Source organism: Gobius niger (assembly GCF_951799975.1).
Source record: "Gobius niger genome assembly, chromosome: 18".
Classification (NCBI taxonomy): domain Eukaryota; kingdom Metazoa; phylum Chordata; class Actinopteri; order Gobiiformes; family Gobiidae; genus Gobius; species Gobius niger.
Genome location: NC_136869.1, coordinates 16066645 through 16174129, shown reverse-complemented (window position 1 = coordinate 16174129; position 107485 = coordinate 16066645). Strand labels below are relative to the sequence as shown.

The 107485-nt window shown below is 44.0% G+C and overlaps 4 protein-coding genes across 6 annotated transcripts; 1 reads left to right on the top strand and 3 right to left on the bottom strand.

The window, feature by feature from the left end:
• Nucleotides 1–15614: 15614 nt before the first annotated feature.
• prdm14 (PR domain containing 14) lies at nt 15615–24220 on the bottom strand (the record flags this gene model as incomplete). The annotated part of the gene is made up of 8 exons (XM_079576357.1): nt 15615–15715; nt 21030–21249; nt 22047–22148; nt 22566–22768; nt 22853–23123; nt 23215–23375; nt 23485–23538; nt 23617–24220. 8 exons carry the CDS (start codon nt 24218–24220, stop codon nt 15615–15617), a joined length of 1716 nt encoding a protein of 571 aa, XP_079432483.1.
• Nucleotides 24221–28644: 4424 nt separating this feature from the next.
• ncoa2 (nuclear receptor coactivator 2) lies at nt 28645–76512 on the bottom strand. Of its 3 annotated transcripts, none has more exons than XM_079576194.1 (22): nt 76262–76512; nt 61314–61398; nt 49879–49986; nt 49299–49471; nt 46240–46343; nt 44198–44375; nt 42730–42918; nt 41763–41861; nt 40980–41120; nt 40748–40895; nt 39180–40488; nt 34057–34246; nt 33725–33931; nt 33469–33645; nt 33258–33387; nt 33009–33171; nt 32640–32933; nt 32362–32439; nt 31819–32284; nt 31000–31177; nt 30448–30649; nt 28645–28831 (listed from the first exon to the last, which is right to left on the bottom strand). In XM_079576194.1, the coding sequence occupies exons 3-22, from the start codon at nt 49965–49967 to the stop codon at nt 28820–28822; spliced, it is 4527 nt and encodes a 1508-aa protein (XP_079432320.1). In that variant the 5' UTR covers nt 49968–49986; nt 61314–61398; nt 76262–76512; the 3' UTR covers nt 28645–28819. The 3 variants fall into 3 exon arrangements, with proteins under 3 accessions (XP_079432320.1, XP_079432322.1, XP_079432321.1); XM_079576196.1 differs by having other exon boundaries at nt 33018–33171; nt 76262–76511; XM_079576195.1 differs by lacking the exon at nt 61314–61398.
• Nucleotides 76513–77242: 730 nt separating this feature from the next.
• tram1 (translocation associated membrane protein 1) lies at nt 77243–83552 on the bottom strand. Its single transcript, XM_079576189.1, has 11 exons — nt 83225–83552; nt 82147–82210; nt 81427–81548; nt 81226–81342; nt 81081–81139; nt 80868–80952; nt 80264–80334; nt 80032–80136; nt 79806–79949; nt 78366–78517; nt 77243–78265 (listed from the first exon to the last, which is right to left on the bottom strand). Exons 1-11 carry the CDS (start codon nt 83348–83350, stop codon nt 78201–78203), a joined length of 1110 nt encoding a protein of 369 aa, XP_079432315.1. The 5' UTR covers nt 83351–83552; the 3' UTR covers nt 77243–78200.
• Nucleotides 83553–84611: 1059 nt separating this feature from the next.
• xkr9 (XK, Kell blood group complex subunit-related family, member 9) lies at nt 84612–86679 on the top strand (the record flags this gene model as incomplete). Its single annotated transcript, XM_079576177.1, has 3 exons — nt 84612–84973; nt 85718–85935; nt 86054–86679. The coding sequence occupies exons 1-3, from the start codon at nt 84657–84659 to the stop codon at nt 86677–86679; spliced, it is 1161 nt and encodes a 386-aa protein (XP_079432303.1). The 5' UTR covers nt 84612–84656.
• Nucleotides 86680–107485: the final 20806 nt, after the last annotated feature.

Here is a 107485-nt window from a genome sequence, read left to right as displayed (position 1 = left end):
CGAATTGTGTTGTATAGTGTACTCAAATGCAGTGATGTTGGGTCAGCATAAATGAGTCGATGGGCCGAAGGCATAGGTCTGTTGTTTGGCATCAATAACAGCCAATGGCAGTACTATTCTATCTTTTATTTTAAACATCCACAAACAAACCATAAGTCTGTGATTTGCAAACCATACTTTCAGCAGAAATATGGCTTGCAGTGAAACCTCGAAACACGTGTGCTGCTGTAATACAATACATAGAATGTGGCCTTTTGTGGGATTGGAGTTATTTTTCCCTGCAGACTACATCCTATCGAACAGACATTGAATAAACTATCTGCGGCTCTATAGAATAAGATGTATCTCTCTGCTAAAGGACTGGACTGCCTGGCCTTGTCATGTGGATGGATGACTTTCTCCAAGGTCATTAATTCATCTCAGGACAAGGTAAGCTGCCTGATCAATCCTGGGCTTTCTCCATTTGTTCACGTTCTCTCTGAGTGTGGAAACTACCGCGAAAAAAAGTTTTGATTTTTGTCCTGAACGCCAAGGTTTTGCTGGAACATGATGTGTGCTGCAAAGATATTTTTACATCAGCGTCTAAAGTTACAGACACTCTATATGATACAGCAGCCGGCCCGGTCTGAGTCCTAATGCAGTCCAGCGGTTAGCGGCATCGGACGGAAAGTGACAATGGTCAATCAGAGGATCAATGAGCAGCACCCAAGACCATCACTAAAGGGCCGTGTCACTCCAGGGCCCCTCATCTAAACACAGATCAACACAGCAGCCAAATCAATAGCACAAGCGGCATGAATGCTCAATGGGACCCAGGCTGGAGGGGAAAGTGCCTGAAGGTAGGAAAAACTCTGCTGTCATAAAATGGGTCAAGGAAACACAATATAATGTACTCTGCACACACAAAAAAGGACGTTCCTCATTATAATAAAATTATGTCAAGGAACACTGATAAATCACTATCGTCTGAGAGATGCGACTTACTAAACGAAAAGTGATCCATTAGGCTATATTATCTAAAGATGTAAGTTGCTGACAGGAAAATGTCATGCAATGTGTGCCCTTTGCATTAATTAAGCGTAGATACAATCTCATAATTAATCCACAATAATAATAAGTCTATTTCTGTTAAGTGACCAGTCAATGGTCGGTCCAATTATCAAATTTCTTAATGCACATGCCCTGTTTTAATGTGATATTATGTCTGATTTGTGTTGACGCAGATTGGCAGTCATTTGCTTCTGTCTGCCTCAGGGCAGCTATGGCTGCCACCAAAGGAGTGAATGAATAATACAGAGACAGATAGAGACATAGCAAGAGAAAGTAGAAGTAGTCAATCAGTTCAGTCCATGACTTACTGTGTAACATATTCTTAAAGGTGCACTATGCAACTTTTTAGGTGAAAAAAAAAATCTTAATATTTGCACTCGGTGGCGTTATGGGTGCAGCATGGCACCTTTGTTTCCCACACAGTGGCCTCTATGACGCTCCAGGATCAATTGTTTTTAGGGGTTCGTACCAGAAACGGGCCAGAAACCCAAAAACAATTGATTCTGGAGCATGATAAAGGTCACTGTGAGGGAAAGCAAAGGTGCCATGCTGCTCCCATAAAGCCACCGAGTCACTAAAGGTCAAATACACGCAAATATCAACTCTTTTTTTTTCTCACATAAAAAGTTACATAGTGCACCTTTAAGAACACTGCTTCTTTGAATTGAAACTACAATGTGTCCATTTTATTCAGAAAATAAGTGCTCAGTGCATCAAAATGTTCTAAAGCTCCCATGTGAACGTGAAAATGAAGCTGCTTGGCCAAGAGGGTCAGCACAGAGCTGTTTTTCACATCTGAGTGCTTCCCACAAACACTGCCAACAATTATTGCTGTACTGCATTTCTCATAAACTATCCGATAAATAGGCTCTGTTCTCCACAAGAATAACGGGTTTGTGCAGTGCGGGTCAGATATCAAATCTAGTTATAATATCAATACTTCTCTTGGGTCTTGTTCAAATGGAAGCTCACATTATTGAAATGCGTACAAACCTTGATGATAAGTATTACCATTACACTGAAATGGACTAAGCTTTCATAAATAACCCTTGGAGAAGGCAGTGCATGGAGTGGTGTTGTTATGAGTAAGATAAAACGGAAAGAAATGCAATACCACCGTCTAGTGGCCAGTATGATGAAGTAAAGTCAGTGTCCAGTCTGGGGAACAGAGAATTCACCAACAGATGGCGCCAAATACTCATGCAGAAAGCCTACATGCAGTGGTACTGTGGTTCTACTGTGTTCATCGACAGATAAATTGGCGGCCCAAACGACCTTCTCCAGCATTTATATTTATTTCAAAGGAACTGTATAAATCAATACAAAATCACTATAATATATGAATAATCATGTATTGTTATTATATATTACTAATAGACATTCCATTCATCATCATTCTGTCATAACTTTTGGACCTCGTTTCTACTATGCTCTGGGAACCCCCCTGTGAAGTTTTGATGAAGGTTTGACTTGTGTCTCCTACTTAATTGTTTTTTAAGTTAAGTTGTACTTAATTCATCTCTGTAGAGAAATCTCTGTAGAGAAATTTGTTTTCTGCGTTTGACCCATCCTCAATGTCGCTGTGCAAACTGTAGGAGCAGTGAGCTGCCAGCATGGGGTGGCGTTTAGGGGGCCAACTCCATGACGTGGAGCCAGGCTGGTGGTCACCTTCAAGCTGTGAGGCATGAGCGCTAACCGCTGCTGCACCGTGCTGTTGTAGGCCATATTTTGATATGTCTGTTTCATATTCATCAATCAGGGAGATTAAATGACAATTTATTACATTCAAATTAGGTTTTACTCAACAATCTAGCAGCTGCTGACAATTCAAGCCTACGATTGAATACAGGTCATACTTTTACCTGTTCTCACTCTGTCCCTGTCTCAGAGGGTGTGAAGTCTCTCTCCTCCTGATGTCTGCACCTTCATCGTCATCTTCATTACTCTTCTGCTTGACACTCCCCGTGGCCTTGAGGTACACCCCCCCAACACACACACACACACACACACGCACACACACACACACACACACACCTCCTAGCTCTAATCCCCCACTGCTGCCACACTCTTCCTGTTAACCATGCCGCCGGTATTGACATTTTACAGGAATCCCTAATGAAACTGTGCATGTGCAGCTATATCAGACTCATGTTTGAGAACATGCAGCTCCATCCCCCACACCTGCCCTCCACACCGTGGGGTTTACCGGCCAACTCGCCCTGTCCATACGGGAACATCATGTAACTGCGTGGGTTCGAGGAAGACAGGAAGTCTCATAACAGACATTTTTGCTTTTTTGTCTATACACAGAGCATTTTGAGTTGCGCTGCCAGATGGTTTAGTGGTTAGAGAATCACACAACCAACGCAGACACTATAGAGAGTGGAGTCTGTGTTGTTGTTTGTGTCAAAGTGAAACAATAAAAGAGCCCACATGTTTGTATTGTAGTTGGAGAATTTCATCAGCTAATGGTTCTGCCGCAGCACTCGCACTTGTAACGGGCTCTGTGTGCACTGTAACCCGCTGTGCTACTGTTTACAGCTCTCTGCTCTGAAGAAAGGAAAGCTCTCAAATTAGACCTGCAGGAACAAGTTACACTCTGGCTTTTTGATATAATATATTACTTAAAATCTGTTATTGTATCACTATAGTTTCATAACTCAAGAGTCTCCCACTTCCGAACCCGCTCAGGTCGCTTTGTTCTTTCCTATAAGCTATGCGGTAACTATTGACCATAACACTATTATTATTTTAGTCAAAACAAATATATTTAAAATGTTTTGGTCTTGTGTCAGTTTTGGCTACTCTAGCGCCTCTGCTGGGGCTGAGGTTTCTAAAGCGAATATTCTTCCCTACTGCCTTATTTGGTTTGGCCATTCACAAAGACTCAAACGCCACAGTCCTAGAACTGCATTAGAATGGGCACAGGAGCAACTTAGTGTTGTCATTTTGTTGACCAGCCCCCCCCCCCCTCCTCCCCTTTACACTGAGCATAGCAGTCTCAGCAGGGCACCTATGCTCATGCTAAATCGCACCCCCCTTCGCAAACCCCCGTCCCATTGCAGAAAATTGCTTTAACATTACATTGTCCAGTGCTGGTGCAGGACAGGACACCCAGAGAGAGGTCCTCCATTACAAAAGCAGGGGTGAAACTGGCTTCCCTAATAAATCAAGAAGACGTTAACAAATATGTGGTTACGCACCAGAGAGGACAACTGGGCTCCCAGCGGGGAAGTGTGACGCAGACTGCACTTTAGCAAAGAGGAACTTACCCACCAGCTGAGAGGAGCGGCAGAGAGATTCCCTGGCTTATTTTTAGTACATTTTCCCTATATAATTAATCATAGTGGCTTCAATTTGGAATAGGGTGTGGGCGACTCTGTTGGCATGTAAAACTTCCAAAGTCATTTATTTCCTTAAGCTACAACTCAAATTTATGTAAAAGGTGGTACAGAGAAATCCAAAGTAACGTTCTCTAGTTTAACTCATGTCGCGTCTTGCTATTATGTGAAAAGAACTCCAAATCATTATTGGAGTAGAAGTGAAGTCAATAATATGTGTGCTGCATACATCAACAGCTCTTCTTCTTTTGACACATTGGTTGATGCTCTACTGTTTTTCGGGAAGTCCTCTGTGTATTGTTTATTTAGACTTAGAGTTGAAAGAACCCATTGAGCTTGAGATTGAACAGGCCCGTGTTTACTGTCAACAGCGGTCTGTGTCAGGTCTCCAAACGCATATGGAAATGGCCCATAGCTGCAGGCTTCCACACAGCCCTCACGGTGTGTTAGAGGAGGCTCTGCCTAACAGTTCATATTCATGGACGACAATTACCTCCATATGAAAGGAATAATTGCCGAGGAGCTTAAGCTAATTGAAGAATGCTCAGGGCCTCAGGCAGAGGTGAGCAGGTAAGAGGAGGGGACTGTGTCATACAAGCGCTGCCTGTTGAACACAGAGGCTGAGTGTAAAATGTAGCATCCTATCATCCAGATCTCTCATTTATTTTTTGAGATTCTCCACAGTAAAGGCTCTTGCAGCTCAGGTGCAGTGACTGTTACTGGTTATTTTGTTCATGCTTTTCTTAAATCACTATCCTTGTATACTGTAACTAGCTTTCACGGACACTTACGCCTTCCCTTATATTTTACACTTGTCCAGGAAAAAAAACAACGACGTTGCTTGTTATTAATATTGGAAACATTACTAAAAATCTAGTAAAAACATTTTCATAATTCCATAACCAATGATAGTTATTAACCAGGGTGAGTTGTATATAATTAGGACATTGACACCACAGATTAGTGTCTGGGACCAGCTGCCGTAGTTGTGCGCATCAGCCCATTGGCAATCATTAATCCCACTGTCACTTCTCCCGCTCGGTGACGGGGCGGGTCCGGCCCGGCATGCTTCTAAAGCCAAATCCCCTGCCCCATTGTTGTGACAGCACCCCGGCCCGCTGCCACCCAGAGGTGCAGCGCAGGGGCAGAAGCTTATCCCCTCAACAGCACCCTTATCCCGCTAATTACCCCACGGCTATACTGTAAATGGGACACTTGTTTTAACCAGGCTGGAGTGCAGAGCGAGGTGGGGGTACAGGGACGGGATAGGGCTCCTCTATACCTACACATACGGTAATGAGGTCGTCCAAGCATGTGCCACAAAGGCGGCGCTGGTTGAGATGCATTCGAGTGGTTTCGTTTCTCCTCTAACTTCATTTCTTTAGCACTTAGGCTGGTTTTATCACATTTAAGGATTTCATACGTTAACAGCTGAGCCACTAATGATGACTGGGAAAGGAGGATAACACAAATGTAAAAGTACTAATGTTTGAGCATTGTGTTGTGTAAAATTTCAGGACATTTGTTGCTACGTTACAAGAACAACTAAACTGTTGCAAAATGTTGATACCAAAGGTTCTTAATGCCAGACTAGACAGTGACCAGACCATGTTACTTTTTCTAATGGAACAGAACGTTCTATTTAATCCTCATTACTTCCTGTAATCAAAAGCATCTCCATACAGAAGAGGCGAGTCCACTCACAGGAAAGATGCCTGTTTTCAGAGCAATTTTTCAACATTAAAAACGGCCATAAATAAAATTATCCTTCTTCTTTAGTGAACTTATTAGTTTACATTTTACACAGTGTGGCTTTAAGAAGATATTATTAAGTATGACAATTACTTGCTACCAAAAAATCCAAATTGTTTTTACTGCCACTATTTACAACTGCTGAAACCATTAGGGCTTGTACGAATGCTGCTGATTCTACTTTAATTTACAGTCTGCGTCCACTGCTATTCATGCCATCCTTCAAAATCACAGAAGTAAAGCCGATACACTGTATAGCTTTACCTCAGACAAACACAATTATCATTTTCAATGGAAGTTCAAGAAGATATGTCAGTTCATGATAGGTTTATGCCGTTTGATTAATAAGAAATAATCGCAGACTCACTGCCCTTATTTTTCTGCCATGGCTGCGCCCTTTGACCCCACACACTCCTGTTACAGTATTGGTCGGGGGCACACAGCTGCTGGCGCCTTCTTCCCAGACAATGCTGAGATGTTTGCTCTGTAATTACTGCTCCTGTGTCTTTGTCCGCACCATAATCTGAAGAGACCATTGTGGCTCATCGCTGTCTGCCCCTTCATCCCTGCTCCTCTCCAGTCTGTGTCACTGAGCCGGGCCCTGCCTCCCACGCGACAGAAGTGTGCTGTGTCACAAAGGCATAGGCACAATTAGCCGCCGGTGTGGGCCAGTAAGCATGCCACACAATGGAGACAACTTTTATACAACTCTTAAATGCAAAGAGAGGAGAGTTCTGCCCTGCTAAAGAGGCAGACGCTGTCATCTCAAGCCTTTGTGGCCAAGGAACAACTGGCCGTTTATTTAGTTTACTAGTTAGCCATTATTAATGGGGGAGACCGCTGATTTCCAGGAGGTGGAAGTAAAACTAATTGTCACCAGGCAGAGGCTTTAATTGAATCCATTCCTCTCATTGCTCCGCCAATGATTATTTAATAATCAATACGGGCTTTATGATGGAAGTGGTGCTGCAGTGCACTGCGGTGCCAAGTACCAGAGTTACTGGTCTGTGGCTTTTCACACACAATAACTGATCAGATTCAGCAAAGTTATGCATAAGGAGTAAAGTCTCCTGTAACATTAGCTCAAAAAATTGCCATTGTTCAAATGCATGACCATTAAAACCGGGCACTGCAGTTGTCCACTGCTACCACAGGACCCAATTCTGAGAATACATTTGCCCATAGGATAATAATATGTACAAATACACAACAACATTTAAATACTAGATAAATGATGATGGAAGGGACAAACCGTTTTCTGCAGCAAAGTTTGCCATGACTTCAAAGTCAGGGTAAAAAAACAGGTATAATTTACAGAAAAATGCAGAAAATGAAAGTGAAAACTTTGGAATTGCAGTCTTATACATTTTTGGATTGAATTAATGAACAAATTAAACAAGATTGATTTCAGTAGATGTAATATTTTACTGTGTAATAATTAACATCAGTTAATGGTTGAATCTGTCTTGTCCAATCTTGCAGGCCCTGACATAATGTTCTGTATTGTTCATTTACACACGATGCATGAACTTTGTGTTTTTGACAGTGTTTTCCACACATACAACAGTTCTCTAATGGACTTGTTGTTTGCCCTGCTCTTCAACAGGTTTTTGGCACTGCAGCACAGCACTAATGATCTGCCTGTGACAGATCGATGAGTTGATCTCTGTATCACAGAAGCTCAGATCTATGGGGCTGTAATTAAGTTGTGCAGGGGGACTGACGCAGGTATGTTCAGGGGGATTAGGGGCAGTCCTCAGCCACACACTGTTACGTTTCGAGGTCAGGCGGGAGATGTGTGCTCCCCGGGCTAATTATGAGCTGTAAAGCAGGTTGTGATTGTGGTTGTTGGTTTGAATCCCAGAGGGGGATCAGTGTCCAGGCCACTGCTCCTCTGCCGTGTGATTATTGCCACTGTTTTGATTGAGATGCACAGGCTATTAATGCCACTACACTGCACTGGCTACACTTTACTCCAGAGAGCCCATTAATTTATATTTAACACGATAAATGTCAAAATAACTTTTGAAACTCTTTCACCAAAATGAACCATTAAGAAGTCAATGTGTTAGTTAATAATGAATAATACATAATAACATTTATTCGTGCGAAAATATTCTTCTTTTTTTTGCTTCAACAGGCAGCCAAACATTATTGATACATTAGGTCCTCTTGCTTGTGAAATGCTTTATTTTGGTGTCTCGCTTCATTAAGATCATGTGGTATCGCTGTTTGGAGTTTCAGGACATAGTGCAGCAACATATCCAGTATAATCTGGAATTTTCCACAGCTGCCTGAGTGCATTTTGGTACATTTTTCAGCACAACTTAAGCGCCCTGTTGTCCGGACTAACAGACTCTTGACTCTTTTTTGTGCCTCTCCGATCACTGTCACATTGACTGTACCTGTGATGACCCTCAGACTGTGCACACTGAGTCAAACCTGGGCCTGTCCTCTGCAGCAGTGGTTCTCAGGTCGACTTTAGCCTGTCAGGGACTCTGGGCGTGGGAGCCGCCTTCATTAAGGCTGGCTGGAGTGTATGGGCAGTGTAATGGTCAGGGTTAAGGCTAATAGGACACAAGGGGATAAGAGCACCTGCCCTGTAACACACTGTACAGAGACAGAGATTGGTCAAAGCAAAAGTTTCTGCACTCGTTAGTGGTTCAAACACGGCCCTGATGTAGATTTTAAAATGTAATTCAGACGAGATTGGGCTGACCTGATGCGCCAAGTAGCTGGAGATTCATGAGAGGCCAATTTACGAAACAACAACCTCATTTAGTCAAATCAGTGTCATGACAGAATACCCACATGTGTGACCCTGACCTATCTGCCCCGGCCATACATCCCATCTCTCTGCTCTGTAGCCACCTCTAAATCTGCCTTATTAGAGTTTCTCCTCTGCTTGTTGACACAAGCGATGGCTTTGCTTCTCTCCCATCCCTCACTGAGCTGCTGTAAATCCCCTCTTTGGGCCAAATGAGATCATCTCCCTGCCTCTGTGGTGAAATACTGGGGCCTATATGACGATGATTATCGGCGATTTCCTCGGCTGTGTTTGTGCCATTAAGAAGAAGGAAGCTTGTTGTTGTGGAGCCGGGATGAATGATCTGCCATGGAGCCAGTGTCCGGATCACCTGCTCGATTGTATTTCAGCCGCTGATTAACGAAGCCCGGATTAATGTCGGCAGTATTTATGGCATTAAAAGAGTGATGGCTCTAAACGTGTGTCTTTATAAATGGCTGTTCTCTATCTCTTCCCAAAGCCCACACAGTCTCTCCCCCTCCTCTCCTCTCCGTGGCCACGTTCCCTCTTCCTTTAATTACTGTGTTCATGCTCGACGGCCACTGACGACTTGATTAAGGCTGCCGTGTGCAGTTCCAGTCTCTACCCTGCTGATAAATGAGCCCAAAGCTTATTAACTTACTCATTGGGATCAATAGGGCGCTGGGCCCGAACACAGAGAGGGGCACAAGAGGCGAAACTGCACGGATCAGCCAAGATGCATGGAGCCCCGTGATGCAAACGGCGGCCAATCAGGTCGAGCGAAAGGGTGGGCTGCTGTGAGGACTTTTACTTTGTTGTTTTGGAAGACAGGTGAATGTTAATCAGAGAGTGAGGCTGTGCGATTTAGCAAAAATACTGTAGCCTTTTTTCCTGTGAAATGTTGCAACTTTGATCACAGTTGCAATTTCTCTTCAGATTGCAAACATATCCAAGCACATTACATTTGAGAGGACTCTGACAGATTGACTGAAGATGAGACTTTTACTTTGAATGCACAAAATGACCCAGGTAACATGTTTGTGCATATCATTAAGATTCATCATTGTTGTTAATTGTTCGTTATTAAAAAAGAGGTGGTGTCAAATGTTTCAAACCTGGCAGTGACAAAATCCTTGTTGTTTAGTGACACCTGATCTGGCTTAAGTAATTGTGCTCACTCAAAGGTCAGCGCTGCTTCTATTTTAGGAAACAGCAGAGGGGTCACGATATTCAATAAATCAAGAGCTGGTGCATCGAGACTGAAGGGACACTGAAGGGGACAAGAGATGTCACACCACTAATCAAGCACTTTTAGGAAGTTGATATCGTTTTTACACTGAGGAGCTGCTAATTATAGACAAATACATATGATAGACTTGTAAGCGTTCCTAAAGCTCACAGATGTCCGGATTACAAATGAACGTTGGCGAGTTTTTGTGTCCTCTTGCTCTGAAGTACCTCACAAAGCATTACTCAGCTCACTGGTTTTCATGCCACAGCGGATCGCCTTTAAACATTAGCCAGGCCTGTGTCTGGATGCCGCTCTACACACACAGGAGGTCCTCAGGCTGATCCAGGACACACAGCATGAACTAGTGTCGCATATAAACCTTTCTCCCCCGGGACGCCCCGCTGCTCCACCTGGGCCTTCACAGAACAACAGCCTCATCATTGAAGCTAATGTAGGCTCCAATAGGAGGCCATGTCTCCACCTAATCCCTGACAGACATTATGATAGATGGAGGTGCCATGTGCTGCCCTGCTATTGAGCGCGATGAGGAGATACCATTGATGGATTTAGTCACTGAAATGCCCACCATTTGCTCTGTTTTCATGTGGTGAAATCAACCATATTCTTCTCAATTGACGTTATTGAGCTTTTGATCACATAATAATGCTGTTCCCTCATAAAAATCTTACTTGGAGTTCTGTTTTATTTAAATACATCTCTCCAAAACATATGCAATTTGTTATTTCATCAAACTGTGTAATGCAAATGACCAAAACAATGTTAAAATGGAAGAAATTTGGGAAAGTCATGGCCAAAACAGAACTTTTGGACGTGTGTAAGTTACCAACAATTTTAAAGCCTATCTTGGCAAAAACGTGTATATTCAGTCAGATGGAACAGAAGAAGATATTGAGTCAACTAATACGTATAATAATAATAATTTGGGGATGTATTATGCAGCCAAAACACGTGCTGAAGTCACGGGGAGGACTGTTTTCCGCACATAATTTGTTTTAATTATTATTATTATTATTTTTTTACTATTACTTGAGTAGGTTTTTGCATCACTAATTACACGTATAACCTCTACTTCTTCAATGAAATCAGTATTTATTTTGGCTACTGTACACACCTCTGATAATATAACAAAGAGTCAACAAGGACCCGTTATTGACCTCGGTCTTCTGCTGCTCTGCTGTAGCTGTGTGTGAGAGTGTGGGCAGCAAGGTCTTCTGGGAAGTAGCTCTTAAGTTGATGTAGCCCATTATTGTAAAGGCAGCCCTCATGCTTCAGACACATTGATCTGCAGCCTGAGCTTCTGAAGTGTGAGACCCCTGTACAATGATGTCATGAAGAAGCTACATGTTTTATTACTGTTAAAGTAAGGTATGGAATAAGCTGCCATTACCTGGTGGAGTAGAGCCTTGTGTACGGGCCTAATCTTTTCCTACTCTGGACTAAAGCGCTTGTGTTGTCAGAATCACTGAGATTTATGCGATTCCTGCAGCATTCCAATAAATTCATGTCGAATGGTCCACAGCAATAGCATCTTTTTACTATAGCCTGGCTTTCCATTCCAAGCCGGTTTACTTAAAATCATTAATTAATTAAAAATTAATAATAGTGATGCTGTTTAAATAGTGAGAAATGTCCAAAAATTGCCCATGTTGTGAATGCAGACGAATCTTCAGAAATATTGAATTTACAAAATCCATAAGAAACCGCACGAGTCAGCACATCTCCATTGAAAGAATTAAAATAGAGTTGCAGAGCTGTGCACTTTTAGATGAGTTTGCTTAAAAAAATTGATGTTATGAGAAGTGTGGAGTGCATCTTACCGCATCTGTAGGTATTTGATGTAAAGCAAGTCGATACACAACGACAACCTATGAAAATGTGTAGCATAACTTACACACAGTATAGATATACGAGAGAGGAATCATTACTGTACGTAACATACAGTATCTGATTCTTTTGGCCATAAGCGGACTTCAAAAAGCACTCCTAATTAATAGCCGTGTGTTAGCAGATGAATCAATAGCCATCAGAAGATTGTGCGCGGCTCCGATGAATCTCATGTGTTTGAAATTGTTAAGGAAGACACAAACAGATCAATACAGGACCTCACATTAAAGGCCCCTGAGCCCGGTGCGTGTGGGGGCCTCACGGTGCGGCCGGTAACTAGAGCTGTAACGCTAGCCCATTTAGCATATGGTTTTTTCCACGGCTGAGAGGTAAACACGGTGGGGAGGCCAGGATAGCAGTTAAACATATACTGCTTATAGGCTCGGGTCCCAGTGGGACCACAGTGCAGGACACACACGGAGGGGACAATGACGAGATAAGGTCATCCCGCTCAATACAAGGAGACAAAAAGACACTTGGGATAACAGCAATCTGAAGTTTGTTCATGTCAAGACCTTTACAATACCTTTGTAGTTTTATCAATTTCTTGAACAGCAATTAGTTATGTCCTTTTTTATGTTTGGAATATTATGCAGTGAATGATAATAAAAATCTTTGCCACTGTGGAAAAAGAACACCACTCATCACCAGAATTTAGTTGAACATTCACTGTTAGTAAATATGATTTTGCCCATACTTAAGATGAGGGTAGTGGTTTGCCTTGGACATCTCAAATGCAACAAAGAGCTGCAGAATGATCGTCACAGCACAATTATACCTTAGTAATAGTAGAGAAGTATCGTGGTACCAAACGGTGTATAATGATAGGCTCTTGTTGTTTGGAGGTGGAACATCTCACCCCTCATCATTTCCAAACCTGTCACAACAGCCCCTGATGTTGATATCCACTGTCAAACTTTCATCCCTAATGGTGGCTCTTCTTCTAAGTGACAATCTTAACAGATCAATGCTCGGTCAGGGCTCCGATTACAAAGCCCAGTCAGTGACCACACGTGAGGCGGAGGCATTCCCCTATAGCCAGCTCAATCTTGCAAAGTCACTGAGAGAAGAGATCCACTGACCACTACCTGCAGCGCTGATGACCATAGGGATGACCGGGTAATCAAGCTAAGTGCAGCTGAAGCCGTCTTTAGTCTGGTCAAGTCACTTACCAAACGAGGGGAAGGAAGGAGTATCGCTGAAAGGGCTAAAAGCGCACACGGTCGCGGGACGTTAAGGAGTTAGATGTCGGGAAAGGGAGCACTGAGGTGGCGCTAGGCTAGGGCTCAAGTCGTAAAGGCCTGTTAGGGAACATTAGGTGAGGAAGAGGGTCATAAGGCTTCATGAATGTTTCAGCGGGACGAGAGGAAGGTGACCGGGGGCGTTTGACTTTCAGCTCCACAGTCGGAAAGCTCTCATGACTCAGGGAAAGAGGGGATGGTCACAGGCATTACACCCAAGATCTTCAACACTCAGGAGTTACCAGTCCCTCTCCAAGTAGCTCCCCAAAGGCTTACTGCACTTCTAGATAAGAGGAAACTAAATGGATTTATGTTCTTTGCAATGCAGAATCATCCGTACTACTCCACAGGGTACTCTGACCTACCCAAGTACTTTATTCCTTCTCATGACCACTCCATAAAGACAACACCCCAGTAGCTGCTGTCTTAATGTTTTGCAGCTATCAAATGCTGTATTCCCCATAGAACAGATGCCCTGAAGAACAGGTTCTGATCGTTGTCACTTCACCTCGGCGATCATAATGCTATGCTTCATTGGTGTCATTTCCACTCTCTCTGTTTATAAAACGGTCCACTCAGGACTCTTGACTTGGTTGTTTTTATCAGTTCAAATAGAGATATGTATCTAATCTCATCAAGTCCTTAAACAGTTGTTTTGATTGAATAGGAGCACCCCAGGGCTCAGGACATGCTCCCCTTTGACCCCTGAGGCCATTATGAGTGGCCCGGGTCATGGTCAATTGTCTTGTGGACAACACATAGATAAGCAGGATAAATAGATAGGGCATGTTTTTAGTGTCTTACCCTGAACATGCAGTGCAAATGTATGCTGATCAAAATGAAGGGGGAAAGTGATACAGTGGCGAGAAAAAGTAATTACACCGTTTGGAATTTCTCACATTTCTGCCTAAATTGGTCACCAAATGTGGTCTGAGCTTCATCAAAATTACAGGGATTATTAAACAGTGTCTGCCTGAACTGATACCACCCAAACATTTATATTTGATCATATTTTTATTGGCCATAACAGGAGAGTGTGTAATAAGTAAGTACACCGGCTGAATCTCACTGAACTGCAGCAGTTTTGTAAAGAGGAATGGTCCAAGATTCATCCTGATCATTGTGAGCGTCTAATCTGCAACTGCAGAAAAGCAGTTATTGCTGCAAAAGCAGGATCAGCCAGCTATTTAATACAAGGGTTCACTTACTTATTCCATGCATGTTGTGAATGGCTCAGGTTTTTCTGCAAAATTTCATGATAAACTTGTGAATAAATTTTTCTATTGATGATAGTAATTTGTCCAGGCCCTGAGGCAACAAAACTGCCCCACACCATGATTCTCCCTGCAGCATACTTCACAGTGGGGATAGGGTCCAACAGTCCACTGAATATTTTTTCCAGTAGTGCTGTGGAGCATCCAAGAGCTCTTTCACAAACCAATGTTGAATGGTATGGGTGTCACGGGTAGAATACAATACCAATTTATTAAAAGAACTCTCAAAGCTGGCGGCCGATTCGAGGTCCCACCATGGTGCACTGGTGGAGCTAGAGGAGAGGTGCCCTGGACTAGCTCAAAGTTTCAGAAAGAGTTCATCTCAAACTCAGTAACATGAAGAAGCCAGGTAAAGCCACAGCCCAAGACCTGATGTACGAACATGGATCTGTTCTGAGTGCAGAGAGTTTGAGAGAGACGCCGTGAAACCTTCAGACTCCGGCCAATGTCCGAACTGGCATGATTCCTCTCCAAATGGGGACGACCTCTACGAGACACCGTTTAAAAATCACCTTTTTACAATTATACGTTTTCCTCCCATTCCTAGGACACAAAAAGATCCTATCTCACAGTGGATGTGTGCAACATGAGAGCTGGATCTGAGTGTGCGCATAAGTGGAGAGCTTAGTCAGGATTAGCTGAACCAACAGAGGCAGAGCAGAGTCACCTCATCTGTGCATGGGGCTGCATGTGGCCCTGCTCTGTCCATATGTTGCAAATCCCCCCTGAGGACAGCACTGCGGCTCCTCAAGGCGCACAATGCATCTTACTCATATGCATAGAAATAACTATTTGTATCTTAGTCGTTTTCTTTTAGTCTGAATATATTTACTATAGATGCAAAAAAAAAGTGCATCTCTTTCCTCTGACTGAGATAAGCACTATTCTTCTATCTTTAATGTGAATTCAAAAGTCCATTGGTCCATTGAAATTGCATTGGGGTTTGCAGGTATCTACACAGTCACTCCCCACACATTCACATGGCGCGTCTCCACATGCCTCCTCGTGTCTTTTCTGTTCCTATAGAGCTGGAGCGGCATGAGGTCCACTGTGCTAAGGTTTCACTCGGGACGTCCCAGGGTCTCCTGACATGCCCGCCCCGCTGAGAGGGACATCGCCGCAGAATGGGCCCCGGCTCTGCATGGGGCAGCTCACTGCACGAGGCAACCGTCACGAGAGGTTTACACGGAAATGATTTATCACCGGCTACAGAATTCAGTATTTAGTGGATTCTTTTTTCGCAGCTCTAATAAGATGCCACTAGTCTTCCTTAAATCTTATTTGATCCAAGTCTGAGTGCTGCTTTAGTCCATGTTCTGGCCATGTTTAAATGTTATGTTAAAGTCTGTGTATGAGGGAGGGCAGTTCTGTAACCTCTCCCGCTCTACTGTTAGCTCCATCACCCAAAGGAATAACAGTTGGGTTCCTCACTATAGTCGTGCGCATAAGGACACACAAATAGCACCCCATGAGTCATTGTAAAGTGTGGCGCATGCCCAGAGGAACCCCACTTTCTCACTTCATGAATCACAATCAGAGTAGATGATAACCAACAAGGCCCGCTCATTTCAATCACGTGTTTCTGACGGAGTGGGTAATAGCGTCGCCCGAATGTGACGCCGCAAACTTTTTAACTTCAAAGTTGATGTAATGTATGTAATCCAAACCTAGGCTCTTTTTACCGTGTGGTGAAAGGGCACAGTGCTGTATTGGAAGTACAGTAAGGATACAGTAAGGCTAAGTACAGGATATGGGGAGGAGGGTGCAGCCCAAATATGTGGCGTCTCCTGGGACCGCATTGGAGCTCCACACCAGCCCCCACTGAAGAGGATCAGGCCATCTGCCCACTCCACGCACCGCAGTCCCACCTAGAGGACAGGACACCCACATCCACAATGAGCAATATGGAGGAGATTTAGAGCACGTTTGATCTGAAGAAAACCTGAATGAATGACAGTGCGCAAGTAGATCGTCACAGAGGAACACAGCTCACCGGATCTATTCAGACACAAATGTACACCTCAGCAAAGGCAGAAGTCATGCAGAAGTCATTCAAGTATTTTTTTTTTATTTGGGGCCGGCACAATCCCAGTCAGGAAAGGCTGATGCAGTCTTTGCAGCTACCAAGCTATACCAATGTTCAGCACAGATTTCGGAAACTTTTGAAAGAGTTAAACGTCCGCTGTGCTCTTGTTAATACAGAAGAGACTGAATGTGCCACTGGCGTTTTCAGACTCTATGTTTTTGAACTCAGAGGTACTTTTAGATACACCTACTGCACAAGAGGTCACTACGAAAATAAGTGTTCGGACCACAATTCAAAAATACTTTTACTTTTGATATTGTTAAGCATGTAGTGGAGTAGAAAGTACTGATACAGCCTTTAAAATGTATACTACAAAAACAGAATGTCAAGCATGGATTTAAATGACTTGATTTGAAAATATTGATCTTCACTCATGTCGACTTTAATCTTGTTCGGGCCAAGAATGCTTTGCTTGTTTGAGGAAATCTCACTTGAAATGAGAAAGTAAAACTACCAATGGGACAAGTGCAATTTTCTTTCCCCCTTGGCAGACAAAGCAACCTGAAATAAAGACAAAATGTATTGAATGGAGTCAGAGACATCTCAAAACAAGTGAAAATAATTCAAATAGTCAAAACACAACGCAAATTTAAAATATTGTGCTCAATTAGGGACATTTAACCTAATATATCCTTTTTTTGTAGTGAACAGTGAAGTAAAAAGTATTCAGCAGATATTATACTTCATAAGTACAATAACTTACACAGACTACAATTATTATTTTTTTGCTTGTACTTACAGCTCTAGAGATTGAAAAAATACCTCAACATACTGATTTTTTTTTTGCATAGAAAAGTTAACTCCACTTCTTCCTCTTTAGTCGGCGGTGCCTATGAAGTCATGCCGGTCTGCGTGGGTGCAGACAGGGCACAGATGGGCTGAGAGCCGCTGTGGTTGCTTTATGTGGACACAGGCCTCCCCTCAGCAGCAGCAGCCCCGGCCCCGGCGCACACACAAGGCACACGCGCTATTGACAGCTATTAGGAGATCAATACTCACTAATACATCAGAGCGCCGGACCACTCAGCTCCACTGGCTTAGCAGATGAGCCGCGGAGGAAGGAGACATGGCTTTATCCTGTGCTCAAACACGAGAACAAAATGGGCTAAACACACACATTTGCAAACAGCTTTCTATAGTGCACAAAGAAGAGACTTATTTGGACTTTTGGACACGGGGGACGAATTTTAGCATAGTGCATCAATACGCTGATATAGCATGTGTTTTTAGCAGATCACCATTCCTGCATTCTACCCTGTATTTCCATTCCAGTGACTGCGATCATTCTGTGTATGATACGGTCATGGATACTGACTCAAGACTTGTTTGCTGGACATGGCGAGGAAGCTTCTCGAAACAACAGGTGAAATGCTCCAACTCCAAACAAGTAACTCCACAGTTCCAATCCATACTTAATTATAAAGTTAAGTTGAGTGGATTTATTACACCGCATTGATATCATTCAACTTGAAGTCATACTGTATGGCCGTGCAGGGGATAACATTGGCCCAAACCACAGCTGTACTAAAGTGCCCCACTAATGCAATGCTTTTATTAATATCAAATGGATACGCAGCCACAGATAGCCCTTTGGAGACAAGTTGCCAGGAGGTTAAGTGTGAAATCAATGTGTATAAACGACCTGGATACAAAAATTCTCCCCTAAATCAACCAATCAGAGAGGCGCTAATAAAAAACCCGTCTTTTAGCACGACTGGCTAACAATCTGAGTAAGTCAAAAGTGGCAGCTCATTCTCTGTCTTCACCTTCTGTCTATCTGTATTGTTTTGTTCTCGGTCCACCCCTTCGCTACTGGAAAACCACAGAAGGGAGTTACTGCTCTTTTACAAAGCCGGCCTCGTTACTGGGCTCGGGCCGGCCGTATACTGTAGGTGGGTGGGTCCCGGGGCAATATAGGGTGATCTACACCTGTTCAGGCTTCCATATGAGGGCCATTTGAAGTGACGGGGAGGCAGTTAAACATTGGGTGAAGGAGCGACCCCTGACCTGCCAGGCTGCTGTCCATGCGTTATAGAAAACAAACAAGGTGGACACACTGACCGGACAGTTCCCGCGTCTGTGCGGCTCAGCGGGGAAGTGTCATAGACTAAAGTTGGTCGTGACGAAGGAAGGTGTATGATAATAGTTTTAGTTTGTTTATTTTGTTTATTGATTGATTTGAACAGGGACAGTATACAATATACAATATACAATATTAACCTCAGAAAGGAGAGATGCTTTATACCAGGTTGCAGCACTCTCCTCCTGTAGTCCCTGGGCAGGATGACCTCAACAAACAACAGTTCACATCATTATTAAATACAACATATACATTTCCCCCAACAGCATAACAATGATTCCGCACTTCACTCATTCCTAAGCCTTCATTTGCAAACACACGCTCACACACACACCAGTTACAATACAGTGTGGGAGCAAGTTTGATTTGAAAAGAAGCGATTGGCCTGATGTGAAAAGGTGTGAAAGTTTGTGCATGTGATCAGTCTGAATCCTACACTTGACTCGAGAGTGTTTTTAACAGAGGAGCTGCAGCACCATTAATTATCTTAACAACAGGCAGATATTTGAACACAGGATCATTTTAAAGTACATTTGAACGTATGTATAAAATGTAACTTCAGCTTCCATATACAATGTACTGTGTCTCCCCAGGGCAGATCTGAAGTTTTATTAACACAACAGAAAGAAAATACAAATTAAGCTAGAATGATCCGGTTCATAGATTGTAAGTTAAAATGCTCTTCAACATATATTTCATGTATTGTCTTTATTAAAACAAACTGTGAGCTGGGAGCACCAGCCTCTGATTTGTGACAACTTCACACAACTCATTGTTCAGCCTGCGCTACATAATTTTGAACTGAAGGCACTGTTTGTCGGACGACATGCCCCCCCCCCCCAGTGTGAAGTGTGGCGACCCGGAGGTTAAAGGTTGACATTGCAAAACGCGAAGACAAAAACTGGATACTCGTCCGTCAGAACCCACACTGTGACCACATGTATGCATTTTTTTTGGTACAAGTCTGATACAAATGTCATGTGAATGTATTGGTAAATGATGTATGTTGATTATTCTACAGTAATATGTATTTGAAGAAAGAAAACATTTTCAGTTGAAATGTCCTGAACTGCTGCTGCTGTTGTTTCTGAACATTTTCAAACTCTTAAGTAAAGTGGTAAATTATATTCATAGCCCATGACATAAAATTTCCTTTAGCCTTATTTTTTTCTTCTTTGAGAACAAAAAGCTCAAATATAATTGTCAGTAGGATTCAACATACTTTATATAGAAATCCCACTGCGTTTTTCTACCGCCTTGTCCGAAATACATGAAGTCCCCGGCACTTGATAAAGATCTGGATGGCTGCAGCACATGTGTTCCAGTTGGTGACAGGATGAGGGCAGATGTCAGCTCCTTTGTGCTCGGGACGGACCACCTCACCGCAGCACTGCATTGTCATTCATTGGGTCCACAGGGGCTTGTTCATTTCCAGCAGTGGAAGCATCCAGACTCCTTTTATTAGTCTATTGATGTGTAGGAAATCATTCCGTTAACTACAGTACATGCCGAATTCCCTCTGCTTTTCACTATATCATATTTGGAAAATAAAATAAAAATCAGCAGGTTAAATCCATGCCCTCGTCTTTAATTTCAAATCACAAAAAGCTTATAACAAAAAACAGGACATTTTGCTTCAATTAGTTATTTTTTTTTACATGAAAAATATATTACATTATAAATAATGATTTTTCTTCTTCACACAATAACATTTCGACAGCACCGCTTTTTAAGCCTTTGCCCATAAATAAGACTGAAACAATAACAATGTAGCCAAAGCATTATTATATTTACATGAGGCCCACAAAATGGCAGCTTTGAGCAACTAAATAACACATAAATAAATAAATAAATAAACTCAGAACACAACTAATTTGAGACAACTTAACCACGAATAAAAAGTAATAATGTTTGTAAAGAGAATTCACATTACAACATATTTTAGCATAAATAAAAACAATAATTAAAATAGTGAAATGTGTACATGTGTTTTATATAGTTTAGTTCCATGGTCTGTATTCTGGGTTGATCGTTGTGAGTCCAGTGTAAGAATAATTGGGACCAGCACGCTTCTGAGTTTTGGGGCTTTCTTGAGGCGATGAAGCAGGGACAATCACCGTTTGCTCCAATAGTTGTCTATCTGTGCACAAAAAACAAAAAAAAAAAAAGTAAATTAAACAAGCAAATAAAGAAAAGAGTCTTTTTGTGTGCAAATGTAGGCCTATCACCTTTAAAATAACGTATAACATTCGCCGTTGCTTGAAAATAAACCCTATATCCACTTGTCAAATGCCAGACTTACTATTGTGACTCTTCAGGTGGAGTTTCAGCTCCGGCTCCTCCTGGAAAGAGACCCCGCACATGTCGCAGGGAAAGGGCTTGTCTCGTGCGTGCGTGCGGCGGACGTGGCTGTCGTGAGCGGCGTGAGAAGCGAAGGCCTTCCCGCAGTGCTTGCACTTGAACGGCCGCTCCCCGGAGTGCTGGCGGATGTGTGTGCGCAGGATACTGGAGGCGGTAAAGGCCTGTAAGGAAAAGCAGGGTACGGTCAGAAAAATACATTTACTCTATTGTCAAAGTGTACATTTGTATTTGGCCTATGCGACGTGTGTGCGTAAAAACGAAAACAAACAAAAAATCCCCAAATGACGTCCTGCAAATTGAGACCCCTTGTAGGACAATTATTTCTTTGGGGAAAAATTCCGACGTGTGTGTGTGTGTGTTTTTTTTTCTTTTTGGTAGGCTATATTCAAAAATATAATTAATTCGTGCGTAGAAAAACAACTTCGACATTTTTGCGTCCAGATATTCCGTCAAGGAGAAACAGAATGAGCTTAACAAAAGTGCGGGTTTATAAAAAAAAAAAAAAAGGGGGAGTTTTTTTTTGTTTTGTTGTTCCTTTTTGGGAGAAGAGAACAAAACACTTCTGCTCATTCCAAAGCTGTAAATCTCGGCGGACAAAAGCGTGGGTGTGCATCTGGCGATAATTAGCCGCTTTAAGTGTGTCCGCGGAGCGTGCCCGGGGAGGACGCACAATGCACCGGCGCTCCTGCCAAACGCGCCGTGAAACAAGGAAGCGCTAAATGGGACTGAGATGACACGGCTTCAAAAGGAGTTAAGTGTAAAGAGAGGAGGGGGGGGGGGGGGGGGGGGGGGGCGGGCCGCGGGCCGCACTTTACAGGCCTCCTCCAGAGCTGCGAACGAAATAAATGTTTAATCAAGGAAACGGCACTAAATCCCAAGCTCTTCAGTTCAACTTGTTAAAAGTTCGATTCGAAAGGTTAGATGAATGGATTGAAATGAAACAAAAAATCGCTCTTACCTTATTGCAGTAGACACACTTGTAGGGCCGTTCTCCAGAGTGCACGCGCATGTGTTTGTTGAGACTCGAGGACTGGGAGAAGCTCTTTCCACACACTGAGCACTGCCACAGAAAGATTTATACAATTCAATTAAAGGAGCTATACCAGACAATCTTTTCTTAAGTGGAGTAAAATTATTTTTGCCCTATAAAAATATGTTGTAAAAGTAGTCATTTGTGGGAAAAACATATATAAGTGTATGTACATATAAGTGTATTGTACCCAAATAGTCAATATGTGACGAAAAAGGTCGTCGTCACATTGTGACTAAAAAGGTTCCAAATTAGGAATAGTCCCTTTAAGTATTATCTCGATCAGTTCAATATCTCGATCAGTTCGATATCTGGTTGTGTGTGATGTCTCAGAATTTAGAAGGTACGGAATTGAGGGAGCTGTCTTTTCAGCACCACCAACTTGTGTCGGTGTCTGTGCGTAAAAGTCTGCCCGTTCACACCGGGGCCTTTTACGCAGAGCCTCACCTTGTGCGGCCTGTGTTTTTCGTGCACGTGGAGAATGTGTATTCGTAGTCGGTCCCTCTTTTCGAAGGATCTGTTGCAGAGGTGGCAGGGGAACTTCCGGTCTCCCTGATCCACGCAGCGTGTGTACTTCAGGTGCTTGTCCCTGTAGTATTTATAGGCGAAGACTTTGCCGCATCTGTCGCATTTGAAACCCTCTCCCGTATCTGTAAGTGAAAAAAGAAGAAAAAAGAATTAAATAAATGAAGAAACACCGAGCACCGAGGTTAACTGAGGTTGTATTTGCTGACCTTCAGAGGGGAAAACCGCCGCGCTCTCGTCTCTGGCGTCTTTCAGCGTGAGCGGGATGCCCAGAAACTGCATGTAACAGTCTCCGTACCATACCAGCAGCTCTTGGCCCGCGCGGACCTCCTTGCAGGCCTCGTAGAAGATCTCGCTCTGCACCTGCACCGCCGTGAGGTTCTGCTCCTCCGGGAAGCGCGCGCACTTAACCAGAGACATCCAGTTCCCGCAGCCCCCGCGCCCGTCCACGAAGTGACTCAAGCGCCCGTTCTCAAAAACCTGAGAAATAAATGTTTGCCAGTTAGTAATCATTGATGGAATAAATCATGTGTTAGTAGAATAATATTAATAATGATTTTTGGCACATTACCTCCCACATCAAAGTGTTGTCGTCGTATGTTTTAATTTCGCTGGTGTTGACCACTTTGCCTTGGAAGGGGCCAAAGCGCGTGCCTTTGGGGATGCTGCTTTTTTCTGCGAACACTCCACAGTGCGTCACTTTCCCCCAGGCTGCTTGGACGAGGGAGAGTCCTGCAACAAAATATCACAGAATTAAAATTTTATTAGAATAAAAATGAAATAAAAATCACAGGCCTAACGTAAAGAATAGGCCATGTGGGAAGTCGGAAGAGTCTGTTACCTTCAGGGAGGTCCAGTGAGTCTTTGTCTAAAGGCAGAACGTGGTTTTCAGAAACTGAAAATTACAAATGTTTTAGAATATGTTATTGCCTTAATAAACAAATAATGTGCCGGCCATGTTGTGTTTTCTTACCTGAGTTCTCCATAAGAGGCACTCCTGAGATTGCATGCCCCACACCGCGGTCCTTCCCTCCGGAGTATCCGTACAGCACCATGAACAGGTCGTCCTGGCTGAAGTTGTACGTGCTTTTCTCTGGGGTCCTCTCCACGCCGCTCCTCAGCCGCGTGAGCGCGTCTTTGGGCGGGGAGGCCGTGGATGAAGACATCGCGGAGGAGGACCTCTCGCTGGACGGACTGCCCCGAAAGTCCGGAGAGGACAGCGGCCCGGCGGCGTGCTCCGTCACGACTGCGGCCATCTCCTCGGGTTTGGGGTACAGCGCGTGCCCCGGCAGCATCTGGCTCATGTACGGGTTCAGCATGTGCTCGTGCAGGAGAGGCGCGTGGCTTTGGCTCAGGAATGCCGGATTCCCATTCGCACTTTGCGCGTGAAAGTGTAAAGACGCGTCTGACACGAGGCGACCCAGGGACTTGAGCGGGTGCAGCAGGTTGTGAGGGCGAGGGAAGAAGTCCATGAAGGCGTGATGTGGGGGCATGGGGCCCGGGTAAAGACCGCGGGCAGGACTGGCCTTGAGTGCGCCTGGGTGGAAGGTCTTCAGGGGCATCATGGACACGGACATGATGAGGAAACGTCAGGGTGAGCTGGAAACGTGTCCTTGGGAGAACAGGAGACGGGGAAGGTATAAAAGTTTAATGCAAGAAAACTAAAAGAGGAAACAGGATCTTTACCACACATAAATCAATGACTCTAAATTTGGCATTTTGCGCATCAATCTGACCTCTTGACCCGATTGGTAAAGACATATACGTTTTACGCGTTTGGGAATACTTCCAACGCAATATTGGTCAAATCTGATGCATTCGTTTACGCATGCCAATTTTGCAATATTTCCACGTCACTGCGCACAAAAAAAAGTTAATCAAGCCTTAAAACAAGGGTACACAACACGCCCTGGTGAGTGTGTATTATTATTTCATTATTTTTGAAACCAATGAGCCGGTAAATAGCGAAACAAATCAGGGTCAACAGCGGGCCAGAGCAGAGGTCAACATTAATGAAGCGCGCTATAGACTTTACAATGACCTCTTGGCATTTAAAAAGGCACTAATTCAGTGATCGTTACAGCAGCATTAAATGTGAAATATACCAGATAAGGTTGACATGAAGAAGTAATACTTTCAAACTTTTAAGCTTCCAACTTTTCATCAAGATAGCAAAATCTGGTTTCCTGGGCAGCGTGATAGTTCAAAGCACTTACCTTTTTTTTTTTTTGACCAAACGCGAGATTACAGAGAAATCCCGGGTGTCATATCCACACAGCTCCAAGCATCGGGAATCTCGTGCGCACCTCGTAGCTCGTCTTGGATGCTCTGTGTGGTCATCTGAGGGCACCTCTACTGTATACAGTCCGGCCTCGCTCCTCATTGGCCAGCGCGCCCCCCCAGCCTCATGCATCTCAATGACCCACTAGAACACTGCCTTATCCACACGGACCAACCCACCCGCAGCCCGCACGTTTAACTCCTGCGCTTTCTCCCTAATGCATTTCCATATAAGACCCCCACTCAGGCACACAGATCGTATCTTTAAGGGACCTCTTTAGAAAGGCTATACGGCTTGTTTTGTGGTGATTTGGAGGACGCGCAACAATAGGGGAGGCCATATCTTGATTGAATTAATGAAATGGAAGCGCTTTTCTTATTCATGACTAGATTGTGAATTACGCATGAGAGAAGAGTTGGTGTTATGGTATCGACAAAAGGTTTAAAAGGAAATTGTGGGAAATTACTGTCACGAAACAAAAACAAAGAATAAAAACAACTCGAAATCAATTAAAGGCAGATTTATTTTGATCTGCAACAGGAGAGACAGAATGCGTCAGTGTCAACATTTACGCATAAGAGCATGACTTCTTTTGAACTTCTTTTAAACGAAAAAGAATATCCGAAAGAAATCAACTTTTCTTTATTGTTTATTACAGTTTCATGTTTTGACCTTGTCAGAGTTTAACCAAGAGACATTGGTTTTGAATAAACTGTTGTGACTACAATACAGTGACTACACAATTTGGGCACCCAGGCCAATGGCTTCTTTGCCTCGATCCAAATGTTATGATACAGATACTGTAAGCCTGTAACTATAATTGTTCATGTCATTTTTGCACGTGTCCTGTTAAAACTCCACTTGAGATTTTAACATTTTTCGTTTTGATATTCATGTGTGAATATGCAGTATATTTAGAATATAGAATAGAGATCTATTTTCCACGGGTGTTACCGGTGATTGTCCATGTATTGAGCACTAAGCTACTTTCCCAAATGTTTCATTGCTGTACATTGTAATGGGGTGGCCTTATAGTTCACACACACAAAATCGGAGCACCACACAGGATTATTGTAATAACAGAATTCTTTATTTACAAGGCAAATAGCATCAGCGAAGCCATATTAGTTCACAACTTGCATAACTGTGGTTTGAACTTGTCTTATATGCTCTAACTTTGCATAAAACGCTCACACCCACACGCACTCGCACGCAGACACACACACACACACACACACAAACACGCACACACTACAGGTGGATGTACAATGTGACTCCTGTGAACAATGCCAGAAAAAGAAGAAAAAAAAAGATGTCGGGGGAAACACAACATTAAGCTTTCCAATCAGAAAGTCCATAGAGTATTTTACATATTGCTTCAGTATCCCTTCAGATAATAGATGTACCACCCAACAGTGACAAGAAAATGAAAGAGGAAAAAAAAAAAAAGTTACACAAGAGCTATGACAGAGACGGATCGTGTGCGACCATCTTCAGCAACCATTCAATATTGTACACAAGTCATTATACAAATTTATACAGACACAACTGTAATGTACAAGAACAAAGACGAACAATCTAAGGCAATATGCTAGGGCTTTTCAGCATTTCAAGGTTGCATCTTAGCTCTAAAATTGGCAGACAATACAAAAGGGCATCTCCAAAAAACATAAGCGGAAAAATAGTTCTGTATTTAGTGGCCTGAACAGTTGTACATATAAGGGGCAAAGTTTCAGCATTTGCTCCCCGTCCTCATTATAAATGCTAAAAATGCACTGCTACCACATGGCTTTTTCAAAATGGTGACAATCTTTGGAAATTTTGCAAAGGGCGCGCGCATGTGAATTCACTCTTTCAAATGGCTCGGAGGAAAAAAAAAAAGAAAAAAAGGCGAAGCTCCTCTGGATTTCACGATTGGATTTTTATCAAAAAAGTGATGATGAGGGAAATGCGTGCAGTCGATGCTACAGATCATAATAATCGGTACAGTTTCACAATAACAATGGCCATCTTTGCGCGTCGCCGCACACGCCTCCAGAGACTTCTGTGACAATACATTCAGAATGGTTCCGTCCGACGCGTCTCACCCCCCCTCCCCCATCCAGTGACTTCAATCCATTTGTTGTCATGGGCCAAAAACAATGAACATGGAGTCCAATTAAAAAGTATTGAATATTTGGCTTGCTTCACGCTAGTCCTGGGTTTTTTAAAATACCTCATATATATAAAAAAGTTTTGCAGAAAATTTGAGGTTAGAGAAAAGTGACTTGATATCTTTGTGAAGGTCAAACTGAGAGCAACTCTTTGATAGTAGTTGAACTTCCTGCCTGAGCTCAAAATATGGCTAAGTGACCTCTGCGATTAATGAACCGCTGGTGGTAGGGAGAGCGCGACATCGAACTACTTCCCCCCCCCCTCCGACCAGCGCTGCATAATATAGGAACGTATGCGTGGATGTTAAATCGTTCTTGGTACAAACTGCGATTTAAAAAAAAAAAAACTAACTTTTTTTTTTTTAGTACTGTATCTATACGTGTCCTCGTAATTCAAGATTCTGTACAAAAATTACAAAAAAAAAACGCAAAGAGATTCTCAAGTAATCATTATTGCTCATTTTTACATCACACCAGAAACAGTTTGCGACTAGCAGCTCCAGACGACATAGAAAGCACACTTCAGATTTTCATATGGCTGTGTTCAATTTGTCCTGTCGATTTCTTTTTTTTTTGTTTTTTTGTTTTTGTTTAAGCTTTTCGTGGCGCTCTATGCTAAAGGCAGAGAAGCAAAGCGGTAAATCTGTACAATGTATACACCACACAACTCTTGACAATCCCCCCCTCCCAATCTGCTACCCACGCCCACCCCCCCCACGCCCCTGTCTGTATACCGTACCGGGACGCCAGAGCACATCATGGGCTCCTGTCCCACACCCCGAGAAACAAAACAAACCTGCCCCACATCGAGGGCAGATCTGACCAGACAGAGGACCCCCCCCCCTAAGGAATAAAATAAATAGAAAAAAGCTTTACTCATCATATGTACAATCTCTGTAATTGTATTTGATTTCGACATCTTCTGAAACTACAGGACCAAAGTATACTCCATTGATCAAGGTTAATAATAGACTTCTCAGAAAGAATACAACCACTGTAACTGTTAAACTTATTTTTTAAAAAGTGCCTCGCTCACACTTTTAGAAATAGTTCTCTCATTGCTACAAGGATAAACAATCATCTAAAATAATTAAAATGAGTCTATACAGAAAAATAAAACTTAATTTAATACACTATATAAACCTCTGCACTAAATTTATCTAATCTTAGTTGTGTTTTTTCAACCATATCTTCATTCATTATTTGATTCTCACAGGAAAAAAAAAACATAACAAAAACCAGAATAAAATCAGGTTAAAATCATGAACGAAAAGGCAAAACAGCTCAGTTCATAATTGAGAATCCCAAGTCTTTGCTGCTGTTTTCCATCTTTGTGGAAAATAAAGTGAGGGTCCATCAGCGAAAATCAGTGTGGATCATTTTTGAGATGAGATTGTGAATGGCCGCTGTCCACTGAGAGGAATACATTCATCAGAAGGAGGGACCCGAGCCACCGCTGCCCCTCAGTCAGTGTCCCACGCCAGGAGGGAGGCCTACGGTAAGTCACTCTACGGTGAATGCGGCTGGACAGGCAGACAGACTGGCTCAAAATGGGGCTCTCTTCTGCAGGGACCACACCCCCACCCTCTGTTAGGACTGGGCCCATTTGATCTTGGGCGGGGGCGGGCCGGGCACGGCCTGGCTGGTCCAAGGGGCCAGTGGGTTTTACATAATTATACAGTCTTTAAAGGGCTCCTTGCACCAGCTCTTCACTGAGGTTTAAGTCCTCGACTCCATGAGGGTCAACAGTACTTCTGTAAGAGAAGAGCAAAATTACATCAGCTCACCCACTATGCTAAATAACCATATTATTTGGTGACATTGATTACATTTATGAACTAATACAGGGTTACGACAATGTAATAACATTCTATCAAATCAATCTACAAAGGGCTTTGGATTTTTTTGTTGGTGACTAGACATTGGTGTTCTTTTTCTGAGGATGTTGTGCTTGCCAGTATTAACATATAGGTGATGCAGTTTGTGTCCCCATTGACATGGCCGAAGCTTCAAGAGCATTAACTTCTGCTGATAAACAATTAATGGCCAAACGGTAAATAATTGAAATAATCTAAGTGCCAATATATTTTTGTAAAGCGGCAAAGGACATAAATCAACGGTCAGATAAACTGGTGTCTTGCAGTTTCAAGTGCAGACTATCAAACAGCGGCACCTTGGTTAAATATTAATGGGGTTTTATTGGGCTTAAAAGCCTCAGGGATAACAGTGTTGAATGCTACATGAAGTGATAATACAAATGAAAGAATGACCCTGATGTTTAATATTATTATTGCGTGTTCTAAAACATGCAAAATTGAGTTTTTATAACCCTCATCAAAAACACATCTGGACAGGTTTTTGTTTTAGTCAAACGGGTTTCTCTGATCATGTATATTTAGTCTGTCTCCCTCTTCCGCACTCAAAACGCCAGCCCACACTCCGATATCTGTCACACATCCTGTACTATGAAGCTCCTCCTTTCACCAAACTTGTTCTGATCATGTCTATAGCCAAACTCTCTTCTAACTTATTAGCATCTTTGCCTGTACATATCTTATTTGTATGTTTTGTTTAAACCGTACAGCTGCCCCGGTCATGGTGTACAAAAGGAGGAAGTGCGCCCTCTGGTAGACTGTAGTACAGGGTGGGGCGTGGGAACTTCTTTTGAAAAAGGGGGGTCACAGTGGGGTGAGTGAAAGCCCAGTGGAAGGAGCTGAATGGAAGGTTTTTGTCCATACCCGTTTCAGTCGCAAATATGTTTTATGCTGTATTTTTCTAACGGCCACTTTATGTAATACTATACAACAGTATTACATACTGTACGTAAGGATATTTTCTCGACACATACCTTATCTTAAGTTAAACTAGAAATAACATCAAGGCTAAAGCAGATAAAGAAGTTCTAAAGCATTATATTGAGCCTTTAAATCGACAATACTGAGTGGTATGTCATATGTATATGTAGAAAAGCGTGTAATAGTTTGAGACTAGCCAGTGACCTCCCTGACCCGACATCAGTCTATAATGTCTAAATGGTCTGGCTCTAAAGTGCCCACTGCTAATTACATCATTGTCCTGTAAGTTCAGGGCAAGAACCAGAATGCCGACTGTTGAGTAAATTATTTACTAGCACAGCAAGTAAGTTCAATAAGTGTGCCCAAACACTTAAGACTCTTACGATCGGATACATAGTGTGCAGACAACTTGGAGAAAGTAGGAGGGAACCTTTTAGTTTTCTTGTTCCCTGGATCGCTGTGTAAATCTACATGACGTCCATTTGTCTTGTGCTAAAATTTTACAAGTTTCCAAAAACAGTTAAAAAAAAACATTATGAGGCACACTTGAACAAAACACTTTGAAGTACACGTACCTGTTCCTGGCCCATTGACGGTAACCCGGGGGAGGGACCAGAGCCCATCGACGTGTTGCTCATCTGCCCCCCCATCTGCCCCATGCTGCTCATCCCGCCTGGCGCCATGCTGCTGGCCATGGGGTTCATGCCGTTGCCGTTGTACATGTTGCCGCTGTTTTGCTGGGGAAACTGTGGCGAGGGCTGCTGCTGCGTAAACATACTGGAGAGCAAAAAACAGAGTTAGGCCTCACTCTTCTGTCGATGGATCAGCAATGGCTTGTACAATCGAAGAGCACACGGAGCATATTGAACATTTTATTTTATGTGCTCTCAGAACAGCATTTAAATGAAACTAAGCCCAAGTTATTTTTCGGTCTTTTCTTTAGCTTTGATAATGGGATGGACTTGCTGTTTACACAAACATGTCACAATGTTAATTCTCACAGAAAGCAGAAATTTTAACTTAAGTTCTTTAAATCTTCTGCACATACCAAAGATTATACTAGTATACCGAGTGACTATTGAGAATCTTTTGGATGTGCTGGAGAGACGCAGTGGCCTTTTCTTTACCCATTTCCTGGCATGTTTCCCTGCGGCCAGCCATTCAAGTCGGGGGAGCCCTGGAAGGCGGTGTTTGCTTGGCCCTGCTGCATCATGGGGGACTGGGCGTGTGTCATACGTGGAGACAGCAGTGGGCTCTGAGGTGTCCCGGGACCCCCAAATCCTCCCTCTGCCTGCTGGCTCATACCTGAGGGGGAGTACCACAACAGCACATCAGCGTGACAAATAAACACTTTAACAAAAATGGTAGGGCTTTTGTTAGTGGGCGTTACTTGGGATCAGACAGTTCAAAATGGATTCCATTTCACAAGCACTGGAAGCTAAATACATGCACACAAGCAACAAGCAAGGACACTGGAGGACTGGGAAAGAACACAACAGATACCTAGATGACATAGCTAATATACGCATTATGTTTGGTTATAACTAAAGAGTTAAGACAAGAAAATTCAGGGATATTAATCTACACAATTTCATTCAGGAGGAGTCACGTTTTATTAGGTATCAAATGAGAGCTTCAAATAAGCTGTTTTGTAGAGGCAGTCTCTTCAGAGCGCTGATTATTGGTCGAAGGATGCCCTCTGGTGGAGAAGTAGTGAATTTACCAGACACCATTTTGAGTAGTTCCAGTGTGAACTATTCTGACAAATGAAGACAAGTTGATCATTTTAAGGTTAATCGGATAATAGCATTTCAGAGCAAACAGTGGTATAAAAATCAAGTGAAGCTGCGACTAAAAGCAGATGATTGGCCGACTAATTAGAGACGCGACATGGACACATGGCACACACAGGCTTAAGAGGTGTGGCGGCTGGTCTGAGGCAGTACCTGAGTTGGGAAACTGAAAGGCACTGTGCTGCACTTGGGGGCTGAGTACGGCCCCGTACTGTCCGCCCATCATGTTTGTGTTTCCCATCAACATCTGAGAGGAGGAGGTGGTGGAGGAAGAGGAGGTGCCATGCATGTGGAGCTGAGGGGGGGGCAGAGAAGGCAGGCTGGGGGACAGAGGGGAGGAGAAGGGGCTGGTAGGAGGAGGGGGCGAGGCCAGGCCTGTACTGGTACCGTAGCTGGGCGGGTAAGGGAACTGCTGGGGGTTGGCTTGGGGCATCCGGGCATTGCTCATGCCTGCCGCGGCCATGTTGGGGGGCAGGTTGAGACCCTGAGCCCTCATGGCCATGCTCCTCTGCTGCTGGACCTGCTGCGCCTGTTGCACCTGCTGCTGCTGCCTCTGCCTTAAGTGATTACTCAGCATCTCCCGTTGGCGCTGGGCTAACATCTGAGCATTGATGGTCCCCTGCACACATGTGGACACAGTCAGTATTATAACTCGAAGACATAGTAAGAAGAAAGTCTTTCAAAAGGACCATTTACCTGGTTGGGAGCACTGGCTCTAAGAGGTAGGTTTACATTAGAGACACCGCTCATCTGTGACATCATGGGCTGACGGTTCTATTGGACAAGGCAGACAACGATATAGTTTAAATGTTTTTCGTTTCAATGAACTACAGGCACACAAAGAAGTAAAATATTGCCCTCTGATCTGTGTTATTTATTAAACATTAAGCTGCCAAAATGTCAGCCTCAAGGATAATGATGCAAGTGCTGGTGTGTGCTCACACTGAGCAAACACAGCCTCTGTCACACTGTACCTGCTGGGACTGCAGTCGGTGCTGCAGCTGCAGGCGTAGTGCATTGGGCTGATTGGGAACTCCGGCGGGCCTAAGACCAGGACGTGGTTGCATTCTCATCATGGGATACCCCGGCCGTGGACCCATCTGGCCTTGCATGGGGTGGAAGCCTGGCTCCTGCATGGGGTTGTTAGGATATCCCCTCTGGGCCATGTGGGATTGCGGTGGACCAAACTGTTGGTTGTACATGGGGGGCTTCTGCTCCAGCATCATTGAGGCCTCCTGCGGGAACTGATCTGGCTCTATGGACTGGCTCTGGAACAGAAACATGCAGACGTGGAGTCATGAAATCTGTAGCCAGGTCAGTGTCAGTGTGCCTAAGGAGGAGACCTGTTCTACCAGTGCAGGGATCCCAAGCGCGCGATCTATCTCCTCCAAACCATCAAAGTCTTTGAGTGCTGTGTACAACTGGGACATGAGCACACCCTCGTCCACTGGCCCGCCATCACCAGTGCTGCACAGAAGCTCGTCCTGGGCCGCAGGATGTACCGACCTGTCACAAAGCACATGCATCTTTAGATCCAATACTTATGGTATTCCGCTTTCTCAATGGTAATCTTTTTGTTCTTTTACGCATACCGGTTTTGGTTCCCAAACGATGGCTGGTCAATAGGCATCATGCTGTCAGGCCAGGGGGCGGTTTGATTGGGAGGAGCCTGCTGCTGTGAGAAATGGTGGCCTACCATAGCCATGTCCATCTCTGATTGAGCTAAAATTAAATATAAAAGAATGGTTTAGACACATAAACTTTGAACTTGAAGAGAAAAATGTGTAAAGTGACATCTCTCACCATTTGTCATCACAGAGGACTGTAACATTTGCCTTGTCCCCGGTTGGCTGTTGGGTCTCATTGGAGCAGGAGTGGGGCCCATCCTACCCTGCATGGGCCCCTGCTGCCCTGAGAGGGCGGCAGAGGCAGGTCCCCAGCCCTCCTGGTGCTGTACTGCTGTCCGTGGGCCTGGGTGTCCTGGGTGTAAGAATTGTTTAAGAAATTATACTAATAAGCTAGCTAAATAATTGCACAATCATGGGTAATAAAAACTCACCGGCTCCGACCATGCCAGCTTGGTTAGGCATTATGTTGTGACCTCCCATCATGCCTTGCTGCTGCTGTTGCTGTAGTAGTGTGTACGGACTTGTGGCTCTAATAGGATACTGTAATGATTGCTGCTGTGGGGAGGCATTCATATCCAAAGACAAACTTCTGACAGGCAGAGCTCGGCCGGGCTGGTTCGGTCTCACGCCTGCGAAGTCTAGACGCAAAAACAGGGGCTTTAAGACAAAGGCACTACCCAGTACTTCACACAGTATAAACACATAAAAGCCACACTATGTTCAATAGGGTCTGCTTTAGTGGATTTGAGTAATGTGAACTCACTTGCTGTGCTAATGCCTGGTCCCATGGCTCTGTGCTGCTGCACCATGGCAGGGTTGGCCTCGGACATCTGCAGGATGTCGTTGATGATATTCTGTTTGTCCATGGGGCTGGGCAGTGACACCGGCCGCTGCTCCCCAAAGAGTGGCGGGGCATTCTGCAGGTCATTCAGGATGTCGTCTAGTTCTGATGGCTGCAGGGACCGCACATGCAACAAATTTAACACAACACCAATTTAGATATTCAAAAGCACACTAACTTTACATGGAGTTCCAGCCATTTCAAATGGTCTGGTGCAAATCTAATAACACTCAACAACATGTGATACGGAAGCTTTGTGGTGTTTTAAGGAGTATTAACAAAAGGATTAGTTTTCCCACAGAAGCTACAATAATGTGCACCATGTTGCCCTGCAGTCTGTTAGTACACATTACTATGTGCGTAGTAGAGCGTCTGTGCACCCTCACTGTACACAGCTGGAGAGCCAAACCCAGCTGAACTCACAGCCTTGGGCTTCTCACAACCACCCGCTAGCCTCTGTTCAGACAGAAAATCTTAAATAATGACAAGGTTATGCTGATACACACAATTACACAGTTTTAAGTAAGTTCAATAAAACTGACAGCTTTCCGAGAGAAGCCAAAAATTATGTCCCATAATAGAGTATGAGTGAAAGAAAAGTTCTAAATGCTGACAAAGAATCTCAGGTCTGCTCAAAGACCACATTTTCAAAACAAGAAATGCCATCTGAAATACTGCCTTTCTAAATAACAAGTAAATAAAGTGCAGTAACACTTTTGGCCACCAGAGAGCAGCGCACCAAAACACACAGATCTGCAGATTGAGACTGAAAAGTGGAAAAAATAAATACAAATGTACCAACCACCACTTTCAGTGTTGCACCACTACAGCACGCATTTTCCGAGCAAGTGTCAGTGCCGATATAAACTACTTGTAATTTCAATCACGGATGATTAGACTCACACCCACATATAGACATTTAAAGACCTTTTGCCTCTCTGTTACTGCACGTCTCTCTTTACAAACGGCGCAGACTGCTTTGATGGTTCCCACTTGGCGGCCGGAGTTCAGAGCGGATATGTGGGAGAGCTCGGGAGCGGTGCAGCGGGTGGGGGGGCGGCGGTGGGACAGAGAAAAGCCCTAATGAGGTCAGGAGTGATGTAATGCTCCTGTTGGCTCTTCCTCCCCTTGCCCTTTTCTTCTCCTCCCACTTTCTGTTGCGCTCACTTCCCTCATTGCCTTTTCAATTAGGGGCTCATATTCCATCCATCCATATTACCTACTTCTTCCAATGTATGCGAGCGGATGTACCATGAAACAGGGCCGGGCTTCAGGTTTCACAGTTTAGGATTAGAAATAACTGTACTCAATACAGTGCTCGAGGGACAGGAAGAAGATGCAAAATTTGAAACAGAAAATTGTACTTGGAATTGAATTTGACTTCATTACCTATTGCTCCCTGGAACAGAACATTAGGCCTAATGAGTGGTAATTATATTTATTAAAGCCACAAAAGGTATTACTTAATCCAATATCGATGTTTTTGTTGAAAAAAAAAAAAACTTCTTTAACTGAGCAGGCTTGCATCTCCTAACTTTGCTGGGAGCGGGACATCACCAGCTCGTTTCCATGGAGAGGTCACTGCTTTAATATTTAGCTGCCAGTCAATTTAAAAAGCGGCATGTTCTGCGTCTAGTGGAGCATAAGGAGTTTATTTTTTCTTGTGACGTACAGTATAACCTGGGATGTTCCGCAGTGTGGCTTTAAGAAATCAAAGTAACAACAGGACAATATCACGGGCTTGCATTCAATCGGAGTCTTGTTTAAGCATGTGTCTGATGTCAGCGTGGTCTGGGGCAGTAGCACTGTAGTGCCACGTTGACCTAGTAACAGCCATGGCATTTAAAGGAACTGAGAACTGTGTGGGTGAAGCAGAAGCGACACACAAACACAAAAAGAGCCTTTACACCACAACTGTCCAAAGCTGGTGACAAAAGCAAAATCAGCAAAATCTCAGCCGGGCCCGACAAAGCTGAAATAGCAGGTTTTGAAGTCGGGGGTACATTTAATTGGAGCCCTAATATACAGCAAGATTAATTGGCTTCGAGCAAGTTCTCACAGCCCTGACGCTACTGTCAACTGCCAGTGGAAAGATCAATACTGTACTTCTACTCAAGAAAACAATCGCAATAGCTTTATGTATATGAATTACTGCAATATTCTTATATACTGAACCTAATGCTCCAGCTGTCAGGAAGCTGAACTCTCTCCTTCCCTTCCTCTGCTGCCCGTTATATTAGCATTTCCTACAAATAAAGCCATAGCCCAGAGCCTGAAAGTAAGCAGCTGATTTAAATATGTCAAATTCCACCGCTTCCACCGTCATCAAAACAATACTTAACAAGAGACGTTTTGCTACAAAAAGTGGATTCTCAAAAATCAACCAAATTCAGTTGACCCTCTCAGATTTGGATGCAATGTTGTTGTTTTTTTAGGAGTTCCTACACATGTGTAGCTACACACTGATATGCCTTCTATCTGGGAAAGCATTTTAAGTGTCTCAGTAGTTGATAACATGGTCAAAGCCTGCATAGAGTAGAGGGCCATTTTTGAGATTTCTTCCATTGTGAAGTTAACTCAAAGACCCTTTATCAGATGGACATCCTGTTTCTATTGCAGCAAGGTCATATCCCAATAACTAATTTCTTATATATGAGGATGATCACTCAATACACTTCTGTGGAGGCCCTGACAGTTTGGGGGAAAAGAATCCAAAAGCTTACAATCTAGCATATTTTATCCCTATACAGGGCAGGGCCCTCTCAGTTGTTGGCCCTTAGCTGCGGAATGCTCTGCCCCTCCACGTCTGTACGGCCCCCACAGTGGAGGGTTTTAAGTCTCGTCTTAAAACCCACTTTTACTCTTTGGCTTTTAACACTGTGTGAGTTGTGTGGCCCTCTGTGTCCTTTTTAATTTTATTTATTTTTTAATCTATCCCTTTGTTTTTGGCAGGTATTTATTTATTTAATTTTACCTGTTTTTATAGTTCTTACATTTTTATTGTTTACATTGTACCTTGTTTGTGCAGCACTTTGGAAACCTTTTAAATAAAGTTGGACTGGATTAGATATACATGGGGCCATTGCTGAGCTACAGCTCTTTAAAAATGCACACAAATCACCTGCGAGCAGAACTAGTGTCTCAACATCCTGTTTTGTAAATTGTAAAAAAAAAAAAAAAAAAAGGTTATTGGGAGTTCGAACAAATAACTTTGCATGTGTTCACACATGTGTAGGAACACTAAAATTTTTTTTAAAAAATCCTCCAAATCTGAGAGGGGAGGCTGTCTGTGAAACCACACGGAATAAAATTAAGATCAATAGTAATCCCTATAGTATTTGAAAAAGGTTGATACGATCTTCTTATACGATCGTCTTACTAAAAGAACCATCTTTAATAGTGATCCCTATAGTTCCAGCATCTCTTGGAAACACTGCATTTTGTTTATATTGTTCTTTATATTGTGGCTGTTGTTTTTTTTCCTTTGGATTTTTTCTGAGAGCAATGCCTGATTTCATTTCTGGTAGTTGTTTTTTAAGTAGAATTCACTTATGAAATTAACAAGTGCGCATCAATAATTCAGCCAAAGAGCGAGGGAGCGAGGCAGCCAGCACGCTGTGGGTGACGCTGGTGGAGAGAGGCTGGAGTGGACTTTCACCAGTGCAGCGAGCTCTCACACATGACTGCACAGCGATATGCCAGGGAGATACACACCCACTCACTGATGCTTTTAATGAAGTCCTGGCTAAGTCTGGGATGACAAATAGCCATGCTGTGGGTTGAGTAGGACTTTGGGAATGGAGTATGGTGCCACTCACTGTTATGATTCAATGAGTAGTAAAGATCACTTTCAATGAGTTCATCACAAAGATATCAGTTTAATTAAAGCCCACATACATCTAAATATTACAGCCAGGATTCTCCATTGTTCCCGGTGTGTTGCTCGTGCTACAGCCTCACCACTCCCTCTCCCCTTTATCTCCATGGCAGCAGAGAGGACATGCAGGAGCATATGGCTCATCATTTTCACTCTGCCTGCCGAGGCTGCGCTCTCCTGGGGGTATCTACACCTCCCTCATCTCTCTTCTCTTTGTTCAGTTCAACAGTGCCTCGCATTATCCATCCAATCACCTTTCTCACTTCCTCCACTGCTCAAGTGGACAAGCATCCTGCACATACTCTCCATGTATCCAAGTCCCTGTATCATCGATGTGGGAGACGGCTTTCTTACACAGATTTACATTGTTAAGTTGAACAAATGGAAACGGAGATTGCTTTTAATTAAACATTAAATTAACAAATAAAGCTGACATTAATTGATATACGCATTTTGTATTTTTCGGCATTGATCAATTACATCTACACTCTTGAGTACTGCAACAATTGTAAAGCAAACGTGTACTTGTACATCAAAGCAATGCAGTGATTTATGACTGATGGGGAATACAGACAATATTAAATTATGATTTCTTAATTAATCAAATAAAATCCTGGTTTGAATAAGAGGTTCAAAGAGACAACGTGTTTTATGTCCTGGACAAATAGTGAATTTGCAGTTTGCTAGCTTTCCTTTGCTTCTTTTCCCTTCACTCTCTCCGTGCCAGACCTGACCTGAGCACAGTGCCAAACCTTAAGACTGGCCAATGGTGATCAAGATCAAATGGCTGCAGAACCACAAGGGCTCCTTTCAAATGTCACAGCTGTTTGAAGCTAGAGTACAGAGATAAAATATGAATTAATCAAATGCATTAGGACGCGTCTCTGGACATGAGCGCATTCTGTCCATTTGTGTATTCAGCAGCTGAACTCTTCATGGACTTGAGATGAAGCAACATCTGCTTCATAACCCAGATCATATGAAGTGAGAAGGCAAGTGGAGCAGAACAGGGTAACAAAGTTTAGTTTTGTAACAGTGTAAAGAGAGGTTACAAAACCAGTTTCTCTGCCATGGCTAATTTCTCATTTTAAAGACAAACCACAGTAATCTAAAGCAGATGATGATCATTTCTAAAGACACTATAACTATTGTTTAAGTGGCCACTGACCTGTTCAGCTCTGTCGTAGCTTGTGTCCTGTTTCTCTGCTTTGACCAGAGGGTGTTTGCCAACTTCCACCTTCACTTCCCCAGGCTCCAGCTTAGGAACCTTATCCTTCAGACCCGTGTCATCCTTGTCCAGCAGGTAGCGCAGCAGGGCATTGTCCTTCTTCTTTGGGCTCAGAGGCTCTTGTTTGGGGGTGAGCTCTCCAGCAGCTGCAGCGCTGCCCTGGGGTTGGTCGGGGCCTAGCTCTTTCCCTGTGGCTTCTGCCGTGAGCTTGGCCAGGTCCACAGGAGAGGTGCTGTTCTGCAGGAGTTGGTGCAGGATCTTATGTTTCTCTTTGAGGGATGTGGCGTGAGTATTTCCCCCTGCGTGAGCTCCTCTACCCGTGTCCTTACCATCTCCAGGAGACAGGGGCGTCTCCAGAGGCTCTGGTTTTGTGGTCAAGAGTTGCAGTAGTTTGGTATGGCCCTTGTCATGCAGACGGTTGTGAGGGTCATGGGCGTCAGAGGCGATGTCTCGCTCCTCTTTAGGGTCCGTGAGGCTGCTGTCCGTATGCCCTGCACCTGCCTCGCTGTGTAGGGCGAATGATTCCCCTGTACCTGTGGGTGTACCACCCCCTCCGAGTTTATTCATGAGATGTGCATTTCCCCCTGACCCTGCCGTGACCCCGGCTGGGGAGCTGATCTTTCGGTCTGGAGACCCCAGTGTGTGCCCATGAGAGGTCCCATGTCCCACTCCATGGCATTCACTGAGGGCCTGCAGGGCTGAAAGAGAGCTGCTTGTGTAGCTGTTAGCATGGCTGCTAGCTGTGCCACTGCTACCTGCACTGCCAGGCCCTCCACCACACATGCCTACAGGTGAAGGTGAGTGCAGGCCCCCAGTGACACGTGGGCTGCTGGCACCCCCGGGACTGCCCCTGTGTCTGGGTGATAGCATAGAGTTCTGTTGTGGAGGGTGGGGTCCTCCCGCTGGGCTGGGACTGGCCCGTGAGGGGCTGTTCATCCTCCAGTTAGTGCCCTGTTGCGGTGGTTGCATGCCCCCTATATGGTTGTGTGGTGGAGGGCAACCAAAGCGATAGCCCGGCATGTGCCCCCCCATGGCAGCTGGTTCTCTAGGTCCGGCAGAGCCAGGCGGGGAGAAAGGCGTGCTGTTACTGCTGATGGTAGAGTCTTGGCCCTGAGGCCCCGCGCCCGGCAGACTGCCCGGGGTTGGAGGAGTCATGGAGGGAGTAGATGAGTTCATTGGTTTGGGAGCCATGCCAGTGGCTTGATTAGCAGGGCCCATGTCCTGAGCCATTCCACACACTGTCTGTTCCCTTCAGACAAAACACAAAATGCATGCAATAAATATCACTGAATAAAGAATGTGAACACCTTAAACATGTATGCACACTGGAGTATGGAAACATCTTTTCTGCTTTTAGTGTAGCATATACTGTGACTGTTCCTTGCACACTGAATAAAATTATCAGGCTGCGCTGTAGGTTGCTAACAAGCCTAAACCCGTAATAAGCCAAGTGAAAGTTCCTGCTGCTGGTCTGTGTAACACAGGTGGAGGTGCTGCGTGTGGCATACCTCTGGAGAATGTGCAGAGACATGTAGAGCTGAGGCTCGTTAGTGGCAGGTGAGCGCACCAGTTTGCTCTTTGTGTGGGCCGACACAATGGTCCCATCAGACAAAGAGAAGCGATAGATGGGGCTGAAAGCTTGGCCATGACGAAGCACTGTGGACAACATCAACATGTCACTGAAAGCACACAGCCATTTCTGCACATCAAATTGTTGTATTCTAAGCCTACTTTACGTACCTTCCTGCTGGTGTCTCTTGGCAAAGGACATCTCGCCATCGTTTTGTAAATGGAACCTCTGAATACAACGCCTCACAAGATCCTCCCAACCTGGCTTCATGGATGCTCGCAACAGACTGGTATCCAAGGAGGTTATCTTCCCTAAACATTTGAGAGGCGAGAGGATTAGGGATGTCTTACTTAAGCTCATGCAGTGATGACAAAAGCTTATAGAACACAATTACTCTAGAAAAAGATAAACTGTTGCCTGACAACTGACTGAATGCTTTTAAATAACAGTTTCTTTCCCCTTAAATTAATAAATTACCTGAAACAAAATGTAGTGAGACTGAGATAACTTTTTGTGTAACTTATATGAACATAGTAAAAGTAATATTGACATTTTCTTATATTCATCAAGTTTAAAATGATGCATTTTATTATTAGAGTCTGGGAGAGAGTGAAGTACATAAGCCTATATGGAACACAGTCATTGTGTGTAATAGTCTTCAGGTAGATCCTTTACCACCCAGAGAGCAGACAGGGGTGAGACAGTCAGTCCCCGGGGCCTACACTGATATAATAATGATTACACAGCTCCACAGTGGGGCTCTATGATTATCCTGATGATTGTTTGGACTGTAGGATGAAGCACTAAAGAATCTATTCATTTAGAGCTGTAATCATTTAGAACATTACGGTATAAAGCTACAGAGCAGCAACATGTGTTAAACCGAGACACAATAAGCAGAAATGTGAAAAGTTCAGGTTGCTGTGCTATAAAAGCAGTAGCTGGTTTTATACCTTGCAGGTCCTGGCGGGTGGTGAAGCTCTCGTGTGTGGGCATGGGTCTCTCCTTCATTGGAACCCTGCGAGCTACACATATCAGGCACGACTGAAAGTCTGGTGAAAGGAAAGATAGGACAGACAAACACAAAGCAAAAAGGAACAGGGAGGAAAGGACGTAGAGGGTATAAGTGATAAAGACAAGAGGAAGAGGAAGAGAAAGAAAAGGAAATGTATGTTATTCCCAGGCAGCATAATTAATACAGTTATTAACGAGCGCGGGGAGCAGGCCGCTCCCTTCATGAGGAGGAACAAGGGAAATGATGAAGTGTGACCTTTGGAGGTGTGTGCTCATGTGTGAGGGAATGTGCTCTTATGCACAAGGATCTGGTGCTCTCCTTATGCAGCTAGAGCACAAAACAATGACACCTGCTCTGAAGACAGTACTCAGTCTATGCAGTTATGCCACGGCAAGGACAGGGGTGACCCTAAACATTTCTGTTCCAGTTATAAAGAGGAGCTACATATGTTTTGGGAAATGAAAAGCATGTCAGCACTGACACAGATTCTCTCACCGACACTCATTTGGACTTGTAAACAAGGCCTTCTGGGTGGGCTCATTCTTGTCCCGTTTTCTCTGTCCTTCTGAATATTCACTGTTGGACAAGTTCCTGCAGCTGTAACCACTGCCTACCACAGTCGCACTGTGTGCAGACATGGAACCCTCTCACCTCTGGCCCATGGCCCAGTCATGGCATAAAGGTATAGTACTGTATATAAGCAAAGAATGGCACACAGCTGACACACATAGAACAGGAGGTGGTCTACTATGAAAATCTACAGTTTTAATTACTTACTTGTGGCCAAGGTCAAAGCCAAGTCAAAAAACATATTAACATAGTGGTCTACATTGTTGATGCACTAAATGTGGTGTTTGATAGTGCTCCACAGTGTTGGAGTTAGTACATGTGCTCTGTGTTCCTACCGTCTCCTTCCTCCTTGATGGATTTGGGCTCAGAGACGGCGAAGCACTGCATGGTCTCATATTTCTGCTGCTGTGGCTCGTGCTCGTGCGCCTCGTCCTGGCTCTCGCTGTGAGGGTTCACCAGCATTCGGCAGTTGAATGTATGACTGTTTCTTCTTGGGCCGTCGCTGGACCACGGGACTCCATTTACTGTAAGGCAAAAAATACGACAATAGACATTTACCATGTGGCCTCCTGTGGATTTATTTGACAAATTTACTGCAGCCAAAACTGCTAAACAAAACAGGGGTATTGGGCGCTGCGAAAGTCAAGCCAAGGGAGGCTAGCGAACAACAAGTGAAAGACATAATGAGAGCAATGAGAGAGAATGGAGGCGGAAAGAGTGCGAAAGGAGCGAGCCGTTGCTGGGTAAAGATCAGTCATAATGAGCAGTTGGAACCCTGAGCCCTCTGTCATCCTTCCACAGGCATGCATCACAGCCAGGCCTCCATATGCATGTCCTCTAAAGCACCAGTGCCAATCTTTCTTTCCAACACTTCCACCAGGCGCGAGTGAACACGCATGGACCACTCTCTCTCGCGCGCGCACACACACACACACACACACACAGAACCACTACAGACGCACACGCAACGCACAACTCTTTTCACCCTTGCTAACTCTCATCACACTCCATCTGGTTTGTGATCTCATTCAGCGCATTGATAATCTGCAGTATCTGGGACACAGCCCACTGATGGTTTCCAGGGTACTTCGCTGTGAGCTGCTCTCTTACCCAGATGGCTGCATGGGCACACCAGACCTCAATCTGAAGCACCAGGAGAGGGGATGAAGGGGAGCGGCGACTTAAAACAGGGCTTTGGACGGGGCGCTGTAACACTGGAGGCAGCACAAGTGAATAGGAAGGAATTGGACTGCATTCATTTTGTGAAATTATTTGTATTTGCAATAGGGCCACGCATTTTCACAAAATTGTGCAGCCACGGTTTGCATTTAAGTAAGCTCGATATCTACATGGCAGAGACATTGGCCAACGTCTTATTAGTGCTATATCTAATTTATAAGGATAAGCAAATGTTTATCATGAAAGGACCTGGTGAGTAACTCGCAAACAAAGTGACGAAAGGGAAGGAAGAGCATGAGTGAATATAGAAGGGAGCAGTGCTGCTGACAGGGGAGAGCGGCTCAAAAAGGGAAGTTAATTAGCTGAAAAGGGAGGAGGAGAGATGACTGGAGCATCAGCAAAAGAGAAAGTGGTACGATTTCTCTGTATGTACGTGAAGCTTAACACTCGAAACAGTTCAGTGTGATTTAAAAATGACACCACAATCAAAGCGCTGTAAAACATACGGCTTTCAGTAAAATGTGCGAAAGAGCAGAATATCGCAGTAAAGCAGATATGGCGCTGGTACACACTGAACAGAGAGTATTTTATGGATGCAGCCGTGTATCCAGAGTGGTTACTGACCTAGAGACTTGGGCAGCAGGTTCTTGATGAACTCGGCGTGGTCCCCGACGTGGAGCACACTGTAGACGCTGGTGTTCATCAGCTCCTCTTGGTTGTAGCGCAGATACTGGCTCACATTCTCGGAAACAAACACTATGTTCCCCTCCATGTTCACCACAAAGAAGAAGCCATCCAGGGCCTGTGAGGACACACAGACAGTGTTAACTTAGCAACTAAAACTGACTGTTTTGATGCTTGTTTATCAAGTGAAGAGGCAAACAGACATTTCAGAAAATAACATAGTAGTGTTTAATGTTTATGACTAAACCATATTGTCGGAATATACATGATTAATGAAGTACTGCAGTTAAACATTCAAGCATTTTTGTACCAACTGCTGCCATCCTTCACAAACACAACTGTGTGTCTGTGCAGTGAACAATGAACATACAGTCCTGGATTTGCCTCTTATCAAAAGTATTAGCAGACGTTTGCATTGCATCTCAGAGATACTCAGTGCAGTGTGTGCCGCAGCATTAGACGCATCATAAAAGTACGTCTCTGTAGAGATCAGAGGAAGTGGGAGGAGGAGCTAATTGAAAAAACACTGCCCCAGGTCAGCCATTATCAGGATGGTGTCTGCTAAAGCTGTCAAATTAGGTTTTAGAAGCTATGGACGCTACAGTTAAGATCACAACCAACCCCTTCAGCGCCAACTTTAAAATCACTAAGACACTGTCTTCATCCACAAGGCACAAATAAACATTTAGTCTAGAGAGAAAGGGCCTATGATCCTGGCCCACTTTACAAGATACAGTTACAGGCTTAACGTTAGACATTAATATCACCAGAATAAATGTACCCTACTCCGCCCCAGATAAGGTAGCTTTATGTACCAAGAGCATGATTTAATAATATATTTAAAAAAAGAAAGGAAAAGAAAAAAAACGGGACATATTTAACAGTTACATTGTATGTAAACCAAAGAAGGGCTTGGACATATGGCCATTTATCCTTGAGCAGCGATGCTCGGCATAATGTTTATATTAACCTAACATGTGCACCTGATAGTAAAAAGACATTCAGCCACGTCAAGGGGAACTACAGATGTGTTTAAAAAGGGGTAAAAAATGTATGGACATTTTTTAAGTTACAGAAATGACAAGGAAAATAATAATTTCAAAGCATGAAGGTGAGTGTGAGGAGGGAGGCCCCAGTGACATCATCTTGACAGATACACGGACATGACTAGAACACTGTATTTCTGGGCTGTGGGGCACTGGGCTGTGGGCAGTGCGACTACACTTCCTGCTGAGTGCTGACTGCCGCTGAGCTCATAGCATCCTACAGAGGTGGGCTGTGAGGCAGGGACCTGAGCCCAGTGAGTGTGAATGACCAGTGGCAGTGTTTTGGGGCCCACTGACAGATGGGAAAGCACACAGGCTGCACAGTACTATATTTAGCCGTGAGTTGGTATGTCAATGCAGTGACGCTGGACTCAGGGCTATAAATATTCAATGATAGGACAGTTCTAGAGGCCAATGAGGAGACTATGGAGGAGGGAGCAAGAACAGAGAAAGAGGAGAGAGGGAGGAGGCAGCAGCGGCTCAATGGACTGATTCATTCAGTGGGCTGTTGCTTTGGTTCTTATTCTACGTAAGCACTCGAGTGGCCCTCCGCGGGACAACCAGGCCATTGCTGTGTCTGTGATTTACAGCCAATCCAGGACACGGACAAGATGCTGACAGCTTTTATTCCAATCAGAGACACTTCCAACAGCACCAGTGGCACATCTGAGACCATCCTCCATGATACTGCACTTCATTAGTGAGCCATTGTACCAACAACCAGCTTGTTGAATTAAGCAGCTCCTTCAGGCTCCAGTACTTGACATTTCACAAGTGAGAACACTGATAAAACAGAAATAATTGTTTTGATCATGCAGCTATAGAAAAAAATATATGTTCAGGGTTTAGGTTCTACAGTTTTCTTCATAAAGGTTTAGAAGACATACATGCTTTACAAAGATATAAACAGGGCACACTGAATGCCTGAACAAATACCTCCAGCATCATTGGTCCCAAGGCATCTTTATCTATCACACTTTGGCCTGTCGAAGAGACGTCAGCCTTCTGCACTTCCTCCTCATTTGCTGCAGCAGCTTTCTCTGTAAGAAGACAAAGTAATGTTTAGAGTCAAGCATTTTACAAACCAACACTGCCCTTTTATTGTAAGTATGCAACATGAATAAAATAGACAAAAATAACACCATTATTCATACATATCATGCATACAGCCGTGCCCTGACAGTGCTATCCAAGTCTGTAACGGCAAAAATGGATAATTGACTAAATCTTAGTAGGATGAACTTCAGCTTCTGTAACTCAATAAATTTGAAGTTCAGCATGTATTCTGATTATAATCAATTTGATCATTTAGTTCCTGAGAATTATCACATTGGCTCAGTTACAATTTATCAACATTATGCTAAGTAATTGCAATTACTTAACATGTAAAGCGAGTACCTAGCTTCTCATAAAACAGAACCACTCACACAGTACAGGGAATGTAATTTTAAATACTTTTGGCAGATGATACAATGACTGATTCTGTCTAGATTTGACTAGATTTGAAAATATTTAACAACACAAACACTAAATGAAACTAAATATATAGTAAATATCTATTATAGAAAACGCTATCTCAATGGCCGCCGCCTGGGCGCCGCCATGTTTATTTCCCATACCGACTTTGAAGCTAAGCAGGAAAGTGCCTGGTTAGAACTGGGATGGGAGACCGTTCCTCCGATGCTAAGCAGGGAAAGGCCTGGTTAGGACTGGGATGGGAGACCGTTTGGGAACACCAGGAAGCCTGGCGACAGTACTGAGTGTGTGCGTGGTTGGTGTTATTACATCCGCGGCCGGCCCCCACGTGACGGTCCCACCGCTCGCGGGCATTGGCCACGGGTCCATATGGACCGCGGTGCTGCTGTCCGAGGACAACCCGCCGTCACAAAAACGCGAGTGCACGAGATCTGACTGCCGTGCGTGTGCGCGCGTACAAACAGGGCGATGTGTGTGTGCGTGTGTGTGTGTATGTATGTGTGCGCGTGCGCATCCAAACAGGGCCATGTGTGCGTGTGTGTGCGTGTGCGTATGTGTGTGCGTGTGCGTGCGTGCCCAAAACCTCCTCAAACACGAGCCTCTAATCACACGCGCTGCTCCGACTGATTTATCCTCCGTGTGCGTAAAAGCGAAAATGACACTACAACTTAACGAGCGCATGGCCTGCACTGCGTAGTTTTTTTTCTTTTTATCTTTTTTTTTACTTTGCTGCTGTACCATTTGTTTTCTATTTTGCTTTCACGTATTGAGCCCAGAGGTACATTTTATTCTAAAGCAGCTTGGAAAGCATTGCCAATTTTATTGTAAGGTTATAAATACTGTCTAACAACGATAATTAGGCTACTTCATTTCTAAACCTACTCATTATTTTTTGGATTGTAAACTACCGTGATGCACCAAACCACGGGTCCTGCACTTTGAACCAAAGCGTTAGAGCTGAACCCCTAATATTTATCCATAATTATTCCACTGTCTCTTGAATTCTATTCCCTGAGTTTAGCGAAAATATTGTCGTTGTAGTTTATAAGACAGGAGCACGGGTGCATCAAACACTCCAATTGCAGTTTGTTTGACTTTTTTTTTTGCATTCATTCTTTTACTCATTTGTAGTGGCCATAGTTTTTGGCATGGGTTGGGAACCACTGGTCTACAGCTGCACTGTGTGACGGGTTGGACATTTCTTTGTAATCACTCATAATCTCAGAATATCAAATGTGGAGACTAGCGAGGCCCGGCCGAAGGCCGGGTCTCAGCTAGTATAATATATAACCCAACTATATCACACACCTAGAAAAAGCCGATGAGGACTATTGGTTAATAACCACGCTGAGAAGCCGTATGTTGCAAGCGTGGGCTGCCCTACTTTTGGAGATGAGAAGCTGAATACGAGTGGGCTGTTGGGGGGACATTAACCATCACACCACGCCAAGAACAGGACTGACCATATGTTGACAAAAATGTGTCAAAAAGCAAACAAACTGTGCCCTTTTTACTGTGTGGAAATGCAGGAGCAGGTTTCCTTGTTCTCTGTGGCCGGTGCCACATCCATCTCCTTCAGCATTAATGATGTGTGCAGCAGCAGGACACCTACAGGCCCAGCGGGGCCCACCACACCAGCACAGCTGCCCCGCCAAGGCCCCATCACTCATGTCGGACGGACCAACGGGAGCTCTTTCAGCCGCTGCTCACACTCTCTATCTACACCAGCAACTACCTGCACCTCAAGGAAACCAATACCTGGTTTCCTTGAGGTTAATCACGACCAATCAAATCCTCAAAGTCAAAAGCTGTTGTCTCAATGACTACCGCACAGATACAAGTATGTGCTCAGAGGAGAGCAGGGAGGAGCACAGTGGGCAGCGTCAAAGAAAATGAGCAAAGGAGGGAAAGGAAAAGGAGGAGAGAGAGTACTGCGGCCGAGCGAGGGGGGGATGGACAGACGATAGCCTGTTTGTGTGTCACTTTTGCATTACATTACATAACAGTGTGAGTCACAGTAAAGAGACGTCACAAAGCAGGATGATTCATGAACACCTAGGCCGGCCCGCACTCTGTACCTACTAAGCAGCACCGAGTCTACAGTGATTACGTCACCATTCATTAATTGAGTGTGAAAGCTACAAACCCATGTAGAAAACGTGTGGTGTTAAGAAGGAACAGAGTAGAAAAACACACACCCAAAGATTAGTAAAGACAGCCTTTTGTAATTGTTTAATGGCACTAGAGAGGAGCGACTCACAAATACAGCTGAACTCGCTCTGATGCATTTACCTGATGTTCTGGCTCCTAATGGAACAAGGAGAAACCGGCAGCGGCAAAAACAACTCCGCTTTATAAATGTTATATGATGGAAGAAACATTACATCAATTGTTCTGTCGGCGGCTAACAACATTATTGCCATGTGTGGCAAGAACTCAAACCCACACCAGTTAAACCAGATGCCTTGGCGGCCGTGAGCCACCTGTGACGGTAGTTTCTCACTCAGCTGTAGACCCACCTTGCTCCTTTATCTGCCGGATCTGCTTCACAGTTTCCTTCAGGATTGCACATTTGTCGGGCTTGACGTTGAAGTTGTCGATGTCGTTGAAATTGGCGAAGATCAGCTCGGCCAGCTCCTCGATGTACTTGTTCTCGTGCTCGCGGTTGCGCTTCTCGTTGCTCCTCTTGGGACTGCGGTGACAGGAATGTGAAAAATTACACTCAGCGTGCCAACAGCTGCTGGGGATGACAGATTTTCCTATGTGTGATTTTACAATTGAAATTCAGTGTTAAAAGGATATGAATCTGAAGCACCAGATTTACTTAAAGGCCATATACCGGATATTTCTTGTTTACCAACAATGAGTGAGGACATGAATTTTAAATCATTTGTTGTGGTCAAAGCTTATTCCCTACACTCCTGGCGCAACATGTCAAGTCTTCACAGGGATGAAGCTTATAAGTATAATTTTCACAACACAAATCTGTAGGTTTTTTTTACGAATTGGCCACATATGCAATCAACTTTACACAAACCGGTCTAATTTATTGACTCATTGCATTTCCTGGGAGCGTTCCAATGTAGGTCAAGGGCTTACCTGGGTCCTAAGAGTTCGGTGGCGCATTCTTTGCGTTTGCGTGACTCTGCCCTGGCAGGGTCAGATGAGTTTTCCCCAACTCCACTCATCCTCAATGCATATCAGCGTCTGCAAAACACACATCGAAGCGAAAAGCTTTTAACCACATGTAGGACAAGATGCAGAGCACTTCATTCAATGCCCCTCGCTGTAGGAGTTGGTAGTGGGACATTTCAAAGATTCTTCACTCCTTGCCTAGCGCTTAAAAACGTCAGGCAGTGGCTCGTGTAGTCATTTTAGATAAACTATTTCCCTACCGAGATGGGCAAACATGTGGCGGGGCGATAACAACTGTGCGTTGCTGGGGCACAGGTTGATCCACTGCAGAGGAATGAGTGAAAATGGAGCGCAGAAACAGATTCAATCATGTCTCTCTGATGGTGCAGCTCTCCCCAGAGACACTGAAATGAGAGCATGGCGCTCAGCCCACAGCACCAGACTGAGCGCTCAGAGAAAGGCACTGGCCGCACAGCACTGAGAAACGGCAGCACGCGGAGATGGCGGAGAGGGGCTGCGCAATCACAAAGTGTGTTTATCCAGTCCCTCCGAGAACAGCTTTTAACGACAGGCTGTAAAGTACACTCGAGTATGCGCAGCGGCACGGTGGCACGACTTTGGGAAAATATCAAATAGCTATTTTTCAGACAAGCATTGCAATTCGATTTGTAATTGTAGAGGTCACAACTACGGGGTTTTGTAAATAAAACAACATGCAGACTTTGCAGAGGGTATTGGACAACCTAAATAATTGCGGTCTCCACATTGTGCGACGATCTGTTAAAAAAGGTCCATCTCACAGAAAAGGAATATCTTCTTTTATTCCACTTCCAGTTCAGGGCCACGAAATGAAATGTTATGAATATTTAAACAGGGCAATGTCTTATTAATTACTGCCATGCTGGGAAAGGACTTTATACTTTGGATTCCGCTGTGTAGGATATGTCAACTTTCACACTTTTTTGAGACTTTTAGATCCTTTTCCAAGACAAACTGTGGTATTTAAAAATAGATGCATGGCACGCGCATATTTCTGCTGCTTCACGCCAGATGAGTGGTCTCTCTCAGCCCCTGTAGAAGCCGGGAGTGGGGTGGTGTGGTGGTGGGGCGGGGGTAACGAGATAACAAAGACAGATCTGGGTGAAAGGAGGAGTGCAGGACAGGGATGGGGGCATGCTGCGTAGTGATCCACTCGGAGCCGCTCAAACCATGGAAACCGCTATGACACACCGCTCCGCCGTTACGTAAGTCAGACCGTCAGCACAATACAGAGGTGTGCTGGGGCAGGGATTAGCAGCGGCGAAACCAGCAGGAAAACGAGGCAGTGACCGGGCAAACTTGAGTGAGCCTTCCCCATTGGCCTGAAGTGACCTACTTTGAGCCAATGGCGGGGTCTTCTGGGCTCATGGATGAAACTGGTGAGAAGGGGGCCTTGGGATGGTGGAAGTGGGAGAGATTCATTGCCTTATTCATTTCCAAACTGGTTTTAGCCGTACGATCTGCACCTCGATCCTCGCCGTACTGTTTTTGAACATTCAGAAAAGTATAATTGCCCAGGAAACAGAAAGGTGCAGTGTCTACATGAGTGTAGTTTTTATGACTAAAATAAAAGTTTTGTATTGTATTTTTGACAAAGGAATAAAACGAGGTGGCATGAGTATTTCCATTAGCACTTGTCCTTGTATCACACACTTCAAATGTCATCAGCAGCATGCCTTACCAGAGCACTAACCACTGAAATGCCATGTCTTTGTCACAGAGATTTTATGCTTTTATTAATGACAGATGAAACGGGCCATTAAACTCCCTGAGCTAAGTGGCGCGCTCCGTTCTCATTGGTTATGCCCGTTATGTCCGACACAAGTAACCAGGGGGATTCTGGCGCCGATTGGCCGCGCCGCTCTCTTTGGGCTTTATATGATTGGGCGTCTGCCTCTCCTTGACATGGCAGTAATGATGGGTCATTGTACATGGAGACAAATAAGACACACAGGAAGTACGAGGCACGTCTCAATGACACTGCCGGACGCTCTTTGAGTGCTTTTGTTGCTAGGAAGTCCAAAACGAACACAGGCAAAGAAGCATAAGTGCAGCTTTAATCCTGGAGAATGCTCTGGATCCTGGGGCGGCTATAAAAAGCTGGGCGGGCGCTCGCACTTACTGGATGAAGGTGGGTTCACTGAGTTAATTATCCTGTTCTGCTCGGGGAGGGGGCATCGCTAAACAGAGCTTCCAACTTCATGCCAATGGAGCACTGACACTAAATGCACAACAGCATGCCCCGATTCTGCTCAGACAGCAAAACAGTTCCTCTGCCCAACATTAGGGCTGCGCAATATAGCCCCAAATTACTCAAGTCTTTGCTTTAGATGTACACTTTTTTGTCTTTTTTTTAATTTTCAGCCAAAAGGCAAAAACAAAAGGATAATGTCCTACTAGAAATGAAAAATTATAATGTGATGGGACGGCGGGAAAAGATGCGAGCGCATTTGCGAAGGTGACATAGGTGTCGGTGGTTGCCTTGAACAGAGGTGCCACAAGAGTCGACTTCTCCTGACTGAGCAGGAGCCGCGGAGTCTGGAGAGGCAGGAATGTGGAGAGTACAAGGCTCTGCTGCCCCGTCACTGAGCGGGTACAACATGTACAGCAGCACCAAAGACACACACCCGCTGCTGCGATTCAACTTTTAGCCGGGTACACACCACAGCAGTGCAAATACGACACCCTGTGTAGCAATGTTGGACCAATTAGGTGCAATATGATGCTATTGGCTCCGGGGCAAACAAACGCCTGGGGAGGTTTTAGAAGGAAACGGCCGTTACATGACACAGTGCACTCATCCTGGAGAAGATTACATTCTCAATCTCGTTTTTTTAAAACAACAATGTCAGTTTGTAGCACCCTCAAAATAATATTGAGGGTGCTACATAGGCCGAAACCTAAAGCCTGATTAAGCCAATACAACACTCTTTGGTGAATCTCAAAACAAACTGCCTTTCTTCTTTCTCCCTGTTCAAGTTCCTGAGAGCTGAATGTAACAAGTTAATTTCTCCATTGTGGGATCAATAAAGGCTATCTTATCTAATCTTGAATATCTACAGTAACAGTGCAGGATTTTAGAGGCAGTTGTGGTGAACAGTTCTTTTTCTAACTTCGTTCGGTGTTTCACTATGGGAATCGCCTCGGGCGTGACCATCCACGGAAGCTCCAATGGCACCACGTCTGTCTATGACAGACAGGATGACTGTACCTTGGGCTACGCCCCTTCTCCTAGGTACAGCCAGCCTCCTCCTTCAGTAAACATTCTCGCTTTCTTCCCGCGTGGAAGCCACATCTTTCTAGCTCCCTCAGCGCTTTTCTTGCCAGCAAGCTAGCTACTGTTTAACTGTTCACAGACGAGCCGTAAAGGACATCGTTGACGAGCACAGTTGCCGGCATTGGCTCGTTTACGCTGAGTAAGTTCTCACGGACTTGATACCGCTATTACACGGTTAGTTTGTGCAGCGACCGCGTCGAGGCGAGCTGCTTGTTAGGCTGCTTGTATTAGTTTACTACGCACCGCTAACCGTATAGCTTATAATAAGCCAAGTTAGTTAGCATTTATTTGTCGACTAACTTAGCCTTTGCATTCGGCTACCGTCAAGGCAGCTTCTTGCGGGTGACATTTACTTGTTGCCCGCTCTTTTGATCAGTTGACATTAATTTGTGGACTGATTCGATAGTGCGGTGTTCTGCTAACGCGTTACGGCGAGCAGGCTTCCCGGACCCGGCTACGGTTTGAAACCCGTGTCCCGGCTTCTCCAGTCGTGTTTACTTCACGACACGACTAGCACTGCACTTATACCTGGTCTTTTTTCCCGGTTTTAGGCATTATGTCCTCGGCTCCTACCCCCGCCAAAGGGTCGGACCCGAAGTCCAAGGAGGTTGCATCCCGCCCTTGCCCCGCGTCGTGCGGGGCTACCATTTCAGGGAGGGACCCTCACCCGATGTGCATCGCTTGTATGGGCGCTAAACACGCTCAGACAGCGCTGGCGGACCGTGACTCTTGCCATCACTGTACATCAATGCCGGAGAAAATACTGGAAAGGAGACTTAGAGTGGCGGTGGCTAACTCTCAGGACCCGTGCCTGGCAGAGGCCACCGCTAAGCCCACAGCCGATACCCATCAGCGAGCTGCCACTAGCTGGGGCAGCGCGCTGGATGTATCAGACGCTATGCCGCCACTGTTTGAGGACCTCCTCGACATGGATCCAGGCAGTGAGGACGCAGAGTGCGATGCTGCCTCTGACCTCCTCGAGGCTGTGGATATGGAGGATGTGGAGGAGGACTCCACATTTCCACTGTCCCAATCCAGACCCCCGAGTGCGTCAGAAACGACGTCCCCTGTGGACAGCAGTTTGTACGAAGTGTGCAAACGCGCCGCCACCAGGCTCAACATACCCTGGCCCGCGGCTGTAGACGCAGAAGGAGGGATAAGGGACCTCTATGATGGCAAGCGGCTCCCACCGGCCCAAGCACCTCCAAAGCAGCTCCTTCCTGCTGTACCTGCATGCATGAAGGAGATGAGCCGGTTCTGGTCCAGCCCACTTAAGAGCAAGCTCCCAGTCCAGGGCTACTCTAAGCTGGAAGTACATGGGATGAAGGAGCTGGGGTTGGCCGAACCCCCAGCGGTGGAGCCTTCATTGGCATATCACCTTCACCCTAATCGCCGTGCCGTCTCAGCCTCAGCTAACATCTCCCTGCCTAACAAGATGGAGAGGGTCACATCCTCCATCTTTCAGCGGACGTACAAATACGCCGCTCAGTCGGTGTGTGTACTGAACACAGTATCTCTGCTCTCCGCTTACCAGGGGGAAATACTTGAGGAAATGGGCCAGCAGTTGGACTCGGGGGCACCCAACCCGGTCCTCTGGGATGAAATCTGTGTGGTGAATGACCTCATTTTGCGCTCAGCTCGAGGGGCAGTCCAGGGCTGCGGCCACGTGATGGGACTGGCTGTGGCAGGTGAGCGAGGTCTATGGCTAAACCACTCAGGACTGACCGACACACAGAAGGCTGACGTCATGGACGCGACCTATGACCCCACCAAGGGTCTGTTTGGGCCAGCACTGGACAAAATGAAGGAGACAAGCACCCTCCGTAAGCAGGAGGGCGAAGCCTTCAACTTGTGCCTGCCCCGCAAGCAGCCTTCCCGTCCTGCACAAACTCAGCGACCAGGTGTCACTGCAGCAACCGGTGCCAAGGGCTACAGAGTTGGCCCTAAGCAGCAAAAACCGGCTGGACAGCAGAACGAACAGCAGCGGTCAGGAAATCCCAAACCATGGGGCAAGCACTCTTTTGCAGCAGCAGCGGCTAAAAACCGCTCCTCACACCCCGGGGAGGGCAAGAAGAAGCGCACAACCTAACAGTTGTGTCTTCTCTCAGCGCCCCTCCATGCAAAAGACGGAGAGTGTCCTTGGGCCCCAGCCCCAGTTCAGAGGCCCTGTGCAGTTTGCCAGGCGTCCTCTCCTGTTCACTCACCCCGCATATGTTGCAGGAGGTGAGTCGGGGGCAATGTCAAAGTCACAAAGCACATTTTTCAAAAATAAAGCTTTCACACTCGCATCCAGGCCATGGGCTAAGGGCGAGTTTGGTTCAAAAAATAAGAACTCAATCAAATTTGAAAACTCTCCGGCTTACGCCACAAGAGGGAGCTCACGCTCCTTCTTATGCAGACGTCGAGACTCCTCTCAGGGGAGTGACGTCACCGAGCATTTGCATGGGGCCGCTCACTGCCCAGCTGGAGCAGTGGCGCGCATGCGCAGTTCATCCATGGATTCTTTCCATTATATCTCGAGGATACAGGCTTCAGTTTGCAATAAAACCGCCCACTTTCAACGGGGTTCTGCCTTCAGTGGCGAAAGGGGATGCAGCTCTTGTCCTAGCGGACGAGATCACATCTCTACTGAGCAAACAAGCAATACGAGCTGTTCCACACAGCGAGTGTCAGCAGGGGTTTTACTCCCGCTATTTCCTCGTCCCGAAGAAGGGGTCCTCAGCCTTACGTCCCATTCTCGATCTCCGCGTATTAAACATACACTTACGGAGATTTACGTTCAGAATGCTCACTCACAAAGTGCTCTGCCGCTCGATACGCAGAGGGGATTGGTTTACCACAATCGATCTGTCGGATGCGTATTTTCACATTCCAATACACCCCGCGCACAGGAAATATCTACGGTTTGCGCACGGAGGGACAGCTTACGAATATCAAGTCATTCCGTTCGGGCTGTCATTAGCTCCGAGGGTGTTCAGCAAATGTGTGGAGTCCGCACTGGCTCCTCTTCGGAGCAGCGGGATCAGGATCTTTTCGTACATCGACGATTACCTGGTGTGCTCCGCCTCACGCGAGCGCGCACTCACGGACACGCGCATTGTCGTCTGTCATCTCACTGCTCTTGGGTTCAGAATAAACCGGACGAAGAGTCGGTTAGAACCCGCGCAGAATACAGAGTATCTGGGTTTGAGCATAAACTCCCTCTCATTCAGAGTGACTCTTACGGCTCAGAGGCTCTGCTCTCTCAGCCAGTGTCTCTCATTGTTTCGCCAGGGCGCACGGGTTACGTTCAGAACATGCCTCCGCCTAGCTGGTCTTATGGCGTCAGTAATATCTGTCGTTCATTTGGGTCTGTTAATGATGAGAGATTTTCAGCGTTGGGTCGCAGCGTTACGTCTGTGCCCCCGCCGACACCTTTACCGCAGGGTGGAAGTGGACAAGCGCTGCGTAATGGCGCTTCGCCCATGGCAGGACACGCACGCTCTGGCTGCGGGAGTCCCACTGGGCATAGTGTCCGCAAGGGTTACCCTGACAACGGACGCCTCCTTGTCAGGGTGGGGAGCCACCCTGTCCGGCAGGACGGTGAACGGGACATGGGGTCCGCATATGGCTCTGTTACACATCAACATGTTGGAGCTTTGGGCTGTTTTCCTTGCTCTGAAACACTTCCTACAGTATATTCAGGGCCAGCATGTCCTTGTAAAAACGGACAATGCAACTGTTGTCGCGTATATCAACCGCCAGGGCGGCACACGCTCTCTGCAGCTACACAGGCTGGCACAGAAATTGATTCTGTGGAGCAGCACCAGGCTGCTGTCTCTCCGGGCAACACACCTGCCAGGTGTCCTGAACAGGGGGGCGGACTTGCTGTCGCGGGGCAATCCCCTATACGGCGAGTGGGTTCTCCACCCTCAAGTGGTGGAGCAGCTCTGGCAGATGTACGGCCAGGCCGACGTAGATCTATTCGCCTCGCAGGAAAACGCAAAGTGTCCGCTGTACTTCTCCTTGACGGACGTGGGCGCACCCCTCGGGATGGACGCTCTAGCCCACCCATGGCCGGACGTCCTGCTCTATGCTTTTCCACCGATCAGTTTAATCCCACCCACCCTGGCTCGGGTGAGGGAGCAGGGGTTTTCACTCATCCTGATTGCCCCGCGGTGGACGTCCAAACCCTGGATGGCGGAAATAATGCAGCTCCTTCGGGGACAGCCTTGGCCCCTCCCTGTGAGGAGGGACCTCCTATCTCAGGCGGGCGGAGAAATTTATCATCCTCACCCAGACCGAGTAGCTCTCTGGGCTTGGCCCGTGAAAGGTGGAACTTAAATGCTGCCGGTCTCCCTGCACATGTTATTGATACTATTCAGTGTGCCAGGGCCACTTCCACTCGGTCTTTGTATGACTGTAAGTGGCGCGTATTTGAGGAGTGGTGTGCGGCAAGGCAGACCATTCCTTTTCAATGCTCTGTGGCTGACGTCTTGTGTTTTCTGCAAGAGTTAGTCGAGAAGCGCAGAGCGTTTTCGACTGTCAAGGTCTATTTGGCCGCAATTTCGGCCTGTCATGTTGGTTTTGGGGACAAATCAGTCGGCCAACACCCTCTGATATGTCGCTTCATGAAAGGAGCGCGCCGCAAACTTCCAGTGGTTAAACCCCTGGTACCCCTTTGGGATCTGGTGGTTGTGCTAGACGCACTTTGCCAGCATCCTTTTGAGCCCTTGGAGGCTGTTGACATGAAGTATGTTGCTTTCAAGACAGTGTTGCTTCTGGCTTTGACCTCAGCAAAGCGTGTGAGCGAACTGCAGGCCTTATCTATTAGTCCTGCATGTCTACAGTTTGCCCCTGGTCTTTCTAGAGTCCGCTTACGTCCTAATCCAGCCTTCGTGCCGAAGGTATTGGACTCTGCATTTAGCTGCTCCACGGTCGAGCTTGAGGCTTTTCATCCTCCGCCTTTTTCCTCTGGAGAGGAGCGGCGGCTTAATACTTTGTGCCCAGTGCGGGCACTACATGAGTATGTGGCCAGGACAGCTGGCTTCCGCAAGGCTAACCAGTTGTTTGTGTCCTGGGCCACTCCCCATAAAGGGAAGCCTGTGTCCAGTCAGAGACTTTCTCACTGGATTGTTGAAGCCATTTCGTTGGCTTATACCTGTAGAGGCCTACAACCTCCACAAGGGTTGAGGGCTCACTCCACAAGGGGTATGGCTACCTCATGGGCCCTGTTCAGAGGTATCTCTGTTCAAGATATATGTGCTGCAGCAAGCTGGGCGTCACCACACACTTTTGTGCGGTTTTACAGATTGGACGTCTCTGGTCCCTCTTTGGCCCAGGCAGTCTTGCAGCCAAGGGTTGCTGGTTCCTTTTGAGGTCACCGTTGTGACCTGCTGCTTCAGGAGCTTTATTTGCAATCCGGGAGTAGGCCATATCTCCCATAGTGAAACACCGAACGAAGTTAGAAAAAGAACTTAAGGTTACTCACGTAACCCCGGTTCTTTGATAACAGAGTGAGGTGTTTCACCTTCATTGCCCTCCTTGCAAGGCGGTCAGAAATCGCTTTAGAATGTTTACTGAAGGAGGAGGCTGGCTGTACCTAGGAGAAGGGGCGTAGCCCAAGGTACAGTCATCCTGTCTGTCATAGACAGACGTGGTGCCATTGGAGCTTCCGTGGATGGTCACGCCCGAGGCGATTCCCATAGTGAAACACCTCACTCTGTTATCAAAGAACCGGGGTTACGTGAGTAACCTTAAGGTCTGGGCACATTCTACACATTAGGACATTGCTGGAACATGTAGGAGGAGGAAAATACGTAATTTAAACATTTTTAAACACTGTATAGTCCATTTAATACAGCAAAATGCGTTTAAAATGTTTTGGTTCATAACATTTGGGATAAACAATAAAATGACAGTGTGGTCATGAGTTGCCACATATCTGATTGTCTGCACACATTTAAACTGGTCGTACGGGCTTTAGCAGCAGAGTCCTCTGTTAAAGTCAGAGTTACAGCAGGACCAGGAGTGTGGAGTGTGAGGGAGCGTATTCATGATTATAAAAGACACGCCCAGTGTTGCTGATGGAGCGCAGGAAGAACGCGAGGCATGACTGTGCATCCAAGAGCATCCCAAACGCTGCCGGTGTGTTTGAAGTCCCCTGCACTGTAATAAGCGGCGATCCTCCACAAAGTGCCAAACCACAGAGAGGCACTGAACAATGTCCCTGTGCCGTGTAATCTGGGCTCGCACGGCGCCATAGCACAACGGGACTGGGAACGAAAAGGCCTCAACCGTTAAGTAAAGCTTTCCTTTCAAAAAACACAAGGAGGCGAAATCTGAAGGAATGTATGGCTTAAGGTCAGAAAAATAAAGTGGTCTTTTAGTGACAACACAAGAACATGATATTAAAATACCAGACGAGGTTTCAGTACATTCTTTCATATCAATCATTTGTAATATTTCACGGGGGACTGGAGCGTACACTCAGAAACTACGAGTATTAGACCGTACAGAGACTATTGCTCACCGGCAATCAATCAAAAGCATTAGTGTGAGCCTTTTATGTACGGCTGCTCGATTACAGAAATCAAAATTAATTGCACAACTCTCTTTTTATCAAATAATTAATTTTAAAGAATGGTTCTGTGTGATCAGTTCACTTGAGTTTTCAGACAAAGTTTGACTTCCCTTTCAGACACAGCTCTGCTTTTATAAAAGCGTATTGCTGAATGTCCTTGGTCAAAACAAACGCCAGAATCTAAAAGTTGTGTCTATTCTATTGTGTGCAATTGTAGACACGTATCCAAGCGATAATGTCACTTACAAGCAAATGCTAGTCCTTGTTAGAGGAGAGATAAATCAAAAATAGGTTGCAGTTTTAAGATTTGTTGAAGGGATAGAAATGCATTAAAAGACTACAGAGTTAACAGCGTTAAGACCCAGGAGAGGGGCAACGACGCGGCTGTAACCGAAGCAGTAATGTCAAAAATCTTCAAACACTGCTCTGTATTAGAGTCATGCACCATTCCTGATTGCAGTCCCTCTCAAAAGCTCGTCCACACTCCAATCACTGCAGTGTAATGGCTCCAAAGTGCTACCCAAAGCCAGACCCCCACATTTACTGAAAGCTGATCACTCTCATGAATCTTTAACTCTGGCAGTCACATCGGCATGTCGCAGGGCGGGAAGGGGCGGGCGCACGCCGCACTGAGGCCTCTGCTCTCAGACAGTAACAGGGAGCAGAGCTGGACACAACGCCAAGAGTCCAGGGAATGAACCATTGATTAAGTGATATAAAAGAGTCCAAGAGGAGACTCAGGTGTCACCGGGCAAACGCGACTGCTGTACAAGTGAATGAACCGTTCAAACATAAACTATTCATAGTAGTGGAGTTTTATCTGCACCCAAGATCACTTTTCAATTAAAGAAAATGACTTGAGTTTTTGCGTTTCCTAAATGTTTGGAGAATTCAATATGTTCATAACAAAAAACTAACAGCATCTAAAATGTGACTGATAAAGCGCGAGTAGAAATGTAGAAAGTGTTTGGGGAGTTACTTGGAAGGGCTGACAGGCTACAGCGAGCTCCCAGGATACTGGTTTGACATTTGTTGAAACTGGCAAACCCAATTTCAAGATTTTTTTCTATAAAAAAAGTCACTTATTCTCTCTATCTGATATTTAAACTGATTTTCTAAGGATTTTATTTGACAGTGCAACATAGGGGTGAAAAGCAGAGAGACATTCTGCCCTAAACAGATCATTTTTGAGTATTAGTTATTAGTTAGTTATGTTTGCACAAGAAGCTAAAAGTATGATTTACACATCACAGTTATACTATTTTCTGAGGATGGGGACCACCACAGACTTTGTCAATGGGAAGCGCTGAATGTTAGAACATCCAATATAGTATACAATCCTACACTATGAAAACACTACAGTTGTTGTGTACTTGTCACTGAGGGCTCTTTGATTACATCACACAACGAATGATAAAAAGTGATGATGAGCGTCACTGTATATTCAAGAACTAGATTTTCGCCGAATGCAAAAGTAATGCGTCTTTGAAGGAAACCAAAGCCGTGTGACGTGGCTCTCACCTTGGTTTAGTCCAGAGAGTCCCTCAGGCCATCGCAGCAGGACAATGACGGCAGGAAAGCTTTGAGCATCGTTCACTTCTCCCTGCTGAAACATGACAGAAAACACGGTTGGTGTGGGCATTTCACAAAGCAGCACAGCCCTGACAAAACAAATTCAAGTTATATTATTAGTCAGTCTTTTTAAGGTCACGCAAAACCTTTTTCTGGTGAGTTCTTTCCACCAACGTGAACTAAAGCCAACATCCTCGGGCATATCTTATCTGTTTGCATTGAGTTAGCATGAAGCCGACAGTGCGCTTATCTCCGCTGGGACCTTCGAGCCTATTACAGTGTAGAACAATGTGCCTTTTTAATCTGGGCACACAATTAATTAGACAGGAAAAAAAAACTTTAAAATTTAAGCCACATTCCCTTTTGGATAATTAGGAAATGCAACTACGTAACTCCAAAGAAAGCCCCTGCTGGGGTATTTGGATGAAAACTTTTTGCTGCCTGTGCTAAAGAGCCGAGCAAAGGGTGATTTCCTCCTAAAATACGTGCCAAGCTTTGCGGCCTGAGGAATGCTGCGCTCACGTGAGGTCATCATGTGCTGACATAACTGTGGAGTAAACCGATTCCCCCTCCTGAACCCTGCGCAGCATCGCAGCCAGCAGCGATGGGAAGGAAAGTTGATATATTTACTACTTCTGAGCCAGTGCGCTGCTGCTGCTGCTACTGCTGAGATCTGCCACTATGACTCACTGGATCAACAAGGGCTGCACGATTCCTGAAAACTACCAAAGTGTGACTCTTATGAAAAGTATTGCAGCACAGAAGTATTATTTGTTGTTACAGTTACAGTGTTATGAAGTTGTGTTATATTACATCAGCATTGATATTTTAAAGTTTGAAATAATGTTTATGTAAGGGAAACATTATAAAGAAGTGAGAAACTGTGCTTGTCCGCATTTCAAATAGACGTCTGGAGCTCACGCTGCAGGCACACTCAAAACAAGCTTCCACTTTCTGCTAACGACATGCGCGGAGTCCATGATGCCGTGATGAATACACATCGCTCAGAACAGGTCCAGTGTTGGACTATGAGCTTTAAAAACATGGAGAAAGTTTTGCGGGAAATGCACATCAGAGCGCTTCAGCAGTAGAAGAAGAAACAACCAAAGTGAACAAGAGTACTGAAAACTCCACAAATGAAGTGAACTACTCGGGCATAGTGGACATGGTTAAATTAACTTTTTAATTTATCTCAACGTCTCTTTTAACCCGTTACCTGCCGTCCCCTGATCAGGGGGTTAGGGTTAGTTAATCCTGATCAGGATATGATTAGGGTTAAGAACGGCAAACGTAATGTAATTTGCCTTTCTCTCACGCAGATCTCACATTATTAGAAACTAGAAGGCCTTGGCTTTCAAATTAGGCATCACAATGGCATATAGGCTGTAAGCTCTGCACTCAATACGCTTTGAGATTTGGATATAAATCATTGTTAACCCAACCCTAAAGTGGCAGTGAACAGGTTAAATAACAGTGGCCAATTACGATCATTTAAAGTGCTATTTGGCATCAGCCCAAAATAACATTTTGTGTAGCTATAAATATGCGACTTTTCTTGGTGCTACAATGTCAATAATGCAGATTTCTAAACTTCCTTCCTTTTTTTCCCTCGCTTGGCGTTTAGTTCTCATCATCCGGAGGAATTTCCCTGGAGCTTTACTGCTGTCACATGCTCGCTCTCAGTCCAGCGCTTGATCTGCGGACTGAGTGACAGAATAAGGTGGAGAACTGAGGGGAAAAAAGACTTAATGAACTAGTAAAAACTCATTACACTACTCACTTCGAAAAACTTTTTTCTTTGAAGGCGAGAATTCAACGCAATGAAGTGGCAGTGACAACGCTGATAAGTGGAATTTGTCAAACTGAAAGCGCCAACACCTCCTCCTAGCCGTATCTCAAAATGTACAGATAAAATGGACTTAAAGGCAGCCCTTTTCCAGGGACAGCCACCTCTGAATCTGAGGTTAAAACTAGAATGGCTTAACAGAGCATTTATTCATTTATTGACCCCTTGTGGCTGAACTTAAGTGAAGCAAAACCTTCTCATAATAGTCTAAAAATGATTTACAGGTGATCTTGTATCCACACAAAAACAACCTTTCACACCAAGTACCATGTCGTAAAATATTTGGCTTGCCAAGAAGACTAATCCAGACTAATCCAGGTGCAAAAACAAACTAAAAACCTAAACAAAGACATGAATCTAAATGAAAAAATGCGGAGGACTCAGAGTCCCTATTACTCAAGTATCTTCAAGAGCAAACAAGCTTGAGATCCCCGGCTCTGGCCTATCGCAGACCAATACTAGAACCACAACCATGTCAGTGTTAACAAAAGACTAGACATATGCAGTAGTATGCGCCATCTCCTCAAAGTGTTGCAGTTCCCACCTCGGTCTGTGTCTACCTGGGATCTCTGGAGTGAGAGCTTTAGAAGCCGCTGAAATCAGTAGTTGTTAGTGTGAATAATGACTCACCATTAACACAGCGGCATATGCACAAACTGTAAGAGCCTCCCACCAAGTCAACTTTGGTTTTCAGATTAGTAACTCATAATTAAGCAGTGGATATTAGATGACTACTGTCCTCCTCGTTGTTATGAACACGATACTGGCCGCAAAAGTACTTGACAAAGACACTGGCCTCCTTCTGCTGCTGCTTAGAAGGTCAAAGGGCATCAGGTGAGGAGTTCAAGCTCCCCTTAAACATACCAGATTGGTAAGTGGTAAATAATAGTCGGCTTCATTACTAACTGCAGCGCGCTTGTATCACAACCAGAAATTCATACAGCGGGGTTTACAAAGCCTTCAGACGTTATCATTTCTATTTTAGTCTGGTACCAAAATGATATACCCAACTCGACAATAATACATTAAGACTAAGAATTGGAGCATTTTCTGTATCAGACTTCAGCATAACAGAATGACTACTGTAATTTGAACCAGAAAAATGTCGTGTCCCAAAATCCAAACATGAGGCTTTTGTGATCTTTGTGTCTCTGAAGGCCTTGTGTCACAGCAAAAGGAGCCGTCTCACAGGTTATGCTAACAATGCTTACTGCCGAGCTAATCAGATTCCCAAAGGACAAAGGGCAGACAGTTCATGTGCTGGAAAGTGACCATAATGGTCAGGTCACGGAGGGGCTAAACACCAATGGAAGCTCCTACTGGGCGCCTTTTGAACGGCCCCTGCAAATGGCCCCCAAACTCAATACGATTTAAGGCTGATGAAAACACCTCAGCTTCTTGGCCGAGATCTTCCTTCAAAGCAATTAGCCACAAATGATGGTGCATTTAGCGCGCTGAAAGGGACAATGTGATGTTTGGGATGTACGAACGGAAGTGTGACTCCAAAAGTTTAGAAATGCAATAGAAACCAATGAACAAAGAGAATGCACACACGTCACACAGGAGTAAACAGGACTGGAATGTGGTTGTACTGGGCCTTAACTATACATCGTGACAGAACTGCTAAAAGAGCATAGCCATTTTAGGGTAAGGGAGACATTAGGATTTAACAAACGCGCACGTTCAGACGGATCCCAGGCGGCTCATGCCCGATGAGCTGTTTATTTGTACCCTCCCACTCCACATGGATCCAGAGATAGTTCCAGGCCCCTAGTGCCGACTATGGCTCGGTCGGCTGTTTGCCCAGACAAAACTAGAGTCCGTATGGTCAGCTGGGGAAGTGCACATACGTCTCTCTCCATCAAGAAGATCGTTTTATACTTCAGCGTCAAATCCACACTGGCAGCTACAGCTACACAGAGGTGAACGTGCACCTAATCCAAAAAGTCACCTTCTTTCCATCAATATAATGTTCTTATGTTTTAGCGCCTTTGTGTTTTTACTCTTTGTGTTACTAAAAATAAAATACATCACAACATGGACGCAGAAGTTCGTAAACGTTTGCATGGTGTCTAGAGGACGGGGATACGGTGGGCGGGGCTAGTCACTTGAATATAAATGAGGTTTCAAAGTTGGTTTACTCCAGCCTCAAACCCCGTGTCCGTGTTGAACGCACTTGACAGCCAATCAGTGAGGTTGCGGCAGCTACGTGGATATGCCACTAACAAGCTCTTACACAAAAAAGTCACCTCACGTCAACATATTGTGGAGCACAGGTGCAAGATCTGTGATCCATTAGGCAGAACGACAAAACAGACGCTGTCAATCTCCTTCTTTCAAGCCAATTACCATGAGCATGTTGTGCCTGTTTTAGTAATGAACAAATATGATCATTAAAAATATACTGTGATCATGATGCTGCTCAAGACAGTTATCAAATCAGATTTATCGTGCAGCCCTAGTTCCAGTAACATTGTACTGTGGTTAAAAGCTCAAAACGTCTGTATTGATCCTTTGAGGAAAGTCACAATTACCTGTCAATATCTAAAGCAATCCCTGCTGTTATTGTTCAAATAATACTCCAGCGTGAAATCGCTGGAGGGCGCCACTTTACACTGTGGAGAGGAGTGTAACTAAGCTCTACAGTCGTGTGCTAGTCCTCGAGCTGCTGCGCTGTTCAGTGACATCAGCAGCACAGAGTGGAGACGCGCTCACACCAAAGCCGGGTTTTATTACAACATGGCAGCGAGCCAGCACATTTCAATTGGCTCCACTCCCCCAGATGTGCGGCCGCGCCAGGTGCCCACGCATCTGTTGCTCGGATGTGCAACAGGCGGCGGCTGCAGTCGTGACCTCGGGACAGTAAACACAACGCGCAGGCGTCTGTCCTGTAATGACAGTGAAGAGAGCGCACACTGTCACAGAGACAAGTGGCAGAGTGTGCACAGCAGCTCTGTCACAATCTGAGGACGACACAGGGAGCCAACAGATTAGCACTATAGTGCAAGCAGTTGGGAAATTGAGCTGATAAAAGGAATTTATCTTATTAGAAAATCTAATGCTCGGGCTTGCTTGAATGAGACAAGTAAGATACATTAATAATTATAATGATTATCATTATTATTATTATTACACAGTGCATAGCAAGAACTTAAAGCCACATAGCGGAAAATTCCAGGTTACACAGTAAGTTCCAATATATACCAAAGACTCAGGAAACCTGACATTTTGGGTATTTTGCTCAGGCTTAGGGGGACCAGAATGCCATTTCCTGAAATCAGGATTCGATGCCATAACCACACCAATACATTGATTGGAAAAAAGCCCCGCAAAAAGTACAGTGAGTACGAATCTGTGCTTTGCAAGGATTGTTGTACTCTGGAGGCAGCGTAAGTGATCATTTCAATACTGCGACGACTTCAATGCTCCGTTAATACAGAGTAAACAAATTAATCTCTACAATATAACTGATACTAATGAAGAAAGCTCTGCTCATGAACAAAGTCAGTCGAGCGTGCGCCTTATGTAGGAGCGCACTGAAACAGCAGCAACTCAGACACAGGCTATAAATATTTTTAAGAAGTACAACAAAATCATCAGAAAACAGGTATATGGGCAATGGGTGTAAGGAAGTAAGTAAGTGCTTTATGTGCCATTGTACAATGAAATTGCATAGCTCAGACATTGAGGTTAGTCCTGAGCCGCTATGTCTATGTGTCCATTAAACTCCAGTTATTATCATAAATAATCTGTGTTCTAGTCATAGGTGGCAAGAGTCGCCAAAATATTCACTCAAGAGTAACGTTACTTTAAGATTATTTTACTCAAGTATAAGTAAAGAGTAGTGGCCCAAATATAAGTAAAAAAGTACTTGGAGAAAATTTTACTTGAGTACTAAGTAACTGTTTATGCGCAAAAAGTTGATTTATGTTTCAGTAGTGACATGAATTATGAGAAAAAAATGTGAAATAATGTGAAAATGTTTTCAAAGAAATTAACATGAAAACATAAAAAAAAAAAAAATTAATTAAACGAAAAACAAAATACATCTATTTTACGCGTCAAAGATTAAGATTTGTCACTTTTTACTCAGTGTCACGAATACCCACCTCTGGTTCTAGGTTTTGACTACTGTATGGATGGATTGGGCAGTGAAAAGTGCATTTGAGTGCTCAGCTGATGGTACAGTGATGAAGAGGATCTTGTGACTGCTCCGTGTCATATATATATATATATGCATTGTGCTGGTTTTGTGTGTTCTACTCTCAGTCATGGCTGCTAAGGCATTAGTTCCTGTGGAGACCTGAGGCTGCGCAGGAGGCAGGCCTAGGATAGGGCGGAGGTGCTACATGAATGTGGGGCTGGGAGGTGGGGGGGTGTGTGTGTGGGGAGGAGCAGGGATCAGCTGACACAACTATGTCACTTTTATCAGCCACACATTCAGGCTGGGTGACTGGACATTTACACTGGGAATAGATACAACAATCTGGAAACTGCGCTCAACAACACAACTTATTCTGATACTCAGAATCAACTCAAGGACTTCTCCAAATGAGATTTCACTACTTTTACTCCAAGTACCACCGAAGGAAATAATAATGATAATGACTTACACTTGAATTGCACTTGATAATCCTGACAAGATTAAAAGTGCTTCACTGTAGCCACTATTAAGTCACGCCACACTTGGAGGTGGTAGCCTACTATTGTCAAGAGGGTCTAAACAAAGCCGATGGAGTGACATCAGTGATCAGTGGAGCTTCAGACCGCCACAGGAAATGACCTCCACTTTATTCCCATGACATATTTTTAATTAATCTCAATAAAACTCTCCACTAAAACTAAAACTCTCCATTAAAATTAGGATCACTTTGGATTAGTTTAAGATGCCGTTGTCCTGCAAAAGCTCCACTGATCACATCGGCTGCTTTCAGACCCTTCTCACCATAGTAGCTACAGCTGCCATGTGGTAGACTAATGGCATCAAGGCTGCCAATCGGTGCCACTGGGCCTTCCTAGCACCATTCCCTCACTCGGTCATACACTCTGATGTGCGAGGTAGGTGAGGTGTCTTGCCCAAGTCTGCATGCAGCCATCATTGACAAAAAGGCAACTAGCCTGCTAACAGCCTATTCAGGTTTGTGATGGCGAAACAGACGAAGCAGACTTTTATCTCAAGAGTTTTACAAATACATAAGCACTGTACAAAAAAGAACAGTGCTTATGAAAAAAAGATCATGAACCCCCCCCCCCCCCCCCCCCCCATCTCAGCTGTTAAATACCAAAAACAGGCCCTACCCAAAACTGGAGAAGATTGTGGAGTGGCACCAGTCAAGTGCCTTCCTGCTCAGAGGCAAAGCGTGCGAAGGCTAATAATCTGCAGTATACGTTTAGGGGGTTGACTTCAAACCCTGGCATTACCTGATTAAGTGTGGTGCTGCTGCTGCTGCTGCTGCTGCTGCTGCTGCTTCGACAGTGGAACATGTAATTGAACCAGACAGAGCAAAGAGCAATGGCACTCTTTCTCTCTTAGCCAGGTAAAGGCATTTAAAACACTCCACATCAATAGAATAGATCCATGAGAAAAATGACTAAGTGCCAGCTTAAACACTGACCACTGAAGAACTCCAGCCAAACCAAACAGGACTCTGCTCTTACATAGCATTGAGCAGCATCAATAACCGCTGTCCTCCGCTGCTGGGGCTGTCATTAACTACAGCCTAATGTCTGATGTGCGCGGAGACGGCAGCAGTGCAGTCCTCTCCTGTGCGCTCCTTTGTTTTGTATTCCACGGTGGAACAGACGGGAGGCAGGTTTGTTTTGACGGCCCACGCCTTCAGGTGCCAAAACCTCAAACCTCTGGAGGAGACACATGAATGAAAACAGAAGCTGCCAATCAGACAGTGACAGGCCCTGGGTGTGAGGACATGGAGAGAACATAATTAGGCAAACATAAATACTCATTAACATGTACAATAGCTCCCAGTAAAACGTATGCATCAACTACATTTGTTTTGCGACTTCTTTTCACGGAACAGGCAAGTAAACAAAGGATTAAGTTTGTAGTTTATTTATTTAGCCAGGATAAATGATGTGAATTCAGTAATGTGCGGCGTCTGCACTGGCACTGGGCCATGTGAGGTAATGCAAACATGACGTGCAAACCAGAAGTGTGCGTTGCACCTCGAGAAACAGCAGCGATGTGGCACCATGCCAACAAAGCAATGAGACATCACAGCAACTTCAATAAAAGCAAAAGTTATGTCCTCATACGCAGGGAGAGGGGATTATCATTCAATATTACGAATGGCCTCCCAGATGTAAAATACCGGTTTGTTGCATAACAAGAAGAGCAATAATTAGAACAGGTTTTGGGTTGAGAAGAAAACGAAACCAGGAGCCGTGTTACCAAACAATATGAGCAGAAATTGGCAGCGTGAATGTAAACACTTTGAGATAAAACTGTATATTCTCTACAAACTGGTATCAAAGGAATGTTCAGGTCGCCTAAGGAGATTCTCTGTATTGCTGAACGGGAAAGCAAGCGAAAAGCGCATTATAGGTCAGTGAGAGAACAGTGCTGAGTCAGCTGTGGCGGTGGGAGGAGAGAGCGATCCTGCTGGTCAAGAGTTTGACCCCCACAATGTGCACAGCATGAAAAGGCAGTAACTGTATCCTCACATTCCTCCGGCTTTATGACAGCCGGGTGGGAAACGCTCTGCACATGTCACTGCTCCAGCGCCGCCTCCTGCTGCAGCACGGCCAACAACAAGTTAAACATCCTTAAACATCCTTTCCGGGACGGCGCTGTGCACACCTCATTTTACTCAGAAGACATTCGCAGCGTTCGTGGACCACCCACCAGACTCCAGCAGGCTGCTCGCTCAGTCCAAGCCATCTCTCCTCCTCTTCCCATGCCAAGGATTCCACCCTGGGCAGTGGGACGGCTGCCAACCACATGCTAGCACCCTCGCTAACACCCAGCCCCGCAAACACATTGTGGCAGAGGGGAAAGTGATCCACGCTCTCACAGATTCTGCCATCGATCAACTAATCTTTCATTACGGCCATTTTTAAATATTTACAGCTACAACTTGGGATTTTAGAGAGGTAAACAACAAAAAGAACATTTATTTTCTTTCAATCTGTCAAGGCTTCAACTAAACCAGCTCTTTGTTCGAAAATAGTACCAGCCATTCGACCTACAATATCATACAGATACAAGCAACAGCTGCAAAAGCGTTGTGACGCTCAAAGTCATGTGACCCCCGTCTCTTCTGTGGAAGCCGAACGGGATGAGGGCACCTTCTCAGCAATGAGCAGTAGACGCCACAATATCATTTAGCTCGCTGGATCAATATGCACTTTGCTGTGGCTGACCTACATAAGGGGAGGAGTGAGCACTGTCGAGATCACTGGAACTGCAGCCGCCAGAAGACCACCCCGACGACCTGGAGTTTAAAGTCTGAGACAGGAAACGCACGGCCCCCATACCTCTTAAATAACTAATAGCGACTAGGAAATAAAATTCAAAATAGAATAGAACGCGTTATCGGGGTGTTCATGATTAATCAGGTACTCACAATCATGGGCTTTATCGATCAGAAACTACTACAGTATATAAAATACTAACAATCTGCTTAGACATAAAATTAGGCAAAGGTTTCCTGTGTCTGTTGATAATGACACTTTTTGAAGATGGTTCATAATTATTACTGTGGGGGACAAATCTATTTTAATGTAACAGTATAACAATAAGCTATAACAATAACAGAGTGGTGACACTAGAGTACACGAAGTAAGACCGATACATATATAATATCAAAGTTACAATGGTAAACATCAGACCACAGATAGAAAACAAATCCGGGAATACTATTGTGCACATAATCACAAATTAAAGTTTCAAAAACAATGCTATTTTATCTTTTTGCAAGAGAAAAGTCACAGAGACGTCCGAACAGGGCAGAAACGCTGCATTGTATCTTTGTTATTGAACACAACATGGACCATTGTCACATGCGTCACATTCTGAGCTACCGCATTCTTCTCACTTCTATAGACAAAACCAAACCGGTCTAGTTCAGTTCTAGACTGCGTAGCATCCAATAGGATTATGAGGTTGATGCCGTACAGGGGAGCACTGCAAGTAACTGAGCCCAGGATGTGATTATTGTTTGGAAACGACAGGCTCTTCTGGACTGGCGAGTGAGAGAAACCGCCTCCCTGTTCAACAAACACCGGCCCTTTTTTTTTTTTTCTTTTTTTTCACGCAGGCTGGCCTAGTCTGCACACAACAGTATTCTTCGGCGCAGCCAACAGGACGGCCGATTTGAGGTCAGCTGCTGAAACACAATGACGGCGTGCCTCGGAGCGCAGAGAGAGAGAGAGTTAATAGAGCTCTCCTCAGCATCGGGCGTCTTCCCCTCCGCCGCATGTGAGAAACCTGCCCATTTACCCCGGCACGCTCATCCCTCACGCCCACCCTGGACCTGTCACAAACGCTGTTTCCATGGCGACGCAAATGCAGACGCGGAGACTGGGGTGAGATGCCCGGCAAGACGAGGCACAACAGAGATATATACTGTATATACCAGGGGGGAGGGGGAGTATTGCTGCACGACTTCTGACCAGTACTGTAAATGGTTTAACATGTCCAGTAGCTTTCATATTTCAGGGAATTAAGACGGCGTTACAGAACATGTTTGTAGAAGTCGAAACTATAGGATTATCAGGTTTCAAACAAAAGAACCCCACTCAGACAGCAAATTTTGTTATTTGCAAAGCCGTTCCTCCTAATTAATTACAATGAATGCAACCATTCAAATTGTCATTTTGACTTGATTGAACTGAACAGCCCTACTTAAGAGGTAATGGCTGCAGGATATGCTCTCAGTGGATTAAAAAAGGCACTACAAATACAACAACAGAACTGCTAGTGTCCTCATGCAGCTTAAGCAGCCCGAGCTTCACTATGTGAACATGCCATTCCTCATCAAGAACCACCCGAGTTCAGTCACGGACTTTTAACTATGGCAATTTGCACTATGTTCATTTGAAGCAGTTTAGTAAATGGAAACTGGAAGTGTGGGCTCTGATTGGATAATCGTCTCAAGAACCAAAACAGAAAATGTAGACACAACTTGTCTCTTACAGTATGAAAAATACTTGTCTAATGATGAATAAATCACCAGGCCCCTGGCCTGAATGGGAACTTTCTGTTCTCCCTGTGCCTGCTAAGTTTACTTTACCTGTTTACCTATCCAGCTGTGCTTCTGTCGGTCTGTCCCAAAAGGCAGCTGTGGCCATAGTGGGCCATATCATATCATATATCATTATCTCGACATCATTTTTGATACCGTTGAAATGTTGATACCACTGTCGACATGATATCATTAATGTTATGCTCAGCTCCATCAGAGCAGCATAAACACTGACTGTGTAGGACACAGAGGCAGGTGCTTAAAGTCAAATGAAATGAAGGATGTAAACTGCTTGAGTAGATTATATTTGTGAGGAAATACCTTTGCATTAATCTTCCCAATAGGCGTAAGGCTGGAATTTTGAAGTGATTCAATTGTTATCGTGATATTCCTTTATTATGTCGTGAGAGAGATATTTGGTCACATCGCCCTGTCCTTGTGACTGCATAGTTTTACATTTGCTCCACAGTGTGTGGAGTGAATGTAACATTTTCTCAAGTAAACCTGTGAAAGGCGATACCAATAAATCCCTTCATAACTAGGGACATAATAGTACAGTAGAGCGGGGTGGGTTGGGTCTCGCAGTGTTTTAGCGCTAATAAGAGAGACCCGGCTAACCTGAGAGGTCATGGTCACTTACTGTTTATGGATGCTAGAAGGCAGCTGCCTGACAAGGTGAGAAAAGTGAGAGTCAGCTTTCACACTGAAGAACTTGACTTTCACGTATCATAATTACCAGGATGAATAGCAATAATCTAAAGTAGGTTCATTGACTAAATGCCATGTATTATCTAAAATGGTTGACCCTGTGGAGAGGGTTGAGTCACACAGAGGACATTGATGTCCCAAGCATTCATCCTGGTATACATGGTTTGGTGAACAAGTGGTGGATGGTCCGTTGTTGTGGTTTTGTTTGACAAGGAAGACAAAGATCTTAAGAATCCAGAGACTGTTCTCATGCTGTTCCCCTTAATCTGTAGGAGGTACTGACAGGTCTGCTCCATCTATTATGCTTCCTGTAGATCTCCATTGTTACAAAGTTAAGTAATTAAATTTCAGTAATGACGAATAGTGCGGTATGTTTGTGTGTTAACCCTTCAGAAAAGTGAGTGTTGGGTCAAATAATTGCAATAATTCAAATTGGTATTATTCTGCATCAATTGAAAATTAAAGCCATATGATTTAGAAGTATCTACTCATTGTCCGAAGAGTGTGCAAAGTATCTTGGCAAAATGTTGTACTTGCCAGTAAAGCTCAGAAATATATTATGTGACCCAATCACAAGGAAATGTCTTAATAGGCTTGAAATGTTGTCAAATATTGAATTGGTCAGTTGTTTCAGCTTTTGTTATTGGTAAACTGGCTTATACACAAATGAAACTACTCAAGTGTGTTTGTAAAAAGAAAAAAAAGATCAAATGATACACAGATCAAGATTTTGTAGTATAAATTAAGCAGATGGTTCAATACAAACACGATCGAGAAACTAACTGCAGCGTCTTTGGATGAGAGTCATCCAAATGTAAACTCGTACAAATTATGAAAAATAAATATAACGCTCATCATGAATATTCTGATGAGAAGCCAGAGCCAATAGAAAAGCCAGGACTCATGACTGGTTTGTCAGGAGCCGGATCCTGTCATTTGATCTTACACTAAAGAAACAGAGTCCTGTATTGCACGCCATGGACAGAGGTGGCTCACAAGTTACGGAGCTGGGACAAGGTTGTCATTTTCATGCCGGCTTCAAATGAATCAAGGTAATGTCATTAGCGACGGAAGATGTGGAGACATGAACGGCCACATCAGTCACTTGAATAAACCGGGGATGTCCAGGGAAAAGACAACTGTCGCTTGTGGATGTGGTACTTTCAAAGTGACCGTTTTTGTGTTATGTCTTTCTACTAGCTGTCAAACCGTTTTGATGAGGAAAGTTAGAAATCTTCCGTGAACAGGAAAAAAAGTGATTTGTGTATGGATCAAATAAAAGAAATTAAATGAATGTGCTAGGCTACAACAAATATTAAAGAGAGAACAGAAAGAGAAGTGGTTGCCAGCAGAGCAAGGGTCAAACTATAGAATCACTGAAGTGGCGCAACACACGGTCAAAGGTCAGTGATAACAACAAAGTTTAACTCCAAATGCACAGTGCATCAAGCCAATGAAATCAGTAATGTAAACAGACAGAGTTCCAACAAAGAGGTTATTTTAAGGCAATTTGCTGGGTGAAGAAAGAGCAGCAGCATTACAATGGCAGGGAGATCCATGATGTGACAAGCTCAGTATTACACGTACACCTCAGCTTTAAAGTTTATGGGCAGAAAAGGCTTATGTAGGTAACTGCCTTAACATGAAGAGCTCCAAGCCAGTGTGAGAAATTCACCCCGCTATTACACTTATATAAACACACACATACTTGCATACCAGCTCATATGCATTCTTCCACTGTGACAATACCAGCACACTCATTCCTGATGGACACAAAGGCACAACACTGGTGTGCACAGTCCATAGCCTTATAATAATGTCAAAAATATGCTATAAAGCCATGAAGCCAGAGAATGTCAGCTTTTACTTAGGGTTCTCCATCATGAATCCTTATCAAACACATCAAGAAAATTTAGTTAAGATTTGCTTTAATCTCTTTATTTCCCAGCTGCTGAAATGACTGTCATAAACATGCTTACTTACTGCGTTCATGTTAAAAATAAATACAAATCTATATGAACAGATCACGAGATCACATCAATATTAAGCACATCACCAAATATCAGGCTCTCAAACCTGCATCACTTCCAGGCGTGTTAGATCCAGAATTGCCTTTCTGCGTGGTGCTCTGACACAAGCAGTGCGCACCATGTCTTTAGGTGGGCATAGCCATTAGCCATGCAACAGAAACTGTTCAACTGGTTCCACAAGACGAGTTCCTACATTTGACAAGTGAACACGAACAGTCATCGAAATGGCACAAGCTTTCAGCCTGTTTTGTACTAAATTAGTCAGGCATGGCTCATACAGACTAAGTGCAACCTACATAATCCCACAGCCTGGTTCTTTTTGCAATGCCAGTGAGCCATGTTATATCTTATTTACATTTTTAATGCGCATTAGAAGTCCCAATGACCCACAATTTTATATCTGAAGCAGGAACAGGGCATTTAAGCTATACAATTCACAACACATCACTATCCAGATGTTATTTCAAACGCGGTTAGTCAAACTCTATAATTCTCCCTCAGTAAGTTGTGTATCAAGCTCATTATTACACCACGGTGAGAACAAGAGTAAGACACGATGGCAGCCTGCCACTACAGCAGGCGTTGCAATACGGCTAATAAACTCAAGTTTTAGATGGTATATATCGTAGAGAATGGCCGTCCTGACTCTCGCATTTTCTCACAGATAGTCGCCTGGAGCCTGCAGCCAGTTAGCATGCTAACTCCTGCTGCTGACGAACTTCGTCCGGTGTCGTATGCACGGTCACTCGCTCACTCAGCACAAAAAGCAATGACATATGAAACTATTATGCACGCACTAATTTACTATTCACCCAGCGTACACACACCTAAACATGCACTTCGTGCCAGGGGTTGAAAGAGAGAGCAGGATTTCCCCCATAAGCTCGCTGTCTTAGCCTCATAATGTAGTTGGCTGCAGAAAACACTACTATCACGGGTAGAGAGCTTAGCCAAGAAGCTAGCGCTTGCTAATAAGCTAACACCGAAGCAAGAGCCTGTGCCAGACAGACACACAGCCGAGATTGAACACATCGCACAGAAGCACAGGTTTTACAACCAAAACAGCAAGTGCAGGGTGGACAAGCAGCATTGTCGTGTGTAACTACTCACATTGTAATACTTTGGTGTCTGTCTCCGCTGTTAAATCCCGTTTAAAAGAAAGTGGTCTGACCTTCGCGGTAGTGAAACAACATTTCTGCTGGCTAACTGTGCCGCCATGTTACTCCTGCTCTGCAAACCAATGCTGAGTGTTTATCTGCTGGTAGCTGCTATCCTCCCCCACAGCGGACCACATCACTGGGCTCACGGTATCACCATCGTCAGACTGAGACAGCCCCACTACCGGGACTTACCTACCATAGGAGCACACCGCCTCCTGGAGCAACTCCTTTATTTTGATGACAAGGAACATTTGTATTTATGTCACAGGAGGACAGTCTAATGTCAAAACAGCCGCCACTAGATGATCAGCTGTGATGAAACGGCAGCAATAATTTAAGATTATGAATAATTCACATATCGTCAGTGTTATTAAAAATAAAACATATTTACATAAAATACCATTACTCTGCACTCTATGCGTTACATAATATTACATAACATAGTAGCCTACAATATGCAAAAAGGCAAGCCCTAATGTGCCTCAAAGGCTACTTGGTCCTAAACAGCTTGTTGTCAAAAAGTATGTTGAAGATTACATTTTTTGGTGATTGGTGTTTTGTAACAATACGTAAGTTGCGAAAAGGGAAACGTGGATTCGCTTGTTAAATAGCCCAACATACAGTGCCCTAGTTTTTTATCCACCTTGGTTTAATGTCTGGTCAACTGTCCATGAATCAACTGCAGGCGTTCCTCTCTGGTAAAACCTGTGCAATACTGCCACCAAGAGTTCACTCCTGGTAGTGTGAACACAAGGGAAGACAAGTTTACTGGAGCACATGGACTGTTGACTTTTATTGGTTTACTGAAAACGGCAGTCTTTACTGTATCACGCCTTTGGCCAAAATGAATATATTTAGAAACTTTTTTGGCTTGGGTTACCTGATAATGTTCGTGACTCGCATTCATGTTAAAAACAAAACCAATGCTTCTTCAATAAAACATTTTATTGTTTTTCATGATACAATCCTCCAGAAAAATAGACTATGGGTAGGCCTACACTGCTGATGGCAGTGTGTGTCATTTATCTCCTTGATAAGACTCCTTGATCATACTTTATGTAGAGCCTATAAAAGTGGAATAATTTCATGGCATATTGAAGGCATACATTTACAACCAATTGGCACAGTCAGTGGTAGTATTAAAATAGTCTTCTCATTTCCAGACATTGTTTTTACATCAAGGCGAAATCATTAAATCTACAACAGCATTGAAGTGAATCACATTCAAAAAGGAATGCTTGTCACTGTCATCTTTCAAAACACAAGAAAATGATTGCAGCTGCAAAAAAATTCAGCATCATTTTATGGCAATAAGTTGCAATTGCCAAATGTTATAACCTCCACTGAGTGATCGTTAAATGACACTGGCTTCATGTGTACACGGCCCTGATAAGCTTAATTTTTCAGCACACATCTCACTAGACAAACTACTCATATGTAATGAAACAGCTATTCTATTTTTGCAAATGAAGCATGTGAAATATTTTGGAAAACTGATAAATTGCAAGACAAAGACAAAATTAATAAGTCAAAAGGCAGTGAGAGGCAAAGAAGCAAAACAAAAAGAAACAACTGGAATGCACAGTATTCTGAGAGCAGCCCAAAGTGACCTGGCAGTCTTAAATTTTCAAAATGCCACTTGTTGAAAATGTCTATATATGTATATATAGGCACTTTTAAATAGTTAAATTGGTAGTCTTTTTCCAAACTGGCAGAGCAGCACAATGCATATTGAATCAGGCATGCTGGACAGCAGCCAACAAGCAAAACTGGATTTTTGCCAATTGTGTCCAGTGGGGAGGCTGAGGTGCTGAAGAGGCACACCACAGCCGTGAGCTAGTGGAGGGTCCGGGCAGGGGATGGTTGAAGAATTAATGAGGATCTCTTCCTTATGATGACTTCTCTTTCTTAGCTCTTGGCGAATCATGGGCGTTAACTCCATTTACTCCATTAGCTGAAAAACAAAAGCATTGTTTACACATTTAGTTCATCAACATTGTTTCGCTGCACTGCACCATATGCTGGTAGGCTTAAATAGACCACAAATGATTTACCCTTGTCCTTCTTCGACTTTCCCTTGTTGATAACCTGCTTCTTCTTTAGGCTCTGGGCTTCGGCGTGCTCTCTCCACCGGCGTAGTTGGAACTTGATAAATTTCAACATCATAAAGGCCTGTGTCAGGCATATGGCAGCCAGAACGGTGATCCTATTCAGAAAGAAAAAGAAAAATACAAAATAAAAACAAAACACTTCATAAATACACACTTTTTGTCTCACAAATTTCGCTTTTTCTTTCAAAATGATAGATTACATTTGAATAAGTCAACAGTAACACTACTCTGTATGTCATTTGGTGTTCAAACCAATAAGTTAAGGTCATTGTAACGCAAGAGTCTACAACATGTTTTACCCTATGAGCTGCTTCCACATGACAAAAATAGCAGAGAAATGCCAAGCTAGAGGGTCCTGGGTTCGATCCCCGGGCTGGACAGGCCGCTCTGTGTACAGACCGTTAAAAAGAATAGACGTCTCCAGCTCACTCCTCCCCGTTTGCCATAATGACTACACTTGAGGGGGAAATCATGGCAGGTTTACAGACTCCTCCTCCCCAGCTCATGACAAAGCGTGTCCCTAGAAAGGGCATTAGGGCGGGACCTTCACTGTAGACTCGGCCCTTGCGTGATGTGTAGTTCGCGCTGCTCCAATGCTAACAGTCCGGCCCTCATCAAGTACGAGATTTAGAAAAATTGTATTGTAATTGTATTGTAAAACCAGCGGGGGGGACCAGGCTTTAAAGTTGTTTTTAACGTGTCTAAAGTGCAATGCTTTCCAATGGGACACTAGTGGCTATATGGAGGTACTACAGCAATGGCGGCCCCTAGTGTCATTGTTAAAAAGCAGAGCCACCAGCGGCCATTGGTTCTGTGTGGCGTTTTCATGTTTTCCCTGTGCTTGCGCAGGATTCCTCCGGCTACTCCGGTTTCCCCTACCATTAAAAACATGTACAATAGGCTGGGTTGCGTGAGAGTGTGTTTAAGAGAGCGAGTGGGGACAATGGATGGAAATGAGCTCATGGCTACAATCCGGAGTGGCGTGTTAACATGCACGAGTCCCATATGTGTTCATTAACATGCACTGTCCGACTAAATAAATAAAAATACTCATGCTTCGACGACATTGTAACTACGTATGTAACTTGGGTAGTCATCGCTCTCGAAAGTTAGTCGCAAGATGATATTTCAACTTGACTTGACAACCTACTTAATAAACATTACCATAACATTTACAGATTGTTTTAAGCATGTTCAAAACTCAAAGTAAATGTCTCTAAAATGTGACTGATCAAGCCACAAGGAACTTGAAGGGCTCCGAGCTATTTTTGGGGGATGCTGGCCCCGAAGTGTTTTTCAAATGTTATATGGTAACGAATAAAAGTAAATATGAGGGACAGGCCAAACTTTACGTGTGATTGTATGTGTACTGAAACAATTTACCTCACAAACAGTATATTAAAGTTCCCTGCAGCCCAGTCGAAGCCTTGATTCTCAGCATTAGCGAGGCCAAATCCAACCGTGAGGACAGACAAGGACAGCGTGAGCAGCCGCCCAAGGACAAACAAGACCGCCCACATGGTAAAACTAATACAAAACAGATAAAACAGATTTTTTTTACACAATGCATCTTATACGATCAATAGCTTTTTGTGCATTATATTCTTACCCCATTTGTCGATTCTCGTTGTTGAAGTAGATCAGGCGGGAAATGTGGAAAAGCAGTTCAACGAAGTAGTGCAACACCAGCAAAACCAGACCCAGGCGATTCAAGCTAGACACAGAAACCAAATTACGTAACCGATGCGTTCATTTTGAAACTGCTGTGTATCATTGGAAGATTTTCAGGAACTCAGGAAAGAACTGAAATGTCACTATCGCATGCAAAAATAAACTCTTACTTCAAAATATAGGCGCCAGCAATGTGGACCAGGTACAGGACGATGTACGCAAGCTGGCGCGGAATATCCTCCTAAAGCATAAGCACGAGGAACAGGCCGGTCAAAATATTTACAAAAACATGGCTTTGGGTTTAAAATTTTACTGAAAGAGAACAACTTTGTAACAGTACAACATAAACAAGGAAGATAAACAGGAAAACAGCTTGAAAATAGGACTAAATAAAAGACCTGCCAATTTCTTCAAAGCCAGAAACCAGAGGTCGGTTGAGTAGCCAAAATATTTCAGAAAGTAGGAATAGCGATACTTAAATACTAATAAATATTAAATACTAATAAATACTTAAATAATAATTATATACTTAAACCCAAATAATTACTGGAGTGCTTAGAGAAAATACTACTTGATCACCGAGTATGAAAGTCTGGTTTATGTTTTAATTAATAAGTAAGGCTACTGTTACTTCAAAATGAAAGAACTGAAGTAGAAGTTAAAAGTATTGTGTGATAAAACTACAGTTCCTTCAAAATTGTACTCAAGTACATGTAAGGAATACATGTAACTTCAGTACTACCCGCCTTAGCCAAAAAGTAGAAAAACACTCACCTTCTTTGTCTTCTGAAAGTAGAGCTCAGGCAGAGCATGCAGCCAATAGCCGAGCTGACAAATGTAGAAGAACTTCATTTGGAATCTGTATGAAAAGTAGTGCATACAAAATATATATATAAAAAAAAACGAAACCACAGTTGGAACAAAGCAAAGCCTGTCTAAGCCTTTTTGCAAATGCATGAGGTAAAATGTAACCGGAAGAGCACTCACGGCATCAGAGTGTGCGGATAATCTTCCCACAGGGTGACTGGGTTAGACAAGAAGTTTTCCTGAGGACAGAGAAGCATTGATCAAGTCATTCTCGCTAACAAGGTCAAAATGAAAGCCTTTTTTTTTTTTTTGGCGTTATGCTTACAGACGCAAGGATGCTAGCTCCCCAGCTGAAAGAGAACAGGTAGAAGGCGCTGAGCTGTCCAGACTCATTGAACTTGCTGTGTTTGGTTTTGGAGAAATGCTTCTTCTTGTTAATTTTCTACAAATTTAAAACAAACAGAAATCAGAATGAAAAAACAAATCTTTGGGCGTTGTTGTGTTAAATCTTAACAGCAGTACTCACATCCAACACGTATTCCTGGATGATAGCGTGCATGATAATAGCCACCAGCATGTAGAAGATGATGGTGGCCAAATCTTTGATACCATGTTGAAAATGGTTAATTGTCGTTTGCTCCGGTCCTTCTGTGGAGAGAGTACATGGAAATATACTATTGTAACTGGAGTACGTATAGGAGGAGTTTACTGCATTCATGGGATTAACAACACCTCGTCGAACTCGAAACACAAATGATGTACCCACTATTTGCATAGACCGACAGCAACAGCCAATATGCCACACCTAACGTATAAATAATCATGATAGTAGAACAAGAGGCAAAATAGATTTATAAGCAATTGAATCAGCCGTGAGCGTGTGCACTTTGTTTTTTTTTTAAACCCTCGGTAAATAAGTAAGTACGAGAGTTGGGTACGTGGTAAGATGTCACAGATGACCTGCACCATCTGTCAGCATATTGCAACCACCAGCATGAGAAAAGTTGCTGTAAATAGTGTCCCGGCTGGGGTTGCACTTTTTAATGAAGAAAACCGCAAACGTGGCCACACCAAATCAGGCAGAATAATTTTAGCCACAGAAGCAAAAGAGAGCTCCGAAAGGGACTTAGTGACGGAAATACAGTTCAGTTTTAGAAGCGAAATGAGGAACTTTCACAGTAGAAGGGGGGGAAGAAAACAAAAAAGGTTTCATGATTAGTGGACTTGCACGCACATCTTTACTTACCATTTGTTGTAATGGTGACATTGTGCTGGATGGTAATGAAGCACACAGCGAACTTTGAGGTAATCTGCGAACCAAGAGTGTGGTCAGGATAGGTTAACAACCACACCTTTAACAAATTTAAACATTAACCGGTAAAACAAAAAGGTAGTATAACAAGGTGACATTTAGTGGCTTTGTAATTTCGCATACGTTGAATTTTTTGGTGTGCGTTTTTCTCCTTTTTCATTTTTTTATTTTTTAGAACAAACATTGATTGCAGTTCCAATTTCTGATTACATTTTTTTAAATAGTGGTTTTAAAATTTAAAAGGTAGTAATGAGATAAAGCAGGAAGCCACTCTCACGTTTTCACAATAAAAGCATGGACTTGTAATTTACCTGGAAGAAACACCTATTTACACATTTCATAAATGGGGGAGGGGGGAGTATAATCCAAGTGTCTTTATGAATCACCCAGTTTGACAGTGATACGAATTCCAGCACTTAATATTAACGTATATTGTGTTGTATTTTGAAGTATTCCAAAAGGAAGTGCATGTGTTTGAGTTTACCTTACTTCTAATGGCGCCTCAGTGCACTGGAGACAAGTCTCCAAGAACACGACTAAACCCCAGAGAAAGTAATAAAGCATTTTGTAGATATTGGTTTTATTGAAACGTTTAGAGTTCACTTGTCCCTCAGGTTGGGCTCAAACAATAGTTTATACCCCAAAACTTGTGAGGACAGACGATAGTTTCAGTTTTGCTTTAGTGATGACAGCCCCTCTCGCGCGTTGTGTGATTGCCACGTAACACATCTGTGCATAAACCAAGTCTGATGACTTACTAAATGTTGGCTTTTTAGACTAAATATCGACTTCTGGTCCTTCATTGTGCAAATAGGAAAAATAACAACCAAGCAAAATGTCATTATGTACAGAAACTTTGATTTTGGTAAGGAAGTAGTGTAAAGAATAGATGACACAGCCATGTCAGTTTCCAGAGAAACGGACTTAAGTATTAGCGTGCAAACTCCCAGTGGACAAGAGGGGTCCAACACTGATCCCGATAAAACCCATTCAACACGTGGACGAGGCTCACCTCAAACATCAGCCCGAGGAGGAACACCATCGCCACACAGGAGACTATGTCTGCGTGGTTCTGGATCACAAACTCGTGGCTCATCACCGGCGGACTCTTGCTCGTTGTCTTTTTTCGGATCCCCATCTCGAACGAATCTGGTGCAACTTCTTGTCTAGTAAATGCAGTAGTTTCTAAAGAAATACAATGATTTGCTCCGAGGAGGTAAAGAGGACCCGCTACTTGGCGCTTACTATAAGCAACACAGGCGAGCAGCTGCGATTGAATGGCGTGTCACTCTTGCGCTGATGGGAGGGTCCACAGAGGGATCCGCTGCGCCTCACCGACGACACTTTACGCACAGGAGACAAACAACTGCAGGAGCACTCTAGCGCTACCTACGTGTATGGAGTAGAAGGTAACATTCCGATTTATAAAAGTCATGTCTTGTTCTTGTCTTTTGGCCTATTTTATTTGGATCATTAAGCCTTTTGATTATTTGAGCCATAGATAAATTAGTTGTCTTTATATTAAGAACTTCTTCAGCTTCAATGAACGCAAGTTAAGGGTAGATGAACAACTGTATAGTTCTAGATAGCTATGTATTTTACAGATTTTATTATGTAAAAAAAGGACTTTCCTTGTGTTTTCCAATCTGTTAAAATATGAATGGTATGCTTCCTTAACACTTCCTGGTCTCCTGTGCAGAAGAACACACCCATCCACAGGCCGGCCCAAAGGTGTGATTATGTAATAACAGTTGTCTGCTTTGACAGGTCACACTGTTCCGCACTGAGGTGGAGCCTATCTCAGTTTCTGTGAAAAGGTTGTTGTTCTTGCCAGCTGTTGGACCAAACTGTGGTAAGTGTCTTTGCATTAGGCCTGTATTTGATTAGTTTAACGTACTGCCCGATACATTATACAGTAGCTGAAAGGATTACATTATAACCAGTTGGATTTGGTGGATTGCAAATGGGTGGATTTAAAAGAATGTTTTGTTTGAAGATAGGGCGTATTATTCTTTAAGTTTCTGTTGAAGGGAGTAGAGATTTTCAAATATTGTTATATTGAGTTGTCCAATCGATGAAAATCTCCTCTGGTGTCTGCGTGACTAAGAGCCTCCACAGATGCCTTTCAAAGGGTCTTGTAAGATTTTATTGCTAATAATGTAATAACTCACTTTACTCGTGCAGTTTTATCAGTCCGCTGTTTATCAGGGAGAGCGTTGCAGAGCAAAAGGGCAGCTTTGCACTGCAGATTTATCTTTGAAAATATTTAGACCTACAAACAAATACTCTTTTTGCAAACCATTGTCTCGACACACTGAATGTTTTCTAAAACCTGATGTTATTTTCACAGGCTTCCACATGGACTAAAAATGTCCAAATACAAGAGACTCCCAGATTTCCCAGCAAACATGTAATTACAAAATTAAACTTGCAATTACAGTACAATGTCTACCTCAGGCTTTCAGTACACCAAACTGAGATGGTTCCTGACCATAGCCGGGATGGTTTTGTATGCGACAGACATTTGGACGGACATAGTTCTCACAGTGACATTTTACCAAGAGGACCATCATCTTTGGGCTGGACTGACCCTCGGCTCCATTGTGCTTGGACTTCTGGTCTCACAGATCTTCAGCTACGCCTGGTTTTGGGATGACATGAATGACTTTGTAATAAACCCCAAAGGGAAAGAAACCATAGCAGGACTGTCTAAATGTGGGCTGATCACACTGCATACTCTCGGACTGGGAGTATTTATCAGGTAAATGCATCAGTTGTGTACATGATATTCTAACAGCCAGAGGAAGGGCATGGGGTTCATAAAACTCTAAGGTAGATTCACACTTTTTGAGAAAACAGAAAATCAACATTGTTTATACACTTTATTTTTAGTCAGGAATTAGGTGCACACATGTTCCATTGTAATCTTGTGACTTAAGTCCTTTCAACTGAAAACTTGCAGACCTTTGTGACAGAGTAATGATGACTCACTAAAATAACTTTTTAATACAATAGACTCGAGAAACCTTTTTTTTGTATTATTATTACTTTTATGATGTCATGTGAACACAACATGTTATGTATGTAACGTAGTGACTGGTATTTCAACAGTAAAGATTGTGCAATCCCAACACGTGCAGGCAAAGTAAAGCTATGTACAGAATGCTAAATGCACAGTGCAATACAGGGGTGTGTACAGACTTTTGTCATTGAGAACCAGGGCCAGCCCATGTCTTTCTAAGCCAATTTTGTATTGAGAATTGATCACTTAAATATCAGTCTTCTGGTACATTTATATGGACATGGTTGTTCTTATTTATGGCCCCCCCTTGAAAAGCCCTTAATGCAATATTGTAGAATATGCCTACTGGAATAACCACTTTGTATTCATGGGTTGGTGTGAAGGAAGCACACCTCTGTTGAAGAATTACAAAAATATGAATGGCACTGCACAACCAGTTTGTTGTGCCTAATCTTGTTTTGATTTTGTTGTCCTTGTTGCCAGGTATTACCAGCTGTTGAAAAAGGGCTTTGCTGTGCTATGGACCACAGGCCATTTTCACACAGAAGAGGAGAGAAGGGCGAAGCACCAAAAACTGTTTTGTATGGCCACTGATCTGAGCATGCTCAAGATGTTTGAGACATTTCTGGAAAGTGCTCCCCAGCTCCTCCTGCAAGTCTATATCGTGCTGGTCGGCCACAGGAAAATCTCAGTATTGCGGTGTAAGTTTAAGATATTAAATATTTTTGAATTTCCTCTCATAAGATTTATTTGTTCTCTATGGATCAGTTGTAGTTTTAAGAAAAGCTGTCTAATAATGTAACTGCGTGTGCTTTTCAGATTTGTCCATGGCTTTTTCCTTCACCAGCATCGCCTGGTCGTTGGTGGATTATCGCCGGTGTCTGCGCAGGTCACTCCCTCATATCAGTGAGATGCCCTCGGGACTCCCCACTTTTGTTTACCTCCTTTATAAGCTCTGCACCATCACCAGCCTCATCCTCAGCTACAGTCTATATTTAATACTGAGTGCCTACACCACAGTGGCACTCTCCATTGTCTGGCTGCTTATGACAATATGGACGAATATTCTTCAGACAAACTTCTGCTCATCACGAGTGCTGGAGGCGCTCTACAGGCTGGTCGTCGGGGTCATTCTCACATTCACGTTTTTCAATGTTAAAGGAGACAACACTAAAGTGGCCATGGGGATTTACTACTCCACATGCACTCTTTTAAATGTCGCCTCACCGATACTACTGGCTTTGCTGATGCCACAGTTCAATGAAAATACCATATTGGTAGTAGATATTTTGATTTTGGGGGGTATTTTTCTCGGATTATTTTGTCTGGTCATGTATTACATGCGGCTGCATCCCTCAACGAAGCTGCCGGACACAGACGAGGTGGACGGGATGAGCAAAGAGAACAACAGCGTGAGGAGAATGAGGACATTTTTACAACCTTAGCAACATTGAACACTTTATTCATATTTGTTTTTAAAATCTATTTATATGTCTACTACTACTACTACTAACAAAAACAAACAACTTTAACTACATTTCAGAGCCTAAATGTAACAAATTTAGTTTCGTATTTCTTTATTTAAACTGTTAAACTCTGTTATTTAATGAAATAAAATATAGCTGAATGGATTCATCGTTCTGGTGGTGAAATATTTGTGACTTGAGAAAACTACAAACTGTAGTACAATATCTTACCACTAGATGGCAATATTGTACAGATCATGAGCACAAATATGTTTTCCTCAACTCTTTTCCAGTGCATTTATATAGGACCTATACAAACTACTATAGACAGTAAATCTTTTTAAACTGTACCTGCTTTTTCTCACTTTATAAACCTCAAAGGAAGTTACTGCTCTGATTTCCCTCATCCCATTCTCTCTTGTTCCTTAAACGACGACAGCAAAATGATTGTGTTGGTCATAGGCTGAGGCCGCAGTTGCTTTGTCTGCAGTTGGGGAGATGCGTGAGCTCACCTGGGAGACAATATGACAAACCACAGGGATTAAAGGAGCGTGATTCAGCTCTGCTTTTAAATACGCACATTCTTCTTGCTTTAATTTAGCCAACTCTTTGACTTGTTTATTCCCCAGGGGTCACTTAAACTTTCATCTGTCAGTTGGGGCCTGTCCGAGGCACTCCATAAAATCACAAATTTAAGTGAGGAGCTTGTGCTGGAGAGGAAATGGGTCACAATGATGTTACTGAATTGCAGTTACATTTGGCATTGTTCAATACACAAAGGCATAATCCTGCATTATAATTGAGATATCCTGCCCAAATTCACAACACAATCCTCTGCATGGCACTTAAGCTGCCCCGATTTCCATTTATTTCATTAGGTTCACAGTAGTAATGGTATCTAACCCTGCCAAACGGGTTTTTACAGTGAAAACATGCACATGTTCAAAATTAGCCTCCCAAGTTCACTTCCTTTACGGCCTTTCCTCAACCTTCATCCAGCAATGATGAATCGAAATTGTACATTTGTGATAGTCCCAAGCCCATGAGGGAAGATTATATCATAATAGATGAACAAAACAAGACCAGGTTTTCTAGGTAAAACAACATAAAAGTGTTGCTCTCCTGCAGTACTATACTTTGATTTCTTGGAGACAATTTTATGAATGCCTTTGACCCCATTTGGTTGGTCCTTTTTTAGAACTTGCTTTGTTTAATTCTGTTTTAGACCTGATTTATCAGTGGCACTCATAAAGCCAAATATTACAATCCACTTAAAATGAAATATTGCACTGATAGACACAGAATAGCCAAATGCACTTTAACTTTGGCAATCAAAAAGAGTCATCTCTGCGGCCACACCAAATGCATAATGAGACACTGACAAAAAGAAGAAATCAAACAATCATTGGTGTCCTAAAAGCCATAACATTTTCTCTCCCTCTTCTACGTGTTTTCCATCACCACATCCTGTTGCAGTCGGTCAAGTAAAGGTAGTGGTGGGGGGGGGGGCTTTTCTGGCGGACGCTATAGCCCCACAATTTGTAGAGACACAATAAACCCAGAAAGGCAGGCTGTTTTCTATTACTGCTTCAAAGTCTATATAAACCATGATTAATGAAGCCCTGAAATGCTGTATGTCTTTAATTATTATAACTCGCTTGTAGTGCCTCGGATGCTTGAGCGATGTTGGCGATCTGAATGAGATTTCCCTAAATGTGAAGCGTGGAGGGAGGAAGGGAGGAGGGAGGGGGGGCGCTAGGTACTGTAGGTATAAGAACACCAAGCACCCCCCGCACCCACACCCACACACAGGAGTTTCTTTAATCACTGTACATGCACACTAACAAATGAGTTCGGGCAGTGACAGATTGGATCGCAGGCCCTGGGTAATTACAAGCAGTGGGCTGGTGTGTGATCAGAGCGTGGCATTGCGTTTCCCTACAGGGTTTTGTAAATAAAGCCCCGTGCAATGAATGAGGAGATTGTGAAGGGCATTATGCCGGGCACAATGGCTTTAGCATTGTTAACTTTCGGGCTTCTCCTGTTGATGTAGTGTGTTGAAAAAGGCACAGGGGAAAGCTGGTTCGGGCGGCAGAAGAAAGTGCTTTTAGATGAGGTCAGTGGTGAACATAAATCTGGCATGAGAAATAGCTTAATGAGTGGTTTATGGGCAATCAGCTATGCAGGGTTAGTTTTTCAGCTCTATGTAGGTGTTTGATGGGAGTCTGCTTTAGGACAAGTCATTCATTTCTGCTTAGAAAAACGCACGGTTCATTCAAATGCATGGATTAAGCGTAAAAGAGATAATCCTGTTTTGTGTAATCCCTGCAAGTGTTTGCAAATATAAATCTGGAGAAGAAAAGGACGGGATCCAAAACGAAAAAAAATACATCAGGGGCCTTTTGATTAAAATGTCTTTCAGATTGTTGTATTAAAAAGGTGCAAGGTATAAAGCTATAATCATTTTTGACCAATGATTGTATTGAAAGCTCCAGTTCTCAGGTGGCACTCCTGGGACTATCATCGGTTTTTGTCAAATAAACCAATTTTCAAGAGATTTGCTCTTTTAAAATTGGGCTCTTCACATGAATGGAGTTATGTGAACAAGGTTATAAAAATATGCTACTCTTCGAACCGAAAACACACACCTGGCAGTTACCACACACCTCGTGGATTGTCCATAGCAACAACATTAATTTTCTAAAGCAGGAAGCAACAGTAGTTAATCACAGCTTACTTTCCCAGTTTTCTGGCCTGGTTAAAGACTCTGCCTAGGGTTTGTCAGCAGCTCATTTTTAACTTTAAATCAGGAGCACTTGGCAAAATATATTCCTTTTATTGAACGAATAAACAGTTGCTTCTGACTCAAGTAATAAAAAACGGTTTCCTGCAATTTGTCCACCAGGCAGGACACGAAACAAAGAGGAAGGGAATCGGAAGCTCAGTCGTAGAATCTTTTTAAGTGCATTGAGGTTTCATTTGAACGTATTGGTGCTACCCATCCCAGCTCCCACACAGACTCCCATTCTCTGAACACAGATAGAAAACAGAAGCCATGTTAGCATTGGGCACGCTCCCACTGCACCGGGATGATGGATTATGGACTGTTCCTGTTTATTTATGTAGTGCCGGGTGAGGACTTCAGGCACCTCGTGCGTACAGCCAACCTACGGCAAATACAATCAGTGGCAGGGGCAAAAACGCATATTGTGAATGAGCAATGGGTCGGCACATAGAGCGAGGGGAGCGTATACGTACACAGGAAAGGCTTGTACTGATGGCCAAAGGGAGCCCGGCGTGTTTTTCACCTGACGTCACCACACGAGCGAGCGCCACAGTGGAAGCCATCCATTCTAGTTTGTCTGCGGTCTGTCCGTACGGGGCTTTTGTTGTTCTGTCACGTTCATTGATGCTGAAGCTTTGGGAGAAGTGATGAGAGAAAACCCCGGTGATGACTCTGGTCAACTGAAAAATGAAGAAAAGGTTGGCATTTTTGCAGCGGCTGAAGTAAATAAATGTTCTTGTACTAAGTTGTTATTGTTAAGATGTATTTTCACAGTATACTGTACTAAAAATAGCATGTTTTCCATGTATATCTCAAGCAGTAGAAGCAGAAACCAAACCAAAAAGTTCAAGGAAAAACAGCTGTAGTAAAAAGGAAAAGAAGTGCAGGAACAAAAAAAGTAGTGCAGGGCGCTACAGGAAACAAAAAAAGGGACAAACAAGGAGGTATCCGGGCGAGACTCACAGCTAAGCCACACATGCCTTCTATTGTTCTGGCTAATGGACGTTCATTGGAGAATAAAACAAATGAACTGCTAAGCTCTTCCCTGAAGATGGTGAAAGACTGTTGTGGAGCGGAGGGAGCTGCGCAGGAGGAAGAGGAAGGAGGAGGTGGAGCTGACCAGTGCAGGACACCACGCTCTAAAAAAGGGACAAACCCAGGAGGCGCTGCACCATTTCAGAGGATCAGAGGAGACTGAAGGAGGTCAGCCAGGTTTCCTCCGGGTGCTACGGTTTCTCTGACCTCCAAAAACATGCGGGTCAGGTCGGCCTACAGTGACAGCGCGGCTCAGTCGCAACGGCTCAGGACTAACACCTAACATATTTAAACGTACTTGTGGTAGAAGCACTAACTACTGTGCTACATATAGCTTAGTTCAACTTCCGTGGCCCTTACACTATAGCTACTATCATTTGCATTTATCTTTCTTTGTCAAGGAGTACTATTACTTGTACTTGAGTTCTTCCACATTCTAACTGTAGTGATACCATAGTTGTTGTACTACACAATTCCAAAGCCGACAAACTTCCACTATGATGATGAACGACTGAGGGCTTTCAATAACATGAATAAAGTGGTAATTTCAGCTTGTAGTAGTTGTAATAAAACACTATACCATTCAGGCTCTATTGTACTTTTAAGTCACATTTCTTTTACTCTATTGAATAAATCCATCTTTGATCCAATTCATGATGACTCAAATATCAATCGTGTAACGACTTTCCCCTTGACAAACGTTTTTCTCTCACACATTGTACTCAGAAGTCTGCATATCCCACAACTTATCGCCCCCCCCTTGACAACTTCATTCCCCGCCCTGCATCAGAGGTCCTCCCGATCTCCAGCTGAGGACGAGATGCCACGGCTGATTACCGCGGTAGGTTCGGCCTTTGATGCCTGCGCGCTAAAATTTGTTCGATGTTAAGCCAGTGCTAATGTGATTATAGACATTGATCCATTAAATCTACTGTAAAAATGGAGCCCGCGCCAGTTTTGAACTCGACACCGACGGGAAACGTGAGAGGTGCTGCGCAACATTAAAGATGCTTTGATGTAATATTTGACCCATCTGTACATTACAGGGGGAAATGTCCATAAAATGCATTTGGTGCTGGAGGGGAGCGAGGAGGGGACTGTCCCATGTGAGGAACGGGGTGTGCGATTTTGCTTGGTCGCCGAATGGGCATGGAACGGGTCAACTGTCTGTTCCTATTACCCTGGACGGTGCTTTATCGGGGCAGTCAAATCAGCCGCGTTGTAGCTGGCTTTGGAATGCCCTTTGCCTGTCAGTGTCACTTCTATCCGGCGGCAAGCGCGAAATCAAAACGCAACTTCATTTATATGAAAATGCATAAGCTTCGCCAAACCACTAGAAAATGCTAAATCTAATTGCGGTAATACGATTAGCAAAGGGTCATGACTCTTTTTTAAATTGCAGCAAAGTGTAATTTGTCCAGTCCACTAGATCTGGTGATAAATTATGCATGAGGCCGTCATTACTTTTATCTGATTACATGTGCCTGCCATTATTGGTCAGAGCTCTGTTAGTGATATCTGCAGTAATGTCACTCTATCAGACTTTTCATCAGTTATTATTGATTACCGTTGACTATAAAGTACACTTACAGACCACCTCAGACCATTTCATTTAAGACTCTTAATTGCTGTTTTTTGTTGTTGCATGATTTGTGCACCATACCAGTGTTTCAGGGCACTCATGCACTTCTATGGATCTTTTTGTTTAATTTAGCAATCCTTGTTTAAAACCACTTTTGTTATGGTTTAGTCCAAGCTGGTTTACTCCTTTAGGTTGCATTCATGTGACATTGTGAAGGTTCTCAGTTGTCCTGGAATTATCTCTACAGCCTATAGTTTAAAATTGAGGTGGTGGTCTAAAAGTACATGTTTCGACTTGGTTTAATGGCTAGTATCTCTGAATTCCTGAGCCTATGCACATGAAACAAAAAGTGGCACAAAGTTCAATGTCAGCTCTGTCAGACTGAATGTTTTCACCTCATCTTATTTGCTGAAATGACTCAATTTGTCTTTGTACTATGTAATATACTATGAATTTTTACATGGGTTCTGGAGAATCTGCTATGGGGCAAGACGACTGTCGGCTCCAGTTACTGATGAAGACGTCAAATTAAGGTTCAATCATTTTCTCAAAACGGTTAACATCCAGTGCCTCTATTGAAAGCTAAGTCCTGCAAAACTGGACTGGATCTACACAGACCCTTTTCCCTCGTTGTCACTTTTTGCGGCGTTTATATCTTTGCTCTTATCATGTTTTCGTCACATTTTTGTCACTTTTTCATTACTTTTGTCAGTTTTGTTTTCATCTCGTTTAAGTCACTTTGTTGTTGCTCTTTTATTGCTTTTTTGCTTCTCTTTTGTCGCTTTTTTGCAGCTTTTTTTGTTGCATTTTCATCTAATTTTTCTTGCTATCGTGGCGCCTTTTTTCTAGAAGCTTTTAGATTTGGGTAATGCCAAACTGGATGAAATCTGCTCGGTTAAGGTGGGGGCAAAGAGGATAAAAAGTGTTAGTAATACTAAAGAAATATGTGCTTGATATTGTCTAGTTGAATGGACTTTAGAACTAAAATCCCTAACAAATAAAGACCAGGTTAAATATCAAATTAAACATGAATGCAACATTTGTAAGACTTGATTTTGGGCTTAGACTGTTACAGAGATGGTACACAGGTGACTCCATTATAACCTCAGATTGTACCTACAGGGGCACCCACAGGTACAGCACACTCAGGACCAGTGAGGTGCTCTCGACATCGGTGTGAAAAGTCTAAGAAGCGCTGCAGTATACAGTATCTTTACACATTTCCCAAGATTTCCACACACTGATAAACCTGACTGAGGCTAGCAGATGATACGGTGTTTCTTACTTTGTATTATCCAAAACAGAAGTGTAGTCCCTCAAAGTGTCAATCTGTAGGATCTCGCGGGACGTCCCAAGTCGCTGAAGGATCATTCGCATGTGACCTATAATGAAACAAAGGTGCGGTGACTGAGTAATCTGCTTAAACAGGCTCCCTGCTAAAGCCGCGGGTTCACCTCTGGGCCCCCACGTCTATACCAAAGGAAATACCCCCCCCCCCCACCACACACACACACACACACACACACACACACACACACACACACACACACACACACACACACACACACACACACACACACACACACACACACACACACACACACACACACACACACACACACACACACACACCTCCACCCCTCCTGCACACACACATATCCAATGCCCCGTCAGATCCCAACTCCGATAAACCTCTCTGGTGACATCATCGTCTCTGGGTCTCTACAAACATGCCAGTGGTCGTCCCTTATTAGCATGTGCAGGGCAGCGGCGTAGGGGGAAATAATTCTGCTCTCTCTCACACATCCACCCAAGAATTTGGACAGGGACCGCAGGGCTTCAGGCGGCAGCCAAACTAAACAAGAGAGAATCAGGGAAGATGGTCAGAGCGTCACAAATTGCAGACTCGAAATTGGGGCCAAATATTTAAAAGTCTCTGGAACATTATACAGGCTTGGGACGCACACAAAAATATGAATGGTGTTTTAATGAGACGGAGTCCGCAGAGTGGGTTTGTGTGCAGGCCATGGAGAATACATTTGAATGAACGCAGTGGCCCTAAAGGGATATATTAGACATGGTTTGGTCTATTTCTGAATATTGTGAGTTGCTGGATGCTACTACCCGAGTGGAGGAGACTGGTTAAAGCAATATCACTAGAAAGTTGACTTATTTGAATGGTGTTGTAACCAGATGTGACCAGCTGTGGCAGATGTAGGCCTTATTCAAGACAGTAGGGTGCTTTGTTTTATTTCAAGCTTAAGGTAATCCTGCTCTAGCTATGTGGGCAGTGACACAATACAGGCTATATGCTTTTATTTATTACATTTTTAACTTAGATTTCAGTTCACTTTGGTTTAATCTCAGTCCTGGTGTTATTTTTTCCTACCGGTAGATGGCAGTAGACGTACACAGTCTGCTCCCCGCGCAGCAGCGTCCACAGCCCCGGCCTCCTGGTGCCTCCTGGGCCGCTGTCTGAGCGCAGGCCGCCGGCCACAGAGAGACACCTTATCCGCCTCATTTGGCGTTTCACCACTTCGCTCTAATTATCCGCCTGCGAGCGCATCGTTTGCTCTCGAGAAAACGGGAGCTCTTCGCCGGGGTGAGACTTCAACAAAGACTGTTAAATCTGCACTTGACAATCAGTGTGTAAAATGTTTTTATTTATTTATTATTATTTATTTATTTATTGTATTCCCCCCTATAATAGCCTATTTTACTGTAAATGCAACACATAGGCCTGGAGAAATTGCCTCTACAAAATGGACAATAACCAAACAGGAAATAGGCTTTGCCCAAATAAGGCTGTTTTGCAATTTTATTTTATTTTTTTAGACTATTTTTTCTGATTACGTAAAAAAAAAAAAAGAAAAAAAAAGAATGGAAAGAAAAGAGGTCTATAAAGCGTAGCCTACATGGAAGTTGTTAACATTGCAATAAAAATGAACATAGGACATTTTTAAAATTTGTTTAGTATTTAACCTTCCATTATTCAATTTATATGGGCAATGCTCGTTGGCCTATTTATTGTCTCCATTTCATCCTTAATCTAGGCAACTTGTTTCCGATGAGTCGTCGTAAGAAAGACATGTGCGCGAGTGTCCGTGTCCAGTCCGTGTCCAGTCCGGTCTGTAACATCAACCTGCACCACAGTAAAAAAAAAAAAAAGCGACGTCCCTCTCTCACAAAAGGTCGTGATCGATAATAATGTTCGCGGTTTGGGACAGGAGCGACGACTCACGTGGCGCGGATTCCACGAGAGCGGCCGGCAGCAGGACCTCGACACTAAAAGGACTATTGAGTTTCAAGACAGTGAGAAGTTCAGGTTTCATACCAAAATGAAGTGGCCACAGCTAATGAAACCGGAAAATTAGAGTTTGTTGTTGCGCGCATGGCCGGTGGAAGGTGGCATGCTGGTTATTGAAATTTTAAGGGGACCTATTTTCGCTGTCCAGTGTCATTATGATATAGGACTATTGAATGTGCAAGCAAATGTCGATTTAAGTAATGAATTAAGTTTTATAGCACTGCAATTTCTTACGTTTTTATCTCATTTTGCCTTTGTTTTTTTTTTGTATTCACACAGAGCTGACATTGACAATAACCCTCATCAATACTCCCACCTGTCTCCTGAATCCTGGTAAGTGATAAACCTCTACATCTCAGTCAATTAATTTTAGGAAGTGACGGCCTAGTGCTCCTACTTAATGATTTCCACAGGATTTGGCCGCGCTTGACAGACACCAGTGAATCAGGCCTTCATAACACTACACACACACGCACACACACACACACTCTAACCTGCAGCCCTATCTATCAGAGGGGTGCGTGGTCTAGTCTGTGTTTGCATAAGCTAGATTTCACAACTGAAAACTAATAGCCCGAGCAGGCCGGAGCGGAGGGGTATCGTGTGCGAGCAGGTAACTGTCAGCTATTAAAATCACAGTCCTGGATGTTTCACTCTCTCCCTCTGTTACTCAAGACAAAGATGGAAATGACAAAGATGAATTATTGTTCAGGCGCCACTTTGTCAAAAACGTTTTACAGTGGCAGACAGGACATACCGGAAAGGAAGAGGCATTGACGATGGAGATTTATGAACGGAACAGGAGATAAAATGTGCTGTACAGTGCCAATACATTTTGAACAGCCTGGTTAATATGAACAAAAGATTTACCAAATATTACATCTGCCACTATATCTCAGAATGTATATTATTTTGAACATGTAAACTACACAATGCGTTTCTACAGCAGAAAAAAATAAAGGTAATTAAAGCGAAGGCTGTTACAAGTCAATAAGAGCGTGATCTAAATTGTGAACTCTCTTTCTAAGCCCAGTTTTCAATAGAGATTTAAAGTAACTGTTTCATCGTGCTATTGGTATTATCATTATTTATTATTATTAAATGAAAGGAAATAATTTAAGAAAAACAAACAAATAAAAAGGATGATTTTTTTTTATCCCCCATTGTTATATCTCTGGGATGCAATGGTAATCAAAAATGAGCAAATCACAAAATACTACAATTATTTAGAAACGTCCTTTACAAGCAGCATAATATCTATCTTCTATTAAACCTGCTTACCCTGTTCTTTAGACCTCCGTAAACTGTTGTAAATGCATGTTAATCTTCTCTCAATTTTAAATGCTCCTGAACATGTGCGCTGGGAAACACATCTTGATTTTTGAGTCACTAACCCACTTGTCACGACGATCACTATTAGATATTTTGTCCGTCATAAATCACGGTGTTTGGGAGCTCCAGACTGAAGGGCAGGTGAGAGAAGTCGCTCCCCCCGGGTTGGCCACATTCCCAGGTCGGGGCTCCCCAGGTACTGAGTAGGGAAATATACTTCCCCCCCCCCCCCCCGCCCCTGGCCCCTGCTCAAAGGGCGTGTGCGACCCCGTGATGACACATGACCTCTTCAATGGCCCTCCCGAGCCGCATCTGTCATTCTCCCACAATCTCTCGCTCATTTTCATCTCAGGCCGTAAGCTCCAAATTACAGGAAAAGGGCACTGGGAGCTTCTCGTACACTGCCAGTACGTAGAGCAACATCCATAATGCTGTGTTACTGCTTAAATAAATAGAGTATTATAGAAAGTCGGGTGTATCATAGTTTGAGGACTTTGGAAGGTAATAGTGAATAGTTTTTGGTTCAAAATGGAAACTTTTCTGTATCAGCATGAAATATTAGTTAATGAACAGCGATTTATGAACCCACTGTTATGTGTTGTTCAAACATATGCTGACTCAATTTATAAAAAATACATTTCTATATTATAATTTAAACAGGAGAACCTTCACTGTATTCCTGTAGACACTATAATGCTCTTGTTACCTCCTAAAAGCTCCTCCTTTGCTACAGGTTGACATCCATCTGCCTTCCCTTCACTACTCTTCCACCCCCCCCCAATCTCCACCATCCGCCTCCAGGCCCTGTCCCGGGATGGAGAGGTAAGTGCAGCTGCCCATCTGCACGGGACAGCCTGCGCACAGACGGAAGCCATTGAGGTGGAACATACAGGGAGAGAGGGGCCTGACAAGATAAAGATATCAGAGGCAGACAAGGGCAAAAGAACATATTGATGGAGAGGCCCGGCTCCCAGGGCACCGCCGACACCAGATACCTGCTATTTAAAACAGAGGTTTCGCTTGCTCATGGATTTGCCCACGCTGCAGCGCCATAACCTAACTGCGGACTGAGGGGCTGCGAACTCTCCTCTTCACTGTCCCACCCCCCCCCCCCTCTCCCTCGCGGTATCTTCATCCTGCGCATCTGAACCCTCTTTTACACAGTGTCGAACAGGCAAACACACTCACCCCTATAACTGCTAATGCCGCCTACATATAGGGCTCCGTCTTTGGCCCCTAATGAAATATGAATATGTGTTATGGAGTACAAAAGTGGATCGTATTAAAACAGCCCGGCCCCGTCTGATTCAGAGTTAACCATTAGTGCTGCTTTCACTGCGACTGGGGGCCTCCCGGGTCTGGCTGGTGGCCAATGCCCCTTTTTGAGGATGGGTGCTGGGACCAGTCTCCCCATTGGCTCTGCATTATGTGTGTGAGCAAGAGGGGCCAAGTGACAGTGAGTCTTGTGCAACAGCTGAAACCGTCGGGAGGGGTCAGGCCCTGTCTAAAGTCACTCAGAAGCGGAAACAGCGGAGGAGTAATGCTGATGTAGGATTTGTTCAGGTTTTTGGATGCAATGTCGAGGTAGTGCTGTTTGGGATTCTTTTAAAAATGATTATGAAGCAAATAGAGATTGGGACACCGTTTGTAAAATGTTGAGCACCAGGGTTGTTGTTTATATATTGCACATTGTTTGTAGCTTGTGTTGCTCTATGGACAACATTGGCTAGTCATTCCTAAAACTCTATAGACTGTATTAACTTGGAAAGCCGTCACTGATTCTTTTTATTAGTGGGAAAGTATGGTAAATAAGCTAAAAGATAAATTGAACAGTTTGATATTTACATGAAAACAAAATCTGACACCAACTTCCTCCAAACTCCTAATACAGTTTCTAAACTCGTAATCAAATTTGTGAAAAGTCTTGTGTTTCTTGCCTTGGGACAGTGCGTACGTTGTTATTAATGAGTTTTCCTGGCCCGAGCAGACAGCCACGTGCATTAAGTGTCTCCATCTCTCTACAGTAGGTTTCATGGCCTTTTACTCTCCTTGACCCTCACTCTCCCCAGCGTCTGACTCCCCCCCCCCTCGTCCCGCAGCCCATTATAGCCCCCGGGTCCCTCTACCCCGTCACCACCAGCCCCCCACCCCAACGGCCTGTCGCGCATAGTCCCGCTGCTGCCCTGTCACACCCTTGCACTGATGGATGGTGCGGGTCACTGGTTCAGCTGTGGAGTTCAAGCCTGTGGGACTCCATGGACTTTCCCCCCTTCTTCCCCGTGTGCCTTTTTTACTACTTTTTCTCCGCGCTCCCGGTCGGACAAACCGTCAAAAAAAAAAGCCAAATAGTTGGGGACGCTCAGCTGAGAAAACTCATAACTCTCCCCCCACCTTCGCCTTGTTGCGCGCCACTGTTAACACTTTCTTTCCTGGCCCGGTCCCTCAAATAGAGGCGGCTTACTGGGGCCACATAAATCAGCAGGGGGGTCAGCGCGGGCCCCGGAGTCAGGCTTCTCCTCATGTTCGCTGGTACTGGCGGGTCACTCACTGTCAGTGCGGCCTGAATTATCTCTTTATAATGACGCCCCTCGGCTGTCGGACAATGTGTGGGAACGTGTGAACATGTGCTTTTATGGGTCAATGAAGCCAATAACAATACGCAAAGGTGAAGCAGAGGCACTCAATAAGTTTACTCACGACGTTTTTCAGTAAATACCCAATCTTCAAAGGCCCTACCTGTTTTTCTCTCGGTGGTAGAGTAAAATTTGTTGCCGTATATGGTAAAAGCAAGCATGTGTAAAAAATCTTGTGCAATGTGCATCTAATTATAAATACACAAAAGCAAGTTGTTGTGTCCGCATGCCCTCTTTTATTGTTTGCAAACAAAAAACTTAAACCAGGGCCTTTAGCTGCTTCATATTTGTACCTCTAGTAGTAGCAGCAGTAACAAACTTACAAGCCCCCCCGACAGTCCCAGTTCCCAAATGGGCACATCATCCCATCATGAATCCATTGGTTTCAAGTGATGTAAAAGTAGGTATCGTTGCTAAAGCAATTATCTTAACCAGTGACTGTCCAAAAGTTCTCAAGATGGCATCCATAACCGGAAGTCATATGATATAAACCCATAGTCGCTTTCATGTGACATTTCTCTGGTCAGATATAAGCACAGTTTACTCAAAGTAAACAAACGTCTTGGCCTTGTTTTTACATATTCTCATCAGAAAGAATTAACATAGAAATGTGAGCTGATGTGCATTTATTTATTAATGGTTTTCCCAATGTGCCCAGTCAAAACAATTGACCCACTGAATAAAATTGACGTGAACAGGCTTAATCTACCAATCTACCGCTTATGAATCTGGTGCTTTCGTTACTAAACTTTCCTTACTTAATACTATTGAATTCATTTGTGATCAGAGCAAATTCACCTGGGTGAAATAACATTAGTGTTCTGGGCCTGTGAGCAGAAAACCTTGCAGATGATGATTCAAGAAACTTCATATAAGATGGACAACTCCTGTATGACTGAGAGCTTAGACCTTTTGTGGAACTGACAGAGCCTTGTTTTGGTCACAGTTCATACAAAGTTAGTTGATATTTCCATTTTGGATATTTCTAGAGTATGTGATGTGGCTGTTGTTGTATCTCCATGATCACTGACCTTCAAGTGATGCCAAAAAAACTTTATTTATTTACTCCTTTGAACCGTATGAAGTTTGCCTTTGTGCAACGAGGAGAGAAATGACTGTGAATGGCTTATGTTGTTTACTTATTTCCAGCAGTAACCTTTGAAATTAAAGCTTAAGGACATATTGATTATGCCAAAATGGGTTGTTCCTCTGGTTTAGATTACATGTCAAATAAGTAACCACCCATGGATAAACCATTTGGACAAATTCTTAATGTGTATATTTAGTTCTGGTGTGTGTATTGTTTTATATCAACAACTCCATGTTACATGGTTATTCACTTCAATCAGTAGATGGTACTTTTGGCTGAGATTGGCATTAGCTCACTCTGGTACTGTTTACTGTCTGATCTCTGCCTCACATCTGCAGCTCCCACTCAACATGTAGTTCCCATTGACTCCATAACCGCCTCGTCTGGACTGTCTCACGGCCTGCGCCTCAATCTATGCTGACACACACCGCGCTCTTATGCTAATCACGATGTTTAGGAGCCCGGCGAGCAGGGAGGACCAAGGCTAGTTTGGTGGGAGGCCGATGGATTCCAGTAGTTTTCAAATGCGCCAATTATCAGCATTAGCCCGCTCCCCCTCGAACCCAGTCCCGACAAAGTGAGCGGAAATGGCAGCAATCACACACGATTTCCCTCCGTGATGCTGGACGGCCTGGACAGGACACACACATCCCAATGTCAAAGTCAAGTGAAAATAGCACACTGTAAAACTTACCACTACATTACGATATAAACATAGTAGGTCCATCATTTTGTCATACTATATGTTAGAGGTTTTACAGCTACTTTATTATCAGTGTTTGGGTAGCACGATGGCTGAGCAGTTAGTGCTCTTGGATCACAGCAAGAAGGTCCCGGGTTCGATTGCTGGACAGGCCTTTCTGTGTGGAATTTGCATGTTTCTCTCCCTGTGTCTGGATGGATTTTATCCGGGTGCTCCGGTTTCCCCCATGAACTGACAACATGCACAATAGGTTAATCCTCCAGCCAGGCGATTCTGACCATTAACCGGGCTCCACATGTGGAGATGGGTCCTCGGCCACTTCTCTGCTCTTTACGGGTTTGCCCCAGCTCTACTAAGCTCAGGTAAGAACACATCTCAATATATAAAAACGGTAGCCTAATTCCTTTAACCAGCATAATGGCATAGTGGTTAGTGCTGTCGCCTTTCAGCTAAAAGGTCTTGCCGTGGATTTTTGAGTTGGACCCTTTCTGTGTGGAGTTCACATATTGCACCCGGCCGCGTAGGTTTTTCTCTGGGTGCTCCTCCCACTACAAACATGCACAATGGTGCTCTCTGGAACCAGGACCTCCCCTGAAAAAGAGATTCATAAATCTCAATGGGCTTTCCCAAAGTAAGAAAGATTCCTCTTTTACATGACTATACTACAACTAATTTTCACTGATATTGCTATATTATAATTAGCACTAGTATCATCATCAATTATTACATCCATGTCTTCAGTACAGAGCAGTTTTGGTATTTAACTGCGTTGATTTATTGTGCATTGATGTCATGTTTTACAGTGTGCCAGAGCACCGTGAGCTTTGACAGATGGGAAGCTGAAGCAGGGCAGGTCCCGGGGCCGACAGTGATGTTGCCAAAATTGCTGCTGGATTGACTAACAATTAAGATATCAAAAGAGATCACGGCCGCTCACTGACAGCTGCGTCAATTGTTTGCACCTGCTTCCCTTGGTGTTGCGCACATGTCTGGGACGGATTAGGACAAACCCACGCTGGACACATTTCACCTTTCCACAAGTGGTTCACTCCAGAGCCATCCTCCCACCTCGGCTTATGCTTGTGTGTCTTGCGCTCCCTGTAGCTAACCATTAGGCTGAGCTATGAAGGAGGGGAGTTACAGACACTGCCGATGGTGCTAAGAGGACACTTCTGTAGTTCTCTTTTTGAGGATTTTTTTGGTCTCTAGGCTTCATTTGACTGAGTGGAGATCCGGGAGAAACAGACACAGACACAATTTTTATGCTACCTAATATTTCTTCTATTTAATAAAGTAAATTGTAGGTTATTTATCAGATTTAATACAGAAACAGCTGTATGTGCTGAATAATAGGCACCAGTGTGTGTGATTATAACATGAATGTAGGAGCAGTACTTTCTCAAATGATCTTGATATCAGCCTTCATTAAAACTCCTCTGTGGGCACAATACCCACAGTCTTCTCCTGTCTGTGTGCTGTCATTGTGCAGTCCACAGAGTTCGCTCGGCCTTCTTTACCTGACGGAAAGCTTCCTCTTGTGTATGGACCTGTAGACAAGCCAATTACACAAGTATGTCCCCGCAGCGCGTAGGAAGAGGGAAAGGCGGATGTGGAGGTGGCAGCCAGTCCATAGGCTTACCCCAAACCCCCTCCTCTCAGCCTGTCAGGGGGAGACCAGGCCAGGCCGTACCCTGTGCCAACCCCAGCGCTGGAGCCAGGCCCGTCCCGCCTCAGTCTGAGCCGGTCATATTCTGGTGCGGGCCGCTGCGGCTGCCTGGTCCCATGCGTGTAACTCAAGAGCGGCCCCTGACACAGTACAGGTATGTCCCCGGTGGCCCAGATTACCAGGGGACTGTGTAAACAGCGCAGCTAATCTGAGGAAGTATCCTTTTGGCAGAGTCGCATGGGCTGCTTCTGACTCAGGCCAGGAACTGTGTGGAAAAGAGCCATAAAAGTAAAAAATCATATGTATTTGAGGATCGTAATCCACACATTGTCCATACATTTGGCATAACCATATCAGTATATGAAATGTTGCAGCATATGGTCTTTGGCACAAAAGCCCCATTTCCACCAACCAAAGAGATGGTAGAAACCCCTTGTCTATGTTGAACTAAATAGACCAATAAAAAACCTTAATAAATGTGTAAAAAATGATAGACATTTGGCATATTTTCAGTTAAAACAAACTGATAGTAGCACAAGTGAATCCTTCAATCCTTTAGTATGTTAATTCTCTGCACTCCTCAATCAGGAACTTTATGCATGACATTGTAAACAGCATTTACAGTCAGTTTCAGCTGTTGTTTTGAGCTCATGATTTTTGTAGAGCTGCATAGGCTGATTGTCAAATGGAAAATCTGATATTTTTCCCACATTGGCCGATTTTCCTCCCCATCATAAGACCAGGTGCTGAACCACACACTTGTGGCCCACAGTCAAACAACACTTAGTTGTACAAATGTAAAGGTATATAATACTGTACATCACCAAGGGTTCTTCCTTACAAAATGTTAAATGAATTGACATTGTTTTAGCATTTTTGGTGTACTTTAACAGTCATTTGATCTCTCATGCGTACATACTAAAAATCAGCTGTGGGCTGGATTCAATGCTGGAGGGCTGTATTTTGCCTCGAGCCTGACGTTGCCTAACACTGCTTTAAACTCTAATACCATCCAACCCAAAATATTTCTGATTGAGTCATCCAAAGTCCAAACCACTCCAAGCATTAAGCTGTCACTGGCTGTAAACTTGTCCTTTAAAAACACAGCGCCAATAACTGACATTGATCAAAAATGTCATTATGATTCAATTCAAATGTGATTATTTGAACAACCCTATGTCTTGCTCACTTTCACAAAACAAAAGTGTGCGTTTTATATCGAAATGTCTGTACCTGTGGGAGCTAGCTCTTGCGCTGACCACACATCGAGGCGCCCTGACCTTTAGCAAATCTCTGTCACCTGTCCTGTCCTTTGTGGCGGAGACTGTGCAGCCTGCGTCTTTAAGTCTGTTTAATCTGCTAACAGCCTGGGCTCTGGCCGCTGCTCATTTCTTTTGGCCCTCTTTCCATTGTCCTATATGTCATCTCCAGGCAGACACTCTTTAGATATTAATGGCTGCATGATGAGATGGCCTCCTTACAAGGCTGCCCTCACTGGATAATTGATCATGTAGTGAATGACATGTGGTTCGGGTTTAGGCCTTCACCGCTCCGGCATAGAAGTAATCCGCTGTTTTTGCCCAATGCTTGGAGGAGGAATCTCGCTCATATCCTTTTTAAACAGAACAAGATGTAACCAAACTGCATTTTTTTTCCTCCCTCCTAAAAATTGAGAAAATTTTCTGGGAAATGTTGGCTGGCATAAATCACACTTTAAATAATAATTCTTGCAGCGAAAAACAAACAGGATTGGAAAAAAAACTCCGAGCGGTCTCTTTGATGACTTTTCTGCTGCAGTAACTAATCCCGCCGACTAAATGAGAGAAGTAATGCGCATTCTTTGCTGACATGAGTGTGTTTATAGCAGAGCAACTCTAGCATGTAAAGGGAGACGCATGGAAGCACTTCGTCAGCGTGGAATAAAGTCATTAAGAATCGCTCCTCCATTTTTCTCCCTCGCGGCCAAACAGCGCAGCTTTCTGTATGTAAGTCAGTCGCCGCGGCAACTTGACATCCTGACCCGGGACATTTAATTTATTGATCTTCATTTTATTCGGATGTAAAGGCTCCTTGCGCTTTTAAATTAATCCCGGTTAATTTGGCAAAAGGCCCCCCATCCCACCCAGTATGAATGGGCTCTCTGTTGGGTAGAAAAGACCCGGGCCACCCAGTTTTATGGGAATCTGCAGTGAATTAGAAAATCTGTCAATGCGAGAGGAGCGGTGGCGCGCGGATATGCCGTGTCACTCTACCTGTAAAAGAAGTGCTCTTTGTCTATTATCTCGGGGCTTACCTGAGGAGAGTTAACCTTGAGGTCAATAACATCTCCGTGCTGCTTCACGACTGGCTGGGTCTGCTATAGGGCCTAAGGAGGACCATTGTTAACGCAGGGGCCGCAGACCTGCACTTCCTCCCACTGTTGGCTCTCCGCACCGAATACCTCTGAGAAACACATCTGTGAGGAGCCGTGATAGGAGCCATAAAAGACTGATCGCTTTCACAGGCAGAGTGCCAGTGATGCCAACTTCGTCTTTGTCGAGAGTCAGGTCCATTGTCTGCGATATATAACTAGATATACGACCCAGAGTGGGTAGGAAGGTGGTTTACTTGGACGGAGCGAGCGTGCCTCACAATGGTGAATACCTGAGGTGCAAGATTAAAGCAGTACTAAGTAACTTGTTTACCTTAATAAATCCTTTTCGTAGTCCCTCTGGGAGTAATACAAGTGTCAATGGGATGATTGGGGGGTCTTTCATCTCTCCCTGGTGTCTCTTGCCATAAAACCACAATTGCAACTTGGCTACCACCGGGTATGAGTCACCAATACACACTAATGGAATCACGAAGAAGAAACTAACAGGCTAACGGGTAGGCTAACTGTGGGCTAGCGCCACTTAAACAGTTTTTACAACCAAGTTTGAGTGAAAAAAAAATATCTCCATTGTGTAATTGGATGTACAATATCCCTCCCTTTGTCTTTTATATCAGCGTAGTATTTACTCACACAGACAATTAATGAGTTAAAAAACCGCAACATGCTGCGACACCTGCAGTGGCACTTATGGCCTCTAGGGGCACGAGTTACTTAGTCCTGCTTTAAGCTTTTTCTAGTTCAGGGGAATAGGCTTTTAACAAAATCCCCCCAAAATACAATATAAATCTGTGGTTCACAATTGGAGCTGTAGTAAATTACTGTCCAGCCTGGCCGTACTCTGCAGAGCTCATAGTTGCGGAAAGAGATTTCAGTCACCCATAACCATGTGAAATGATGTGCCCAGTGTCGTCTTCGCATCATTTTTTGGATGCTTGTTCCTCCATAAAATCCTCCCTATAGAGCTATAATTAGACAAGCTAATTCTCAATATGTGAACCTCTTTTATCCTTATGCACACAGAGAAATCTTGGCCGTGCGCCTCTTCCCTGTTATTCCCCTCTCATTGCCTTGATCCTGCGCTCTGCCCTCGGACTTTGTAGTTAAGCATGCCCATATTCAAATGTAAGCATCCCAGATTGGAGGGTAATTTGCCTGCGCAGATCTCTTGCTCTGTTGCCAATCAACCCGCATGACTAAAGTAATTGTGAGATAGTTGGAAAGTTTTCGGACATGGTGCCAGCTAAATAACAAATATTTGTCACAGCGTTACGACTCCTAATCCGTCATCTGCTGCAAACCTGGCTCAGTTTCACCCATGCATAGATTTAACTGTCTTTTGCATTCCTTAAAATGATTGCGCAGGACGGATTTTGAATTGTAAAAGCAATATGGGGTTCGGCGTCTGCAGCATTTGCTTATTTCCATTTACTGTGGAGACCTTATACAAATGACGCACAATCGCAGGTCAGTTGAGGCTGTTTGTTTTGAAATAGCCCTGCGTTTAGATAGGGCCATTTGAATAGGATTTGACCGGCATGGAAATAGGTGGGTTCGGAGAAGTTTACTTTGAGAGCAGGGAGCAGGTGCGGCAGTCTGAGCAAGCCAGGTGTTTTGGAGACAATAAGACTGAAAATGTGCTGCTGTTTGTCCTCGAGTGACAAAGCATTGCTTTGTGGGCCTAGTTTTGAATTTAAATGAAGTTACTTTGCTGCGTTTGCCGCTATGTTCTCAGTTTTGTCAGCTCATATCATGTGGAACAAAGGATTTGCCTAATTTGCGTAGATGTTCTCATGGCAGTCATGCGGTAGTCACAAGAAAGACAGCATGCAAGATAGAAATCTGCTAAACCTGCCTTGTAGGTTTCTTCTTCCCTGCTTACAACAACTATTGGTCTTTGACGGACGACTCTGCACAAGATTGTCAGTTAGTTCCAAGGCAGAATCGACAAAGACATATCTGTAACATCTCCATTGAAGGATGGCAAAATTACAAACCTCTTAGACTAAGTAAAATGATACTTTGTTGCCCTGTATATAGGAAAACATGTCTTCTGCATTTGACCCAGTCTCTAATGCTGCTGGGACGCCCAGTCTGGAGCAGAGGATGGCCGCAGTGTAGTGCAGGACGCCCATCTCCAGATCTTGAGCTCATTTCAACAGTATGGAGTGCCAAGGATTGCTCTAATGTGCCTGTTTTGGTTGGATGGGTCAGTCCAGATACTCAACCAGACACCTGCGCCCCACATATAGGAATTAAACCCGGGACCTTCATTTTGTGA

Excerpts from the sequence above, each read along its gene's own strand:
- ncoa2 (XM_079576194.1), bottom strand. The coding sequence starts at position 49,967 with ATGAGTGGAGTTGGGGAAAACTCATCTGACCCTGCCAGGGCAGAGTCA. Across the intron at positions 49,472-49,878 it reads ACCGAACTCTTAGGACCCAG|TCCCAAGAGGAGCAACGAGA; the intron begins GTAAGCCCTTGA and ends CTGTCACCGCAG. Across the intron at positions 34,247-39,179 it reads GCTACGACAGAGCTGAACAG|CCATCAGAACTAGACGACAT; the intron begins GTCAGTGGCCAC and ends CGGTCCCTGCAG.
- tram1 (XM_079576189.1), bottom strand. The coding sequence starts at position 83,350 with ATGGGGATCCGAAAAAAGACAACGAGCAAGAGTCCGCCGGTGATGAGC. Across the intron at positions 82,211-83,224 it reads TCCTCGGGCTGATGTTTGAG|ATTACCTCAAAGTTCGCTGT; the intron begins GTGAGCCTCGTC and ends CTTGGTTCGCAG. Across the intron at positions 79,950-80,031 it reads AACGAGAATCGACAAATGGG|TTTTACCATGTGGGCGGTCT; the intron begins GTAAGAATATAA and ends GTTTTGTATTAG.